This window comes from Bombina bombina, chromosome 1 (assembly GCF_027579735.1).
Source record: "Bombina bombina isolate aBomBom1 chromosome 1, aBomBom1.pri, whole genome shotgun sequence".
Classification (NCBI taxonomy): Eukaryota; Metazoa; Chordata; class Amphibia; order Anura; family Bombinatoridae; genus Bombina; species Bombina bombina.
This window is the reverse complement of record NC_069499.1, coordinates 823,351,701-823,482,320: the sequence shown is the minus strand read 5'-3', so window position 1 is coordinate 823,482,320 and position 130,620 is coordinate 823,351,701. Positions and strand designations below refer to the sequence as shown.

General features: G+C 39.9%; 2 protein-coding genes across 3 annotated transcripts in view; both read left to right on the top strand.

Moving 5' to 3' along the window:
- LOC128646016 (zinc finger protein 615) overlaps window positions 1-25,416 on the top strand; it is a 53,767-nt gene extending 28,351 nt beyond the window's left edge. Inside the window, exons 7-8 of the mRNA XM_053699408.1 lie at window positions 3,659-3,763; window positions 24,136-25,416. Of these exons, the coding sequence (XP_053555383.1) occupies window positions 3,659-3,763; window positions 24,136-25,166 (1,136 nt within the window). The 3' untranslated portion in view covers window positions 25,167-25,416. The remainder of the gene's footprint in view (window positions 1-3,658; window positions 3,764-24,135) is intronic.
- Window positions 25,417-48,369: 22,953 nt separating this feature from the next.
- LOC128646015 (zinc finger protein 432) lies at window positions 48,370-128,652 on the top strand. 2 transcript variants are annotated; one of them, XM_053699405.1, is made up of 8 exons: window positions 48,370-48,589; window positions 56,982-57,102; window positions 59,166-59,225; window positions 59,378-59,525; window positions 65,945-66,061; window positions 99,784-99,888; window positions 107,028-107,132; window positions 127,452-128,652. In XM_053699405.1, exons 2-8 carry the CDS (start codon window positions 57,025-57,027, stop codon window positions 128,393-128,395), a joined length of 1,557 nt encoding a protein of 518 aa, XP_053555380.1. In that variant the 5' UTR covers window positions 48,370-48,589; window positions 56,982-57,024; the 3' UTR covers window positions 128,396-128,652. The 2 variants fall into 2 exon arrangements, with proteins under 2 accessions (XP_053555380.1, XP_053555381.1); XM_053699406.1 differs by lacking the exon at window positions 48,370-48,589 and adding an exon at window positions 58,435-58,520 and having other exon boundaries at window positions 56,988-57,102.
- Window positions 128,653-130,620: the final 1,968 nt, after the last annotated feature.

Below are 130,620 nucleotides of genomic sequence, written 5' to 3'. Positions count from 1 at the left end.
CTTTTGCTTCTTCAGGGGCTATTTTTGGGAGAAAGGTTCTTCAAGCAGTGGTGCCTTCTGTTTAGGTATCTGTCTTGTCCCTCCCGTTCATCCGTGTCCTGTAGCTTTGGTATTGTATCCCACAGGTAAAGGATGAATCCGTGGACTCGTCGTATCTTATAGAAGAAAAGGAAATTTATGCTTACCTGATAAATTGATTTCTTCTATGATACGACGAGTCCACGGCCCGCCCTGTCAATTTAAGACAGATTATATTTTTGATTTAAAACTTCAGTCACCTCTGCACCTTGTAGTTTCTCTATTTTCTTCCTATACCTTCGGTCGAATGACTGGGGGGTGGAGTCAAGGGAGGAGCTATATAAACAGCTCTGCTGTGGTGCTCTTTGCCACTTCCTGTTAGCAGGAGGATAATATCCCACAAGTAAAGGATGAATCGGTGGACTCGTCGTATCATAGAAGACATCAATTTATCAGGTAAGCATAAATTTCCTTTTATGCAGTAAATTATGATAAAAGGGACATACAGTTGTATGCAAAAGTTTAGGCACCCCTGACAATTTCCATGATTTTCATTTATAAATAATTGGGTGTTTGGATCTGCAATTTCATTTTAATCTATCAAATAACTGAAGGACAAAGTAATATGTCAGTAGTGAAATGAGGTTTATTGGATTAACAGAAAATGTGCAATCTGCATCAAAACGAAATTAGACAGGTGCATACATTTGGGCACCCTTGTCATTTTGTTGATATAAATACCTATAACTACATTCATTAGAACACACAATTGGTTTGGTGATCCCATTAAGCCTTGAACTTCATAGACAGGTGCATCCGATCATGAGAAAAGGTATTTAAGGTGGCCAATTGCAAGTTGTTGTTCTCTTTGACTCTCCTCTGAAGAGTGGCAACATGGAAGCCTCAAAACAACTCTCAAATGACCTGAAAACAAAGATTGTTCAACATTATGGTTTAGGGGAAGGCTACAAAAAGCTATCGCAGAGATTTAAGCTGTCAGTGTCCACTGTGAGGAACATAGTAAGTAAATTGAAGACCACAGGCACAGTTCTTGTTAAGGTCAGAAGTGGCAGGCCAAGTAAAATATCGGAGAGGCAAAGGCAAAGGATGGTGAGAATGGTCAAAAACAGCCCACAGACCACTTTCAAAGACCTACAACATCATCTTGCTGCAGATGATGTCACTGTGCACCGTTCAACAATTAAGCGCACTTTGCACAATGAGAAGCTGTATGGGAGAGTGATGCGGAAGAAGCCACAAACAGAGTCGCTTGAGGTATGCAAACGCACATTTGGACAAGCCAGCTTCATTTTGGAAGAAGGTGCTGTGGACTGATGAAACAAAGATTGAGTTATTTGGTCATAACAAGGGGCGTTATGCATGGCAGCAAAAGAGCACGGTGTTCCAAGACAAACACTTGCTACGCACAGTAAAATTTGGTGGATGTTCCATCATGCTGTGGGGCTGTGTGGCCAGTGCCGGTACTGTGAATCTTGAAAGTTGAGGGTCGCATGGATTCCACTCAATATCAGCAGATACTTGAGAATAATGTTGAGGAATCAGTCACAAAGTTGAAGTTACGCCGGTGCTGAATATTTCAACAAGACAACAACCCAAAACACTGCTCAAAATCTACTCAAGTACAATGTTCTGTAATGGCCATCCCAGTCCCCAGACCTAAATATCATTGAAAATCTGTGGGGTGATTTGAAGTGGGCTGTCCATGCTCGGCAGCCATCAAACCTAACTGAACTGGAAATGTTTTGCAAGGAGGAATGGTCCAAAATACCTTCATCCAGAATCCAGACACTCATTACTGGCTATAGGAAGCGTCTAGAGCCTGTTATTTCTGCTAAAGGAGGCTCTACTAAATATTGATGCAATATTTCTGTTGGGGTGCCCAAATTTATGCACCTATCTAATTTCACTTGGATGAATATTGCACATTTTCTGTTAATCTAATAAACCTCATTTCACTACTGAAATATTACTGTGTCCTTCAGGTATTTGATAGTTCAAAATGAAATTGCTGATCCAAACACCCAATTATTTATAAATGAAAATCATGGAAATTGTCAGGGGTGCCTAAACTTTTGCATACAACTGTAATACTCATATGCTAAATCACTTGAAAGTGATGCAACATAACTGTAAAAAGCTGACAGGAAAATATGACCTGAGCTTCTCTATATAAAAAGGGAAGACATTATTTTACCTCAAAATTTCTTTAGCTCACCCCAGAGTAAGTGCTCTATGAACAGAGCTGCTGTAAATCTGCAAGTTGGAAACAAACAAAAAACACGATAGCCAATCAGCTGAGGTCTTGCATTGTTCACACTAAACTTCCGTAAACTGAATAGGAAAATAACATGACTGTGCCTGCACATGCCAAATGCACACTCCTTAGTTTGTCCTGGGACTAGCATCCTGACTGGCAGCTTAAAGTCTCATTACAGTGTGGTGTGAATACTTAGGAAATTTTGAGGTAAATATCTTCCTTTTTTACATAAAGATGTTAAGGTGATATTTTCTAGTCAGCTTTTTATAGCTATGCTGCATCACTTTCAAGTGCTTCAACATTTGCGTATTATGTTCCTTTAAATCAAATCAATCTAACTAGTGATTTAAAGTGATGGTAAATTCCTAGCATTTGTGAAACGCTAGGATTGACCATTGGAACAAATAAATGGGACTTTCAGTCATGAAGTATAAAATACTTCATGCAGAAAGCTGTGTTTCAAGCGTTCGCTGCACTGAGCTGCTCAAAACCCTGTTTTGCTAAAAGGTGACGCTTCCACCTCTTAGCAAATAGCGGTGCGTTCCCCCAGGCGTCAAGCCGGATAGCCTGCCCGGCTATTGGCTAAGAGGTGAAAAAGTCACCTCTCAGCAAAACAAAAGATACCAAGAGAATAAAGAAAAAATTATAAATAGCTGTTTAAAATTGCATGCTCTATCTAAATCAAGGAAGAATTTGGGGTGTCATATCCCTTTAACAAAATAACATTGTAGCGAAAGAAATTTGATAATAGAAGTAAAATGGAAATCTTTTTTTTAAATTGTATGCTCTTTCTGAATCACAAAATAAATGTATGGGTTTTATATCCCTTTAAAGGGACAGTCTAGTCAAAATTAAACTTTTATGTTTCAGATAGGGAATCCAATTTTAAAGAACTTTCCAATTTACTTTTATCATCAAATTTGCTTTGGTCTTTTGGTATTCTTTGTGGAAAGCTAAACCTAGGTAGGCTCATGTGCTAATTTCTAAGTCATTGAACTGCCTCTTATCTCAGTGCATTTTGACAGTTAGACACTGCTAGTTCATGTGTGCCATATAGATAACATTGTGCTCACTCCCGTGGAGTTATTTAAGAGTCAGCACTGATTGGCTAAAATGAATGTCTGTCAAAAGAACTGAGATAAGGGGGCAGTCTGCAGAGGCTTAGATACAAGTTAATCACAGAGGTAAAACGTATATTAATATATCAGTGTTGGTTTTGCAAAACCATGGGATAGGTAATAAAGGGATTATCTATCTTTTTAAACAATCAACATTCTGGAGTAGACTGTCCCTTTAAGTGTAGCACAATTGCAACTGATTTTGTTTACTGTAGACTGATACATCTATCTGCTGTGTGTACAGGGGAAGATCATGAAATAATTGTATTAACAAATGAAGAAACAGGGCTGTGTGTAAAGCGTGAGGCTGGAGCTATGGAGCAGGACATCTGTGACAATATCTGCACAGGTAAACATATATACTACAGTGGGCAGTTGCTGGTTATTGACCAGGTGTACTCTGTGCACTGAGATAAAATATATTGAAATCATGTACAGTATATTTATTTGCTGACTGTTATCTGTTTATTTCTTTTTTAAATGTATTACATTTTTCAAAAATATGTAATATATTTTGCAAGCAGAACATAATTGTCAATATAAATTATGCATATATAAATATGACTTTAATGTCTCTTTAAGGTGTTGTATATTATATTGAGACTTAATCCTACCTTATCTATGTGTTTATACTATAATTTTATCTAAAAAAAATTACCTATGGGATCACATTTGCAAATTTCCTTTACCCCTGCATACAGGGCTTACTCTTTATTCCTGTCCTATGTATCATAGTCTTTGAGGTTTTTGTAACCGTTCAAGGAAATGTCAACATGACAAAGACTGAAATTGGGTACAGGTGTTATAACATATATTTATTTGTACGTGACATACATTCTATGTGCCCCTTAACATTCCTTCCTAACATTGTGGTTAGTGATAAACATTTTGATCTTTATTTCTTTTTCAAAATCAATACCTTTTAATCTAACTTAATTGCCTAATTATGATTCTACCTCTCTCTGCGAATCTTTAAAGGATAAGCTTCCTTTTCATCAGTTGTTAAGCATCTTGAAATAATTTCGGAATTTACATTACAAGAAAAAAAATCCTGCTAGGGCTCCATGTACTAAGCAGTCAGCGAGCTACCCGCAACAAATCTCGCGTCAAAACTCGCAAACTGATATGTACAAAGCCGTCAATTATGTTAAAACTCGCATCTTTAAAATTGCGAGCGTACTTATCTGCCAAACCTCGCTACCTCTCCATTTTTCACTGTAATTAGAGACATTTGACCACCAACTCGCCAAAAACGAATGTACTAAAAAATCTATTTGTCCGCTCGCGTCAATCTCCGCCCCCACCTCGTTATTTTTGCCTCGCCACCTTTTAGGTGGCGGGCAAGGTACAAAACAATAGGAAAGTCACTCTAGACGCCAGTCTAGACATATATAAAAGGCAGTAATATCAGCATTGTACTTATTTTTAAGAAATATATATTGGAGACAATGAGCTATCATAATTTAACAAACATTTTTGCGTCAATTATGTTGTACATTTACCTCTTAAATCACTGTCACAATCATCCGTTATGCCAGTGATGATCTCTGGTCCCAGACGCTGAACAAGCTTCTGCTCATAGTCGTTGATGTCTGCCACATATGCTGGTCCACCTCCGGTAGCACGTGCCAAATTTTTTTCTCTGGCCAATTTAGCTTTTGCGAAACGTTTAATGTCGTCGTAACGCTTCTTCAGCTGATCGACATCCTTTTGTCCCTGGACCCTAGGCACTAACAGCATCGCTGATCCTTTGCCAGATCTGCTTCCTCCTTGAAAAATTTGTCTGTTTGACACGACATCCAAACAAATAATCATAAGAGTCAATAATCATGTCAATCAAAACAACGTTTTGCTGATGAGAAAAGTGAGGATTCTTGGATTTTGAAGCGGTTTCAGATCCAGATGAAGCCATATCGAATTTGTAAATAAAGATCACAACAAATAACGCTCTGTAATCACTCTCCCAAAATTTTGGAACAATAATAAAGTTGTTTACAAAAGTTGTACTTTTATAGGAACAAAATTCTATTCCCGCGACTACTATGACGTTCGTGACACCTTGCATGTCACGTGTTAACAATTGGCCAGACAATTCAACTGAAAGTTAAGTACATCAGCTTAGTCGCGGCGAGCGAGGCGTCAAATTTATCAATATTCCGCCACTGCTCGCGGCGGGCTAGACGTGTCTATTTATTGTGGGATTATTAGTACATAGCAACAGCGGACACCATTTCGCCCGCGGCAAGTAATGGCGAGTTTAGCCGCGTCTACAATGACGGATGAATTGACGGCTTAGTACATGGAGCCCCTAGACTTACTTTTTATTCAAAAGCAAATTACAATAGATCTATGTAAACGGCCATGTCTAAACCTCGTCTAGGTGGGTAAAATTAATTAATTGAAAATGAATGTGTTTCTTTGCACATAATGACATCTCCGGGACTCCCTGTCTGGCAGATCACTGTACTCATTCATGGAAAGACATGCAGGATTTCCGCTTCAATGGCAAAATATGTTCCTTGGGGGAAGTGTGATCAGTTCTGAAATGGTAGAAGAAGGGGAAATAATTTATTAATACATGTATTAATATTAAAATATAACACTTTTTTAGATTTATTGAATTATCTTAGTAAATAAAATAAAAATATATGATACAGTCCTTTAAAGTTTTACAAAATGTCGGTTTTAACAGTATTCTGCAAAGTTTTATAATGTAACTATATAGTAAAGGTACTTAGCATAAAACCTCAAGCAGGTATCAATGAACATCAAGTAACGGAAAGCTTTTTCTCCATTTGACTAAAATGTTCAGCAAGAAGTTAAAACAAATTTTGTATCAAAGTTTTGTTTTCTGCTTAGCATTTCTTGCCACTTTTTCTAATTGGTAGAAATATCCCCGACACGTAACTTCCGGTTTTCATGCTGGAGGTCATGTGATCTGAGCGATATTTAAAAGCTGGCGTTTTTAGTCAGACTATCAGTCACCATCGATAAAGCTACGGCAAAACGCGTCAGACACACCATGGGGGTCGGAGGAATTTGTAACCAGTACACAGTACTTTTGGACAAGTTCCAGGTCTGTGAATTTTTATTCTACACTTTTAATAAAAGTTATGTTTTACTAGTAACGACTTGGTAACAAGGAAGTTTTTTCTTGGATGTCTCACAGCACTTTGCTGACACAGTGTATACTGCTACCTGAAATGAATTGCTTAACAGCCTATCTTTTGCATGTATCTGCCTTCCAATGGACTTTGATATTTGAAGTATACACATATTAGCAAAAATGCTTCTAATACAAGCTATCATTATTTCAGTAATTGAGTTTACTCCATCTGGGTGTGAGTAACATATGTATCTGTCTGTACCTATACACCAAGTTGATCAGTCTTCTGGGATTATCAGAGCCCTGCAACCTTTGGTAGATTTGACTTGATCCATATGAAATATGAGGTTTATCCCTGAGGTCATTGAGTTGAGATTGCTCTATAAATAATCTGAGGGATTTTTTCACATTTGTAGCCTTTCCTCTGGTAAGGAAGTTTGTCATATTTAATACTTTGGTGTGGTATAGAAAAAAGAATAGGTTGAATATCTTAAAGAAGCTGCCCGGTGAGCCTCTTAAGATTGGTAATTTTTTTAAATAAGAAATCTCTTTGGATTACTTTTTGTACAACACATTTAGCATTAACATCTTTTGGAATCCTCTTATCTAGCCACAATTGACCATATTCACATATACTGTCTTTAATAGGGTGCACATTACATTTTGTGTAAAGTATGTGACTTATTAAGGGATATGTAACCCACATCTTTTCTTTCTGATTTAGAGGGAGCATGCATTTTTAAACAATGATCCAATTTACTTCTATCATCTAATTTGTTCCTTTCTTTTGGTATACTTTGTTGAAAAGAAAACCTAGGTATGCATATGAACTGTTGATTGATGGCTACACAAACCTACCTTATCTTATTGACTCACCCATGTGCATTGCGGTTTCTTCGACAAAGGATACTAAGAGAATAAAGCAAATTAAAGGGATATGAAACTTACAATTCCATTTAAAGGGGAGGAGAGTCCACAGCTTCATTCATTACTGTTGGGAATTAAGAACCTGGCCACCAGGAGGAGGCAAAGACACCCCAGCCAAAGGCTTAAATACCTCCCCCACTTCCCTCATCCCCCAGTCATTCTTTGCCTTTTGTCAGAGGAGGACGGCAGAGAAGTGCACCGAAGATCGGAGTAGTCTCTTATGGAGGGTAGTACTCTTTGCATTGGACTGTAGTTTTAAGTAGTCCTGTCAGCCTCTCAGTGAGAGCCTGTGCGAAAGTTAGAGTCCGGAGATGCAGGGAGAGTCTTTCTGCAAAACCATCCCGATTCATATTAACAGCTCCACAAGCAATCAGCGTTGACGAGTTTCGCTGCCTGCTTTTTACACTCAAGTCCATGTCAGGAGCGAAGCTACTAACGTGTCACACTTGAAGGGCCGTGTTCCTTTTCCACTATGTAGATTCTGGTAAGATCGTTTCATTTATTATTACATAATGATAACACGGAAGACAAGGTCACAGTGTGACGCCTTTTATCTTTAAAGAATCAAGGGTTAATATTCCTGGAAAGGGGATTATTGAACAGGGGGGGTTTATATATGATATTGTTTATTGTGTCATTGCTACGTTTTGTGCGAGATGAGGCTCTGGCAATGTGTGGAACTTTCAGGTGACTTACGGTAGTATTGCGCAGCCCTTTTTTGGCACGTTTTCTCTTTAGGCAGGGGCAGTCCTGCCAGGCATTCCATGTGACCGGGTGTGGCCATCTCTCTTCCTCTGTTGATCAGCGGCGCAGGAGACGAAACGGTTTCTGTAGTCCGGGTCATAGGAGGTGGAGAGTGCCCGGCCATTGGAGGTATAAAGGTGCCTATTTATTAAGTTAATCTAGTCCGTAATAACAGCACAAGCTAGGGAGGACTCTGACTCTTTAACAAGGTCTCATTCCTGTGTTTATTGTGAGGAGGTTCTGGTAGAACAGCCTGCTCAACTATGTTCCACATGCCTTAATAAAGTTAGGACATCTAAAAATAAATGGATGTCTAGTACTACTGAGCCATCCACCTCTGAGGGTTCCCCATCCCGTGAGGTGCTTTCCCTGCATTCATCCCCAATTGCACATGCAGCGCCCCAGGGTCCAACCATTACTCCTATGGGAGAGATTCGTTGGCCGTCAGATTTTGCGGATCAACTGCAAACGGCGGTATCGAAAGTGATCCATGCTTTACCACGTTCTGCTAAGCGCAAGTGTAGGGCGTATCATGGCGGCCCAGCCCAGGGGTTGTCTACGCCTGTGGAAATATCAGAGGCATTATACGATGACGAGGCCCACTCCGTCTCTTCGGAGGAAGCCCCTTCTGGGTCGGAGTCCGTGTCATCTAAACCTCCGGCTGCGGAGGAGCCTGACTTTAGGTTTAGGATAGAGAATTTGCGCTTTTTGCTGAAGCAAGTGTTTGCTATTCTGGAGGTTCCGGAACCGAAGCTTCCGGAGGAACCTGCTTGATAAGGTATATGAGGACAGGGTGGTGCCTCAGGCCTTCCCGGTTCCTGTTAAGATGGCTAATATTATTAAGAATAAATGGGAATGATTAGGTTCTTCCTTTTCCCCTTCTTCTTCCTTTAAGAAACTGTTTCCCGTTCTGGACTCTCAGCTTGAGCTGTGGGGTACTGTCCCTAAGGTGGATGGTGCTATCTCCACGCTCGCAAAGCGGACAACTATTCCCTTTGAGGATAGTTTGTCGTTTAAAGAGCCCATGGATAAAAAGTTGGAACACATGTTAAGGAAGATGTTTCAACACACAGGGTTTGTTTTTCAGCTGGCAGCAGCCGCGGTTTCTGGAGCTGCGACATATTGATGTGAATCCCTGTGTGAAATGGTCGAGGGGCAGACTTCCATCGACGAAATACAGGATAAGCTTAAGGTGTTAAAGGTCGCCAATTCTTTCATCTGTGATGCCAATATGCAAATTATTCGCCTGAACGCTAAGGTTTTTCAGTTTTAGCTCGCAGGGCTCTGTGGCTAAAGTCTTGGTCTGCAGGTATGACCTCTAAGTCGAGGCTGTTGTCCCTGCCTTTTTAAGGAAAGATTCTGTTCGGGCCAGGATTTGATTCGATCATATCCACGGTTACGGGAGGCAAGGGAGCTTTCCTACTGCAGGATAAGAAGGCTAAGGCTAAAGGATCTACTTTTCGTCCCTTTCGTGTGGACAAGGCCAGCGCCAGCAGCCCGCCGCAAAAGCGGACTAGTCCAAGGGAACTTGGAAACCGGCTCATTCTTGGAACAAGTCTAAGCATAGCAAGTAGCCCTCCGAGACAAAATCGGCATGAAGGGGCGGCCCCCGACCGGTCCCCGGACCAAGTAGGGGGCAGATTATCTCACTTTTCAGAAGCCTGGTTACAGGACGTTTAGGACCCTTGGGTTCTGGAGGTTGTCGCCCAGGGTTACAGGATAGGGTTCAGATCCCATCCACCCAGGGGCAGATTCCTCCTGTCAAACCTGTTTTCAAGACCGGAAAAGAGAGGCCTTTCTAGAGTGTTGAAATCAAAAAAGGAAAGAGACCAGCACACCTGTTTGTGGGGCACGGAGTAAGATTTGCCAAATCTTGTTAATCCAAATAGTCATACATTCAAAGCGCTCCAGCCACCAGAAGAAATCTTTGTTTAAAAGACCTTTATTTTCATTAGTTGGGTCCAAAAGTTTACAGGAACAACGTTTGGAACCTACAATAGGCTCTTAGTCATGTACACTGATTGCATACAGGTTTGTACCTTTTATACCCTCACCTGGGTAATACAGAGTTCTAGATAACATTATAGTGACATCTGCTGGTAACATATTGGTATTGCATCTTTCAACTTCAATATTAACCCTTAATGTACCAAACTCTAAAAAGTTAAAAACATAAAGTAAAATCATTATAAAAAAAATATATATTTTTAAAAGAAACCAGAATATAACACAACAGATATATGTAATTTTACAAAAAGAGATTCCAATCAAAGTCTTTATTAAGACTCTTAGGTATCATAGTGTCCAATTTATTTATCCAATACATCACCCTTATTTTTAGAAGGTGTTCCCTGTCACCTCCTCTCCTAGGGACAACCACTTGTTCGATAACTTGAAACCGAAGCTGACTGATGTTATGTCCCCTGGAGAGGAAACAGGCCCTTCTTTATTTTTGCGTCTAATGTTTGACTTATGTTCCGTAAATCTATCTCTGGCCTCTTTACAGGTCTCGCCAATGTAAATAAAACCACACGGACATTTGATTAGATAGATAACAAATGTTGATCTACAAGTAAGATACTCTCTAATCTTAAATTTGTTACCATTGGTCGGATGGAAGAAAAATTCCCCTCTAATCATAGATCTACAGTGGCTACAATTCAGGCATGGGTAACAACCAGTTTTGGTACTCCCTATGGTTTTTTGTATATTTGTATATTAATCAGATTGTGAGAAAGTATTGGCATATAATTAGGGACTGTAATCCACAAATAGAAGCTTTTAAAAATATGCCCATGACAGCATTTAAGAGAAATAAAAATCTCAATTGGTCCATTCAGATATTGGAAGTAATAAGAAAACTATACAAGAAACCATAGGGAGTACCAAAACTGGTTGTTACCCATACCTGAATTATAGCCACTGTGGATCAATGATTTGTTATCAACCTTTGTTATCTATCTAATCAAATGTCTGTGTGGTTTCATTTACATTGGCGAGACCTGTAGAGAGATATATTAGGAATATATAAACAGCGCTTGGACTTAAAACACTTTGGCGTCTCTCTATCGACCCCCTTCCTGGTCAACGAGAATAATTAGATAAAAAGTATTTTGAGAGTGGCGCTAATAAAAGCTAAAAACTGCTAAAACCTAAGAGACAGAGTAAAAATTATTAAGAAATGATTAAGATAAATAACATATAAATTGAGGATAATATCAATTCTGTAAATATAAAAAGGAAGGCTATAACTTGAGGACAATATCAATACCGCAGATGAAAAAAGCTAGGGCTATAAATTAGAACTTAAAAGTCGCTGTCTAACTAAATTTATAAATGATACGATATAATAAAAAAATACTCCCTATTATGGGTAGGATACAAATATTCTCAATAATCTGAAAACCTTGGATGGACTATGGGTAGCGATAATATTGGTGTTTCCCGATCTAAAATATGAATGGAATAAAAAACTAAAAATTGATTAAAATTGCTTTATATTTACTATTAACATACAAAATGAATTGATAAAATCATTTTACACATAAAATTGCAAATGATATAAAAAATGATATAAATTGATTTAAGTGACGTGTGAGAGAGCCCAGGTAAGTCTCTTAATTTAGTCTTTTTTTAATTAAATACCCAAATATGCAATTAAGAGTTCCCAAATGGATAAATGGGTTACAGTCTGTGTAACAAAATAGCAATCTTGCAATGTTGCTGATAAAACAACTCCTAACGGCAATATTGTTTCAATCAGTTGTTTCGATTTTGTAACAGAAATGTTCTTAGAGAGTCTCCTTTTTATTTTGCAGCCAATAGTAGATTAAACTTAGTTTGTGCTGAGAAATACTTTACGATTACCCTTTGGATAATTGAGGATACAATGTAACCAACTGCACCTTTGGAGTACATCTGACCCCCGAGACCTGTAGAGAGGCCAGAGATAGACTTACGGAACATAAGTTAAACAGATGCAAAAATAAAGAAGCGCCTGTTTCCTCTCACTTCCTCTCCAGGGGACATAACATCAGCCAGCTTCGGGTTCAAGTTATCGAACAAGTGGCTGTCCCTAGGAGAGGAGGTGACAGAGAGGAGGTGACAACTTCTAAAAATAAGGGAGATGTATTGGATAAATAAATTGGACACTATGATACCGAAGGGTCTTAATAAAGATTTTGATTGGAATCTCTTTTTGTAAAATGACATATATCTGTTGTGTTATATTCTGGTTTCTTTTAAAAATATTTATTTTGTATATAATGGTTTTACTTTATCTATGTTTTTAACTTTTTAGAGTTTGGTACATTAAGGGTTAATATTGAAGTTGAAAGATGCAATACTAATATGTTTCCAGCAGATGTCACTATAATGTTACCTAGAACTCTGTATTATCCAGGTGAGGGTATAAAAGGTACAAACCTGTATGCAATCAGTGTACATGACTAAGAGCCTATTGTAGGTTTGAAACGTTGTTCCTGTAAACTTTTGGGCCCAACTAATGAAAATAAAGGTCTTTTAAACAAAGATTTCTTCTGGTGGCTGGAGTGCTTTGGATGTATGACTTTCTAGAGTGTTGTCAGGGATCTCTCCCCTCTCGGCGTTATTGTACCAGTACCCCAAGCAGAAAGGGGTCTAGGGTACTATTCAAATATTTTTGTGGTTCCAAAGAAGGAGGGCATGATCCGCTCGATTCTGGACATAAAGTGTTTAAACAAGTTTCTGAGTGTTACATCGTTCAAAATGGAAACGATCAGATTTATTCTGCACCTAGTTCAAGAGGGACAGTTCATTACAACTATAGACTAGAATGACGCTTACCTTCATGTGCCAATTCACAGGGACCACTTCAATTTCCTAAGATTTGCGTTTCTGGACCAACACTTCCAGTTTGTGGCCCTCCCCTTTGGTCTGGTAACGGCCCAGAGAGTCTTCACAAAGGTTCTGGGGCGCTACTTGCAGTGGCCAGAGCCAGAGGCTATCCTATGTGGACGACATCCTAGTCCAGGCGCGGTCGCTCAGTTTTGCAGAGGATCATTCGAGGGTTCCTTTCCTAGCAACAGGGTGGAGTTCCTGGGCACGATAATAGACTCTGTCCATAAAGATATTTCTCACAGACCATTGACGCAGAAAAATTGCGTTCTCTTGTCTTGCCCTTCAGTCCTCCTCAAGCCCCTTGGTGGCTCAGTGTATGGAGGTGTATGGAGGTGATCGGACTCATGGTTTCCAGCATAGACGTGATTCCATTTGCCAGGTTCCATCTCAGACCTCTTCAATTGTGCATGTTGAGACAGTGGAACGACGATCATTCAGATCTATCACAGCAGATATCCATGGATGCTCGGACTCGGATCTCCCTCTCTTGGTGGATCCGTCCGGAGCAACTGTACATGGGGACATCCTTCTGGAGACCGTCCTGGGAGATTGTGACCACGGATGCAAGTCTGGCAGGATGGGGAGCTGTTTGGGGTGCCAGGATGGCACAAGAAAAATGGACACGGGAGGAGTCTCCTTCTGATAAATATTCTGGAACTCCGAGCAATCTACAATGCTCTGAAGGCATGGCCTCCTCTGGGGTCGTTCAGCTTCATCAGATTCCAGACCGACAACATTATTTCGGTGGCTTATATCAACCATCAGAGGGTAACGAGGAGTTCCCTAGCCATGAGGGAGGTGTCTCGGATCTTGGAGTGGGCGGAGTCGTACAGCTGCTCGCTCTCAGCGATTCACATTCCAGGTGTGGACAACTGGGAAGCAGATTTTCTCAGCAGGCAATCCTTCCATCTGGGGGAATGATCTCTCCACCCCGAAGTGTTTGCGGAGATTTGTCTCAGGTGGGGATCGCCGTAGATAGATCTCATGGCGTCCAGACTCAATTGCAAGCTACCCCAATACGGGTCGAGGTCCAGGGATCCCTAGACAGAGCTGATAACATGCCTTGGCGGTGCCTTGGGGGTTCAGCCTAGCTTACATTTTTCCACCGTTAATATAAAAAAATAGGAAAAGGAAATGGGAGAGTATAGAGGGGATATTAAGCACTCTTACACCTATCGCTTGTAATAAGCTGTAAAATCACAGCATGAAATATCTGCTAGCGAATAATAAATGTATATACTGGTATTAAAACCTATAATCTTTATTAAGGAATTTATTAAAAAATTAATGACTAAGGTGATAAACATCACCTATCATTACCCACACAGATATATTACCTAAAGGTACACCAAAATTACTGCACTGCTGTTATCATGTCACCCCCCTGTATTCCTGGCCGATATCAGGAACCGTCGGCTTCAGATGTCAGTGGTAGCATGAGGCAACAGTTAATGCAGCAAAATAATTATAAGTGGTATAAGTTGAGTAATAAAAGTAGTTTAAAAACAAGTTGAACTACACAAACATGTTTCAGCTGTTGCACAGCCTTTCTCAATGTGATTCAGCAAGTGACCTGACAAACCTGATTCTCTGCCAGGTGCTGCCTTTTAAACCCCTAGGTAAGGAGATGCTAAACCCTTATATAAAGGATCAATCGCTTGTGGAGATTGTAGTGTATGCCCACATATGATAAAAAAGAAGTTTATATTTGACAGATTCCATAAAAAATGGATAATCAACAGTCATATTAACTGCAAAAGCACCAATGTTATATTCTGTGTATCGTGCAAATGTAATTTAATTTACGTAGGAATGACGACCAGATGCCTCAGCACAAGAATGATAGAGCACATGAGCAATATTAGATCTGCCAGTAAGACTCTAGAGAGAGGCAAGAAATTAACCAGTGTAGCGAGACACTTCCTACAACACCATAATGGCAACACTAAGTCTTTCAAATGCTGGGGATTAGAGACTGCTAAACCTGGGATTAGAGGAGGGAACATCGAACAAATATTACTCCAAAAAGAAGCCAGATGGATTTTTAAATTAAACTCTGTGATGCCCCACGGCATGAATGAAAATAATAATTTCTGGGTTTATTTGTAAACTACTAATCTAAGATATTTATTACATAGTGGACTTATACCTGAACATATTACTATATATGTGGGCAAATATTCATTTCCATATGCGAGTAATATGGGTGAATTATACACAGGGGACCCACTATGATATAAACATTACTACATTGGTGGATGAATAGCTAAGCCCATCTGACATTAATATGGGATTGTATATATTAATCCAGAATGATAGTTGTTTTCCACTGTATATTGTATCAATGCATCATCTTATTATTATTTTTTAATCCGTAATTGAGAATATGCAATTAGGATAACTCTGGGAAGAGAAATTTATGATGATATACATATCATGATTTAGTAGATAGTAAACCCTTAATATAGGATATGCACCCCAAATTGACTTTCCATTATGCCATGAAAAGTGTACAATGCTTAGAATTGACAAGATTAAAAAAGTCCCTATCTGAGCGTGTTAAACACATAATAAATTTGACTGTAAGAGCCACTTCATGCAGCTATAATAATGTAGAGTGAATTGAGTAAGGTAACTTGTACATCTCACATACATTTCATATCACTTTCGCTCATGAAGCTATAAATTCATATGGTGCATACTTCCTATATATTTATAATTATTATTTATTCAAATATTCATGCGTATCCCCAGGATGATTAAAATTATACAGATCTGACTATATCACATAATCAACACACTGACCCAATTTGGAAAGATATGAAGCCCTCTATGATTTCAATAACTGACAAATACATAGGTAAGGATAATATATCCATAATGTATTCATTGGTATTAGTAGCTGAAATGGTATATTCTATACTAACAGCAGTTTTTCAGATGCCATGGAATATATGTCAACAAATAGTAAAGGTTATGATTACATAGGAGTACATATCATTGAATGAAGACTTAAAATAATAGTCCGTTTTGTGTTTTTTTTTTTTTGTTTGTTTTTTTTGTTTTTTTCAGAGGTGTGTACTGAATAGTAATTTATGAGAGGAATAGACTGTGACGATTTTCATCCAATTAGGAGAATGCTACCAACCACAACTAATACTCAGATAAACTGAGGACACTGATAGGTTATCCTAGAGGCGTGCACTACAGCCTTCAGCTGATTGGTTTAGCATCTCCTTACCTAGGGGTTTAAAAGGCAGCACCTGGCAGAGAATCAGGTTTGTGAAAAAGTGTTGGGAAATAGTGCGCTGGTTTAAATAAAGTATCAAACCCCTTACAGTGTTTTAGATCCTTCAATCTAAAGAATAGTTAGCCGTGAAAAAAGATTTTGTAAGGGCGCTAATAGCTGAAGATACTTGTGTGAAAATATTTACAATTTGTGATAAATATCCGTGATAAATGTCTAGTAGTTAGGTGTTAAAAATAAATCACTAGTAGTTAGGTGTTAAAAATAAATCAAGAAAGCTTCTAACAAGGTAGGGTAATTTATTTTAAAACAATAGTTTTTAAAATTTAAAATTTAGAGACGTCTCTAGCACAATTTGGTTACACATAAAAGTAGTACTCATTAGTACTTCATGAGAAATATTAGTTGCTGCTTATTAGTATTTTTTATCGGTCACAAGAAATCTATTAGTATGTGACTGAGCAATTACTAAAAATCTCTCATGAATTATTCAGAGTTCATAAAATTGACATCTGTTTAAAACAACATCTGTTTAAAACAACAATTTGAAATAACACATAACAGCTTGATAAACTTTTAGTGTGTAAGGTGGAGCTTGAAATAGGGCTGTGCATAAAAGGAGAATTTTATAAAGTTATGTCTCTATACCGGATTAAGTCAATCCTTTGGCTGTATTTTTTTCACAGCGTACATTCAGAGATAATTTTCATGTCCATATGTATGAACCAAAAGGATGTCCAGTAATCGTATACTGATGTTAGCCTTAAAATGACAGCTTGTAACTCCCAAACAAATTTGTACCTTATCGTGTGCGTGAGCAACAACAGGGTATCCTGTGCGTCCTGTGGCTCAGTTCTTCTGGCAGTATCCTCGTGTTGTTAGCGTCTGACGTCACACCCGATGTATGGGGGCTCGACTTGCGCCTGCCAATCACTGCTTAGCTGATCGTTAGTGTACAATGTTTCTTCTTGTATCCAATACTTTGTACTTAAGTACCGGTCAATGGAGATTTATATAGTGGAGATGAATTCACCTGCCCTTAGTGCTATTTGCACGCAGGTTCCGATAACACTTGTCGTTGGTATCCTACAGTAAAGATCAACCCGGGTTGGTTCAATCGGCTCAAAGAATCGTGGAGTCTGGTATACAGTCTTTTGCTTCTACGCGTTTCACTCCCTCCAGGAGCTTTATCAAGAATGATTTAGACTGTTTAACTCCTCTCTTTAATAGGTGTATCCTGTTTTCCATTGGTTCATCGTGAACTCATAGTTAAGGTGGTATAGTTTGTTTTAGTGCACCAGCCTCTTAATACATTGCCCCATTAGATTAACATCAAGCTTAGCATAAATATAACCAAACATATTTGGATATTAAAAATTGACCAAACATAAAAAGATGAGAAAAATAAAAATATTAAAAAATACTAATAAGTGTAGGAGTGCGGAAATTACATTAGTTTGGGAGTGAATTTAGTCAAGAAGAAATGGTGAGATATCGAGTTCTGAATTTAGGCCTTTGGGGAATAGCGTATCATATTTAAAGATATACTCTGCTTCTTTTAGAAGCAATTTTTTCTGAATATCCCCACCTCTCCAGTGTTTTTCTACTTTGTATATGCCCCAGTATGACAAATCTTTAGTATTACCCTTATGTATAGTTTTAAAGTGTTTATAGAGATGTGTATCATCTGTTTCGTTCTCTATATTATTAAGATGTTCCCTGATTCTATCTCTCAGAGTTCTCTTAGTTTCTCCAAAATAGAAAAGATTGTAAGTGCATTTTAGGACATAAATGATACCTTTATGTGAGCATCTTATAAGTTCTTTAATTAATATGATATTATCAGGACCTCCTATCTGTATTTTATTGGATTTATTACTGTGTCTACATGATTTACATGAGTAACATGGAAAAAAACCTGTTAGCTTCTGTCCATGAAGATCTTTTTGTATTAGTTTTTTGTTTTTGGATTTTCCTAATGCACTGGGTGCAAGGGCTGATTTTAGGTTACTTGCTTTTTTAAATACAAAGCTGGGATTATCTGTTATTTTTTCTCCCAGGATATTATCCTCCTTAATGAGGTGCCAGTGCCTTTTTATAATTTTTTTTCACCATATTATGGTCAGTGTGGTAATCAGTAATAAAAGGAATTTTTATTATGTTTTCGTCTGTATTTGTTTTTTCTTTGTATACTAGTAGTGATTCCCTATTAGTATTTTTTTCCCTTTCTAATGCTTTTTTGGTATGTGTTGTATTGTAACCTCTTGAGTTGAATCTTTCAATTAGTGTTCCTGCCTGGTCCTCAAAATCTGTCATCCTAGAACAGTTTTTTCGTACTCTTAGACACTGCCCTATTGGTATATTGTCCTTCCAGGCATCCAGATGACAACTTTTGGCATGCAGATAGTTGTTACAGTCAACTTTTTTTAAATGTGTTTTAGTCTCTATTTTATTACCCAGTACCATAATTTTCTCAATGTAATTGACTCTTTACTTTGGTTATGTGTGAAATGTAGACCAAAATTATTTTGGTTTATTTTTTCAAACATTGTAATTAGATCAGTTTCTGGCCCTTTCCAAATTATTATAAGGTCATCAATATATCTTTTATAGAGTACAAGGTTTGCACCATAGCCACCGGATCCGAAGAAACTTTCTTCCCAAATCAAATCCCGAATCAGGTTTGTCAGTTCACTTGCTGAATCACTTTGAGAAAGGCTGTGCAACAGCTGAAACATGTTTGTGTAGTTCAACTTGTTTTTAAACTACTTTTATTACTCAACTTATACCACTTAGAATTATTTTTGCTGCATTAACTGTTGCCTCATGCTACCCCTAACACCTGAAGCCGACGGTTCCTTATATCGGCCAGGAATACAGGGGGGTGACATGATAGCAGCAGTGCAGTAATTGTGGTGCACCTTTAGGTAATATATCTGTGTGGGTAATGATAGGTGATGTTTATCACCTTAGTCATTAATTTTTTAATAAATTCCTTATTAAAGATTATAGGTTTTAATACCAGTATATACATTTATTATTCGCTAGCAGATATTTCATGCTGTAATTTTACAGCTTATTACAAGCGATAGGTGTAAGAGTGCTTAATATCCCCTCTATACTCTCCCATTTCCTTTTCCTATTTTTTGATATTAATTTAAAGGGGCAGCACCGAGGCTATACACATTACCTCCTCTATCCTATCTTTACTCATTGATACTGTGCCTATATTTGACTTTAAAAATAATTTTTCCACCGTTACCACTTCTACCTCGTGTAGTGGCACGCATCAAACAGGAGCGAGCTTCAGCCATTCTGATTGCTCCATCGTGTCCGCGGAGGACGTGGTTTGCGGATCTGGTGGAGATGTCATCCTCTCCACCGTGGAGGTTACCCTGTCGCAGGGATCTGCTGGAACAGGGTCCTTTTCAACATCAAAATCTCGATTCTCTTAGGCTGACTGTGTGGAGATTGAACGCCTAGTCTTGGCCAAGAGAGGCTTTTCTGAAAGTGTGATAGATACGCTAATTCAGGCAAGGAAGCCGGTCACTCGTTGCATCTACCATAAGGTGTGGAGGACTTACTTGTCCTGGTGAGAGAAGCATGGATATCCTTGGCATAAGGTGAAGGTATCCAGGACTCTGTCCTTTCTCCAGGAGGGTTTGGAGAAGGGTCTTGCCGCCAGTTCCTTAAAGGGACAGATTTCGGCATTATCATTCTTGTTGCATAGGAGACTCACTGAGCTCCCTGACATTCAATCTTTTGTTCAGGCTCTGTTTAGAATCAGGCCTGTCTTTAGATAGTCTGCTCCCCCGTGGAGCTTAAACTTGGTCGTATTGCAGAGGGTTCAGTTTGAGCCTATGCATTCCATTGACATTAAGATTCTGTCCTGGAAGGTTCTCTTCCTGTTGGCCATTGCATCGGCACACAGAGTATCTGAACTGGCTGCCTTGCAATGTGAGCTTTCTTATCTGGTTTTTCATGCGGATAAGGCTGTGCTTCACACTGGTTTGGGATTTCTTCCCAAGGTGATGTCTAACCATAACATCAATCAGGAAATAGTTGTTCCTTCCTTGTGTCCCAATCCTTCTTTTTCTAAGGAGAGGTTACTTCATAACCTGAATGTGGTTTGTGCCTTAAAGTTCTATCTTCAGGCTACAAAAGATTTCCGACAGTCTGCATCTCTTTTTGTGGTGTATTCAAGGAAGCGCAAGGGGCAGAAAGCCTCTTCTACTACTTTGTCCTTTTGGTTGAGGAGCTTGATTCGCTTGGCCTATGAGACAGCGGGACATAAGCCTCCTTAGAGGATCACGACTCATTCAACTAGATCTGTGGCTTTGTCTTGGGCCTTCAAGAATGAGGCCTCTATGGAGCAAATTTGTAAGGCCTTCTACCTGGTCCTCCTTACACACTTTTACAAAGTTTTACAAATTTGACGTTTTTGCTTCTGCGGAAGCTGTTTTTGGCAGAAAGATTTTGCAGACTGTGGTGCCCTCAGATTAGGGTCCGCCTTTTGCGCTCCCGGTTTCATTCAGTGTCTAGAGCTTGGGTATATGTTACCAACAGTAATGAATGAAGCCGTGGACTCTCCTCCCCTTTTAGATGGAAAACATAAATTATGCTTACCTGATAATTTAATTTCCTTTGAGGGAAGGAGAGTCCACGGCTCCCGCCCGTATCTCCGATGGGTGGATCTAAATTTAATTAATCTTCTGGCACCATTTATACCCTAATATTTCTCCTACTGTTCCTTGTTCCCTTGGCAGAATGACTGGGGATGAGGGAAGTGAGGGAGGTATTTACAAAAAAGCTCCAGTTGAGCTTAAATGATAAGACTAATTGACTAAAAGGTGACCAATTTAATGCAATCAATCATATCCATGAATTCTGTTTCTAGCCAGAAATGTATCCAAACTATTTTTAAATGTATCTAGGGTATTCATTGCCTCCTTTGGTAATGAGTTCCACAATTTTATTGCTTACAGTGAAAAAACGTTGCAGGAGATTAATTCTCCTTTCCTCCAACCTTAAATTGTGACCTCTTATCACAAACAATTTTCTTGGAATAGACAGAGCTTCTGCCATCTCTCTATATGGGCCTTGAATATATTTATATAAAGTAATCATGTCACCTCTCAAGCACCTTTTTTCTAGAGAAAACAGACCCATTTTGGCTAGCCTCTCCTCAAAGCTTAAATTCTCCATTCCCCTTATTAGCTTTGTGGCCCTTCTCTGAACTTTTTCTAGTTCTGCAATGTGTTTTTTTGAGATCAGTCCCCAGAACTGCATTCCATACTCAAGGTGAGGCCTTACCAGGGATTTATATAGTGACAGAATTATGCTTTTCGTCCCTTGAATCAATGCCTCTTTTAATACATGTTAGTATCTTATTATCCTTTGAAGCCGCTGCCCTGCATTGTGATCCCATCTTTAACTTGTTATCTATTACTTCTCCCAAATCCCTTTTCCTCCTCTGTTTGGCTAAGTCTTGTACCATTTAAATAATACATTGCCTGCTTATTTTTACTTCGAAAATGTAGAACCTTGCATTTCCCCGTATTAAATCTCATTTTCCATTTACCTGCCCATACTTTTTTGCAGATCCCTTTGTAAGGAAAGTTCATCCTGCTCTGACCTAATTACCTTACTTAACTTAGTATCATCTGCAAAAATAGAGATGTCGCTATTTAATCCTTGCTCCAAGTCATTTATAAAAATATTAAAAAGAACAGGGCCCAGTACTGATCCCTGGGGGACTCCACTGATTACCTTTGTCCAATCTGAGTATGATCCATTCACTACTACTCGTTCCTCCCTATCTTTTATCCAGTTATTTATCCATGAGCTAACATTTTAATCTATTCCTTGTCCCTTAATTTTGTGCATTAATCTCTCATGTGGCACTGTATCAAACGCCTTTGCAAAAGGCGGTACTTTGCTCATAGTACCGCTCGGCCTGACGTATATATACATTGGAGCTGCAGGAAGCTCCAGCAGTCTCCGCTGTTAAGTTAAAGCCAAGAGCTGGAGTTCCTGAGCTCATGACATCTGCCTGCATTAGGAACCGGAGCTTGATCGGTGCTTCAGTTCCATATGAAGACAGATGCCAGATCGTAACAGACGGTGATACTGTGTGTGTCACAGTCTGTAATAATCATCTGCATTGCCGGCGGGAGGTATGGGAGGGAATCTGGGAGGTGGGTGGGCTGTCCAGGAGTGGAGGGGGAGGGAGTGAGATGGCCCTACACTACAGAAAATACAAATAAAGGGAGAGGGAGGGATAAGAATCTATGCTACAGAAAAAAGAGGGGGGTGGGGGGTCCCTAACCAACGATCGATGGAGGGGGGGACCAGTACACTAGTTTTATAGGTACCTACAACTGCCAGACACTAGTTAGAGGTGGGAGGGTTAGAGAGCTGTTTGGGAGGGATCAGGGAGGTTGGAGCATTAATTAAAAAAAGAAAATTGCCTTAAATCTTAATATTGGCAGACTGTCTGCCAGTACCTAAAATGGTGGTGACCAGTGGGGGTGAGGGAGGGAAGTAAACTGTTTTGGCGGCATCAGGGGTGGAAGGTGTCAGGTGGGATGGGTAATTTCTACACTAAAGCTAAAATTAACCTTACTAGGTACCTGATTAACTCCTTCACTGTTGGGAATCATAGAACTATGATGCGCAGCTGCAATTAGCGGCCTTCTTATAATAAAAAAACAATGGCAAAGACATGTATGTCTGCTATTTCTGAACAAAGGGGATCCCAGAGAAGCTTTACCAATAATTTCTGCAATGATTGCACAAGTGGTATGTAAATAATTTCAGTGAGAAACCCAAAGTTTGTGAAAAAGTTACAATTTATATGATCGCATTTGGCAGTGAAATGGTGGCATGAAATATACCGTAATGGGCCTATATCAATACCTTGGGTTGTCTACTTAAAAAAAAATATACAGTTTTGATAGGTAAAAAAAAAACAAGGCTCTATTTCTGTTTAGATGGAGTGATAGCAAAAATGCTAAACATTCTCCAGTATTTTGGACAAGTTTTTCTCTGAAAGTCCCAGAAGTGAAGGGGTTAAAGGGGCAGTAAACCTAAACAATAATGTTATATAATTCTGCACATAGTGCAGAACTATATAACATTAATTTAGTGCCAACTTTATACTTCAAAGTATTTGAAAGATTTTTAGTGCTAAAGTAGAAATTTGTAGAACGCTTCTCCTGGCTCTACTGAGCAGGTCTGGTCTTTTCAGAAGCGCATCGCGGCACTCTGTCTAGTAACAGCCGGCCCGAACGTGCCATTAAACTCACTGTAGCTGGCTCCTGCCCTGGTCTGGTAGCGGGAGCGAGCTACATTGAGTTTAATGGTGTGATCAGGCCGGCTGTGACTAGGCAGCGTGCCGCGATGCGCTTCTGAAAAGACCAGACCCGCTCAGTAGAGCCAGGAGCAGCGTTCTACAAATTTCTACTTTGGCATTAAAAGTCTTTCAAATACTTTGAAGTATAAATTTGGCACTAAATTAATGTTATATAATTCTACAAAGTTGGCACTAAATTAATGTTATATAATTCTGCACTATGTGCAGAATTATATAACATTGTTTAGGTTTACTGCCCCTTTAAGCATTATTAATTATTTAGATATACCAATTTCCAAAAGCAATTGCTCTCTCTGTCTGCAGCACTAATCTATTTGTAATTATTTATTTGAATGATTGTTTTATTTGCAAGCAGTTTCATCTCAATTTAATAATCTATCTATTGCTACTTGTTTGATTTATATTTTAAAATACTATTATCTTTCAATTCATGATTCTAAACAGGTGAATATAAGAAGGATGTTATTGAAGAAACCAACATGGCAGTCTGTCAGTCAAAGAACGATGTAACTGAAGATTCCAACACAACAATCTGTCAGTCAATGACAACAGAGAAAAATAATAGCAGTTATACTATTCAGCAAGTTAAAGAAGAGCTTTTGGATATAGACTCACTTGGCAAATCGTTACATGAGAGAGAAAATGTTGCATTTGTTTCAGATTTCTATCAATATGAGCAGAACCTTTGCAGTTTGACTCAGAGCATTTTGAAAAATGCTAAAGATACACCTTGTACTACAGTAGCTGTTAATGTGGACAAATCAGCAAACTGTGCAAAATTTAATAATGATACACCTTATGCTACTGGGGCAGTTAATTTGAACAGATCAACAAGCTGTGCAAAATTTAGCAGCGTCATAGAATCAAATTCAGCAGCGATGCCATTTACCTGTTATATATGTAGGGAAGGCTTCTTTTCCAGATTGCAGCTTGTTGAACATTTTAACACTCATGCAGAAAACAACTTGTATGTTTGCAACAAATGTGGAAAAGGTTTTGATCGAAAGCGTAGTTTAGATAAACATGAAAAAACACATACAGGTGCAAAGCCCTTTGTGTGTCAGCAGTGTGGAAAAGGTTTTACTGCAAGATCAAGTTTGTTTTTACATCACAGATCCCATACAGGAGAGAGGCCCTTTGTTTGTCAGATATGTGGGAAAAGCTTTTCTCGAAAGTTTACTTTAAATGAACACTACAGAACCCATACAGGAGAGAAGCCCTATGTGTGTCAGCAATGCGGAATAGGCTTCGCTTCAAAATCAAGTTTGATTTCACATGTCAGAACCCATTCAGCAGAGAAGCCCTTTGTTTGTCAGGAATGTGGAAAAGGTTTTTCTCAAAAAGCTTATCTAAATTCACACTACAAAACGCATACAGAACAGAGGGCGTATGTTTGCCAGGAATGTGGAAAAGGTTTCTCTCAAAGAGCATATTTGATTGCACACTACAGAACCCATAAAAAAGATGAACCTTAGCTGAGGATTTACCTATGACATCTCTTCTGGAACTGATTGATTGACCTAAGTGTAAATGTGCTGAACTGTGGTTCACCTGCCTTATGTATTCATTGTTATATGTTTGGAAAAGTTCTGAATAAAGATTAATAAAGAATTAAAAAAAAAAAAAAAAAAAAGAGAAAGATGAACCTTAAAAAAACATCTTGTAAATTGTGCAGTGTTACAATAAATTAACACACAGGCTACGTGTGAAAGATTTCCAAATAGATCATCTCTTGGTTTGTTGTAACTTTTTTTTTAAAGGCCAAACTCCCCACACAGCTTGCTTTATTTAGAAGGACCAATGCAGACTTATTAAGGAAGTAGAAAAAGCTTGCCACTTCCATTTTGTTAGCATAACCTATATTGTTTTGTTGTGTCTTATCAACTTTCCCCTGCTCGGACCAATAAGGGACAACTATGTAGAATGGTTAGGCGTGTGAAGGCTGCAGTGTGCACTTCTAATTCTCATTGGAAAACTTACAGTTTTAGAGTTAAATTGTAGAGAAAGGAGGCAAAATAAATAATGAAAGACTACTGCATTTTTTTATTACAATCTCAAAGTGTTCCATGACCCTTTTATGCTCTCAGGAGAAGGGTTTACTGAAAGAAAATTTTTGTTTACACACCACAAAATTCCTACTTAAAGGACCATTAAATATTGTAGAATTTCATAATCAACAAGTGCATAATAAAAATACAATGCTGTAACACTTATTCTTAATTTAAAATAAGCAGTAGATTTCTTCCTAAGATATGGCGAGTCAACGGGTTCATCTTAATTACTGTTGGGAATATCACTCCTGGGCAGCAGGAGGAGGAAAAGAGCACCACAGATAAACTGTTAAGTATCTCTCCCTTACCCACAACCCCCAGTCATTCTCTTTGCCTCTGATGCATGGAGGAGGTGAAGTTTTTTGGTGTCTGAAGAATATTGGATTTATTTCACTTCAATCAAGATTTTGTTATTTTGAAAGCAGAGTAGTACTCTGATCTTTCCCCTTTTTTTAAAGGATGAGTCTAGCCTTACTCCACATCAGTCTTCTCAGTAGGGCAGTGGTGGCTTTAAAGCAGTTAGGAACTTGTAAGGTGGGCCTTGCTGCGTTTTCCTAACATCTTGCTGCCCATGGCATAGAAAGCAAGAGTAGTTGTCTCTGATCTTTCTTTTTCTAAAGGCCTTCTGTGAGGAGATGTGTCCTTCCATGCCTTGTGAGCTGTCCTCCTGCTTTTTATTGGGACTTCAAGAATCCTTAGTAGGATTTATTACAGGCAGTATGCAGGCACTTTATAGATTGTAACTGGAGACTTGAGTTTGTTCCTTTTAATGCGTATGAAAGGATTAACTCATTTATTGGGCTAATTTTAATATTATTTAATTTTATTTAATTCATATATATATATATATATATATATATATTGTTATTTGATGTTTTCTTTGGGAATTACCTCTGTGGTTCATGGGGTTATATATCTGAGATTGTATTGTATATACAGATCTTTAGGGTAACTACGGTTCTAAGTGTGTTACTGTAGCTTGAATCAGTTAAGGGCACATTAGGTTAATCTGCCATAATTTAATTATTTAATTCAATTTTGGAACGTTTTCTGTTTCTGGGCATTCTGCTGTCCCTGCTAGCGGCAGTTTGGAGCGTGCCGTTTAAAGAGCAGCGCCTTTTCCAGGGGTGAATCAACTGTTTATCTTTGAGAGCAGTGTCTTATTTATTACCCAATATCACCGCCCTTATTTTTCCTCTAGTAGTTTATTTCGGCAGAATGAAGGGCGGTGAATGCGCACTTCATTTCCATGCCGTTTTTTCTTGCTCCCGCCTCCTTCCCCTTTGGGAATCTGAGAGGCGCCATTTTGGGCTTTCAATGAGTCAGGTTTAACTCCGCCTAGTTCTCTGACTGGAACGGAGCTGCGTTCTTAGGCTACAATGTCTACGAATTTAGAGATGCAGTTTTGTCTTTTCTCTCACTTGTTTAAGTAGCTACTTGCAAATGGGGCATATGGATATGTGTTCCTGGTGAACACGTTCTTGCTAATTACTTATATGTGTATGTGACATGTTAATCCTTACATTAAGGATTTATTAATTTAGTGAGGAATTTTCACAGCCTAGTTGTATAGTTTGCTGGCTCTTGTGGACTTATTGTGTTTGTGTAAACATTAATGTTCTTATTATTGGATACAACATTTTGATAATAAAGATGTTCCTTCTAAGTGTGCCTATCTGGGCTAAAGAATTTGTGGACCAATTGTTTCTGTTTAAACATTTCTGTCCCCCTCAATTTCAGATTAAAGACACATTTTTAGACAGTTTTATAAATGTCTGTGCATTTCTGTGATACGGATAGATGTTGCACTCTGAGCCTCATGTCTCCCAGGATGATGCTGTTTAGGCATAGCCACAGCTTTCTCCTTAAACGTCCCAAGCCTTTATGGCGTCACATGCAGTGTCCTGTGGTTCCTCTCAATCTCCTGGAGAATTTTAAGCTAAGGTATTCTCTTCAATATCTGCAGCTTAATTGCCTTTCCTTTTCTACAGGGTAAACGAAAGAGGACACTTAAGATTCAGATGGTAAGGTGTCTGTAACACATTCAGCTACACAGGTTTTCTATCTCCGAAGTAGGGTGAGGAGGAGTCGCCAGTAGTTTCTGAGGGCGAAATCTCAGATTTTGACAGTATAATTCCTTCCTCTGATGCTGAAGTGACCACCTTCAGATATATGCTGGAACACCTCTTGTATGTTTTGGAGGTTTTAGCTACTGAACGACATCGATACCTTGTCATTGTCAACACTTAGAAGTTTAGTACATTTTCTAAGATGTTACTTCCTTTGAGGAAGTGTTATTGACGTGCTATGAAAAACTTTTCAGGTTTTTCCTGTAATTGACTTAATTATAATGCATGGTGTCTTAAGTAGAAGAAAGCATTTCTATTTTGGTTCAGAGAACTTCGATCCTTATGGAGGATAGTTTCTCCTTTGCAGATCAATGGTTAAGAAGCTGGAGGTTGTTGATCATCTGGAGCGATGCTTTGTCTACTTAAATCTACTTGTGGCTTAGTGGCACAGCTTAGCCCTTATAAAACTGCAGATGCAGGTTCAATACTAAATCGGACCAAGGCATGTGTCAACTGTGTCCATATTTGGAATATTTTAAATTTCACCTCCAAATTTAGCTTCTGGCGAGCCTTACAAGGGTAAGACCTTGTTTGGACCGAGACTGGCAGTCTTAACAGCTGTCGTTCTGATGGAGAATTCATTTTTCTAGATTATCTGCTGACCAGATAAAAGAAAAGTGTTCTTGAAGTGTGTGCAAGATCTCTCATTCCTAGAGGGATAGTTCCAGTCTCATCTCAGGTACAGGGCCTCTGTTTTTTTTTTCTCGAACCTAATTGTGGTTCTCGAATTAGAAGGGATTTTTTGTCCCATCCTTGACTAAGAATGTCTAAACGAATCTCTCAGAGTTCCATCCTTCATGATGGAGTCTATTTGCACTTTTCTTCCTTAGGGCAGGAAAGTCAATTCATGACGGCCATAGATCTAAGGGTCTACTGTCTCTCTACTCTGAATGTACCCGATCCTGTCTGATCTCTGTAGTTTAGCAGAGTCAGGCCTGGTCAGTACCTGGATGGGAGTCGGCCTGGGAACACCGGGTGTGGTAGATGCGTACCTTCACATTCCGCTCATAGGAATCATCACAAATTTCTGAGTTTCGCCTTACTAGAAAAATTATTTTCTGGTGGCCCGTCTGTTTGGACTTGCCACAGCTCCCAGAATATTCTCAAAGGTTATGGGGGCCCTCTTGGTTGTGATCCGGTCAAGGGGCATTGTGGTGCCTTCCTATAAGGACGATATTTTAGTTCAAGCGCCATCTTTTCCTCAAGCAGAATCTCACACGGAGATGTTGTCTTTTCTTCGATCTCATGGATGGAAAGTGTATTTGGAGAAAAGCTCCCTGGTTCCAGCTTCAAGGGTAGTTTTCTAGGGACAATAATAGATTCCGTTCTGATGAAGATTTTTCTGACTGAAGAATAGCAAGATTCTTTCCTCCTGCCGGTCACTTCAGACTGCTGTACATCCTTCAGTAGCACAATGTATGGAAGTAATTGGCCTGATGGTGGCTTCCATGAACATCGTCTCCTTTGCTCGATTTCATCTGAGAGCTCTGCAGTTGCGCATGCTCAGACAATGGAATGGAGATTATGCAGATCTGTCTCAAAAGATAGTTCTAGATCAGGAGACGAAAGACTCTCTCCCGTGGTGGTCCTCTCAGGAGCACCTGTCTCAGGGCGCTTGCTTTCGAAGACCTTCCTGGGTGATTATGACCACGGATGCCAGCCTGTTGGGCTGGGGAGCAGTATGGGACTCCTTAAAGGCGCAGGGACTTTTGTCTCGGGAGGAGTCTGCTCTCCCTATCAACATTCTGGAGTTGAGGGCTATTTACATCGCTCTGATGGCTTGGCCTTGACGGTCTTTGGACCAGTTCATTAGATTCCAGTCAAACAACATAACCTCAGTGACTTGCACTTCTACTTCAGGATCCCTTCCTTCATCCAAATCTCGTTTCTCTGAAGCTGGCTGCTTGGAGATTGAATGCTTGATTCTGTCTAAGCGTGGGTTCTCTGAGTTGGTCATTCAGACCATGATTCAGGCATGTAAGCCTGTTACTCGAAAGATTTAGTATAAGATATGTCAGAAATATCTTTATTGGTGTGAATCCAAGGGCTACTCTTGGAGTAGGGTTAGGATTCAAAGAATCTTGTCTTTTCTCCAGGAGGGTCTGGAGAAAGGGTTATCCGTTAGCACTCTAAAGGGTCAAATTTTGGCCTTATCTGTTTTGTTACATAAACGTTTGTCAGATGTGCCAGATGTTCAAGCATTTTGTCAGGCCTTTGTCAGAATCAGGCCTGTGTGTAAACCTGTTGCTCCACCTTGGAGCCTTAATCTTGTTCTCAGTTTGAGCCAATGCATTCCGTAGACATTAAAGGGACAGTCTACACCAGAATTTTTATTGTTTTAAAAGATAGATAATCCCTTTATTACCCATTCCCCAGTTTTGCATAACCAACTCAGTTATATTAATATACTTTTAACCTCTGTGATTTTCTTGCATCTAAGCCTCTGCAAACTGCCCCTTTATTTCAGTTCTTTTGACAGACTTGCAGTTTAGCCAATCAGTGCCTGCTCCCAGATAACTTCACCTGCACGAGCACAGTGTTATCTATATGAAACACATGAACTAACATCCTCTAGTGGTGAAAAACTGTTAAAATGCATTCTCAAAAGAGGTGGCCTTCAAGGTCTAAGAAATTAGCATATGAACCTCCTAGGTTAAGCTTTCAACTAAGAATACCAAGAGAACAAAGCAAAATTGGTGATAAAAGTAAATTGGAAAATTGTTTAAAATTACATGCTCTATCTGAATCATGAAAGTTTATTTTGGCCTAGACTGTCCCTTTAAGTTGTTATCTTGGAAGGTTTTATTTATTTTGACTATTTCCTCTGCGCAGAGAATCTCTGAACTCTCAGCTTTGCAGTTTGATTCTCCTTATCTTATTTTTCATGCGGATAAGGTGGTTCTTCGTACTAAGTTAGGTTTCCTTCCTAAGGTGTTTTCTAATAGAAATATTAATCAGGAAAGCCTTCTTCAGTGGAAGAACGTCTGTTACACATTTTGGATGTGGTTCGTGCTCTTAAATTCTATTTGGAGGTGACTAAGGACTTTCTCAAGTCTTCTGCTCTTTTTGTTGTTTTTCTGGGAAACGTAGAGGTCAGAAAGCTTCTGCTTCTACTCTTTCTTTTTGGTTGCGAAGTGTGATTCATCTAGCATATGAGTCTACTGGGAAGCAACCTCCAGAGAGAATTACGGCTCATTCCACCAGTGCTGTTGCCTTTTCTTGGGTTTTTTAAAAAATGAAGCTTCCATGGAACAAATTTGCAAGGCTACAACTTGATCTTCTTTACATACTTTTTCCAAATTTTACAGATTGGATCCTTTTGCTTTGGCTGAGGCAGCTTTTGGGAGAAAGGTTCTTCAAGCGGTGGTGCCTTCTGTTTAGGCATGCTTGTTTTTATCCCCCCCCCCCCCCCCCTATTCATCTGTGTCCTCTAGCTTGGGTATTGGTTCCCAAAAGTAATTAAGATGAACCTGTGGACTTAGGAAGAAAACAAAATATATGCTTACCTGATAAATTTATTTCTTCAAGATATGGTGCGTCCATGGACCCACCCTTTTTGTTTTAAAGATTATTTTGGCTAAACCTCAGCCACCTCCGCACCTTGTGTTTCTCCTTTTCTCCATTTCCTTTTGGTTGAATGACTGGGGGTTGTGGGTAAGGGAGTGATACTTAACAGTTTATCTGTGGTGCTCTTTGCCTCCTCCTGCTGGCCAGGAGTGATATTCCCAACAGTAATTAAGATGAACCCGTGGACTCACCATATCTTGAAGAAATACATTTATCAGGTAAGCATACATTTTTTTTTATTTCTTTTTTCTGGCAAATTTTTTTTTTTTTTCACCCCGGTATCAAGTGACAGCTATCAGCCAATCACTGATTAGTATATGTATACACTGTGAACTAGTGCATATGCTCTGTAGGAGCTGGTGCCACAGAAAGTTTGTGCATAAAAAGATTGTGCAAAATTTGATAATGGAAATAAATTGAAAAGTATCATAAAACTTCACACTCTTTCTGAATCAAGAAAGTTTAATTTTGACTTTAGTGTCCCTTTAAGAAAATGAATATGTTTTTCATCATTGTGGATAAGGCTTGTGCACCTGGGAGAGCGCGTAATATACCTATTAGCACTTAAAAAGGGAGGAAACAAATGTTGTGAAATAATATAACTTTTTATTGTAAATGTATACTAAAACAAACCAATGATCATACATTTAACAATACTTTGCTTTGATCAGTTAGTGTAGCATACACTGGCAGATAGCCAGACCACAGTAAATCACATCAGTTACACACAGACGGAACCTCATCAGTGGCAAACAGTCAGCAAACCTCACCTCGACAGGAACAGGACACAAGTGAACAAGTTGGTTCAATTCTGTGTCCAATCTTAAAGGGACAGTACACTGTAAAATTGTTTTTATATTGATGTCTTTTCAGTGACTTGTTATACCAGCTGCAGAGTATAAAATTTATGAGAAATTGCATTTTCAGGTTTATTTGTGTATATTGTGTATGAAGTAGCTGGTTTTGTGCTTTTAACCCACAGCCTATTACAATGGGTTGAGCTTCAGGTAATATCAGATCTCATTATGTTATCACTTTGTGTACACAGACTTGCTTCCTTATCTTATATTTGTCTGGAAAACTAAAGCTCAATACATAAAACAGAACAATGGAAAATTATCATTTTATTACTTAAAGGGACATTATACACTAGATTTTTTCTTTGCATAAATGTTTTGTAGATGATCCATTTATATAGCCCAAGTAGTTTTTTTATTTAAAACATTGATAGTTTTGCTTATTTTTAAATAACATTGCTCTAATTTTCAGACTCCTAACCAAGCCCCAAAGAGAATACCAACGTATACCTATTCCAGCTTGCTTCTGTTTGTGTAAATGGTCTTTTCATATGCAAAGGAATGGGGAGAGTGTCTGATATTCCCCACTTGCAGTGGGTGTTCCAGTAACCTTTTAAACAGAACTAAACTGTAAGCTTCTAAGTAAGTTTTTAAACAGTTTTATACTGGATTTTTATATCAGTATCTGTGCATATTATTTTTTATAGTAGTGCCTATTACATGCAGTTATATGAAAATTGGTGTATACTGTCACTTTAACTATCCTGCACCCCACTGGCAGTGTCATTTCTTCTGCTGTCTGTGTTTACTTAGGCTATTTAATAGCTGAGAATCCAGTATCAAAACTTTCAGTATAGGTTGGGATACCACAGGCTAAATCTATTTCAAAGGCCAAAATAGGGGTAAAGGAGCTACTTGTAAACAATTGAATGCCATCCAGCAGGTAAAATGGATCACTGGGAACAATATAAATGGGCTAAAATTTGTGGGTGTCCCTTTAACTCTGATCTGTTCTTCTAACTAAATCAATTTGTTTACAGAAATCAATCTGTCTCATTCTGCAGTCTTCATTCTGCTTGTAGTTTTGGGAAAACTATAAAAAAAAAATCTACTCCATCAACAAACAACATAGCTGCCTTTCTGAACTTTGTATAAAAAACTAAACTAAACAAATGTGCATTAGTTTTAATGACTGGCTATTTTGCTAAAGAGAAACAAAACGTATGGTGTACTATATATCTTTTAAGGCTAAGCACTCAGAGTGGAAAATAAAATTAAGCTTTAGTTTCTGCCAAGTGTCCCAGGCCATAGCCTACAATAGCAAATTTCATTTCTACTGGAAGTTTTAATATTAACTCATGATTTTTATTTCTTGATTAATGATTTGTGTGTGGAATAAGTTTACTATCCCTTACAAGCATTGAAACCATACAGGTATGAAGGTGTTTATTTGGTAAGGGTGCTTCTGTGGTGTATTTTTTTTATATTTAACTTTCTAATTAAAGGGACACTGAACCCAAAGTATTTCTTTCGTGATTCAGATAGAGCATGCAATTTTAATTAACTTTCTAATTTACTCCTATTATCAATGTTTATTTGTTCTCTTGCTATCTTTATTTAAAAAAGAAGACATCTAAGCTTTTATCTTGGTTCAGATCTCTGGACAGCAGTTTTTGATTGGTGGATGAATTTATCCACCAATCAGCAAGGACAACCTAGGTTGTTCACCAAAAGTGGGCCGGCATCTAAACTTACAATCTTGCATTTCAAATAAAGATACCAAGAGAATAAAGAACATTTGATAATAGGAGTAAATTAGAAAGTTGCTTAAAATGTTATGCTCTATCTGAATCACGAAAGAAAATTTTTTGGGTTCAGTGTCCCTTTAAGTTAAAGGGACAGTCTAGTCCAAAATAAAATTTCATGATTCAGATAGGGCATGTCATTTTAAACAAATTTCCAATTTACTTTTATCACCAATTTTGCTTTGTTCTTTGGGTATTCTTAGTTGAAAACTAACTCTAGGTAGGCTCATATGCTAATTTCTTAGACCTTGAAGGCCGCCTCTTATCTAAATGCATTTTGACAGTTTTTCACCACTAGAGGGCTTTAGTTCATGTTTGCCATATAGATAACGTGCTCACGTCTGTGGAGTTACCTATGAGTCAGCACTGATTGGCTAAAATGAAAGTCTGAAAAAAGAACTGAAATAAGGGGGCAGTCTGCAAAAGTTTAGATACAAGGTAATTACAGGTAAAAAGTCTATTAATATAACTGTGTTGGTTCTGCAAAACTAGGGAATGTGTAATAAAGGGATTATCTATCTTTTTAAACAATAAGAATTCTGGTGTAGACTGTCCCTTTAAGTTTGTGTTGTACATAATGAGAAGTCTATGTTAAACGAGCATTAGTCATTTATTTCACACACACACACACACACATATAAATCAGTAATTAACCCATTCAGGACAGGGAATTTCAGAGAAGAACTTTCTCAAAGTACCGTAGATTTTTTAGAATTTTTGCTAGGACTCCATTTAAACAGAAATACAGCCTTGTTTTTTATTTTTTTTTATTTATCTATCAAAACTATATTTTCTTAAACGGGAAGAGTCCACCGCTGCATTCATTACTTTTGGGAATTCAGCACCTGGCCACCAGGAGGAGGCAAAGACACCCCAGCCAAAGGCTTAAATACCTCTCCCACTTCCCTCATCCTCCAGTCATTCTTTGCCTTTCGTCACAGGAGGTTGGCAGAGAAGTGTCAGAAGATTTTAGATAGTCTCTTATGGAGGGTAGTATTCTTCGAAATGGGACTGGAGTTTTAAGTAATCCTGTCAGCCTCTCAGTGAGAGCATGGATAAATGTTAGAGTCCGGAGATGCAGGGAGAGTCTGCAAAACCATCCCAACTCATGTTAACAGCTCCTTAGCAATCAGCGTTGACAAGTTTCGCTGCCTGCTTTCTCCTCTCAATTCCATGTCAGAAACGACGCTACTATCTGTCACACTTGAAGGGCCGTGTTCCTGTTCAACGGCGTTGATTCCGGTAAGATCGTTTCATTTTACTCCGATGATGTGATAAGTAATGTAAACGAAGAAGTCAGGGTCTCAGTGGGACTACTTTATCTTTGTAAGGATTCAAGGGTTAATATCTCCTGAGGGGGATTATTGAACAGGGGGGACTTTAATCATGTTTGTTATGTGATTCTGTCTGCTAATGTGTAGCGTCACTTGGGCTTGTGGCTAGTTCAGAATATAACGGCCTTTTCTTGTCAGGCTGCGCAGCCCTTGTAGGCCTTGGCACGTTTTTCTATGGCCTGCACGGCGCACCTTGGGACGAGGGGTGGTCACGCTTCTGTGCTCCTTTTCCGTATTCCTGACCTCGTGGCGACGGAGGGAGTCTGTCCGCTAGCTGTCTGGGTCTCAGGAGGTGGTGAGTGCCCCAGCAATTGGGGGTGTACGGTGCCATTTTTATTTTGTCTATGCCATAATTTCTATATACCAAGTTATGGAGGATTCTGATTTTTTAGAGACGGATGTCTCCGATTCAGATTCTACTTCTTGTGAAGAGTAAGAAATGGCCCGGGTAATCCATGCCCATCAGTTATGTTCCGAATGCCGCTCTAGAGTGCTCTCTTCTCCCGATACAGGGAACTTAGAGTCAGCCGAGCCATCCACCCCTGGGGATCCCATATACCATGCAGCGCGTCCCCTAAAACCTTCTTTGGCTACGCAAGCAGGTGTCCCTAATGCCGTTACTCCTTCTCTGGAAGGCGGCTTGTGTCCTCCAGAGGTTATGGCACGGTTCCGCATGGCCATATCTATGGCGTTGGCGCATTTACATCTTCCAGAGGAGGTGTTACTGAGATACTGTCCGTGTTATGCTAATCGGGGATCGTCAGGCTTGGAATCGTCTGGGTCAGATCAGCCATCTGGGGAAGCGGTTTCCTCTGAAGCTTTAGGGGCCCAACCCTCAGGGTCCTCAGTTGCCCCGGCGGAGGTAAGTCTTGCTTTTTCGTTATAGACTGGCGCTTTCGTGTCCTACTACGGGATGTTTTGGCAGTGCTGGAGGATCTTAGTGCTAATAGGGTGAGGGATACTCGGGCTTCTGTTCCAGACGGCTAGCTGGGTTAGACGTGTTGGGATGAAGTAATCTCCTTGTCGTCTCCAATTTTCCTTTCTTTTTTGGGTATCTTATTCCAGTTCTGAGCTTTGGAAGAATGGGGTCTCGGATTGGCTGGTCCTGTTGGTGTACCCATTCTTCTTGGGTGTTCACCTGTGGGTGCTGCCCTCTTTTTCTTTGATTCGGTTAGGATGCATTTTATTTTGTACTTAAGAAGCTCATGTCTGTTATGATTTTTCCCTTGTGAAATATTTCTTCTCTAGAATCTGATACTAGCGATTTTGTGGTCTCTTGGGCGCTTCCGTGGAAGTCGCATGTTAAGGTGTTAGTACATTGTTATGTCTTTATATCCTTTTGGTCGATTCCTATTGGGGTCTCAAATTTTCTGTGGCCTGGGTCAGTTTGGAGTGCCCCATGTAGCAGGCTGGTCCTGGTAGGGCGCTATCTCTGTTCCTTATGGTCTATATATCATCAACGTGGTGCAGGTGTAACAGGCTGAGTGGTGAGTTACTCATTCGGATGAGGAGTTTATTATTCTGGGGTCTCTTCAGTTCGAATAATGCTTTGCTTTTTGCTAAGAGTTTTCGTGAAGTGAACCTTTCAATCATTTTTTGAGGCTCTGCCCATGCAGGGCTAAAATAAAAAACATGGTAGAGGAAGCCTTTATTCGCTGACGTCAGACTGGTTCTCGTTCTGCCTTTTGGGGCATCAAGGTCAGTCCTAACTGTCCTGTTCCTCGTGGGCGGGCAGATCCTGATAGGGATCTCTCTGGGTTATTGTCCTTATTTTCTATTTTGAGGTTCCCCTTTTGGAAGTTATTTTTCCTTGATGACGGTACCTCTTCCTTTGGGTTGAGGTGATGGGCCTTTTGTCCTTTTCCTTGGGTTGGCTTCGGGTCATCTGTTGCAGGAAGTTAAAGTCTTTTGGCTACTCTACTTCCGGCATCTCCTCTGCTTTCATTCTTTGGGAGATTTTCAGATGGTTGTCTCCCACCTTTACTGTGTCGTCCCTGCCTAGGCATTTTGGGTGTCTCCCGCTAGGGGTTAGGATTAATGTTCCTTCTTCCATCCTCGAGCCGTTGGGGTTTTAGAGATGGTGCCACTCATTGGCTTAGTGGTAAACCTTGCTACCTTCAAAGCTGTGGGTCAAGAGTTCGAATCCAGCTGTGTTTAGGTGTTCCTTACAGCGAGTGCCCTTTCACTGATGGGTGACATATATCCTCGACTAAATCATGATTTGCAGGCCACCAAATTTGCATGGATCCTGAGGATCTTGGAGACTTTTGTTAGCTTCTCAATCCAGTTTCTAAGGGAGATGTGGCATAGTGGTTGGCTCCACCACTCCTGAAGCAGGAGGTTGTGGGTTGTACCTAGGTAAAGCTCCTGTTATCTGTTTTGTGATTCTGGTGACAGCTAGCATTCCTAAGCAGAGTTTTCTGTTTTACTCGTATGTTCTTAGTCTTTGGACTTAGTGGAAGTTGTCCCTAGGGCCTTCCAGAGTGGCTGTGTGGCTTCACTATTACCTATCACCCTTCTGTGGGGAGTTGTATCCCGCTACGGGTGTCCTAAGCTGTTTGGGTATGGGACATTTTCGTGTGAGTTCAGTGTCCAAGTTGTCTTGGATATGACAGTTAATGCTTTGCCTATGGTGCAAATCTGCTCTGGATGGGGTAACCTAGCGGTTCCTCAGGGTTTTTTAAATAGTTAAGCTGGCCCCGAGTTTCCGGGTGCCGGGTCTGTTTGTCCTGTCTTTGACTGGATTTTTGGGGGTCCGTATCCAGATCCCTTAGGTCTGGTTCTGGACGGTCCAGTTTCCCGGTTCCGGGACGACTTCTGTTCCTACGGGAGTAATCTATTCCTTGCAGGGAAATCTAGAGTTCTTCTGGGCTGGCCTTAGTGACCAGATGTTTATTCATTCGGCATTTGACCTTTTCAGCAGCTTTGCGCTTCAGCCCAGCTGTTCTAGTCTGATGGTTAACTTAGTCATCTAGCGAGCGGAAGGTTTACAATTTGAAACCAGCTGCAGCTATTTGCACCTTGATTGTGTGCTAGCATATTGTTAAGTTCTTGTTTCTCTTTCCCTCCCTTTGGGGTTGAATTTGACATCCCACTGTACCACCTGGTGCTTGGGGGTACCTTTTATGCCTCTGTCGGTGGGGTTGCCCCCCCCCCCTGCCTTGTGTGCGGGATGTCAGTGTGAAGGGATGGATTTCTTGTGCCATGCCTTACTGTAATCCGCTAGAGGGTCTCCTTTTGGATGTACCTTTCGTCCTCAGCAAGGGGGCTGTGCCTGGTTTATGGAACCTGAACTCTTTGGGGGGCTGGATCCCTCCCTTTTTCTTTATGATTCAGGGTACATTTAATCCCTAAGTCTTTTGGACATTATCAGTCACTTTGGTGCTGGGTCCGCCTTTTTCCTTTTTGTCCTTTGGCTTCTAGTGAAGCAGTTTTTTCTGTCTGAGTTTTGGGGTTTTTCTGTGGTGCCCTCAGAAGGGGCCGCCTTTTGTACCTGCCCGTTTTGCATTCAGTGTCCTCTATAGCTTAGGTATTGTTTTCCCAAAAGTACTGAATGCAGCTGTAGAGTTTTTTTAGTAGGCAAACCAAGGTATTGATCTAGGCCCATTTTGGTATATTTCATGCCACAATTTTGCCGTCAAATGAGATCATATAAAAAAAAGTTCACTTTTTTACAAACTTTGTGTCTCTCACCAAAATTATTTACATACCAATTGTGGCGTCATAACATAAATGGTTGTAAAAGCTTCTCTGGAATCCCTTTTTTTCCAGAAATAGCAGACATACATGGCTTTGCCGTTGCTTTTTGGTAATTAGAATGCCACTAATTGCAGCTGTGCACCACACTTCTGAAATTCCCAGCGGTGAAGGGGTTATTCAGTTAGCTGGCAAGGGTAATAGTATTCTTGTGTAATGATTACCCTAGCACCTGGCACCTCCATAATACCTCCCAAACAATTATCTCCCCTCTCCCACCCCCTCCACACTTTTAACCACCATCTTTGGTACTGCCAGACAGTCTGTCAGTATTAAGTTTTAATGCTTTTTATTCATTTTTATTTATGCAGTGTAGGATCCCTCCTTACCCTCCTAAAAAGCTTTCTAACCACCCCCTCCCCTCCCAAAGTTCTCCGCCATCCTAGGTACTAGCAGCTGTCTTCAGAAATGTCTTTCTCCTGGTAAATGTGCAAGTGATATAACAGGAAACTCCAAAAGTGCCATAGGATACAGATTGTAAGGAACTGGTGGCTATAAATGTAGAAAAAGAAGGTACTCTAGCCCAAATGCAATCTTAAAAATTGACCTTTATTGGTTTATACGGTTCAAAGTACAGAAAAAACAAACAATGAACGTTTCGGGACTAAGGACCTAATGTAGGTCTGAAACGTTTGTTGTTTGTTTTCTGAATATCTACAGGGCTTTGACTGACCCTGAACTCCGTACCCTATCCAAGGTGATTTGGTGCTGTTCCCTATACTGGCTACAAATGTAGTGCAAAAAGCCGTTTCCTAATTCCTAGGATGGCCTGTGTCTGTGCCGCTTGAGAGCTTTGCTGCTGTACTGCATCAAAATTGATTCCCTATTCAGGTGGAATCCCTACTCCTTCCCTGTGAGCGCTTTGAGTCCACGTCTGGGGAGGGATGACCATTACCCACTGCTGGTTTTGTTTTTCTAGCTTTCTACAGTGTCTTCAAGAAATCAAATTTGCATCCATCTGGACAGCACAATCACAAATAAAAAATGTATATAGGGGAACTGTGATATTGGCTCTTTACACAGCAACAAAGCGTCTTATGATATTCCAGATGTCTGTCTTGACATACTATTAATTTCTATTCTACCTGCCACTTTAAAGAGATATGAAACAGTGCTCCTTTAGTAAAAGTAAACATGTTAAAGTAAACAAACACCTTACACGTTTTCTTGCAAAATGAGCACTTAACCCCTTAACGACCGAGGACGTGCAGGGTATGTCCTCAAAAAAAAAGGCAGTTAACGCCTGAGAACGTACCCTGCACGTCCTCGGTGTGGAAAGCAGCTGGAAGCGATCCTGCTCGCTTCCAGCTGCTTTCCAGTTATTGCAGTGATGCCTCGATATGGAGGCATCCTGCAATAACCTTTTGAAGCCATCCGATGCAGAGAGAGCCACTCTGTGGCCCTCTCTGCACCCGAGATCGGTGGCTTCCTTCGTTGGTGGGTGGGAGCAGTACCGGGAGGCGGGTGGCGGCCATCGATGGCCCTGGAGATGTGGAGGGGGGTGGGATCGTGGGTGGGGATGCCCGGGGGCGCGCACAGATGTGCGCGCGTGCACGGGAGGGCGGGGGCGGGCGCGTGCACGGGGAGGGAGCGGGTGGGAACCGCTACACTACAGAAAAAGGTTTAAAATAAATCGGTTAAAAAAAGTAAAAAAACAAAAACGATCAATGAGGTGGTGGGGGTTTGTGGTGGTGGTGGGGGGTTTGGGGAAGCTACACTACAGAAAAAAAAAAACTAAGAAAAAAAAGCCCTTTTTTGTGCAAGCTGGGTACTGGCAGACAGCTGCCAGTACCCAAGATGGCCCCCAATAAGGCAGATGGGGAAGGTTACAGAGCTGTTTTGGGGGGGGATCAGGGAGGTTGGAGGCTAAGGGGGGTCCTACACAGCAGAAGATTTTTTTTATTTTTTTTTTAAAAAACCTAAACCCCCCAAAAAGCTTTTATTTTAGTACTGGCAGACTTTCTGCCAGTACTTAAGATGGCGGGGACAATTGTGGGGTGGGGGAGGGAAGGGAGCTGTTTGGGAGGGATCAGGGGGTCTGATGTGTCAGGTGGGAGGCTGATCTCTACACTAAAGCTAAAATTAACCCTGCAAGCTCCCTACAAACTTCCTAATTAACCCCTTCACTGCTAGCCATAATACACGTGTGATGCGCAGAAGCATTTTGCGGCCTTCTAATTACCAGAAAGCAACGCCAAAGTCATATATATCTGCTATTTCTGAACAAAGGGGATCCCAGAGAAGCATTTACAACCATTTGTGCCATAATTGCACAAGCTGTTTGTAAATAATTTCAGTGAGAAACCTAAAATTGTGAAAAATTTAACGTTTTTTTTTTATTTGATCGCATTTGGCTGTGAAATGGTGGCATGAAATATACCAAAATGGGCCTAGATCAATACTTTGGGTTGTCTACTACACTACACTAAAGCTAAAATTAACCATACAAGCTCCCTACAAGCTCCCTAATTAACCCCTGCACTGCTGGGCATAATACACGTGTGGTGCGCAGCGGCATTTAGCGGCCTTTTAATTACCAAAAAGCAATGCCAAAGCCATATATGTCTGCTATTTCTGAACAAAGGGGATCCCAGAGAAGCATTTACAACCATTTGTGCCATAATTGCACAAGCTGTTTGTAAATAATTTCAGTGAGAAACCGAAAGTTTGTGAAAAAATTTGTGAAAAAGTGAACGATTTTTTGTATTTGATCGCATTTGGCGGTGAAATGGTGGCATGAAATATACCAAAATTGGCCTAGATCAATACTTTGGGATGTCTTCTAAAAAAATATATATACATGTCAATGGATATTCAGAGATTCCTGAAAGATATTAGTGTTCTAATCTAACTATCGCTAATTTTGAAAAAAAGTAGTTTGGAAATAGCAAAATGCTACTTGTATTTATGGCCCTATAACTTGCAAAAAAAGCAAAGAACATGTAAACATTGGGTATTTCTAAACTCAGGACAAAATTTAGAAAATATTTAGCATGGGTGTTTTTGGGTGGTTGTAGATGTGTAACAGATTTTGGGGGTCAAAGTTAAAAAAAGTGTGTTTTTTTCCATTTTTTCCTCATATTTTATAAATTTTTTTATAGTAAATTATAAGATATGATGAAAATAATGGTATTTTTAGAAAGTTAATTTAATGGCGAGAAAAACGGTATATAATATGTGTGGGTACAGTAAATGAGTAAGAGGAAAATTACAGCTAAACACAAACACCGCAAAAATGTAAAAATAGCCTTGGTCCCAAACGGACAGAAAATGGAAAAGTGCTGTGGTCATTAAGGGGTTAAAGTGACATGAAACCGAATTTTTTTTCTTTCATGATTTAGAAAGAGCATACAATTTTAAACATCTTTCCAATTTACTTCTATTATCTAATTTGCTTCATTCTCTTGAAAAGCATATATAGATAGGCCCAGTAGCTGCTGATTAGTGGCTGCACATAGATGCCTCGTGTGACTGGCTCACCCATGTGCATTGCTATTTTATTAACAAAGGATATCTAAAGAATGAAACAAATTAGATAACATAAGTAAATTAGAATGTTGTTTAAATTGTATTCTCTATCTGAACCATGAAAGAAAAAAATTTGGGTTTCATATCCCTTTAAAATATTCTCAGTGTAGCCACTGCCCTCGGGGAGATGAGAAAACTAGGCATGTACATTCAGCAGTTTTGTTAGCTGCCAAATGCAGAAGGCGGCGGTGGCAACATTCTGCAGCTAACGAAAATGCAGAATACGCATGCCAAGAGGAAACTGACATATTGATTACTTAAAGTGAAAGTCAACTCTAGCATTTCTGAAACGCTAGGATTGACTATTGGAACAAATAAAGGGGACTTTTATTTATGAAGTATAACATACTTCATGCAGAAAGCTTCTTTGTTTCAAATAAAATCAAATGATCGCAGAGCGGCAATCATTTGAAACAAATAAAGAAACTTTCTGCATGAAGTATGTTATACTTCATGAATTAAAGTCCCCTTTATTTGTTCCTATAGTCAATTATTTGTTCCAATTGTCAATCGTTTTCACCTCTTAGCAAATAGTGTGCGTGAAATCCGTCTCCCAATGGCGCCAAGCCGGATTTACTGCACGGCTATTGACTAAGAGGTGAAAACGTCACCTCTTAGCAAAACAGCGATCTACCGGGGGCTGCCTTAGAAGCTCAGAGCGGCGATCGTTTGAAACAAATAAAGAAGCTTTCTGCATGAAGTATCTTATACTTCATGAATGAAAGTCCCCATTATTTGTTTCAATAGTCAATCCTGGCGTTTCACAAACGCTAGGGTTGACTTTAACTTTAAGAACAGGAGAAGTGGACCGAGCGCTACACCCAGGGCCTTAAGCTTACTAACTATATAGCCTCCTAGTAGGCTAACAATACAAAAGTTAAAATGGGGAGAGAGTAAGCGCTAAAAAGCTTAAAAGGCTAGTAAAAGGTACATTTTAATACATATAAAAATTTACAAATGGCAATCAGACGCATGGATCCATGTCTGACTTAACAAAAAAATATATATATATAATAAACAAATCTAAAAATATCTAAAAATATCCAATGGAGTATAGCATGTGACACTGACTTAGTGAGTCAGTGATGAGGAGTTAGAAGGACATGTACATTCAATAATATAAACAACCTAAGTGAGTGATTGAGTGCACACAATAGCTTTCAACAAAGAAAAATAGCATTCACAAAAAAGAAAAATAGCATTCACAAAAAATAGTGTTCACAAAAATTGGCGTACATAAAAAATGTTCAAATGTTCAACCGGTTATATGTAAGTGAATCCAGAAGTGTTTCCTCCAAAGTGACGTGTAGAAATATAACGTGAAGTCAATAATAGTAGAATGTAAACGTTGAGTGGGTCAAATTATTGTGGTGATAGTCTTGAGAAAGGCCTAGTCTAGGCCGAAACGCGTTGGCATACTGGTGAGCTTGGTTTTAATTACCTATATTATATATCATATACAGTGTTGCACTATTTGTTTCTCTTTTGTTCCCTTTTAGGTATTTTATCGATGTATTTGTTTGTTATGGATCTTACCAAGGATTTTTAACATCTGAATTAAGGATTTGTTTTCACTAGATCTTTAGTGCTTTTTAATATTATCACTGATTTTCTATTTTTGTCTTTCGATATTTTTGTCTTTTTATTTTTGTCTTTTGATGTTTGACCTTTGTTTATCATTTGAATTCAAGTTTTCCACGTGGATTTTTTCACAAGTTATTTTTATTTTTATACACCTCACGGATTTACAATTTTTTAATTTAGCAGCTGAACCACAATAATTTGACCCACTCAACGTTTACATTCTACTATTATTGACTTCACGTTATATTTCTACACGTCACTTTGGAGGAAACACTACTGGATTCACTTACATATAACCGGTTGAACATTTGAACATTTTTTATGTACGCCAATTTTTGTGAACACTAGTTTTTGTGAATGCTATTTTTCTTTTTTGTGAATGCTATTTTTCTTTGTTGAAAGCTATTGTGTGCACTCAATCACTCACTTAGGTTGTTTATATTATTGAATGTACATGTCCTTCTAACTCCTCATCACTGGCTCACTAAGTCAGCGTCACATGCTTTACTCCATTGGATATTTTTAGATTTGTTTATTATATATATATTTTTTTGTTAAGTCAGACATGGATCCATGCGTCTGATTGCCATCTGTAAATTTTTATATGTATTAAAATGTACCTTTTACTAGCCTTTTAAGATTTTTAGCGCTTACTCTCTCCCCATTTTGACTTTAACTTTAAGTTGCATTCGGTCTCTAGTGATCATAGGCAAAACTGACTTTCATGTGTCTCTAGAAGATTTATGATATCAAACTAGATATGCCTACCTTATAGGGCTGCGACTACAGTTGCCACCTTTCTTAGAAAAAAAAAATACTGGCCACATTAATTAGCATAATTATGCAGCTGTGACATCACAAGTAGTGCCATTTGCAGCAAAGCCTTAAGTATTATCATCTATCTATATATAAATCCCCAAGCAACCAGTCTCATATAGTACATAGGTCGTTAGGTCCTGCACTGCCTTACAATTTTGAGTCGACAATATGTAGATTCAAAAGAGTCTATTCGAAATTTTTTGTTGTTTAAAAAGATAGCTAATCCCTTTATTACCCATTATCCAGTTTTGCATAACCAACTGTGATATTAATACACTTTTTTCCTCTGTGATTACCTTGTATATAAGCCTCTGCAAACTGCCCCCTTTTCTCAGTGCTTTTGACAGACATGCATTTTATCTTTTAAGTGCTCACACAGTGAGCACAGTGTTATCTATATGACACACATGAACTAACACGCCCTGTGAAAAAATGTTAAAATACACTGAGATAAGAGGCGGTTTTCAACGATTTAGAAATCAGTTTGAGCCTACCTAGGTTTAGCTTTCAAAAAAGAATACCAAAAGAATAAAGCAAATGTAATGATAAAAGTAAACTGAAAAGTTGTTTAAAATTATATGCCCTATCTGAATCATGAAAGTTTAATTTTGAGTAGACTGTCCCTTTAACCCCTTAACGACCAAGGACGTACGCCACACGTCCTAAAAAAAAATACAGTTAATGACCGAGGATGTGTGGCGTACGTCCTTGGTCTGGAAAGCAGCTGGAAGCGATCCTGCTCGCTTCCAGCTGCTTTTCGGTTATTGCAGTGATGCCTCGATATGGAGGCATCCTGCAATAACCCCCCTTGGCCATCCGATGCAGAGAGAGCCACTCTGTGGCCCTCTCTGCACCGGACATCGATGGCCGGTATCGTTGGTGGGTGGGAGCTTACGTGGGAGGCGGGTGGGCGGCCATCGATGCTCTGTGTGGAGTGGAGGGGGGCGGGATCGGGGGCGGGACCTATGGGGGCGCGCACGGGAGGTGGTGGGCGGGCGCGTGCACGGGGCGGGAGCGGGTGGGAACCGCTACACTACAGAAAAAAATAAAGTTAAAAGTAAAAAAAACTAATAAAGTTTAAGTATTAAAAATGTAATCTAAGGGATCTGAAAGGGGTTGGGGGTTGGTCTTGGTGGGGGGGGGGGGAAAGCTACACTACAGAAAAGGGCATTTTTTTAAAAAAAAAGGCACATTTTTTACAAAACTGGGTACTGGCAGACAGCTGCCAGTACCCAAGATGGCGCCCATTAAGGCAGAGGGGGTTAGAGAGCTGTATTTAACTGAAAAAAGAAAAGACGACGGCACTACTGGTGCTGTGTTCCTAATATTATTGGTGTCTCGTATGTATTGACTATATTAGTGAAGACAATCTATGTATATTAAGGAACTTAGGTGCTGTTTGGTGGGGGATCAGTGAGGTTGGGGCCTAAGGGGGGATCCTACACATCAGCATATGTAAATATGCTTTTTCTTTTTTTTTTTTTTAAAGGGCCAAATACCTTTTATTTTAGTACTGGCAGAGTTTCTGCCAGTACTTAAGATGGCGGGGACAATTGTGGGGTGGGGGAGGGAAGAGAGCTGTTTGGGAGGGATCAGGGGGTCTGATGTTTCAGGTGGGAGGCTGAGCTCTACACTAAAGATAAAATTAACCCTGCAAGCTCCCTACAAGATACATAATTAACCCCTTCACTGCTAGCCATAATACACGTGTGATGCGCATCGGCATTTAGAGGCCTTCTAATTACCAAAAAGCAATGCCAAAGCAATATATGTCTGCTATTTCTGACCAAAGGGGATCCCAGAGAAGCATTTACAACCATTTGTGCCATAATTGCACAAGCTGTTTGTAAATAATTTCAGTGAGAAACTTAAAATTGAGAAAAATTTAACGTTTTTTTTAATTTGATCGCATTTGGCGGTGAAATGGTGGCATGAAATATACCAAAATTGGCCTAGATCAATACTTGGGGTTGTCTACTACACTACACTAAAGCTAAAACTACCCCAAAAAGCTCCCTACATGCTCCCTAATTAACCCCTTCACTGCTGGGCATAATACACGTGTGGTGCGCAGTGGCATTTAGCAGCCTTCTAATTACCAAAAAGCAACGCCAAAGTCATATATGTCTGCTATTTCTGAACAAAGGGGATCCCAGAGAAGAATTTACAACCATTTATGCCATAATTGCACAAGCTGTTTGTAAATAATTTAAGTTAGAAACCAAAAGTTTGTGAAAAAATTTGTGAAAAGTGAACGATTTTTTGTATTTGATTGCATTTGGCGGTGAAATGGTGGCATGAAATATACCAAAATGGGCCTAGATCAATACTTTGGGTTGTCTACTAAAAAAAAATATATACATGTCAATGGATATTCAGAGATTCCTGAAAGATATCAGTGTTCTAATGTAACTGTCGCTAATTTTGAAAAGAAATGGTTTGGAAATAGCAAAGTGCTACTTGTATTTATGGCCCTATAACTTACAAAAAAAGCAAAGAACATGTAAACATTGGGTATTTCTAAAATCAGGACAAAATTTAGAAACTATTTAGCATGGGTGTTTTTTGGTGGTTGTAGATGTGTAACAGATTTGGGGGGTCAAATTTAGAAAAAGTGTGTTTTTTTCCATTTTTTCCTCATATTTTATAAAAAAATGTATAGTAAATTATAAGATATGATGAAAATAATGGTATCTTTAGAAAGTCCATTTAATGGAAAGAAAAACGGTATATAATATGTGTGGGTACAGTAAATGAGTAAGAGGAAAAATACAGCTAAACACAAGCACCTCAAAAATGTAAAAATAGCCTTGGTCCCAAACGGACAGAAAATGGAAAAGTGCTGTGGTCATTAAGGGGTTAAATGATCCGTGAAGCTCTGTAGGTATACAGATACATGTGAAAGACTGGGGTTTAACAGAACGATACATACATATAGATAGTTATACAGAGATAGTGAGATGGATAGAGATAAAAAGACATACACTGATGGAGAGACAGACAATATCGACAAATGGAGATAGTGAAATGGGGAGGGATAGGCAGTTTTAGAGGCAGATAGACATACAGATACTAAACCCCCATGTCACTAATCCCTTATTTTCTAAAGCCATTCAGGTTCTTTGCAAGGATGGAATATAGCCGCTATAATTCACTAACACTAAAGTCACTACAGAAGAAATGCACAATTAGTAAGGAAGGACTACAACTCCCACAATCTTATGCGGGACATTGGAATTGTGGCCAATCAGAATAACTCTGTCCTTCCTGGTTCGTTTAAGTTTTTGCCGTGGCGTCGCGAAATACACTCCGTCATACCGTACAAGGGGTGTTGTGCTTCTATGTAAACTAGATGCGGTCTCTCTCTATACTTATATCGCATATATAAATGTTCACACTTACTGCTGACTAGTTGCAAATGGAAAAAGAATCAGGGCGTGGAATAGAAAGGTAAACCACATGTGATTTCCTACAGCCAATCAGCATACAAGGGGCGTGGTCACCATTATACTTACCGAGATAAAAACGGTAAGTGCTGTGATAGAGGAAGAACTTGAAGAGGGGAGTCGTAACTGCCTCCTACAATGAAATAAAGGGACTGAAAGGTGTAACAGGGACTGGTTGTGAGGAGAGAGTCTGTGGGTTGAATGTGAAGGAAATAGGTTGAGCAGCAGGGTATGGTCTAAGGACGAGCAGGGACAGCTGTGAGGACAGTGAGCTTGAGGGGCTCAGAGGGAGAGTAGTGGCCTTTGTTAGAATAAGAAGGCTGAGAGGGGAAGAAGAGTGCTTATATTTAAGGTAAAGCTTGGGTTCAGGTTTTACCTAAATCTTTGCATGTACAGTCTACACATTTTGTAAATGTCACTAAAAGGTAAACAATGGGCAAAATGTATTACAAAGGGAATGCCCTGATTGGTTGTAGGCTCGCTCATTTGCGCTTGCAACTGATATTTATGAGGAAGCGGTTTAAACCGCTGCTTTACCCTCTCCGCCAAACTGTTTGCGGATTAAAATCACCCCAGATTAATTTGACCAGGGTGATTGACAAGCCCTGCTCTCACCCAGTTGGTTGCTTGAGGGCAGGGGTCGGTATTGCACGAGTGTTACCTTGTGCAATGGTAAATATGGGGAACACATTCGCCTCACTATTTGTGATAAGATGTGGACAGGTTCACTACATGTTAATGCTGTCTGCCCGCAAATTGATAAATATTGCCCAATGATCTACTTTATATTTTATTGGTAGTCTGTGTCATGCAGTTTTTACATTTTTAATGGGGATTGCATTACAAATCGCTATTTCCAGTAACCAGAAGGCTGGACGGAGTGTACAATTGTTACGGCCCTGCTGCTTGCGGTGTGACCCACGCTATTGTTAGCAAGGAAACCCTTAACAACCAGCGACGTACATGGTACGTTGCTGTCGTTAAGGGGTTAAAGTGATGGTAAATTTAACTTGTTTTTAACATATAAGAAATCTACACAACCTATATAATATATTAAATAAATGTATACAGACATCCCAACTCTCCCTGAAGTTCAGGGACTCTCCCTGATTGTAATAGCGACTCCCTGATGCCAGAAAATGGAGTGCAACCTCCCTGAAACTCCAAGTACCATGATCCAATGTGGCCCAAATCCCAAAAGTGTTTCTTTAAGCAATGCGTTTAGTTGCTGGGACGTTTTAGAACCCTCAAAGCATCAGTAACCAAAAAGCCCTCACTGATTTTAATAAAATAAAACACAAATACTACCTTACTTACTGCACGTAATTAAACTTCATATTCTAAAATATTTAAGCATTCAACAAGCGTACGATCACTGGAAAATAGGTTTGTTGTATGTGGTTGTGCAAAAAGCTACTTTTTTTTAATGTGACTTTAGTGGGAAGCTACTTTAATGATAAGTCTCTATCTTATTTAGGGTTTCAAGGTGTCCGATATATAACTGGGGGGCGGGTGGCGGCGCAGTAGCGGGTGAAGCCACCTCCCTGAAATGAGTTTTTGCAGGTTGGGATGTCTGTGTATATTTTAATCCTACTGCTTTTGGCAGATTTCTCTCCCCCCATACACTTCCTGTTGCTGGTATTCAGTGATGTAGAGAGAGTTCCCACCCTCACAAGGAGGCAGTGAGTCTTACAGTAAGCAACGAGCATGAGCAGCCCTGCAACTAGCCTCCCTCTCCCAATTGGCAAGAGTTTTTATTGGCTACAGAATGGAAACATCATAAAAATAAAAAAGCCACATTAGCAAAGGGCAGTGGGAGGGGAAAAAAAGATGGAGTAGGGATAATTTTATTGTTACTTACAGGCAAAACAAGAAAAACTGATATTTAGAAAGAGAGATTGATTAGATGCATATTTGCTATTACGAAAAGTTTACCATCACTTTAAGTCCCACTGTATATTAATCTTTGCAACTTTTATACATTATCTCTGCCACATAAGCAGATACCTGTGTGGATCATAAGGAAACAAACGTGGAATAAGATAATTACAAAGGATATCTGAGAAAAAAAAGAAAAATAACGCATGATTATTCTGAGCAATACATGTAACATGTATGTATTATTATTATTCATTGTTTATAAAGCGCCAACAGATTCCTCAGCGCTGCCCATGGGTACAAGGATAAAAGTACAACGGAGAAACAATACAATAAAAGTCAAAATTTTACAGACAAATACAGGGGGGAATTGAGGGCCCTAGTCCCGTGGGAATTTACAATCTAGATGTATCTAAATGGTGTAGGTAAGCATGCAAAATCCATAGATCAAGTAGCTACCATGTCTACAGAAGTAAAACATTTCAGTTGTTAATATATGGAATTTATAATTAATTTATGAAATCTGTTAAACAAGCAGCAGGTATTGTAACACATACATATATATATATATATATATATATATAGACACATACACGTATACAATCTCCACACCTGATTATTGTTTAGTCTGAAAATGGGGGTAAAACCCTGAACCGTTACTATATACAATAATAGATGGTAAATTTAACAGTATAAAAATGCCACATAGCCATAAATTTAGCTCTTTTGCGCCTGTTACAGAGGAAGACGTTTATGCCCTTATACTGTCCTCTCACCTCACTACCTTTCCCCTCAAAGCTTCTCCCCTTCCTCTCTTCTACCCTTACTCCTATACTTACACACATCTTCAACCTTTCTCTCAGAACTTGTATTTTTCCCTCATCTCTAAAACATGCACTGGTCTCACCTATCCTCAAAAAACCTTCTCTCGATCCAACCTCCCCATCCAACTACCGCCCTATTTCTCTACTCCCTCTTGCCTCAAAGCTTCTTGCAAAGCTAGTATATGCATGTCTATCCCGTTTCCTTACATTAAACTCCCTCCTTGACCCACAGCAATCTGGATTTCGCCCCCATCACTCCACAGAGACAGCAATTGTTAAGGTTACCAACGACTTATTTACAGCAAAATCCAAAGGCCCACTACTCTCTGCTTATCCTCCTTAATCTGTCTGCAGCCTTTGATACTGTCGACCACCCTCTTTTGCTGCAAACCAATTCTTTGGCATTTGCTACACAGCACTCTTGTGGTTCTCTTCCTATCTGTCTAACCGTAGTGTAGCCTTCTCTGGGGCACCCTCTGCCCTGTTACCACTTTCTGTTGGGGTACCGCAAGGCTCTGTCCTTGGTCCCCTTCTCTTCTCAACCTACACGTCATCATTAGGTTCCTTAATAAAGTCCCATTGGTTTCAATATCTACCTCTCTGCACCAGACCTATCTCCTTCCTTGCTTCATCTTGGATGTCCTCTCACTACCTTAAGCTAAATCTCTCCAAAACTGAGCTCCTTATTTCCCCCCCTTCCAAAATTTCCATCCCCCATTTCTCTATAACTGTCGATAACTCCATCACTACACCTACCCCACATGCACGGTGTCTTGGGGTCACAATTGACTCAGATCTTTCACTCCTCACATTCAGTCCTTGGCTAAAGCCTGCCACTTCCACCTTAAAAACATCTCTAAAATTAGGCATTTCCTTACACAAGACACAACTAAGATTTTAATCCACTCTCTCATCTTTTCCCGCTTCGACTACTGCAATTCCATCCTCTCTGGTCTTCTAGCTGCCGCTTAGCTCCTTTACAATCCATAATGAATGCCCCTGCCAGGCCCATCTTCCTTGCACATCACTCTTCATCTGCTGCACCTCTCTGTCATTCCCTTCACTGTTTTTCTCTTGCCTCCAGGATTAAAAACAAAATTATCACTCTGACATACAAAGCCCTCAACTGCTCTGCTCCCCCCCTACATCTCAGACCTTGTCTCTAGATACTCTCCCTCCTGTCCCCTTCGCTCTGCTCAAGATCTCCTACTCTCCTCTCTTGTTACCTCCTCACATTCCCGTTTACAAGACTTCTCCAGTCTGGCTCCAATTTTATGGAACTCTCTGCCTCGCTCCACAAGACTCTCCCCTAGTTTTGAAAGCTTCAAGAGCTCCCTCTGAACAAGGAATCCCACAAACTCAGACAATCGTTTCAGCCTTCTGTGGGCTTTGTCAGTGAGGTTCAGCCATATTCCTCTAAGCACACTGGGGTTGTATATACTGTATGTATACACTGTAAACACATGCTCAGTAGAAGCTGGTTCCTTATAAAATGTGCATATAAAAAAACTGTTGGTAGTTTGATAATGGAAAGTCTCTTAAAATGACATGCTCTGAATCATGAAAGATTATTTTTCATTTTAGTGTCCCTGTTCGGGTCTACAAACAGTCCAGGCCTAATGTGAATATAATAATGATAACTATCACCAGCAGTCCAGTGTTCTATAATGTCCCATAGTTTATATATTTATTTTATGTTTTTCAAGTAGATACCCCTGTTACAGAAGCATTAGTTATTTTGTTGTGAAGAGCTTATTTCCCAGCAGCAATGCCTGAACCAGCAAGCCAGCGCCTAAGAAGGGCTCCAAGAAAACCGTAACAAGTATCATTTCATAAAGAGTTAACTCTTTTTTTTCAGCTTTTAGAAACTATTGCCTAAATACACATTTTTGCTGGCCTCAGCTCTAAGTTTAGGGATAACCAATCCCATTGTCTAATCACCTCTGGAGCCAGACTGCTAATTGATAAGATGAACTTGTAAACTTGTTATCTTAAGTACTGTAATCCTATTGTGGCCTGTCAAAGGACAGTGCTCTCTATCTAAATGTGTGATGGGGGATTTTGTGCTTCCCCCCCCTCTCCCCCTGGGAGTGCCCTGTGTGCATGTAACCTTAATAAAAAGCAGGCTGGGCATCCCAGTGCTGAGTTCTTGTTTGACCCTCAATCGCAGCGTTGACTCGTTTTTGTGGGCAGAAGGGTATCCTAGCTGTACTACAGCTAAGGGAGATTATTCTATATTTGCGAGACTCATATAGAATACTATGGAAAGCAGCTTCTCCCCTCTTTAGCAATAGGGATCCAGGCTACTAAGCGGTCCATCTCTCAGCGAGACTAAGGGTAACCGTAACATTTGGCGGCAGCGGCGGGATTTTCCTGGATTTCCTAGGAGAGGTACAGAACGGATGGAGAGCGCTTACGAAAAATTGAAGCGTACAACCCTAAAGGATTTACTTGAAAGCAGAGGGGGGTACGCCAGCAACCGGCCGAGGAGAGAGCTGATCGCAGAATTGAACGAACTGGATCAGAGCTTCACAATGGCGGAAACACCGACCACGATTAGTGACGAAAAAACCAGGATTGTTCGGGAAAGGCTCTCATTATACGGGCCGAACCCCTCAATGGAATTGGTACAGCAGTTGATGGCGGAGGCGGACGAGGATATACGAGAGACTCGAGCCCACAAACTCAACCTAGCGAACGCACACCGCAATGCTGTAGCCCCGCAGGTAATCATCCCTGTCGAAAATGCTGGGAGGCCCAAGATACCCTATACGGCATTTCGACCCTTTCTAGAGAGCGAGACAGGGATTGATGAATATTTGGCGGACTTCGAAAGGCAATGTGCCCTGCACCAGATTCCCAACAGAGAGTGGCCCACGATATTGTCTGGGAAACTATCCGGGCGAGCCCTGGAAGCCTTTCGTACTCTGGGTGCTAAGGAAGTGACACAGTATGAGCTAGTTAAGGAGACACTGTTGCGACGGTACGCTGTAACTCCGGACACGTATCGCCGACAGTTTCGGGGCACGGAAAAGAAGCCTAACGATACCCATATGGAATGGGCGCACCGAATGCGGAGAGCGGCAAATCACTGGCTGAGCGGAAGTAAAGCGGTGACTGGGGAGGAAATTTTACAATTGTTTCTCTTAGAACATTTTTATAATGGCATGGAACAGCAAGGGAAGGAATGGCTGCAAGACAGGCGGCCTTCTACCTTAGAAGAAGCAGCCAAATTGGCCGATGAACATTATGACTCCCGTCTTCACGAACCCATGAACTACCGAGCTCCAGCACGGGTCGAACCCAGAGAGGTTTACCGTGCACCCCCTCGTGCTGAATTACAGCTAAGGGAGATTATTCTATATTTGCGAGACTCATATAGAATACTATGGAAAGCAGCTTCTCCCCTCTTTAGCAATAGGGATCCAGGCTACTAAGCGGTCCATCTCTCAGCGAGACTAAGGGTAACCGTAACAACCCCAAAGCAGGGGTCAGCAACCTTGGCTCTCCAGATGTTTTAGAACTATATTTCCCATGATGCTTAAGTGTCTTTAAGCTGCCTAAGCATCATGGGAAATGTTCTAAAACAACTGGAGAGCCAAGGTTGCTGCCCCAAAGTATATGCCCATTTTGATATATTTCATGCTACCATTTGGCCGCAAAATGCGATCATATAAAAAAAAAAATCATTAAAGGGATACTAAACCCAAATGTTTTCTTTCATGATTCAGATAGAACATGCAATTTTAAGCAACGTTCTAATTTACTCCTATTATCAATTTTTCTTTGTTCTCTTGCTATCTTTATTTAAAAAAAAGCAGGAATATAAAGCTTGGAAGCCAGACCATTTTTGGTTCAGAACGTGGGTTACGCTTGCTTATTGGTGGTTAAATGTAGCCAACAATAAGCAAATGCTATCCAGGGTTCTGAACCTAAAATGGGCAGGCTCCTAAGCTTTACATTCCTGCTTTTTAAATAAAGATAGCAAGAGAACGAAGAAAAATTGATAATAGAAGTAAATTAGAAAGTTGCTTAAAATTGCATGCCCTATCTGAATCATGAAAGAAAGAAAAAAATGGGTCTAGTATCCCTTTAAATTTTGTTTACAAACTGTGGGTTTCTCACTGAAATTATTTATACACAACTGCAGTCATAAGACAGATTCTTGTAAATGCTTCTCTAGGATACCTTTTATTCAGAAATTGTAGACATGCTTGGCTTTGCCATTGGTTTTTGGTAATTAGAAGGCCACACACTTCTGAAATTCCCTGCAGCGAGTAATTTAATTAGCTGTTAAGGGTATTATTTATGTATAGTAGAGGCATTGGCCTCTAGTTATGAAGGTCTGTCGGACCTGATCCGACAGTGCGGATCAGGTCCGACAGACCTCGCTGAATACGGCGAGCAATACGTTCACCGTATTCAGCATTGCACCAGCAGCTCACAAGAGCTGCTGTTGCAACACCGCCCCGTGCAGACTCGCAGCCAATAGGCCGCCAGCAGGGGGTGTCAATCAACCCGATCGTACTCGATCGGGTTGATTTCCGGCGATGTCTGTCCGCCTGCTCAGAGCAGGCGGACATGTTATGGAGCAGCAGTCTCTGCAGGCTCGCCAGAAACACGGGGCATCAAGCTCCAATCGGAGCTTGATACATATGCCCCATAAAAAGCTCCCATATCCCTGATCCCTCCCAAACGGCTCTCTCCTACTGGTCACCACCATCTAAATATTTTTTTTATTTTCTATAGTGTAGGGATCTCTCCTCACCTTCCCACCTCTTTGATGCCTCCCAAACAGCTTTCTTCCCTCCCCCGTCCCACTGGTCACCACTGATAGTACTAGTTAAAGCACCTTTTTTAAAAAAAATTTTTTTGTAGTGTAAGGATATCCCCTTATCCTCCCCACCTCCCTCCTCAAAGTGATAATCTGTTTTTTTTCTGTCCTCCAACAGATTAAACAGTTTCTGTAGTGTAGGAAACTGTTGCGGATTGGCCTGCCAGGGGTACCAGGACTTTTCCCAGTGGGCCGCCATTGCCTTGGTCAGGGAGTCTTGTGTGCATGCATAAAGCATTTCTTCAAGGCTGCTCCGCTCTTGATGAGGGTGTGGGGGCCTGTGGTGGCTGAAAAAAGGCCCTATGCAATGTGTGTGTGGAGGGGGTAAAAGCGGGACTAGGGGGGTAGAGGTGGGGCCAGTATTTAAACATTTCTAGGACAGGTCTGATTTCTCAGTTTTGCCTTGGTAGGGACCTGCCTATACCCACCCTTGCACAATGAACTGCACACTGCCTGCTTCCATCCAAAGGTTCCACCACAACATTGATACATACAGTGGCACTCTCTGTGTCACTGTTTGTATCAATCGGCGATCTAGTTTTATATGGTAAGGGAACATGATCAGTACTAGCAGCGGACCGACACATGCATCACAATGTTGGACGTAGGTTATTTATCAACACAGTAAGCTGGGCAAAGTACTGCGTGATGTAGTACCTTTGCCAAAAAGGCACAAGGGGTTAAAGTGTTGACAATTTATGTGAAGCTCCTGAGCCAGCCAGAATATACGGAGGAACCAAACATATTTTTGGAGAAAAATAAGGGTATATATTTTAATGTATATTATAGAATCCAAAACATTATTTGCATGGACTAATATTTTAAGAGCTTTGGTATCCTGGCTCCTAGCTTCAAATTATGAGTTTGTCTCTTAACATAAGTAGAAAAGAAACATCTTCTTTCACTTTTCTTATTTCATGTCTCCCTTTATATTGTAGGAGTCACTTATAGCATCCAACCAAGTAACTGCCTCCCAGCAAGATGAACAAAAACAAGCAGCAGATGGCAGAGCAGTTCTTGAGTCACGCCCTAGGGATCATCTACCTGCTAACTGGAGAGGTGAGAGCTGCTGGGTTATGTCAGAATGACTCCGCTCATATATCATTTTTGCTGTATGTTAGTGTTAAAGTGAAAAGTAAAGAAAGCACAATAATATGAGGGCATACTTTGGGCAGATCTAGAGATCACAGCTAGATAAAGAAAAAAAGAATTAGTTTTGATCCACGAGAGACAATGCGTCAGAACGGACGTGCATTAAAGTGATGGTAAATCCAAGACAAACGCTAGGTTTTACCATCACTAAAACATTTGTTTCTCTCATAGTTTCGTAAAAAATTCTGTTAAACTCACCCTATCTGTAAGGAAAGTAGATCGTTAACACAGTGGCTCCGGCCGCCCACAGCACATTGCTTTCTCCAATGAGGTGATACCTCTAGACCAATAGCCATGCTAGGATGTCAGTTGACACACACAGCTATTGGTCTAGAGGTGAAAACGTCACCTCATTGAAGAAAGCGCTGTGCTGTGAGCAGCCGGAGGCGCTGTGTTGGCAGTCTACTTTCCTTACAGATAGGGTTAGTTTAATATGGTTTTTTTTTTATTTTATTTTTTTACGAAACTATGAGAGAAACTGTTTATTTTAACTGATGGTAAATCCTAGCGTTCGTTATATGCTTGAGTTTACTATCACTTTCACATAAAAATAGTCATTGTGATGGGTTATATTAATGTATAGTAGAAGGGTCTTTGTTTTTGCACATGTATTCCTATAATGTATTTTCTTTACAATCATTTTTTTTTTTATCAAAGCAACAGTGCGAATTCTGAATTCCTGTTCTGGCTTGGACCACTTTCACTTCTAAAAATGGGCAATTAGGTTTAGCTTTACATACTAACTACAAAAATAATTTTTCCTGATTTAGAGATTCTTACAGGAAAATGGATAGATCAGAGTGCTGCATGCCAAATATATTATGTTTATATGAGTTGATAAAGGGCCATAATAATCGAAAAATTACATGCTCTAATTCATTTAAGCATGTCATTTTAAAACTATTGACCCGACGTAAAGTGGTTAAACCCACAATAGAAGTACTGCTTGGGACCCGCAGAGTACTGCATGTCCTTTGGGGAAACTCAGATGTGCAACTAGTGCTGCTGACAGGATCAGCGGTGGTGCTCTGCAGGTCCCAAGCGGTACATCTACTGTGTGTTCAACCCGTTTGTGGGGATTAAACACACAGTAGTATAGGGTGGGTAGTCTTAAAGGGACAGTAAACATCTTGTAATTACAAGACATTTATGTTGTGTTGTTATAGAATAACTTATCAGCCAAGTCTTATTGTTTTATAACAAATTAACATATTTGTTACTGCAATTATTTATTTATAGCCTAACTCCACCCACCATTTGCCTTATTTGGAGGAGCCAATCTGGGCTTTGATCCTCACACAAGAAGGCAAGCCCCGGATATAATGGTAATATAGTGTGCATTGTTTTGCAGTTGTTATCAGTTAAAGCCAACTAGGGACAGATATATAGCAGGGTTATAGACCTGAGAAGTCAGCAAGGTGCATATTGCATTTCAAGGTCTGAGAGTTAGAAATTGCTCTATTTTATAGTTAAATGATATGAAAAGGGGGCAACATAAATAATAAAAGCATATTGCAGAGTTGTTAAATTATGCATAACTAAACATTTTATATACAAATCTCAAGGTCTTTACTGTTTCTTTAAAATGACATGCTCTAATAAATTAGAGAATGTAATTTTTCTATTATTCTGGCGCTTTAAGCTGCTTGGTCTTTCAGATATAATTCATGCTGTGTGAGAGGTGCATGTGAGGGGGTGCTAATCGTATCATAACACAAGGCTACTTCATTTATGACTACTATAGAAACAAAATAAACACCTTATGCCACATTATGTCATGTTATTTAGCAAAGCTACACGCATCTGCACAGCCCTTTTCGTTTATTAAATGTGCAGACGTTTATTACTCTCTCAAATAAACCCAACTTGTTTTGGGATGGTAATGTTACTTTGGTTAAACAGTTTGATGTAGAAAATAGAATAGTGATGTCCAGGGAAATGGAGTCTGACATACCCCTCTTATTCTACAGGAATACACCATTGTAAAGAAGAATTCTCCCCACAACTGCTGTCATAAGCTGACTGGAGAGGTAAGCATTGCTTCAAAAAAACAGTGACTTTCTTTACTAACTAACCCGTTTTCTAACCCTGTCTGTGTCTCTGCAAATTCTCAGTAACATCCTGACTCCTGGCTCTATCATTAACAGAGTGACAACACTAAATGGGGATATGTCTGTTTCAGGTGCCTCTTAAGTGTGATGATGTGGCAGTGTATTTCTCTATAAAGGAGTTGGATTATGTAGAAGGGCAGAAGGAATTTTACAAGGACATTGTAAGGGAGAAGCAACAAACACTGAATACCACAGAGATCTCTGCACACAATAGCTCAGGTAACATTGTTAAATATTGCATCACACGCATTATTTGTCAAGAAAAGTACACCAAGTTATATCATAAGATTAAAGGGATATTAAACAAAAATATATATAATGCAGATGAAAGACACTAGTTAAACATGCTAATATATATATATATATATATATATATATATATATATATATATATATATATATGTGTGTGTGTATATATATATATATATATATATATATATATATATATATATATATATATATATTCTTTAAAAACATTTTCTTTCCTATGGCATGGAGAGTCCACAACGTCATTCCAATTACTAATGGGATATTAGGAGGAGGCAAAGAGCACCCCAGCAAAGCTGTTAAGTTTAACTTCCCTTACCCATAATCCCCAGTCATTCTCTTTGCCTCTATCAATGGAGGATGTGCGAAGATGATGGCTGAAGATATTTAATCTTTTTATGGGTACTTTTCCCTGCAAGCAAGGATTTGGGGTATGGCTGTGTTCACCTCAATCTCTTTAGTAAGAGTAGTGGTGGCTTTTAGCAGTTAGAAGGCGGCGAGGTGGTCTTTGCTTTAGTTCTAACACTTTTGCTACCCCTTTGCAGAAAGCCAGGGTTGATTACTCTGTTCTTTCTTTTACTACAGGTCCCTGGGGAGAATACCGGTCACACCTAAGTAGCTGTTATCTGCCCTGCAACTGGATGCACAGGTAAGTGCCTTTGCCCGATAGGTACTGAAGGATAGCACTTCTGAGGTTAACTGTCAAGTGGATCTATTTTGGGACATAAGTATCCTGATTTTGTTAGGGGTACTCGTTATGGGCAGCTTTATTGGCTAAAGGGTCAATGGGAGGAAAAGCTCCTCAGGCACTTATATATATATATATATATATATATATATATATATATATATATATATATGAGAGGACAGTAAGAAGAGACTTAAGGGTTCTTTTTCCCTCATTACTTTGCGGAAGGTTTTTTAAGGGGTTTTACTTTTCCCCTTATTTATTGCCTAACTTCTCTTTGTAGAGAGTTAGGATGGCTATTAAATTTTTTCCTTTTTTTTTGGGCCGTTATTACTTTTTGACACTTATGTTGTGGCACAGTTTCTTTTTCAGCCGCTCACGTGACATCCGCTCTTCCGTTATATCGGAGCAGAGCTTCGTGAATCTTTGAGTGTCGGCTTTGCTGCTTTGCCGATTGGATTGTCTGACAAGAGGGGAGCATATCTGCTGGAGAGTCTCACTTCCTCATGCTAGTGGGGTATTAATTCCGGCAACATATATTTAGCTTTGCCAGGGGTTGACTTTTAAGATAATTTATTTGCCCTCAGTATTTTATGTGATATAGGTTAACTATATTTAGGCTTTATTCATTCTAATTTGTAATGTTTAGTGGGACCTTATTTTCTGTAGCTATGGACTCAGAACAGGATCAGTCAATTTCTATTAATAAATGTTCACTATGTTTAGAGGCCCAAATTGTCCTGCCTATGCAATTTTGTTCCTCTTGCTTAGCTAAGACTTTAACATTTAAAGACAAGTTACTCCCTTCTGAGCCAAGTGTCTCTTAGGATAATGCTGTGTGTGATATGCCTCAGCTTTCTCCTCAAATGTCCCAAGCCTTAATTGTTTCTCATACTGTGCCTTCTGTTTCTTCTCAACCTCCTGGAAATGTTTATTTACCTGGGGATTTTGCCGCACAGATAACTTCTGCAGTATCTGCGGCTTTGTCTGCTTTCCCTACTTCGGGTAAGCGTAAGAGGAAATCTAAACATTTGTCTGTTAGTAAGGTTTCTGACCGCTCTAAATCTGTGCTGGTCAACCTTTTCCAAATGTCTGATGAGGAGGATACTTCAGTAGCTTCTGAAGGTGAGATTTCAGACTCGGACACTATGGGGGACAAATCTTCTGAATCTGAAGAAGTTTATTTCAGATTTAAGCTTGAACATCTCCGGTTGCTTCTGAAGGAGGTTCTAGCTACTTTGGACGACTCTGAACCTTCGGTTGCTGTCAACGCTAAAAGGTCTACTAAACGTAATAGAGTTTATGATTCTCCCTCATCCGTGGATGTTTTTCCTGTTCCAGACAAGATATCTGAAATTATAGCGCAGGAATGGGATAAGCCAGGGGTTCCCTTTTCCCCTTCCCCTGTTTTTAAAAAGATTTTTCCTGTTGCTGACTCCATTCATGACTCATGGCGCACGGTGACTAAAGTAGAAGGAGCTAGCTCTACTCTAGCTAAAAGAACCACCATTCCTATAGAGGATAGTTTTTCTTTTGTACATGTACATCCATCAAGGTTTACAGTGGCAACCTGCGGCAAGTATTGCTACAGTTGCGGGAGCAGTATCTTATTGGTGCAATGCCCTGTCTGATCTGATATCAGAAGAGACTAGGGTAGAGGAGATCCAAGATAGGGTCAAAGCTCTTAAACTGGCCAATACCTTTATCTGCGATTCCAACATGCAGGTAATTGGACTGGGAGCTAAGATGTCTAGCTTCACTGTGCTAGCTCGCAGAGCTCTGGGGTTAAAAACTTGGTCGGCTGATGTATCTTTAAAAGCCAAGCTTTTGGCTTTACCTTATAAAGGTAAAACTCTTTTTGGTCCTGGTTTAGCAGAGATCTTTTCCGAAATTACGGGTGGAAATGGATCTTTTCTACCTCAGGCCAAGAAGAATAGACCTAAGGGTCGACAGAATTCTAATTTTCACTCCTTTCGCAGCTTTAAAGGACAAAAGTCTTCCTCCTCTTCTTCCAAACCAGAGCAATCCAGGACCTCTTGGAAGTTCAGTCAGCCTTGGAATAAGGGGAAGCAAAACAAGAAGCCTTCCGCTCACTCTAAATCAGCATTAAGGGTCCGCCCCCGATCCAATTATGGATCAGGTGGGGGGGGCAGACTTTCTCTTTTTTAACAAGCTTCAATTTGTGATGTCCCAGAACCGTGGGCGATGGACATAGTATCCCAGGGTTACAGAATAGGATTCAAGTCTTGCCCTCCAAGGGGCAGATTTCTCCTGTCAAGACTATCTTCAAACCAAGTAAAGATGGAGGCCTTCTTAAACTGCGTAGAGGACCTATTCTCCTTGGGAGTATTTGTTCCAGTCCCTGTAGAGAAACAGGGACAAGGGTTCTATTCAAATCTCTTTGTGTTTCCCAAAAAGGAGGGAACTTTCCGTCCCATCATAGACCTAAAGTGCCTCAACAAATTCCTCAGGGTTCCTTTCTTCAAGATGAAAACTATTCGTTCCATTCTACCCTTGGTTCAGGAAGGTCAGTTCGTTACGACCATAGACCTGAAGGATGCGTATCATCACCAGTTTCTAAGGTTTGCCTTTCTGGACAAGCATGTCCAGTTTGTTGCACTTCCGTTTGGTCTTGCCAAGGCTCCCAAAATATTCACAAAGATTCTGGGGGCTCTTTTGGCCGTGGTCAGATCCCAGGGAATTGCTGTGGCGCCTTACCTAGACGACTTTTTGGTTCAGGCGTCATCTTTTCAACTAGCAAAATCTCATACAGAGATGTTATCTGTTCTACGTTCCCACGGATGGAAAGTGAATCAGGAAATGAGTTCCCTTGTTCCAGCTACAAGGGTGTGTTTATTAGGGACAATCATCGATTCCCTGTCTATGAAAGTTTTCCTGACAAATGTCAGGAAATCGAAACTCCTTGCTTCATGCCCTTCTATCCAGTTTGCTATTAGTCCATCAGTGGCTCAATGCATGGAGGTGATTGTTCTGATGGTTGCTTCCATAGACATCATTTCTTTTGCTCGGTTCCATCTGAGACCTCTGCAACTATGCATGCTCAGTCAGTGGAGTGGAGACAATTCAGATTTATTGCAGAAGATAGATCTGGATACCTTAACAAGGGTATTGTGGTGGATTTCACAGGAAAATCTGTCTCGGAGTACTTGCTTCCTGAGGCCTTCCAGGGTGATTGTGACTACGGATGCCAGCCTGTTAGGCTGGGGAGCAGTTTGGGGCTCTCTAAAAGCTCAGGGCCTATGATCTCAGGAAAAGTCTTACCTTCCCATAAACATCTTGAAGTTGAAAGCAATCTTCAATGCATTGGTAGCTTTGCCTCAATTATCTTTAGTCTGGTTTATCAAATTCCAGTTCGATAACCTCAGTGGCTTACATCAACCACCAGGAAGGAACTCTGAGTTCCTTGGCCATGAAGGAGGTGACTCGCATTCTGAAGTGGGCGGAAGCTCACGATTGTTTCCTATCTGCCATCCACATTCCAGGAGTGGACAATTGGGAGGTGGATTTTCTGAGCAGACAGTCTTTTCATCCCGGGGAGTGGGCTCTCCATCTGGAAGTGTTCTCAAGCATAACCCTCAGGTGGGGGGTTCCGGAGTTGGATCTGATGGCGTCTCGTCAAAACGCCTTGCTTCCAAAGTACGGATCAAGGTCAAGAGATCCTCAGGCCGCTCTGATAGATGCTCTTGCGGTACCTGTTTCCTCCGTTTGCTCTTCTTCCACGAGTCATTGCTCGCATCAAACAGGAGATAGCGTCTGTGATTCTAATAGCTCCTGCCTGGCCTTGCAGGATCTGGTTTGCGGAACTGGTAAATATGTCATCTCTTCCACCTTGGTGGTTACCTCTGAGGAAGCACCTTCTTATTCAGGGCCCATTTCTTCATACAAATCTAGATTCTCTGAAGCTGACTGCTTGGAGATTGAACGCCTAGTTCTGTCTCTACGTTGTTTTTCTGAGGCGGTCATTGATACTATGCTTCAGGCTCGTAAACCTGTTACCCACAAGATTTACCATAAGGTATGGTGTAAATACATTTTTTGGTGCGAATCTAAGGGTTTCTCCTGAGCCGGGTGAGGATTCCCTGAATGTTATCTTTTCTTCAGGATGGCCTGGAGAAAGGGTTGTCAGTCAGTACTCTGAAGGGTCAGATATCTGCACTGTCTATTCTTTTGCACAAACATCTGGCTGATTTACCAGATGTTAAAAGTTTTGTTCAGGCCCTTGTCAGAATCAGGCCTGTGTTTAAACCTGTTGCTCCTCCTTGGAGCCTTAACCTAGTTCTTAACGTTTTGCAGCAGGCTCCATTTGAGCCGATGCATGTTGTTGATATTAAATTGTTATCTTTTGTTTCTCCTTGCTATTTCTTCTGATCGCAGAGTTTCTGAGCTTTTAGCTCTGAAGTGTGATTCCCCGTTAATTTTCATGCAGATAAGGCAGTCCTTCGTACTAAATTGTTGTTTTTCCCTAAGGTGGTGTCGGATCGAAACATTAATCAGGAAATTGTTGTTCCTTCTTTTTGTCCTAATCCTTCTTCTCATAAGGAATGTCTTTTGCATAACTTGGATGTTGTGCATGCTCTAAAGTTTTACCTTCAAGCTACTAAAGATTTTCAGCAATCTTCTGACCTGTTTGTTATTTTCTCTGGAAAGCGTACAGGTCAGAAGGCCACTTCTAACTACCCTTTTCCTCAGGTTAAGAAGTATGCTTATGAGACAGCTGAACAGCAGCCTCCTGAGAGAATTATGGCTCATTCCACTAGGGCTGTCTCCTCATCTTGGGCTTTCAAAAATGAAGCTTCTGTGGAACAGATTTGCAAGGCGGCAATATGGTCCTCTTTGTATACTTTTTCCAAATTCTACAAATTTGATACTTTTGCCTCGGCTGAGGCTTCTTTGGGGAGAAGGGTTCTTCAAGCGGTAGTGCCTTCTGTTTAGGTCCTCCTGCCTTGTTCTCCCTCCATTTTCATTCTGTGTCCTCTAGCTTGGGTATTGGTTCCCACTAGTAATTCGAAAGACGTTGTGGACTCTCCATGCCACAGGAAAGAAAACAAACTTTATGCTTACCTGATAAAAAAAAATATTTCCGGGCATGGAGAGTCCACGACCCCGCCCTCTTTTTCAATTATAATTTGGCAGTTTTTTTTAGTAAACGTCAGGCACCTCTATTCCCTTGTGTTTCTTCTTTTTCCATTTTCCTTCAGCTGCACTTAACAGCTTTGCTGGGGTTCTCTTTGCCTCCTCCTGCTGACCAGGAGTTGAATATCCAACTAGTAATTGGAATGACGTTGTGGACTCTCCATACCCGGAAATAAATAAATTTATCAGGTAAGCATAAATTTTGTTTTTATTCAGAAACAAGCAGGATGTACAACGTTGTGTACAGCTGGTCCATGGCATAGAAGCTGCTTCCACAACTCTATTAGCGGACTATGACAAGCCCACATGAATAAGAAAGGAAAAAAAAATTGTGATAGTAACATCAGTTTTTCATAAAACAAAATTTTTAATACATATTACAATGCTTTCTTTTAGATTGAACAAAGAAAACATATTTTAAAGTCCATTTAAATCCATGTTTAATAATAATAAGTGTAATTATTTCTGGCTAACAATTTGAAAATAATGTATTTAAAAAAAATCACAGACTTATTTAATTATTTCTAAGAACTAACAGGGCAGCGTGATGATAATGTAGATACAGAGTTAATTCAGGAAAAAGAAGAGGATGATCTGCTTGGCAAGTTAATTCCGCAAACCGAGACCAATTCAGATCTTTGTGCAGGTAAGTGATAAATGCTTTAGACATTTTTACTTAAAGTGATTGTAAAGTTTATACTTTTAATACACAGAATATAAAACTATTTATAAAAACAGTTGCACTTTAATTAAAAAAAATATTTAAACACGTTTCCTTTATAAAATATTTACCATTTAGAGATGGTAAATATTGCGCCGTTCCTCCGCCCGTATCTCATCCTTTTAACTGAGCGATGACAAATCCGGCTTTATCCAATTGTTGCGTGCCCCACTTAACATCCAGCTTGTGGGGCACGCAACGATTGGATGAAGCCGGATTCGTCATCGCTTTTCTAAATCAAGGATAAATGGGGCCGGAAGAATGGCGCAATGTTTACCATCTCTAAAGATAAATATTTTACAAAGGAAACGTTTTTAACCCCTTAACGACCAGCGTCATACCCTGCCGCGATCTCGCTCAGAATTGCGAGATTGCGCTATATCGGCATTAGCACTAGTGGGGCACTGCAGAAATAGATTTGCATAGTTGTCGATGCAGAGAGGGCCACTCTGTGGCCCTCTCTGCATCGCACATCGGTGGAGCCGATCGTTGGTGGATGGGAGCGCAAGGAGGGAGGTGGGTGGGTGACACATCGCGGGAGTGGGGGGGACCGCTCGGTCACGCTACAAAAAAAAATAAAAATAAAAAAATTGGCGTCATTGAGGGGGAAGGAGGGAGGTAGGGGCAATGAGGGGATCCACAGTGGGATCCGTCGTCATAAAGGGATCTGGAAGGGGGAGGGTGGTAGGGTATTGAGGGGGTGCAGCTACACTACAGAAAAAATGGGGATTTTCAATTAATTAAAAAAAAGCCTAATTTGCAGCAAACTTGGTACTGGCAGACAGCTGCCAGTAGCTAAGATGGTGTCAAATAGGTGGAGGGGGGTACTTAAGAAGGCGGTGACAATTGTAAGGTGGGGGAGGGAATAGGGCTGTTTGAGGGGGGTGAGGGAGGGATCAGGGGGTGGGATGTGTAAGGTGGGAGGCTGATCTCTACACTAAAGCTAAAATTAACCCTACAAGCTACAAAATTAACCCCTTCACTGCTGGGTATAATACAAGTGTGGTGCGCAGAGGCATTTAGCAGCTTTCTAATTGCCAAAAAGCAATCCCAAAGCATACATGTCTGCTATTTCTGAACAAAGGAGATCCCAGAGAAGCATTTACAACCATTTGTGCCATAATTGCACAAGCTGTTTGTAAATAATTTCAGTGAGGAACCTAAAATTTTGAAAAAATTTACTTTTTTTTCATTTGATCGCATTTGGCGGTAAAATGGTGGCATGAAATATACCATAATGGACCTAGATCAGTACTTTGGGGTGTCTACTAAAAAAAATATATAGTTTTGATGGGTAAAAATAAAAAATAAAGGCTCTATTTCTGTTTAAATGTAGTGATGGCAAAAATGATAAAAATGCTCTGGTCTTTTAGGGAAGTTTTTGTCTGAAATGCCCGGTCCTTAAGGGGTTAATTATTTTAATTAATTAAAGTGACATTGTTTTTATAAATAGTTTTATATACTGTGTATTAAAAGTCTAAACTTTACAATCATTTTAATGGTACATGAAACCCAAAGTTTTTCTTTCATGATTCAGATAAATCATACGATTTTAACCCCATAAGCACCAAAGTTTTTCCCAGTTTCCATACTTAAATGACAGAAGCAATTTTTGGTTTCACCTTAATTGTCCTCTTTCTTGTTAAAGGAACATGAAACCCAAAAGTTTTCTTTAATGATTCAGATAGAGAATACAATTTTAAACAACTTTCTAATTTACTTCTATTATCTAATGATCTGTTTTATTCCCTTGGTATCATTTATTGAAGGAGCAGCAATGCACTACTAGTTTCTAACTGAACACACGGGTGAGCCAATGACAATCGTTATATATCTGCTGCCACCAATCAGCAGCTAGAACCTAGGTTTTTTGCTGCTCCTGAGCTTGCCTAGATAAACCTTTCAGCAAAGGATAACAAGAGAAGGAAGCAAATTAAATAAATAGAAGTAAATTGTAAAGTTGTTTAAAATTGTATTCTCTATCTGAATCCTGAAAGAAACATTTTGGGTTTCATGTCCCTTTAAGTGCACCCATACATAATATACACCTTTTTTTAAACAGACAAACAGGCCTTTCTAGTGATACCCTATATGGTATATAAAATAACAAATAGGAATTTAATACTGAAAAATGGGGAGAGAAAAATAAATAAATATTTTTTTGCAGTTTTGTTTATAACAATTTCTACAAAACTAGTGTAGCTAAAGAAAAATGCGACCAAATAGATTTATTATGTTGTCCTGATTTTAGGAATACCCCTTATATCTATGTTTCCAAGTATTTTATGGCAAATATAGGCCAAATACTACAAAGATGTAATTATATAACGCTATAATTTGCTATGCTTGGATTGTAAGATAGAGGTTTCCCAACTCAAAACTGCTACACAAAAATATATATTAGAATTTAGACACCCAGGGTATTTATTTAGAGGTATTTTGACACATTATGTTTAACCCTTTATAGCTAAGGACAGATAATAACATTTAGTGGTAAAAGAAAATCTGTTTAAGGGATTTGAAACCCAAATTTTTCTTTCATGATTCCGATAGAAAATGCAATTTTAAACAACTTTCTAATTTCTTTCTATTATAAATGTTTCTTTGGTCTCTTGTTATCATTTGTTGAAAAGCAGGGACATATGCTTAGAGCCTGACAATTCCTGGAGCACTATATTGCAGCAGTTTTGCAAGAATGTTTTTCATTTGCAAGAGCACTAGATAGCAGAACTATTTCCTGCCATGTAGTGCTCCAAATCCTAATCTAGGTATCTCTTCAACACAGAATATCATGGTAACGAAGCAAATTTGATAATAGAAGCAAATTGTAAACTTTTTTCAAAATGGTATGCTCTGTCTGAATCACAAAATAAGGATTTTGGCTTTCATATCCTTTTATTAAAATTACAAAATATATAAAAACACTTTATTAAAATAAATGTTAAATGTTATACTTTAAACACTACGTACATGTTCACTGGGATAGAAGGGGAGGGGCCAAGACAAGCCATTGTTAAAGGGATACTGAACCCAAATTTTTTTCTGTCATGAATCAGATAGAGAATGGAATTTTAAGGAACTTTCTAATTTACTCATATTATCAATTTTTTTCTTTCTCTTGGTATCTTTATTTGAAAAAGCAGGAATGTAAGCTTACGAGCCAGCCTATTTTTGTTTCAGCACCTGGGTACCACTTGCTTATTGGTGGCTAAATGTAGACACCAATCAGCAAGCGCTATCAAGGGTGCTGAACAAAAAATGGTCCGACTCCTATGCTTACATGCCTGCTTTCTCAAATAAAGATACCAAGAGAACTACGAAAAATTGATAACAGGAGTACATTATAAAGTTGCTTAAAAATGCATGCTCTCTCTGAAATGTAGGTTCAGTATCTCTTTACCAAATAATGGCTTGTAATTTTTGAAATGTGATCACTGTGACTGGCCGTGGCATCATCGCAACAACCTGAAAGTACTGAAGTGGCTATAAACTGATTAGAACAAGAAATCAAACTAATAGGTCACTTTCCCATATGTGTTGTTCTGTTGTTGCTGTTGTGTATATTTCTTCCCAAAGGCAGGGAGAGTCCACGACTTCATTCATTCATTACTGTTGGGAATATCAACACCTGGCCACCAGGAAGAGGCAAAGACACCCCATCCAAAGGCTATGAATATCACCCCCACTTCCCCTATCCCACCAGTCATTCTTTGCCTTTCATCACTAAAGGAGGATGGCAGAGAAAGTGTTAGAAGAAGATATTCATTTTATGGGTATTTTCCCTTCAAGAGAGGACTGGTGTTTTTACAGTAACCACGTAAGTCGCTCAGTGAGTGTGGTGGTGAACGTTAGATTCAGATGTAACAGGGAAGTTCTCTGTATTGATCTGAATGCTCAACCTAACAACCCCTGGGTAACCAGTGTTAACAAGTTACACTGTTTGCACCATTCACTCAGGTCCCTGGCAGGAGAACAGATAGTCTATCACACTTTGGGTTGCCGTGTCTGCTCCACAGAACTGATCTTGGGGTAAGTCTCTTATCTACTTACGGGATTGTGCCTAGTGGGTATTATCTCTCCCCTAATAGAGGGATGGCTTTAGTAACAGTGCGACATATCTTAAGCCTCTATGGGATCCAGGGTGAGTTTTTCTCCGTAGCTGATGTTATGTGACTGGGGCAATTGGGTACATGTGCTGCTTAGCTCTATAGATCAGAGCACTAGTGAAGGGGTTTATCGCTCATGAGGGTGTCTGTCAGACATATTTGATGCAGGATGGCCTTTTTGTTTGTTTTATATTCGCTACGCAGCTTTTTAGCTTTGCACGCTTTCAGTTTGCTGTGGGGGCGGTCTTAGATTACGCAATCACGTGAGTTTTCCTCCTCGATAGTAGCTCCTGTTGTTTTAGGCTGCATTTTCTTCTTTACGGAGAGTCTACTGACTATTCTTCAGCTCTGGGTTACTGGGAGATGGGGAGTACCCCGGCCTAGGTGTGGATATAGGTACCTCCATGCGCTGCAGCGCTTTTTACACTTTTTTGGGGGGGATCATTATAACGCTATGGAGGACTCTAATGTTAACCCTTCAGAGGGTTCTTTCCCTACTATAAAAATTTCCAATGCTTGTTTATATTGCAAAGAGGCCATGGTTTGTCCACCTGCTCAATTTTGTTCTAGGTGTTGTTTTAAAAGCAAGGAAGGCTAAACAGTTAACCCAAACTCTGAAACTTTTTTTCCCTCTGAGCCTTCCACCTCTCAGGACTCTGTTGTCCAGAAGATGCCCACTTCAACTCTGCAACCCCAATTTAACCCTTCTCCACAATCAGTTCCCCACAGCATGCTTATCCCTCCAGTTGGAGGTGGGGTTTTCTTTCATGTAATTAGCAAGAGTCCATGAGCTAGTGACGTATGGGATATACATTCCTACCAGGAGGGGCAAAGTTTCCCAAACCTCAAAATGCCTATAAATACACCCCTCACCACACCCACAAATCAGTTTTACAAACTTTGCCTCCTATGGAGGTGGTGAAGTAAGTTTGTGCTAGATTCTACGTTGATATGCGCTCCGCAGCAGGTTGGAGCCCGGTTTTCCTCTCAGCGTGCAGTGAATGTCAGAGGGATGTGAGGAGAGTATTGCCTATTTGAATTCAATGATCTCCTTCTACGGGGTCTATTTCATAGGTTCTCTGTTATCGGTCGTAGAGATTCATCTCTTACCTCCCTTTTCAGATCGACGATATACTCTTATATATACCATTACCTCTACTGATTTTCGTTTCAGTACTGGTTTGGCTTTCTACAACATGTAGATGAGTGTCCTGGGGTAAGTAAGTCTTATTTTCTGTGACACTCTAAGCTATGGTTGGGCACTTTTTTATAAAGTTCTAAATATATGTATTCAAACATTTATTTGCCTTGACTCAGGATGTTCAACGTTCCTTATTTCAGACAGTCAGTTTCATATTTGGGATAATGCATATGAATAAATCAATTTTTTCTTACCTTAAAATGTGACTTTTTTCCCTGTGGGCTGTTAGGCTCGCGGGGGCTGAAAATGCTTCATTTTATTGCGTCATTCTTGGCGCGGACTTTTTTGACTTTTCTGTTTCCGGTGTCATACGTGTCGCCGGAAGTTGCGTCATTTTTGACGTTTTTTTGCGCCAAAAGTGTCGGCGTTCCGGATGTGGCGTCATTTTGGCGCCAAAAGCATTTAGGTGCCAAATAATGTGTGGCGTTAAAAAAATATGGGCGTAACTATTGTCTCCTCATTATTTAAGTCTCATTATTTATTGCTTCTGGTTGCTAGAAGCTTGTTCACTGGCATTTTTTCCCATTCCTGAAACTGTCATTTAAGGAATTTGATCAATTTTGCTTTATATGTTGTTTTTTCTATTACATATTGCAAGATGTCCCACGTTGACACTGAGTCAGAAGATACTTCTGGAAAATCGCTGTCTGGTGCTGGATCTACCAAAGCTAAGTGTATCTGCTGTAAACTTATGGTATCTGTTCCTCCAGCTGTTGTTTGTACTGATTGTCATGACAAACTTGTTAATGCAGATAATATTTCCTTTAGTACTGTTACATTACCTGTTGCTGTTCTGTCAACATCTAATACTCAGAGTGTTCCTGATAACATAAGAGATTTTGTTTCTAAATCCATTAAGAAGGCTATGTCTGTTATTCCTCCTTCTAGTAAACGTAAAAAGTCTTTTAAAACTTCTCATTTTTCAGATGAATTTTTAAATGAACATCATCATTCTGATTCTGATAATGGTTCTTCTGGTTCAGAGGATTCTGTCTCAGAGGTTGATGCTGATAAATCTTCATATTTATTTAAAATGGAATTTATTCGTTCTTTACTTAAAGAAGTCCTAATTGCATTAGAAATAGAGGATTCTGGTCCTCTTGATACTAAATCTAAACGTTTAAATAAGGTTTTTAAATCTCCTGTAGTTATTCCAGAAGTTTTTCCTGTCCCTGATGCTATTTCTGAAGTAATTTCCAGGGAATGGAATAATTTGGGTAATTCTTTTACTCCTTCTAAACGTTTTAAGCAATTCTATCCTGTGCCATCTGACAGATTAGAGTTTTGGGACAAAATCCCTAAGGTTGATGGGGCTGTCTCTACTCTTGCTAAGCGTACTACTATTCCTACGGCAGATAGTACTTCCTTTAAGGATCCTTTAGATAGGAAAATTGAATCCTTTCTAAGAAAAGCTTACTTGTGTTCAGGTAATCTTCTTAGACCTGCTATATCTTTAGCGGATGTTGCTGCAGCTTCAACTTTTTGGTTAGAAGCTTTAGCACAACAAGTAACAGATCATAATTCTCATAGCATTATTAGTCTTCTTCAACATGCTAATAATTTTATTTGTGATGCCATCTTTGATATCATTAGAGTTGATGTCAGGTATATGTCTCTAGCTATTTTAGCTAGAAGAGCTTTATGGCTTAAAACTTGGAATGCTGATATGTCTTCTAAGTCTACTCTGCTTTCCCTTTCTTTCCAGGGTAATAAATTATTTGGTTCTCAGTTGGATTCTATTATCTCAACTGTTACTGGAGGGAAAGGAACTTTTTTACCACAGGATAAAAAATCTAAAGGTAAATTTAGGTCTAATAATCGTTTTCGTTCCTTTCGTCACAACAAGGAACAAAAGCCTGATCCTTCATCCTCAGGAGCGGTATCAGTTTGGAAACCATCTGCAGTCTGGAATAAATCCAAGCCTTTTAGAAAACCAAAGCCAGCTCCTAAGTCCACATGAAGGTGCGGCCCTCATTCCAGCTCAGCTGGTAGGGGGCAGATTACGTTTTTTCAAAGAAATTTGGATCTATTCCATTCACAGTCTTTGGATTCAGAACATTGTTTCAGAAGGGTACAGAATTGGCTTCAAGATAAGGCCTCCTGCAAAGAGATTTTTTCTTTCCCGTGTCCCAGTAAACCCAGCGAAGGCTCGAGCATTTCTGAAATGTGTTTCAGATCTAGAGTTGGCTGGAGTAATTATGCCAGTTCCAGTTCTGGAACAGGGGCTGGGGTTTTATTCAAATCTCTTCATTGTACCAAAGAAGGAGAATTCCTTCAGACCAGTTCTGGATCTAAAAATATTGAATCGTTATGTAAGGATACCAACATTCAAAATGGTAACTGTAAGGACTATCCTGCCTTTTGTTCAGCAAGGGCATTAATATGTCTACAATAGATTTACAGGATGCATATCTGCATATTCCGATTCATCCAGATCACTATCAGTTTCTGAGATTCTCTTTCCTAGACAAGCATTACCAGTTTGTTGCTCTACCGTTTGGCCTAGCAACAGCTCCAAGAATTTTTACAAAGGTTCTCGGTGCCCTTCTGTCTGTAATCAGAGAACAGGGTATTGTGGTATTTCCTTATTTGGACGATATCTTGGTACTTGCTCAGTCTTCACATTTAGCAGAATCTCATACGAATCGACTTGTGTTGTTTCTTCAAGATCATGGTTGGAGGATCAATTTACCAAAAAGTTCATTGATTCCTCAGACAAGGGTAACATTTTTAGGTTTCCAGATAGATTCAGTGTCCATTACTCTGTCTTTGACAGACAAGAGACGTCTAAAATTGATATCAGCTTGTCGAAACCTTCAGTCACAATCATTCCCTTCGGTAGCCTTATGCATGGAAATTCTAGGTCTTATGACTGCTGCATCGGACGCGATCCCCTTTGCTCATTTTCACATGCGACCTCTTCAGCTCTGTATGCTGAACCAGTGGTGCAGGGATTACACAAAGATATCTCAATTAATATCTTTAAAACCGATTGTACGACACTCTGACGTGGTGGACAGATCACCATCGTTTAGTTCAGGGGGCTTCTTTTGTTCTTCCGACCTGGACTGTAATTTCAACAGATGCAAGTCTTACAGGTTGGGGAGCTGTGTGGGGGTCTCTGACAGCACAAGGGGTTTGGGAATCTCAGGAGGTGAGATTACTGATCAATATTTTGGATCTCCGTGCAATTTTCAGAGCTCTTCAGTCATGGCCTCTTCTTAAGGAGAGAATCGTTCATTTGTTTTTAGACAGACAATGTCACAACTGTGGCATACATCAATCATCAAGGAGGGACTCACAGTCCTCTGGCTATGAAAGAAGTATCTCGAATTCTGGTATGGGCGGAATCCAGCTCCTGTCTAGTTTCTGCGGTTCATATCCCAGGTATAGACAATTGGGAAGCGGATTATCTCAGTCGCCAAACGTTACATCCGGGCGAATGGTCTCTTCACCCAGAGGTATTTCTTCAGATTGTTCAAATGTGGGGACTTCCAGAAATAGATCTGATGGCCTCTCATCTAAACAAGAAACTTCCCAGGTATCTGTCCAGATCCAGGGATCCTCAAGCGGAAGCAGTGGATGCATTGTCACTTCCTTGGAAGTATCATCCTGCCTATATCTTTCCGCCTCTAGTTCTTCTTCCAAGAGTAATCTCCAAGATTCTGAAGGAATGCTCATTTGTTCTGCTGGTAGCTCCAGCATGGCCTCACAGGTTTTGGTATGTGGATCTTGTCCGGATGGCCTCTTGCCAACCGTGGACTCTTCCGTTAAGACCAGACCTTCTGTCGCAAGGTCCTTTTTTCCATCAGGATCTCAAATCCTTAAATTTAAAGGTATGGAGATTGAACGCTTGATTCTTAGTCAAAGAGGTTTCTCTGACTCTGTGATTAATACTATGTTACAGGCTCGTAAATCCGTATCTAGGGAGATATATTATAGAGTCTGGAAGACTTATATTTCTTGGTGTCTTTCTCATCATTTTTCCTGGCATTCTTTTAGAATTCCGAGAATTTTACAGTTTCTTCAGGATGGTTTAGATAAAGGTTTGTCCGCAAGTTCCTTGAAAGGACAAATCTCTGCTCTTTCTGTTCTTTTTCACAGAAAGATTGCTAATCTTCCTGATATTCATTGTTTTGTACAAGCTTTGGTTCGTATAAAACCTGTCATTAAGTCTATTTCTCCTCCTTGGAGTTTGAATTTGGTTCTGGGGGCTCTTGAAGCTCCTCCGTTTGAACCTATGCATTCATTGGACATTCAATTACTTTATTGGAAAGTTTTGTTCCTTTTGGCCATCTCTTCTGCCAGAAGAGTTTCTGAATTATCTGCTCTTTCTTGTGAGTCTCCTTTTCTGATTTTTCACCAGGATAAATTTTTACCTAAGGTTGTGAATTCTAACAACATTAGTAGAGAAATTGTGGTTCCTTCATTATGTCCTAATCCTAAGAATTCTAAGGAGAAATCATTGCATTCTTTGGATGTAGTTAGAGCTTTGAAATATTATGTTGAAGCTACTAAGAATTTCCGAAAGACTTCTAGTCTATTTGTTATCTTTTCCGGTTCTAGGAAAGGTCAGAAGGCCTCTGCCATTTCTTTGGCATCTTGGTTGAAATCTTTAATTCATCATGCTTATGTCGAGTCGGGTAAAACTCCGCCTCAAAGGATTACAGCTCATTCTACTAGGTCAGTTTCTACTTCCTGGGCGTTTAGGAATGAAGCTTCGGTTGATCAGATTTGCAAAGCAGCAACTTGGTCTTCTTTGCATACTTTTACTAAATTCTACCATTTTGGTGTGTTTTCTTCTTCTGAAGCTGTTTTTGGTAGAAAAGTACTTCAGGCAGCTGTTTCAGTTTGAATCTTCTGCTTATATTTTCAGTTTTTTTCTTTATAAGATTTAAAACTTTATTTTTGGGTGTGGATTTTTTTCAGCGGAATTGGCTGTCTTTATTTTATCCCTCCCTCTCTAGTGACTCTTGCGTGGAAGATCCACATCTTGGGTAGTCATTATCCCATACGTCACTAGCTCATGGACTCTTTCTAATTACATGAAAGAAAACATAATTTATGTAAGAACTTACCTGATAAATTCATTTCTTTCATATTAGCAAGAGTCCATGAGGCCCACCCTTTTTTGTGGTGGTTATGATTTTTTTGTATAAAGCACAATTATTCCAATTCCTTATATTTATGCTTCACACTTTTTTCTTATCACCCCACTTCTTGGCTATTCGTTAAACTAATTTGTGGGTGTGGTGAGGGGTGTATTTATAGGCATTTTGAGGTTTGGGGAACTTTGCCCCTCCTGGTAGGAATGTATATCCCATACGTCACTAGCTCATGGACTCTTGCTAATATGAAAGAAATGAATTTATCAGGTAAGTTCTTACATAAATTATGTTTTTTCCAGCGGATTTTACTTCTCAGTTGCACTCTGCTGTTTATGTGGCCCTAAATGCTTAGCCTATCTCTGGGAAATGTAAGAGAAAGGGCAAACATAGTTCTACTTTTCAGTGGCTCACCATAGATGTGACAGCCCTTTACTCCAGTATACCCCACTCAAAGGGACTGGAGGCCCTGGGCAAAATGATTAGGAGATATACTTCATTCTCTGACGAATACATCCAATTTGTAGTTTCCACTGCCAAATTTCTTCTCTCACACAACTACTTTGTCTCTGGGGGGGAATTCTACTTGCAGAATTGTGGCACAGCCATGGGGGCAAAATTTGCCCCCGCGTATGCCAATTTATACATGGGCTGGCTGGAACTTAACAGCATTTATGCTGATGACTTCCCCCTCAGGGACAATCTAGTTGTGTATGGCCGCTATATTGACGACCTTATAGTCATTTGGAATTCAGACAACCGGACAGAGGTACACACTCTGGTAGACCTACTCAATGACAACCAGTTTAATCTTAAATTTACATATTCATCATCACCTAATTCTATAGCTTACCTAGATTTACACCTTTACATAGATGAAGGATCTAACATCATTTCTACAATACACAGGAAGACTCTAGCACGCAATACTATACTTAGAGCTGACTCTTGTCATGTCAGACACACTATCAGGGGCATCCCTAAAGGTCAATATATCAGGGCACGTAGAAACTGTTCTAACATTCAACAGTACAGGATACAGGCAGATGCAATCACTCAGAGACTTCTAGAGAGGGGGTACAATAAGAAGTCACTAATACAAACAGCTAATCAAGTGAGCAAAATAGAGAGGCAGACTCTGTTCTCAAGCTACTCTACTAGAAACACTACTAATACTAGAAAGAAAAATGCATCTACTGATGAAATTGTCTTTTCTACTCAATACAGCAGACAATTTGATGAGGTCTGCAAAATAGTACTCAAATACCTTCCCATTCTCCAGAGTGACGCCAAACTACAACACATAACTAAACAACAAATTAAATGCGTAGCCAAGAAGGCCCCCACAGTGGGAGACAGGGTTAGGAAACACTTTACCAACAAACCTACACCTGGTACACACTGGCTTAGCCTCAGCAAAGGCTTCTTTAAATGTGGCCACACCTGTAAGAGTTGCAATTACACTCAGAAAACAGATCAATTTATTTCCTCCAGCACGGGTAAAACATTTTCTATCAAACAAAGAATAGACTGCACTACCCGTTTTGTAGTATATTTAATTACATGCCAGCAGTGCTCCCACCAATATGTAGGTCTTACCACACGACCACTTAAGGATCGCATCAGACAACACTTATTATCTTTAGAAGATGAAATTCCCAGAACCCCTGTAGCTAAACATTTCCGGTCTCATGGCAATCATATCAAACATCTTTTCAAATTTGTAGGCATTGAACATATTCACAATGACATCAGAGGAGGGGATAGAGTTGGGAAACTTCAGAAGAGAGAGGCATACTGGATATTTACTCTTCGTACCAAATTTCCCCATGGCATAAATATGAGACAAGACCTTGACCTATTCATCGACTAGGTTCGATATATGCCCTACCAGCAGGGGACTCCCTTGCCCCTTCCCTAAAACTTTTCCCTCTCCCTATTTCCCCTCATTATTTTCCCTCCTCTCTCTCTGTCCCACACTCAAGTCCAGGCCCAGGAATGTCTGACCCTAGGTTACTGATTTATTTAGACTATTTTTAGTGTTCCCTTTGTCCCTTACTGGTTTGTAACTTATACCTTACATTCAGTCTATTTTTCTGGTTTGTAACTTACACCTTACATTCAGTCTATTTTTCTTCAATGGCCATTGCTGATTTCAGAATTGCATACTGCTCCAATTCAGCATTCATTATTCTTTCTCTGATTTGACCTCCGCATTTCCCACCCGGGTTTCCGTGTTATCACCAAGAGGTTTTTACAGAGCTGGCAAGTAATGCCCAATAGGTTTAGTTTCTCTTTCCCCCCTTGGCCTTGACACGAAAACTAGGTATTCACTCTATACACTGTGTCAACTTGTCTGGCCATTTTGGGCTCATAGAAACCATTACCCACTTGGCCTTGCCCAAGCACCCTGCCTATTACCCTACCCATGCAGCTAAGATATGGCCATAGAAAACTCTTAATTATCACTACTATTTTCATTTTACTTTTTTTCTTCTTCTTTATTTTTAACATTTAATTTTATATTCATTTTTTAATTTTACATACTCTATTCACATATGTTTTATTCTCGATATGCCTTATTGCACTAATATTATTTTTTTCATTAGCAAGATACTTCTCTTGGTAGGTACACATTGCCTCAATTTAGCAATTCTAGAGCCCTTATCCAATGTACCCCCCTTTTCTTTTCCATTCACAAGTGAGACCTTGTGATATATAGGAATAATGCCTTCCCTAAGCCTATTAGTCCATCCAAAACTCAGTCCCATAACTCACAATGAGAATTTTATGGTACAGTAAACATTACAAGTGTCTTGGTTACCAATATAGGAACTCAATGCTATGAAGAAAATTAACCCATAAAATTTAAGAATAACCTATCAATGGTTCTTTGTGGCCTAAGGGCCAAATAAATTTAAAGATACTTTAGATACAGAATTTAGTAGCACGCTGACAAATATCACAAGGCATATCGAAAAGATAGGAATTGAATAAAGAATAAAAAATTAAAAATAAAAGATAAAACCAACAAATAATAACATACACTAACACATGACACCAATATAAAAATAAAAAAATAGGACTTCCGGTGGGCGGGACTATTGAATGGAAGCAAACAGCAAGAGCTCCGCTCTATAATTCTAAAAATCTGCTGTCTTTCTTGCTCCAAGGCGATCATTCAACCCCCACTGCCTATTTCTTACTGGGTGACCGTGTCCTGGTTCTCGCCAGTCGAAAATCTACTAGTGTAGGGCGTACCATCGGCCCTAGCCCCCGGTTGTCGCAACAGAAGCTATGGAAGCAACAATGGAGACCTATCCTGTTGATCCGGTTCTCCCTACACAAGACGTTATAACTTCTATACAAGACCTATTTCTCCCGGCATTGAATAAGCTGGAATATTCCTTACAAAGACTGCTTATAGAAGCCCGAATTGCAGATCCCTTGCGCTCTGCAGCAAAAAGGCGCCAAATCAATGAGAGGGACTGCATGACTCCAGCGGAACATACTGAGAGATTCCAGGGGCGGCGGATGGGGTCTCCATCACATAACTCACTTGCATCAGCTCAATGCCCCGCAGTACAGCTCAGGGAGGAGGAAGCCACTACAGACATGAAAGACACAATGGCGAACAGCAGATCCCTGCTGTGATATGATTTTGACATTTATTCTCTCTCCCAACAATCCTTAAATAAAGCTATCTCGCAAGCTATAAACCAGCAACATGATAGGGGGGTACATCGAAGTTTACAACCGCAAGCGACTCAGCTAATGCTAACACCTACAATGGAATTGCTGGCAGATACACCGCCTGGGCTCACTGCAATCACAGAAGGCGCGGCTATGGTCTATTACCAGCATGTGCAGCTGTTGGCGAGTGAATCACCTCTCCCATGCTGTCCTACACACCAAGGGCGCTGGCTACCGGACCCATCTTATCCATCGCTGGCTCAAGGCAGGGTTGGTATCGGATAGAGTAGGAGGAACGCACGCAGGCTGACTCATGTGGTATTTGGACTGACGTTCCTCAGAATCTGACCGGCTCCCTCACACCGGACAAAATATGGTGTCAGATTGTGTAGAATTTCACGTTTTCTTTTTTAAAACCGAATCCATCCACTATATAAACATGTTGGACAGTTTATATTGTTGTCCTTACTTTGTTTGCTTTATGGGTCTCTAGCAATTTTAAGCTGATTTGTTTTTCTAACAAATATCCCTCTATGATTGGTATGCTGCAACAGATGTATTATGTTCAGTGGGGGTCGCTTTCAATGCAGTTTTCATGATATAGCTTATATGCTCCTCTTAGATTAAGGCAATCAATCATACTGTAACAGAAACAGTTCAAATGCAAGGTTGTTATTTTACTTATATTTGCTTGCAGACATGTTTATGAATAAGCTAAGCCGTGCAACTTATTATTTTTAGAAATATTTTTTCCCGCTTGGCACACTGCAACCCTTTAAGTTATTGACTGATCCGCACACATTTCCCCTAAATACACAGAACTGAGAGTTCAATCTGAAATATAAATTCTGTACTTTTCTACATTCTAATCACCAATTGGTCATAATTGTTCACTATATTCCTAACCTAATCTGGGTTGGCGGCGCAGGCGCGTTATACAAGATGTAAACTGAGTAAGCTAAGGGAGACAGATGCTGAACTATATGCAACATAGCCTGCTGGTAATCCATTAGTGTTCTAACCCAACTTAAAAATATACTATATATAGTTTTACCTATATAGTCTCTCCTTTTAAAATCAATCTTACTTGGCCATTATTTCACTGTTTAGCATCGCCATATGCTAGTGACAATTGTTAAATAAATTTACTAAATCCCCACAAAAATTTATCGCATCCTAGCTTAAGATGTTTATACTTATACAGGTCCCTTTACATTTTCCTAGACATTGTAGAAACAATGCTGCTTGCGCCACAACTCAGCTCATCATATTAAGCCCAGAGACAACCCTACACCTCTCCTTCTCAATTTTGCGTTATCTTTGTATACTAATACCCCTTCAGGTTGAATCTCTACCAGAAGTAACACCCTTTTTCATTCCTAAATTTTATGAAAACCTGAATATTGGAAATAGCATACCCGCTCCAGTGTGTGCTTATATGCCATGGTCTACATCATTAAATAAACAATAGCCATTACTATTAAGAACAATAAGGCTATACCCTATTGATGTAAGTTGTTTTTTTGTTTTTTTTTCCTTGAGTTAATTTTTGTTTTATTTTATTTTATTTTAGTATTAGTTTTATGTAGGTTAGTTAAATCAAGTTAGCTTATTAGTTTTAAAAAAATCCCAACATTGTGGTACAGGTGTGTTTCTTTATTTATATATCTATATATATATGTTTATCTGTGGAGAGCTCTCATATTCACAGCATTAATTCCTTCATATATATGCAAATGTATGCTGCCTCTTTTGACCTGTCATTTTTGCTTTCTAACGCACCCTGCGAGGTGGGAGGATGTTACACTATGTATGACTGTACACTTTGTTGGATATAAATAAAATATTTAAAAAAAAAATAAAAAAATAAAAAAATAAATAAATATAAAAAAATACAAAATAGTAGTAACAGTAATTACATTGCACACTTAGGATGTGTGTTTTTAACACAATCATCGGGCCCAGGTGTGGAGATTATCCCTTTTTGGACCCTCTCCGCCCCTGGCCCCTAGTTTTTTAGCCTGAATGTAGTAAATGTTGTGCCAATGGTCCATCCTAACTAATTCACCATCACTTGATTTTAGCATCACTTTTAATTATTTCTCACGTTTTCCCTTTTTTCCATTTTTGCACCTTAAATATTTTCTTTTTGATCCTCCCAATAGATCATAGAAAGTTATTCACTGATTTATTCACTTATACACCCACTTGAGATAGTACACGTTTACACCTGGTATATTTTTACAGGGACCAGTACTGGGACTGGTACTGCCCACTTCTGTGATTTTTTGTTCCATTGGCCGACACCCTTTATATAAATCTTTCACAGGTAACACCACTAGATCTCTGATGAAGCGCATGTGAGCATGCGCGAAACGCGTCAGATCTAGCACCCCTTGCACACCTGTGTTTGTGCTAACCACCTTTGTATACCAAATAAAGTCACCTGGCTTCAAGTTCCTGAGTCCTCGCTTTTCTTCTTGTATCCTAGTTCTACTGATTTGGGCGATACTACTCTTCAATTGAGAATTAGCTAGTCTGCCTCAACTTTCTGAGGATGAGTTAACCTCGGTTGCGTCTGATGGTGAAATTTCAGAGTCAGAGGTTAAGCCTTCTGCCTCAGAGGAACCTAGCTTTAGATTTAAATTTGAACATCTCTGTTTTCTTTTAAAGGTTATATCTACTCTGGAGGTTCTAGAAGCTAAGCTTCCTGAGGAACCTAAGATTCCTAAGTTAGATTAGGGTCTATGAGGACAAGAATGTCCCAGAGACTTTCCCAGTTCCTGTCCAAATGGCGTACATTATTGCAAATCAATGGGAAATGATTGGAATTCCTTTCTCTCCTTCCACAAATTTTAAAATATTATTTCCAGTTCCCGATTTTTATCTGGAAATTAACTCCATTCCTAAAGTGGATGGTGCCATTTTGATGCTCGTGAAACGCACTACTATTCCTCTAGAGAATAGCTCCTCTTTCAGGGATTCTATGGATAGGAAATTGGAAAGCTTCTTTAGAAGAATGTTCCAACATATGGGTTTCCTTATTAGTGTGACACTTTGTCTGAATTAATTGAAGTGGAATCCCCTCTTGAGGATATTCAGGAGAGGATCAAGGCTTTAATGATAGCCAACTCCTTTATCTGTGATGCTAATATGCAGATTGCTCCCTTGAATTCCAAAACTTCAGGTTTCGCCGTCCTGGCTCGCAGGGCCCTCTGGCTGAAATCCTGGTCCACTGATATGGTCTCAAAGTAAAGACTTCTCGCTTTACCATTCAAGGGAAAGGTTTTATTTGGACCAGGTCTGGACTCCATCATTTCCACTGTTACAGGGGGAATGGGTTCATTCCTTCCCCAAGATAAGAAGACTAGACCCAAAGGGCGTCAGTCATCTAATTTTCGTTCCTTTCGGTTAGACAAGACCCAGAGAACTTAATCATCCTCCAAGCCTGAACAGTCCAAGAGTACTTGAAAACCAAACCAGACTTGGAGCAAGTCCTAGCAGACCAAGAAGCGCACAGATAACAAATCTGCATGAAGGTGTCAGCCTCACATCCGGGATCGGATCGAGTAGGGGGCAGACTGTCCTCAGGGGATTGGGTTCAGTATGTTCAGGATCCTTGGGTATTAGACGTCGTATCTCAGGGATACAAAATAGGGTTCAAATCTTGTCCTCCAAGGGGCAGATTTCTCCTTTCAAGACTGTCTTCAAAACCAGAAAAGAGGGCAGCTTTCTTAGATTGTGTTCGGGATCTCTCCTCCCTGGGAGTAATCGTCCCGGTGCCCGCCTCAGAAAAGGGGCTAGGATTTTATTCAAACCTCTTTGTGTTTCCCAAAAAGTAGGGGACTTATCGTCCAATACTGGACATGAAATGTCTCAACAAGTTTCTCAGAGTTCCCTCCTTCAAAATCAAGACTTTCTGGTCCATCCTACCCCTGATTCAGGAAGGACAGGTTATGACTACAATCAATTTAAAGGATGCATACCTTCATGTTCCAATCCAAAAGGATCATTTTCAGTTCCTAAAGTTTGCGTTTCTGGACCTACATTTCCAGTTCATAGCCCTTCCATTTGGCTTAGCTACTGCTCCAAGAATATTTATGAAGGTCCTGGGAGCCCTTTTAGCAGTTGCCAGATCCCTGGGTATTGCAGTAGCCCCTTACCTGGACGATATATTGGTCCAGGCGGCATCTTTTCCTTTAGCAAGATGTCAGACAGAGTCTCTTCTGTGTCTCCTTCGGACACACGGATAGAAGATACATCTAGAAAAGAGTTCTCTTGTTCCCAGCACCAGAGTTGTTTTTCTAGGGACCATAATAGATTCATTCTCTATGAAGATATTTCTGACAGATCAGAGACATTCCAAGCTGGTGTCAGCTTGTCGATTCATTCAAGCCACTCTAAACCATTCAGTGGCTCAGTGTATGGAAGTTATTGGTCTCATGGTGTCCTCCATGGACATTATTCCTTTTGCTCACTTCCATCTTCGACCTCTACAATTACGCATGCTGAGGCAATGGAACGGAGATCACTTAAACCTGTCTCATCAGATCGTTCTGGACAAACTAACGATAGACTCTCTCTCTTGGTGGCTCTGTCAAGATCACCTGTCTGTAGGCACGTGCTTTTTGAGACCATCCTAGGAGTCCTAGGAAATCTGGGGTCCCAGGAAATCTCAGGGGACTTGGTCCCGAGAAGAATCATCTCTTCCAATCAACATCATGGAAATTCGGTCAATTTACAATGCTCTTAGGGCTTGGCCCCAACTTTGTTCTGCCCTTTATATCTGATTTCAGTCAGACAACATAATTTCTGTTGCTTACATAAATCATCAGGGAGGAACAAGAAACTCCCTAGCGAGGATGGAAGTGTCTCGAATTTTGCAATGGGTGGAATCTCACAATTGTCTTTTCCTCCTCCTGGTGGCCAGGTGTTGATATTCCCAACAGTAATGAATGAAGATGTGGACTCTCCCTGCCAGTAAAGAAAGGAATTTATCTGGTAAGCATAAATTTTGTTTTTTTTGAGAGCGAATAGAAAACCATTTAGATTACAAATCTGTTTACTATACATTTCTCGTACTTTGGGAATATGGGAAAAGAAAATCAGGTCTGTTGTAGTTTCTAATCAACATTACTAAATTGCAATTAAATGTTTATGAAAGTAAACATTAAACTTTCATGGTTAGATAGAGCATGCGATTTTAAAGGAATACAAAACTTAGCAGTGGCTTATACTTAATATAAATCTTTGCAATATATATTATTCGTCATTTTAAAAGGATGTTATTTTTTTAAACTTCATCTGTGCAGTGTCCATTACTTCATGTCACAGCCCTACAAGGGGACTGGGGTCTCTACCGGAAGGCTTATCTAGCTTGATGTCATAAATCTTCTAGAGTAACATGAACTGATTTACTATTAAGGGCCAGATTACAAGTGGCGAGCTTACAGTTACACTCAAGTAATATTGGGTTAATCACGGCTGTTTGTGCGCATCAGATGTAGTGCTCTTATTACAGATTGAAAGTAAACGTGATCACTTGAAGTTAATTGGCGTTTGAATAGCGTGACTTCAGAGCTCTGGTTAACTGTTTTGTAAACAAACCTATATATACAGTGCCCTCCACTAATATTGGCACCCTTGGTGAATATGAGCAAAGAAGGCAGTGATAATTTGTCTTTATTGTTTAATCTTTTGATCAAAAAGTACACAAAAATAATCTGCTCTCATGTATAGCAAACAATTGCAAACACAACACAGATTTATCCACAAAAAAAAAATCTTAGTTAAATATATGTGTGGCAGAATTATTGGCACTCCTATGAATTCATATGAGAAAAACTATATTTGAAGTATATTCCCATTGATATTTTAATTTTTTTAGTACACCTGGGTAACTAGGAACAGGAAACTGTTCAACCATGACTTCCTGTTTCACAGGGGTATAAATATGAGGTAACACATAGGCCAAATTCCGTTAGTCATTCATCACAAAAATGGGTCAAACCAAGGAATATAGCTGTGATGTGTGGCAAAAGGTTGCTGAGCTTAAAGGGATATTAAATCCAAATTTCTTTCCTAAGATATGGTGAGTCCACGGAATCATTAATTACTGTTGGGAATATCACTCCTGGCCAGCAGGAGAAGGCAAAGAGCACCACAGCGCAAAGCTGTTAAGTATCACTCCCGTTCCCACAATCCCCATTCATTCTCTTTGCCTTTGTACAAAGAGGAGGTGAATATTTTTCTACAAGCAAGTTTTTGGGGTCTAGCCATATTCCACTTTAATCTCTTAAGTAAGGGTTGTGGTGGCTTTCAAGCAGCTAGGATTTTGTAAGGTGGGCCTTACTGTGCTTTCCTAGTTTTGTGCTGCCCTATTATAGAAAAACAGAGTAGGTGACTCTGTTCTTTCTTTTTTTGCAGGTCTCTGTGAGGAACTGTGTCCTTACATACCTGGCGAGCTGTCTTCATGACGGACAGCGAATTTGGCAGGTAAGTGCCTGTTTTCCTTCCAGGTGGGGAGAAGTTATAAGCACTTACAATTTTCTATGCATTACTGAGACAGATAATCCTTATGTAAGGATAACTTGGACATGATACAGGGCATGGGGACTGAGACTCTACCCTTTCAGAAACAAAAAGGTTAATTAGGCATTTTTATTGAGCATTGGTCTGATGGGGAAGATGCGTCAGAGTAGGATTCTCTTATTATTACGGAGGGGATTTAGGAGTCTGAAGCCTAAATAGCACAGTGGGCTAATGAACAATATATTGGTATATATTTTAAAATGACCTGTGCTCAGTGGGCGGATTTTAATCTTTGTTCGTATAGTGTTTTTAACTTTAACTAAGACGGTTACTCAGGATTACGTAACCAGGAAGTAGCTTGTGTGGTATTTCGCGCCTCTCTATGGCATAGTCGTATTTCAGCCGATCACGTGAGCACTGACGGAGGGAGTGTGAGATATTGTCGCCCAGGTCCTTTTCTTCTGTGTCCGGAATTGGTGGCAGATAGAGGAGACAGACTTTTCAATTTTTCTGGTAAATTTGCACAAGTGATTTCTTTAGCAATCATGTCTGATACAGATCAGGATCAAATTCAGTTAAATGCATGTCTATTGTGTTTAGAAGCCCAGATTGCTTCGCCAATGCAGTTCTGTTCCTCATGTCTTAAAAAGACTTTACAGTGTAAAGAAAGAATTTTGATTGATGAGCCTAATGTCTCTCAGGATGATGCTGTTCAGGTAATACCACAGCCTTCTTCTAGAACGTCCCAAGCCGCAATGGCGTCACATGCAGTCCCCTGCAGTTCCTCTATAGCTCCCAACAGAGCATATTTGAAAGCAGAAATTGCAGCTCAGGTTTCTTCAACGGTATCTGCAGCATTAGCTGCTTTTCCTATGTTAAAGGGAAAGCGTAAGAGGAAAATGAATTCAGATAGCAAGGTCTCTGATTCCAGTGGTGTGTCACAGATGGCCCTTCTTCTTAAGTCTGATGAGGAAGATGCATCAGAATTTTCTGAGGGTGATATCTCAGATTCGGATAGTGTAAGTCCGTTGTCTGAAACTGATGGAAGTTCTTTCAGATTTAAGCTTGAACACCTTTGTGTTTTGTTAAAAGAGGTGTTGGCTACTTTAGACAATTCGGATACTCTTGTCTCTGTCCAGCCTAAGAAATCTAGTAAACTCAATAATTACTTTGAAATTCCTTCTTCTAAGGAGGTTTTTCCGGTTCCTGACCGGGCTTCGGACATTATTTCCCAGGAGTGGGAGAAGCCAGGGGTATCTTTTTCCCCGTCTCCTATTTTAAGGAAAATGTTTCCCGTTGCGGACTCCATTACGGAATCATGGCATTCTGTTCCTAAAGTAGAAGGGGCTATATCTACTCTTGCTAAGAGGAGAACTATTCCTATTGAGGATAGTTGCTCTTTCAAAGACCCTATGGACAAAAAGATGGAGGTATACTTAAAAAGAATGTTACGTTCTGGCAACCTGCAGTTTGCATTGCCGCTGTGACAAGTGCTGCATCTTACTGGTTTGATGCTTTGTCCAACTCTCTTCAGGTAGAAACTCCTTTAAGTTGATATTCAACATAGAATTAAAGCTTTTAAGTTGGCTAATTCCTTTATTTCGGATGCTATTTTGCAGGTGATTAGGCTGAGTGCCAGGTCATCTGGTTTTGCAGTGTTAGGCCGCAGAGTCTAGTGGCTCAAATCTTGATCAGCAGATGTCTCCTCTAAGGTTAAGCTTTTGGCTCTTCCTTATAAGGGTAAGGCATTGTTTGACCCAGGGTTAGCAGAAATTATTTCTGATATTACGGGTGGAAAAGGGTCTTTTCTACCTCAGGATAGAAAGAATAGAGCGAAAGGTCGTCAAAGTAATTTTCGTTACTTTCGTAATTTCAGAGGTAAGTCTTCCCCAGCTTCGTCCAAACAAGAGCAGACCAAGCCTTTCTGGAAACCCAGTCAGTCTTGGAACAAGGGGAAGCAATTGAAAAAGCCCACAGCTGACTCCAAGTCAGAATGAAGAAGGGGAGAAGGGTATCTTTGTTACACAAGCATCTGGCGGACGTGCCAGATGTGCAATCTTTTTGTCAGGCCTTGGTCAGAATCAGGCCTGTGTTTAAATCTGTTGCTCCACCTTGGAGCCTTAATCTTGTTCTCAAAGTTTTGCTTTGGAGCCTTAATCTTGTTCTCAAAGTTTTGCAACTGGCTCCGTTTGAGCCAATGCATGTCATAGATATTAAGCTGTTATCTTGGAAGGTTTTGTTTCTGACTGCTATTTCTTCTGCTCGGAGAGTTTCATAACTCTCAGCTATACAGTGCGATTAGTCTTATCTCATATTTCACAAGGCAGTTCTTCGTACCAAGTTTGGTTTTCTTCCTAAGGTTGTTTCGGATAGAAATATTAATCAGGAAATTGTGGTTCCTTCTCTCTGCCCTAATCCTTCTCATTGTCACGCTGCTCTAGCCGTTGCTAGGGGCGCGGCGTCTAGTTGCCAGGGGCTGTGTCGAGTCCGGATGCGTGCGGCGCTGACGTCATCGCCGCATGCTCCCCTCTCTCAGATGCCGGTCTGGATTCCTGTGGCGCGAATCCTGCAATAACGATCTATCACTGCCCAAGTATAGGTGTTACTTTGTGTGCTCCTGGGTGTGATAGATCGTTACTACAGTATTGCCTTAAAGTGTTTGAACCCTGCCTGTCTGACTACTCTACCTGTTATACCCCTGAATTGCTGGATTGATATACTGCTGCTGAACCCTGCCTGTCTGACTACTCTGCCTGTTTAACCCCTAAATTGCTAGACTGATATACTGCTGCTGAAGCCTGCCTGTTTAACCCCTAATTTGCTGGATTGATATACTGCTGCTGAACCCTGCCTGTCTGACTACTCTGCCTGTTTAACCCCTAAATTGCTAGACTGATATACTGCTGCTGAAGCCTGCCTGTTTAACCCCTAATTTGCTGGATTGATATACTGCTGCCGAACCCTGCCTGTCTGACCATTCTAGTGGTGTGCCCTTAGACTGCTTTACTGTTGCCAAATCCTGCCTGCCTGACCATTCTAGTGGTGTGCTCTGTTGCCAAACCCTGCCTGCCTGGCCATTCTAGTGGTTTGTCCTTAGACTGCTCTGCTGTTGCCGCTGGGGACTGTCTTGCCTGTGGTGAGTGCCGCCTTCCCCATCATACTAACTTTCTCTGCTCTTGGATATTCCCTATCATTCCGGCTCGACGCCGGGATAACAAGACTACTGGCCGAGTTCGGTCTGATAGAGGAGTATCCCATGAGCATTACACTCATAAGGAACGGTTGTTGCACAATCTAGATGTTGTACGGGCTCTTAAATTCGCAGTCTACTAAGGACTTTCGTCAGTCTTCTGCGTTGTTTTTTTGTTTTTCCGGGAAACGCAAAGGTCAGAAAGCTACTGCTACTTCTCTTTCTCTCTGGTTGAGAAGTACTATTCGTTTGGCATATGAGACTGCTGGTCAGCAGCCTCCTGAGAGAATTATGGCTCATTCTACCAGGGCTTTAAAAAATGAGGCCTCTGTGGAACAGATTTGCAAGGCTGCAACTTGGTCTTCTTTATATACCTTTTCCAAATTTTATAAATTTGATACTTTTGCCTCAGGTGAGGCTTCTTTTGGGAGAAAGGTTCTTCAAGCGGTTGTGCCTTCTGTTTAGGCGACCTGTCTTGTCTCTCCCTAATCATCTGTGTCCTCTGGCTTGGGTATTGGTTCAGCCAGTAATTGATGATTCCATGGATTCACCATATCTTAGGAAAGAAAACAAAATTTATGCTTACCTAATACATTTATTTATTTCCGGATATGGTGAGTCCACGGCCCCGCCCTTTGTTTTAAAACCGTTTTTTTTTACTAAACCTCAGGCACTTCTACAACTTGTGTTACTCCCTTTCTCCTTTTCCTTTATTCAAATGACTGGGGATTGTGGAAAGGGGAGTGATACTTAAAGTGAATGTAAATTTTCTAAGATTGCATTATATATAATAGTAGCTATTCATACGCTAACGAATACCGCCACAATTATTTTTAAAAAAAATGTATTATTGCGATGTTATTTTATCATATAATCATCGCTCATTCACTTACCCGCTCCTCCCACTCTCATTTTCCTTATTCTACCCCATCTAATGTAAACAGCGGCTCCACCCGCTGTTTACATATCGGCACTGCGCGCTCCCGTGAATTATTTCAATTGCGCATGCGTTACTCCTGTTTCCTGTTTACATCAACATAGTATTCATTGAATGAGTCTAACACCATTCAATGAAAACTATTGTTGCGAGTGTTGAGGGACAGGAGCGAAGTCTATAATTTTAGCCCTAATTCTCAATCTACTATCGATTGTAAGTAAATCATTTAGGTGGAAAATAATTTACTTTTAAATAGCATTCAAAATTTGTAATAATAAATCTCAAGCAATAATGTATTATATATAACTTGCTAAATATAAATATTTCGAAGGATCAATGCAATATAGAAATCGTTTATTTAGTCTGCAAGGATGAATATCAAGACAGCTTTATTTTTGATTTAGAAAAAAACTATTTTTATAAAATGAACATCTTTATTTTTCATTATCGTATTTCGTTTAGCCAACCATTGAATTATATATATATATATATATATCGACCCTATATATAAAGTTCTACATATATATTTTATATATACCAATAGATATAAATCGATATATATATTTATATATACATATATACAACTATATATATATATATAAAGAGAAATAAATATATCCATTAAAATATATATATATATATATATATACACATAAAAATATAAATATATATATATATATATATATATATTTATATAGAATTTTTTTTATATATCTATTTATATATATTTATAGATATATATATACATATATATAAGTATATATATATATATATTTATACACATGTCTAAGTATATGTTTATCTATCTTTCTATCTATTTACATCTATTTATCTATTTTTCTTTATGCACATATATATATATATATATATATATATATATATATATATATATATATATATATATATAATTTAAAAATATGTGAATATATAAATAGATAGTTGATTTTTCTCTCTCTCTATCTCAGTGTCACTCTATCTCTGTCTCTCTCTCTCTCTCTTTCTATCTCTCTGTCTCTCTCTATCTTTCTCTCTCTATCTCTCTTTCTCTCTGTGTCTCTCTCTGTTTCTCTCTTTCTCTCTCTCTCTCTCTCACACTCTCTCTGTGTCTCTTTCTATTTCTATTTGTCTCTCTCTCTATCTGTGTGTCTCTCTCTCTATATCTTTCTGTCTCTCTCTCTTTCTCTTTGTGTGTGTTTCTCTCTCTCTCTCTCTCTGTGTCTCTCTCTCTCACACTCGCTCTGTGTCTCTCTCCTTCTATTTTTATTGTCTCTCTCTCTATCTGTGTGTCTCTCTCTCTATATCTGTCTTTCTCTCTCTCTTTCTCTTTGTGTGTGTTTCTCTCTCTCTCTCTGTGTCTCTCTCTCTCACGCTATCTCTGTGTCTCTCTTTTTCTAGTTTTATTTTTCTCTCTCTCTATCTGTGTGTCTCTCTCTCTAAATTTGTCTGTCTCTCTTTCTTTCTCTTTGTGCGTGTTTCTCTCTCTCTCTCTTTCTCTCTCTCTCTCTCTCACACTCTCTCTGTGTCTCTTTCTATTTTTATTTGTCTCTCTCTCTATCTGCGTGTCTCTCTCTCTATATCTTTCTGTCTCTCTCTATTTCTCTTTGTGTGTGTTTCTCTCTCTCTCTCTCTCTGTGTCTCTCTTTCTCACACTCGCTCTGTGTCTCTCTCCTTCTATTTTTATTGTCTCTCTCTCTATCTGTGTGTCTCTCTCTCTATATCTGTCTTTCTCTCTCTCTTTCTCTTTGTGTGTGTTTCTCTCTCTCTCTCTGTGTCTCTCTCACACTATCTCTGTGTCTCTCTCTTTCTATTTTTATTTGTCTCTCTCTCTCTATCTGTGTGTCTCTCTCTCTACATTTGTCTGTCTCTCTCTCTTTCTCTTTGTGCGTGTTTCTCTCTCTCTCTTTCTCTCTCTCTCTCTCTCTCTCTCTCTCTCACACTCTCTCTGTGTCTCTCCTTCTATTTTTATTTGTCTCTCTCTCTATCTGTGTGTCTCTCTCTCTATATCTTTCTGTCTCTCTCTTTTTCTCTTTGTGTGTGTTTCTCTCTCTCTGTGTGTCTCTCTCTCTTTCATACTATCTCTGTGTCTCTCTCTTTCTATTTTTATTGTCTCTCTCTCTATCTGTGTGTCTCTCTCTCTATATCTGTCTTTCTCTCTCTCTTTCTCTTTTTTTGTGTGTTTCTCTCTCTCTCTCTCTCTCTGTCTCTCTCTCTCACACTATCTCTGTGTCTCTCTCTTTCTATTTTTATTTGTCTCTCTCTCTATCTGTGTGTCTCTCTCTACATTTGTCTGTCTCTCTCTTTTTCTCTTTTTTTGTGTGTTTCTCTCTCTCTCTCTGTGTCTCTCTCTCTCACACTATCTCTGTGTCTCTCTATTTCTATTTTTATTTGTCTCTCTCTCTATCTGTGTGTCTCTCTATATACATTTGTCTGTCTCTCTCTCTTTCTCTTTGTGCGTGTTTCTCTCTCTGTGTCTCTCTCTCTTTCATACTATCTCTGTGTCTCTCTCTTTCTATTTCTATTTGTCTCTCTCTCTATCTGTGTGTCTCTCTCTCTATATCTTTCTGTCTCTCTCTCTTTCTCTTTGTGTGTGTTTCTCTCTCTCTCTCTCTGTGTCTCTCTCTCTCACACTCGCTCTGTGTCTCTCTCCTTCTATTTTTATTGTCTCTCTCTCTATCTGTGTGTCTCTCTCTCTATATCTGTCTTTCTCTCTCTCTTTCTCTTTGTGTGTGTTTCTCTCTCTCTCTCTGTGTCTCTCTCTCTCACGCTATCTCTGTGTCTCTCTTTTTCTAGTTTTATTTTTCTCTCTCTCTATCTGTGTGTCTCTCTCTCTAAATTTGTCTGTCTCTCTTTCTTTCTCTTTGGGCGTGTTTCTCTCTCTCTTTCTCTCTCTCTCTCTCTCACACTCTCTCTGTGTCTCTTTCTATTTTTATTTGTCTCTCTCTCTATCTGCGTGTCTCTCTCTCTATATCTTTCTGTCTCTCTCTATTTCTCTTTGTGTGTGTTTCTCTCTCTCTCTGTGTCTCTCTTTCTCACACTCGCTCTGTGTCTCTCTCCTTCTATTTTTATTGTCTCTCTCTCTATCTGTGTGTCTCTCTCTCTATATCTGTCTTTCTCTCTCTCTTTCTCTTTGTGTGTGTTTCTCTCTCTCTCTCTGTGTCTCTCTCACACTATCTCTGTGTCTCTCTCTTTCTATTTTTATTTGTCTCTCTCTCTATCTGTGTGTCTCTCTCTCTACATTTGTCTGTCTCTCTCTCTTTCTCTTTGTGCGTGTTTCTCTCTCTCTCTTTCTCTCTCTCTCTCTCTCTCTCTCTCTCTCTCTCTCTCTCTCACACTCTCTCTGTGTCTCTCCTTCTATTTTTATTTGTCTCTCTCTCTATCTGTGTGTCTCTCTCTCTATATCTTTCTGTCTCTCTCTCTTTCTCTTTGTGTGTGTTTCTCTCTCTCTGTGTGTCTCTCTCTCTTTCATACTATCTCTGTGTCTCTCTCTTTCTATTTTTATTGTCTCTCTCTCTATCTGTGTGTCTCTCTCTCTATATCTGTCTTTCTCTGTGTGTTTCTCTCTCTCTCTCTCTCTCTGTCTCTCTCTCTCACACTATCTCTGTGTCTCTCTCTTTCTATTTTTATTTGTCTCTCTCTCTATCTGTGTGTCTCTCTCTACATTTGTCTGTCTCTCTCTTTTTCTCTTTTTTTGTGTGTTTCTCTCTCTCTCTCTGTGTCTCTCTCTCTCACACTATCTCTGTGTCTCTCTATTTCTATTTTTATTTGTCTCTCTCTCTATCTGTGTGTCTCTCTATATACATTTGTCTGTCTCTCTTTCTCTTTGTGCGTGTTTCTCTCTCTGTGTCTCTCTCTCTTTCATACTATCTCTGTGTCTCTCTCTTTCTATTTTTATTGTCTCTCTCTCTATCTGTGTTTCTCTCTCTTTATATCTGTCTTTCTCTCTCTCTTTCTCTTTTTTTGTGTGTTTCTCTCTCTCTCTCTCTGTCTCTCTCTCTCACACTATCTCTGTGTCTCTCTCTTTCTATTTTTATTTGTCTCTCTCTCTATCTGTGTGTCTCTCTCTCTACATTTGTCTGTCTTTCTCTCTTTCTCTTTGTGCTTGTTTCTCTCTCTCTCTCTTTCTCTCTCTCTCTCTCTCTCTCTCTCTCACACTCTCTCTGTGTCTCTTTCAAGTTTAATTTATACTAGACTGTCCCTTTAACTATAGGAGTTTCTGCATATGTGACGAGACATGCTTCTCTGTAATCCTCATTCCCTATCTCTGCTGATTTTTCGCTCTCAGGTTGCAAATTTTCCCTGCTGCATATTCCTATTGCCATAAAATTGTATTTCCTTTTATTAAAGGGATTGTTGAAACGTTTTCTCAAATGTGATAAGTATTATTTATATGTGTGCTATATATGTTGTTATAGCAATTTTAAGTCTGTTATACAAGCTTTAGTGGTCAGCTTTTCATTAATAGACTTATTTTGGTGTTCTCTCTGCTTTGCATAGTTTAAGGGTTGCCTTAATACATAACGTTATGTTGAGCCTAGAATCTATGTATTCTGGAGCTCCTTTCAGTATTTTGCTATTCTGAGCTTCTCAGAAAGTTAACTGCATCTTTTTCTACTTTATTATATAGATTTGTGATGCATTTCCATGCCATATTAGTTATCTCAGGAAGTTTCTGCCTTTTTCTTGGGCAGTTTCCTATATCTAATTTTATTAATTGGTGTGGTCTGCCACCTGGTGGCATTTAATGATATTTTATGTAACTTTCTTTTACTGCTTTCTTTATACAGTGATAGAGGTTCTCAGGGGTTCTGGATGACAATTTTTCTGCTTAAGATATACTGTTTCTCAGCTAGTTCTACTTTTAGGCTGGTATTGACATGTCTTTCTGACGTACATTGGCGTATGTTTTGTGCTGCTCTGGCTCTCTTTCATAGCCCAGCAGTTCAGGTTTACAATCCTGTCTTCCCTAATGCTTGGAAATCTGTGCAGGTTTTCAGTATAGGGTGGATACCATATGACAAAAAGAGAGTCCGGAATCCAATCCAAGTATAGGATAAAACGTAAACTTTATTCTTCCATGAAGTAAAAAATCAGTACGAATAAGAGAGTATAGGGTGTTATTTATAAATCTATGGTCTGTACCATGTATTATCCTGTTTCTTAGTGTTTTTGGACACAACATTTTTCTATGAACTGATTTTATGTTACCTCATGTTGAGGTGAGATATAGTTATGTCTGTGACATACGTTTCTCTGGGCGACGTTTATATCTTTGCCCATTCGGACGTATTTTTATTTTCTCTTCATATTATGGTGATTATGTGAGGAAAAGTAATTTGGTGGCTCAGTGGAAAAATCACTGGACTACAACTCCAGTGTTCAAGACCCGATGGGGGCATGATACTTCCACCAGTGCCCATGTTCAGTGACTTGGGCTGTAATCTTCTTTCTGTGACATCTTGTTTTTACAGGATGGTATGTTCATATATATAGTTCTTGGGATCATCCTTAGGACTCTCTTATAATAATTTCATCTTCTCTTGTAGAGGAGATTTTGTTTTTTTGCCATGGTGATAGTATCTCAGGGATTCGACTCAAGTATTGTCTCCCCAGAGGCAGATTTTTTTTCTGTCTCGATTATCTTCAATCCAAGTTAAGAAAGAGGCCTTCTTAAACTGCGTATAGGACCTATTGTCCCTAGGAGTGGTTGTTTCAGTTCCCATAGAGGAACTGGGTTACGGATTTTATAAAATCTCTTTGTGGTTCTCATTAAGGGTGGAAATTTCAATCCTATCCTAGACCTACAGTGTCTCATCTCATTCCTCAGGGTTCCATCCTTCAAAATGGAAACTATTCATTCCATTCTTCCATTTGTTCAGGAAGGTCAGTTCATGACACCATAGACCTGAAGGACGCATATCTTCATGTCTCCATTCACAGGGATCATAACCAATTTCTGAGGTTTGCCTTTTTGGACAAGCAATTCCAGTTTTTTGCACTTCCATTTGGTCTTGTCACAGCTCCCAGAATATTCAAAGGTTCTGGGGCCCTTTTGGCGGTGGTCAGATCACAGGGAATTGCAGTGGCACCTTACCTAGACGACATCTTATTTCAGGCATCATCTTTTCAACTAGCAAAATCTCATTACATTCCCACAGATGGCAAGTGTATCTGGAAGAGAGTTCCCTTGTTCCAGCTACAAGGGTGTGTTTCTTAGGAACAGTCATAGATTCCCTGTCCTGACGGATGCAAGGAAATCCAAACTTCTTGCTTCATGCCTTTCTCTCCAGTCCGCTACTCGTCTATCAGTAGCTCAATGCATGGAGGTGATTGGTCTGATGGTTGCTTCCATGGACATCATTCCTTTACTTGGTTCCATCTGAGACCTCTGCAACTATGCATGCTCAGTCAATGGAATGGAGACCATTCAGATTTATCGCAAAGGATAGATCTGGATCCTCTAACAAGAGACTTTCTCTCGTGGTGGATTTCACAGGAACATCTGTCTTGGGGCACTTGCTTCCTGAGATCTTCCTGGGTGATTGTGACTACGGACACCAGCCTGTTAGGCTGGGGAGCAGTTTGGGGCTCTCTAAAAGCTCAGGGCCTGTGGACTCAGGAGGAGTCCTCTCTTCCCATAAACATCTTCGAGTTGAGAGCAATCTTCAATGCCTTGACAGCTTGGCCTAAATTATCTTTAGTCCGGTTTATCAGATTCCGGTCGGACAACTTCACCTCAGTGACTTACATCAACCACCAGGGAGGAACTCGGAGTTCCTTGGCTATGAAGGAAATGACCCGCATTCTGCAGTGGGCGGAAGCTCACAATTGTCTCCTATTTGCTATCCACTTTCCAGGAGTGGACAACTGGGAGGTGGATTTTCTGAGCAGACAGACTTTTCATTCCGGGGAATGGGCTCTCCATCCGGAGGTATTCTCAAAGATAACCCTCAGGTGGGGGGTTCCAGAGTTGGATCTCATGGCGTCTCATCAAAAGTCCAAAGTATGGTTCAAGGTCAAGAGATCCTCAGGCCGCTCTGATAGATGCCCTAGCGGTTCTTTGGATCTTCTCTCTGGCATACCTGTTTCCTCCGTTTGCTCTCCTTCCACGAGTCATTGCTTGTATCAAACAGGAGAGTGCATCTATAATTCTAATAGCTCCTGCGTGGCCTCGCAGGATCTGGTTTGCGGATTTGGTGAAGATGTCATCTCTTTCACCTTGGAGGTTATCTCTGAGGAGGGACCTTCTACTTCAGGGTCTATTCCTGGATCCAAATCTGGATTCTCTGAAGCTGACAGCTTAGAGATTGAACTCCAAGTTTTATCTAGACGTGGTTTTTCTGAGGCGGTCATTGATACCATGCTTCAGGCTCGTAAACCTGTTACTTGCAGGATTAGGATTTACCATAAAGTATGGCGTAAATACCTTTATTGGTGTGAATCTAAGGGTTTCTCCTGGAGCCAGGTGAGGATTCCCCGCATTTTATCCTTTCTTCAGGATGATCTGGAGAAAGTGTTGTCAGTCAGTACTCTGAATGGTCAGATACTGTTTATTCTTTTGCACAAACGCCTGCCAGATGTTCAGGCTTTTGTTCAGGCCCTGGTCAGAATCAGGCCTGTGTTCAAACCTGTTGCTCCTCCTTGGAACCTTAACCTTGTTCTTAGAGTATTGCAGCAGGCTCCGTTTGAGCCGATGCATTCTGTTGATATTAAATTGTTATCTTGGAAGGTTTTGTTTCTTCTTGCTATTTCTTCTGCTCGCAGATTATTTGAGTTTTCGGTTCTGCAGTGTGATTCCCCGTACCTTATTTTTCATGCAGATAAGGCAGTCCTTATCTGCCTAAGGTTGTGTCGGATCGAAACATTAATCAGGAAATTGTTGTTCATTCTTTTTGTTTTAATCCTTCTTCCCATAAGGAACGTCTTTTGCATAACCTGGATGTTGTGCGTGCTCTAAAATTTTACCTCCAAGCAACTAAAGATGTTCGGCAATCTTCTGCCCTGTTTGTGGTTTTCTCTGGCAAGCGTAAGGGTCAGAAGGCCACTTCTCCTACCCTTTCGCTCTGGTTAAGAAGTGTTATCCGTTAAGCTTATGAGACAGCTGGACAGCCTCCTGAGAGAATTACGGCTCATTCCACTAGGGCTGTCTCCTCTTCCTGGGCTTTCAAAAGTGAAGTTTCTGTGGAGCAGATTTGCGAGGCGGCAACATTGTCCTCTTTGCATACTTTTTCCATATTCTACAAATTTGGTACTTTTGCCTCGACTGAGGCCTCTTTTGGGAGAAAGGTTCTTCAAGCGGTGGTGCCTTCTGTTTAGGTCCTCCTGCCTTGTTCTCCATCCCTTTTCATTCTGTGTCCTCTAGCTTGGGTATTGGTTCCCACTAGTAATTGGAATGGAGTCGTGGACTCTCCATACCATAGGAAAGAAAACAACATTTATGCTTACGTGATAGATTTCTTTCTTTCCGGGCATGGAGAGTCCACGATCCCGCCCTCTTTTCAATTTTAATTCGTCAGTCTTTTTGAGTAAACCTCAGGCACCTCTACACGCTTGTCTTTCTTCTTTTTCCATTTTCCTTCGACTGAATGACTGGGGATTATGGGTAATGGAAGTTACACTTAACAGCTTTGCTGGGGTGCTCTTTGCCTCCTCCTGCTGGACAGGAGTTGAATATCCCACTAGTAATTAGAATGGAGTTGTGGACTCTCCATGCCCGGAAATAAATACATTTATCAGGTAAGCATAGATTTTGTTTTTTTGAACGAAAGATCAAAAGGTTAAACAAAATAATGACACATTTTTACAGCCTTTTTTGCTCTTATTTACCAAGGATGCCAATAAGTCTATAAATGTATACATATGTATTTCTCGCTTTATTTTTGTACAGGTGAAGACCATGATGAAATTGTATTAAAAAATGAAGAAATGGAGCTGTGTGAAAAGAGTGAGTCTGAAACTCCAAAGCAGGAAATCTGTGATAATAATAGTACAAGTAAGTTGACCTGTAAAGAACACTGGTTACCACCCATGTTTACTCTTTGCTCATGAACCCCTTGGTCTAAAAACAGTGATCACCTGCCCCACTAGAAACCTGGTGATTCTAGTGGTGGGGGAGGGGCTGCTACAGAGTTTAATTAGAGGTTTATGAAACCCCTCATGTGAAAGAGGGAATTGTCCTCTTTTATATAAGGGGTCACACGCTCCTCTAATTTTCAGGCGATCACCATGATAACAGCTAAAACACTCCCAGGGTGTGAAAATGGATCAGCAGCAAAAGGGTTAAAACAAATAAAAAAAGGCTAATTTTAGCCTTTTTTTTAATGCTGAGAGCAGTACCACATTCATAAACACAAACTCAAAGCTAATGCAGGAATTGATTGATTACTATGCTTTGTTCACTTACAAATTAGCAATCAGTGGCCACAACAAAATAGCAATTTGATTCTACATCACATAGGCTGGTGTATGGATCAAGAGTAACTAATGGTGAAACATTTTTATTATTCTAAAAGGGTATAATAGTACGAGCTAACACTCACATTTTTCTTCTGCACAATCACTAAACAATCTTTGAGCTCTTGCTATGGTGCTTGTGTACAATCTGCTGAAAGTGCTGCAGCCTTCCCAAAGGCTGGTGTTATAGCTAATCACAAGCCGTATAGCCATCGTCTCAACCTGTAACTAAAGCTTGCTGATGATGCCTTTGAAGTTCTTTAGCACTATGAGCAAATCTTTGAGATTTAGTTCAAATCACTTATTTATTTTTAAAGACACGATGCGTCCACGGATTTCATCCTTGTGGGATTAAGCCTCCTGGTCAGCAGGAGGAGGCAAAGAGCACCACAGCAGAGCTGTATATATAGCTCCCCCCTTCCCTCCCACTCCAGTCATTTTCTTTGCCTACGTTAGTGATAGGAGATGGCAAAGTGAGGTGTTAGTTTTTGATTCTTCAATCAAGAGTTTTTTTATTTTAAAAACAGTGCCAGAGTGTGCTGTTTTATTTAGGGTGTAGTCGTAGTCCATATCAGTCTCTACAGAAGAGCATTTGGTGGCTTTAGAGCAATATAAACTGGTGGGACATAATTCTCACTGCGCCTCCCATACATGGTTTGCTGCCCTAGTAGCAAAAGTCTGAGGGAAGAGAGAGACTCAGTACTTTTTTATTTCCACAGGCCAATGTTCCCAACGGCTTACATTATTAAATTAGCAGCCGACAGGGAGGTTTGTTCCTCTTCAGGATATGGGTGTTGTGTATGAATGGTACATGTCCCCACTCCCAACGGCTTACAATACTAAGATTAGCAGCCGACAGGGAGGGTTATTTTTATTCAGTATACGAATGTAATACATGAATACATGTCCCTGCTCCCAACGGCTTACAATTCTAAAATTAGCAGCCGACGGGGAGGTTTATGCTAGTTCAGCTCGAGAATGTGATGCATGAATGGTGCATGTTCCTGTTCCCAACGGCTTACAATACTAAACTAACAGCCGACAGGGAGGTTTATCTCTCTTCAGTATGAAAGTGCTATGCATGACTGGTACATGTTCCCGCTCCCAACGACTTGCAATACCAAGATTAACAGCTGACAGTGAGGTTTATATCTCTTCAGTATGAAGGTGTTATGAATGGATGGTACATGCCCCTGCTCCCAACGGCCTACAGTACTAAATTTAGTAGCCGACAGGGAGGTTTATTCTCTTCACTTTGAAGGTGTTAGGAATATTTGGGCATGTTTTGCTCCCTACGGCTTACAATACCGAAATTAGCAGCTGCCAGGGAGATTTATACTGCTTCAGCATGAAAATGTTATGATTGGTGCAGGTTTTGCTCCCTATGGTTTACAATACTAAGATTAACAGCCGACAGGGAGGTTTATACTAGTTCATCTTGAAACTGTGATACATGAAAGGTACATATCCCTGTTCCTAACGGCTTACATTACTAAACTATCAGCCGACGGGGAGGGTTATTCTCTTCAATATGAAGGGTTAAGCATGATTGGTGCAGGTTTCGCTCCCTATCTCTTATCTCTTATATTCCAATATAACAGCTGACAGGGAGATCTATTATAATTCTACCCGACAGTGGTATCCAACATTTCAAGGTTCCCAACGGCTTGTATCAATTTGGAGCCGACTAGGAGGTTTGTTTATTTTTTCTAAAATGTTCATGTTGGATGTTAGTTCTTCCGATGGCTTCATTTTGTTATACTTTAAGCCGTCCGGGAGATTTGGTGAAATACGCCCACGATGGGCGGAGCTAAGATCCGCGCCTTTGTTTGCGCGCCATTTTGTGCTCGGAACGATGGTTTCCAGAAAAAATGTGTTTTAAGTGCTTGAGATGTCTTCTCTTCTTCATTCAGCAGAAAGACTTTGCAAGAAGCTCTATGAAGTTTTTTAGTGGTCAAGATGCCTTCTTTGCTGCGTTAGATAAAAATATACAGCAGAGAGACTTCACAAGCACAAAGCACTTAAGAGTGTGTTTTTTTACTTATCCGGATTCCTAATTCTTATTTGTGTTCCATCTGGTGACAGACAGACTTCTAGGATTAGCTGAAGTCTGGAGATTCTTTCTTATACGTTACATAAAACATTTAAAGATACAGTATCATACATTTTTGATCTATCATTTATAGTCACAGTAATTCATTTTGTTTTGATAAAAAGTGAATAGAGATGTGACCTGGACGTTATGTCTTTTTACTAATGTGGAACATGCAAGGATTTTTCTGTTTCCCATATATTAAGAGATATCCTTTTTTTATAGTCAATATTGTCTCAGAAGCTGCATGAGGCGTTCTGACAATGTTTAATATTTTCCACAGGTTTGCTCTTATGTCCTAAGGACTTAGCATTTACCAGGCTTCCTCCATAACCCCCTTTTGGAGTTATCCTGTCAGGCATCATTTCCTTTTTGGGCAAGGAAAGCACAAGGGGAACTCTTAACATTCAGTGAGCGAGGTTTCTTTCACAGTAGTTGCTATTTCAGGATATGAAAACCCAGCAGAAAAGTAGACTCCTCTTCTTTTTCTAAAAGGAAGGAAACTAAGTCAACTTGGAGTACCAACCAATCTTGGAACAGGGGTAAACGATCCAAGAAGCATGTTGCTGATTCCAAATCAGCATGAAGGGTTTGCTCCCGGCCCAGGACCAGATCTGGTAGGGTACAGACTTCCTTCTTCATTTTGGTGTGGCTGCGAGATGTTCGGGACCCCTGAGCTATAGAATAGTGTCTCGGGTTCCAATCTGGAGTTCAGTAATTCTTTCCCCGAAGAAGATTTCTCCTGTCCAGATTGTCTACGGACCTGATAAGAAGAGAGGTGTTCTTACCTTGTGTAAGAGACCTCTCTTACCTGAGAATACTTGGTCCCGTTCCAATACAGGAACAGGGGCGGGGTTTTTATTCAACTCTGTTGGAAATTCCCAAAAAGGAGGGAATCCTCAGACCTATTTTAGACCTCAAAGGGAGTCTACTCAAATTTCTCGGAGTTCCATCCTTCAAGATGGATACTATTCAAACTATCCTTCCATTGATCCAGAAGGGTCAATTTATGATGACAGTGGACCTAAGGGATACATATCTTCATGTTCCTATCCACAGAGATCATCTCTAGTTCCTGTGGTTTGTTTTTCTGGACCAACACAACACAGAGTTTATTAATTCCGCAGACAAGGGTACCCTTCCTGGGAACTCTAATCGACTCCATATCCATAAGAATTTTTCTGACAGAGGTCAGAAAGTCAAAAATTTCTGTATACATGTCGAGCCCTTCAGTTCAATCCTCGGCCGTCAGTGGCTCAGTGCATGGGGATTATCGGATTCATGGTGGTGGCAATGGACATCATACAGTTTGCTCGGTTTCTTTTCAGGCCTCTGCAGCTAAGCATGCTCAGGCTGTGGAATGGAGATTATTCAGATTTGTCTTCTCGAAGAACCCTAGATCAGGATCAATGGTGGTTGTCTCTGGATCGTCTATCCCAGGGGACATGCTTTCGCAGACCCTCATGGGTGATTGTGACAACGGATGCCAACCTTTTAGGATGGGGAGCAGTCGGGGGCTTTTTAATGGCTCAGGGAATATGGACTCAGGCAGAGTCTCTCCTTCCCATCAACATTCTAGTGCTGAGGACGATCTTCAATGCGCTTCGGGCCTAGCTTCAGTGGCTTCGGCCCAATTCATCAGTTTCCAGTCGGACATCATAACGACGGTGGTTTACGTCATTAATCAGGGAGGAACAAGGGGTTCCTTAGCGATGTCCGACGTAGCCGAGATATTCCAGTGGGCGGAGGCCTATTCTTGCCATCTGTAGGCGATCCACATCCCAGGGGTGGACAACTGGGAGGCAGATTTTCTGTACAGGCATACTTTTCTTCCAGGAGGGTGGGAACTCCATCCGGAAATATTCTACGACCCGATCCTCAGATGGGGTCGGCCAGAGTTGAATCCCATGACATTTTGTCAGAATACCAAGCTTCCGAGATACAGGTCCAGGGACCCCCAGGCCGAGCTGATAGATGCCTTGGTAGTTCCTTGGTCCTTCAGCCTAACATATCTATTCCCCGTTTGCACTCCTTCTCCGGGTTATTGCTTGAATCTAACAGGAGAGGGCATCAGTGCTTCTCATTGCTTCTGCGTGGCCTTGCAGGATTTGGTATGCCGATCTGGTGGTCATGTCATCTCTGCCACCTTGGAAGTTTCCGTTGAGGAAGGACCTTCTCATTCAGGGTCCTTTCCTTCACTTGAATCAGGTTTCTCTACAGTTGACTGCTTGGAGATTGAACGCTTATTCTTTTCCGAGCGAGGTTTCTCTGATTCGGGCATAGATACCTTAATTCAGGCGCGTAAGCCGGTAACTCAGAAGATTTACCATAAAAATAAAATAGGGCATAAATATATTTATTGGTGCGAATCCATGGGCTACTCATGGAGTAGGGTTAGGATTCCCAGGATTTTGTCTTTTCTCCAAGAAGGATTGGAGAAGGGGTTATCAGCTAGTTCTTTAAAGGGACAGATATCTGCTTTATCTATTTTGTTACCTAACGTTTGTGAGATGTTCCAGATGTGCAATCTTTTTGTCAGGTTCTGACTAGAATCAGACCTGTGTTTAGACTGATTGCTCCTCCTTGGAGTTTGAATTTAGTTCTTAAGGTTCTTCAAGGGGTTCCGTTTGAACCTATGCATTCCATAGATATTAAGTTATTGTCTTGGAAAGTTTTATTTCTGGTTGCTATTTCTTCTGCCCAAAGAGTATCTGAGCTTTCGGCATTACAATATAATTTTCCTTACCTTATTTTTCACTCAGATAAGGTAGTGTTACGTACTAAACCTGGGTTTCTTCCTAAGGTTGTTTCAAACAAGATTATTAATCAGGAGATTGTTGTTCCTTCCTTGTGTCCTAATCCTCCTTCTCAGAAGGAACGTCTGTTACACAATTTAGACGTAGTTCGTGCTTTAAAGTTCTACTTACAAGCGACTAAGGATTTTCGACATTCGTCTTCTTTGTTTGTTATTTTTTCAGAGAAACGTAGGGGTCAGAAAGCTACGGCTACCTCTCTTTCTGTTTGGCTGAAGAGTATCATCCGTTTTGCATATGAGACTGCTGGTCAGCAGCCTCCTGATCGAATTACGGCTCATTGCTTCCTCATGGGCATTCAAAAATGATGCTTCTGTTGAACAGATTTGCAAGGCTGCAACTTGGTCATCTCTTCACACTTTTTCTAAATTTTATACTTTTGCCTCGGCTGAGGCTGCTTTTGGGAGAAAGGTTCTTCAAGCAGTGGTGCCTTCCGTTTAGGTTCCCTGTCTTGTCCCTCCCTTTTTCATCCGTGTACTATAGCTTTGGTATTGTATCCCACAAGTAAGGATGAAATCTGTGGACTTATTGTGTCTTTGAAAAGAAAAGAAAATTTATGCTTACCTGATAAATTTGTTTCTTTTTAGACACGATGAGTCCACGGCCCGCCTTGTTCTATTAGGACAGGTTATTACATTTTTGTTAAACTTCAGACACCTCTGCACCTTGGCTTTTCCTTTCTCTTCCTAACTTCAGTCGAATGACTGGAGTGGGAGGGAAGGGAGGAGCTATATATACAGCTCTGCTGTGGTGCTCTTTGCCTCCTCCTGCTGACCAGGAGGCGTAATCCCACAAGTAAGGATGAAATCCGTGGACTCATCGTGTCTAAAAAGAAACAAATTTATCAGGTAAGCATACATTTTCTTTTTGCATGAAAAGGATATTAAAACAGTTTACATTGATTTTGAAACTAAAATGAAGCTTCAAAGTATTTTATTAAAATCATAAAATCACTTCAATGGAGCTATTTCGGGTTCTTTCATAACTTGGGCATGAGAGAATCTAGCTTAAAGGGAAATTAAATAGCCCTTGCTTTTAAAGTGAATGTAAATTTTGATGCTAAAGTGCCCAGTTTTTAATTTTTTTTTAAAAACAGGGTCACTTTAATTCATCAAAATTTACATTTCACTCGTGTTGGGAAATAAAACTTACCTTTTAATCTTGACAGCCGCTCCAGCTTCCTCCGCCTGTCGCAAAGCCTCTTCCTGGGTCTAAAATGAGGAATCCGGCTTCCTCCAATCACGGCGTTGAATCAGACACCGATTCCCCCGGGGGGGGGGAAGCCGTGATTGGAGGATGACCTATCCATCATTTCTGACGACAGAAATGGCTTGCAACGACCGGGGGAAGCTGGAGTGGCTGTCAAGTTTTAAAGGTAAGTATTTTTTTCACAACGAGTGAAATGTAAATTTTGATGAATTAAAAGCATAAACCTAGGTTTTCAAAATGTTCCAAATTGCCTAAAGCAGCATTGCAGTTTACAGAATTTAGCTTTTTGGCCTCTCTAGGGAGCGTGGTTCAAGCAATAATTTTTCACAAAAGCAAGAGCTGTTTAATGTCTCTTTAAACAAAGTCACAAATAAACTGAGGCACGAATATAGGGAAACAATGCAAGTCTGTTGGAGTTGTAAATTAATTAGTACTGTTTAACAAGCGTCTGTTACATTAGTATGATAATAGCATATAGTCTTGTTTCCAAACCTTATTTACATACAAGAATTTATAAACTAAATACCACTTAGAAAACCGTTGTTCTTATCTATTTTCGTACAGGTGAAAACCATGATGAAATTGTATTAAAAAGTGAAGAAATAAAGCTGTGTGTAAGGAGTCCGTCAGAAGCTCTGGAGCAGGAAATCTGTGACAATATCAGCACAGGTAAATACACATGTAACCTGCAATGGACTAACCTTGGTTACACTCCAGGTTTATTTTTGCTATCCGATAAAAGGTGTTTAAAGGTAATTCATACATCATCCTATGTACTGTAGTGCACTGGGAGACAGTGTTGCCGCATTCCAGTGCTCATAGAAAATACAGCAGAGACGTATCACATCTGTGCCACCCTCATAAATGGAGCACAGTGTAATGTTATCACAGTTTTGAAAAACTAAACCTTAGAAGTACTGTAATATCACAAACTGACCATCCAGAGGATTGGGGGTGTCATCTGGAATAGCAAAATCAGCCTTTTTTTTTTTTTTTTAAGTTTTCAAAAAGCTTTATTGAATCTGTCATTAATACAAATGAAAAAAGCGAGTAAATATAAATTAACAATGTGAGGGCACAGACTGTCCTCAAAACAGTATAATCTTACATAGTTAAAATAGATAAAACTCTGTTCTAAACGATACCAAAAACTCAGTAGTCAGTCATAAACCATGATGGTACCTTATATCTTGTATGAATGAGACTCCAAGGTCTCTCAGCTCAGGAATAGAGGGGAAAGGTAATGAATCTAGAAGTAAGGTAGGGGGGTGGAAAGAGAGGAGGAGGGGAGGGATGTAGTTAGTCATGGGCGGGCGTGGCGTGTAAGCCATCCAATATCATGTATACTAAGCCAAAGGTAAGGCCTTATGTCACCAGTGGGAAGCTAACTGGGGGACAAGATATTAGGTTTCCAGGTTGTGTCATATAAATCTTTCCAGTCAGCCCATGTAAGCTCAAAAAGGTCGGAATTGCCTAATTTATAAAAAATGTCTTTTTCCATGGTATATAGGTAGGCCATATAAGAGCATACTCTTGTCCAGCTAGACGGGGACTAGGGGATTTGGGAAGAACCCTAAAGCATCTTATCCATAAGGCGAATTTTGGGGCATTCCCACTAGATGTGTAGAGAGTCCCCTCTCTGACCACATCCTCTCCAACAGTAAGGGGACGTACTAGTAAATATTTTAGCCAACCTGGTAGGTACATAGTACCAATGAGCCAACAATTTATAATAAGTCTCAAATAAGGTTGTGCAATGTATGGCCTTTTTGGTATGCTCAAGAGTGTCTCCCCAAACCTCTTCTGTAAATGATTTATCAAGTAGGGATTCCCACTTTGAAAGATGGGGAGTTATTTCTGAATTTAGGTTAGGGTCTAAGAGAGTATAGTGTCTGGAGAGAAGTCGACATAGCCTGTTTCCCTGACTCCATGTGGTCTCCCAAGGGGTTAATGGGCGGGCTAACTGATGCTTGAAGCCCCAACTGGTCAGGAAGCTTTTGATTCTGTGGTGTTCGAATTTTAGAATATGGGATAAGGCCACATCCGCCCCTAACTGAGAGACGGTTCTGAATCCACTTTCCGGTGGTGGAAGCCAGAGGTCTGAGACTACATGAACTCCAAATTAAGCCCATTTCAGTGGATGGGTATCCTGTAAGCCTGCTAGTAGGCCAGGCATAGAGGTAATGGGAGATGGGTGAGGGGCAATATGTCTAGAATGGCGGATTTTGTCCCAGAAGTGCAGGCATTCCCGAATAATAGGGTTTGTCAAGGTTAGATCTCTGCGGCAATGTGTGGGCATCCAGATCAGATCTCATAAAGTTAGGTTGTAGGGCAGCGAGGCCTGTTCAATGGAGCGCCATTTGCAGGTAGACTGTCTGACTCCCCATTGTGAGATATGGGTGAGCATCGCCCCCTCATAGTATCTTACTATCGAGGGAGAGCCTAGTCCCCCGTTTATCCTGGGCAATTGCAGAACTTTCTGCGTCACTCTTGGAGGTTTGCCCTGCCAAATATGCTTAGTGAATTCACTTTGAAACTGTAAGAGGATTTGTCTAGGGACTCTGATTGGAAGGCAGCAAAACAAATATGTGAGTCGGGGTAGAAAAGACATCTTTAGAGCTGCGATCCTCCCCATCCACGAGACTTGTGAGAGATTCCAACTCTTACTAAGGGAGCGAAGCTCCGATAGCAAAGGGAGGTAATTATCCCTGATAATCCGGGGGAGATCATTGGAGAGTCTGACTCCTAGATGTAACACCAACGTTTCCGACCACCGGAAAATCAGCCTTTTTATGTTGTCATGGCACTGGCATCCTTTAGTAAATACTGCTTTGTCCAAATTTAGTAGGGAAGGCTATAGTTGTGCTCCGAAAAACATTTTGTATAATTTAAGATCATCATAGAGTTCAAAGATTGGTCTATAAATTGCATAATCTGACATTTTTTTTATCCTGTTTTTTATATAGTTATAACAGTGGATTTTAGAATTCCCTCCTAGGAGGAAGGTTAGTTTAAAGCATTATAGAAGTTGCATGGGAAGCCAACTGAGATGCTTTGCTAAATTTTCGGGGGGAAAAATCACTGTAAATTTCCTTTTTCAAACACTGACACATGGAAACGTGGGATTAATGCTTAAAGGAACTCTTTCATGATTTAGATAGAACATGCCGTTTTAAACAACTTATCAAATTTGCTTCATTCTCTTGATATCCTTTGCTGAAGGATCAGCAATCTTTTCTCAAGATTTTGTCAGCCACTTCAACTACAAAATTGATTCCATCAGAATCATCTCTCAACATACTACCAGTCTCCAACCCCCTCAACAGCTCAAAAGCATCCAAAACCCACAAATTCAGCTCTTTTACCCTGTTACTGAGTAAGAAGTTTCTGTCCTTATATCATCCTTTCACCTCACTACCTATCCCCTTGATCCAATTCCTTTACAGCTACTCCCCTCCAGTGTTCCCTCTAAGGCCAGTTTTGTGTGTGACCCAGCAGTGAAACAGTTAATAAGAGAACCATTTTTTTTTTTTTCTTCTATTTTTCTATTTTTCTGTTCTAGTTTTTTGGCTTATAATAAAAATATGCCATAAGTGTTAAATGCAGAACTCGCTACGTTTACTTTATAAGTTTTAAGGTTAAGAGAAAGTGGAGAAAAAATGTTTATTCAGACAACGCATTTTTGCATAAGGTTGCTCTCTTTATTATGAATTTTTTCTTTAATTGTGATACTAAAAAAGTATATAGAGAGAATACCACTCTATTGATTAGTGTATGTATATATATATATATATATATATATATATATATATAAATTACGTTGATTTTATGTCATATATGACATTTCATCCTCAATCAATGTAAAATATATAAAAAGATACATACCGAATGGTGATCATAAAGAATCTGAAAGTCCACCCCAATAAACTACAAACTTTCCTTTCTTGTAGCTGTTTAAGAGACACTGCAGAACTGGCAGCAGACAATACTGACAATACTAAGACAAGTAAACAAAAAAGACAGAAGCATGAGGGAGATCTAAGTGCAGTATAAATTAAAGGGACAGGCTACACCTTAGTAATCTTAAAGTCTTACCTTAAATTAGGCTAAAAATAGCCTCCTGCACCCTTTTCTATATCATGCAGCAGGAACGTTAAAAAAATAAATTCTGCTTCAGAATCTGTTGGCGCTCTACAAATAGCCGAAAGATAAAAAAGAATATTGTATTTGGCCACTTTGAAATGGCTGTCAAACTCCACCCACTGATGACGTCATGATCCATGCTGTATCTGGGTAGTGAGGTTTTTGTGATTGGACGCCATATGCCGCTCGGATTATGACATCATCAGTGGGCAGACAGTGGCGGCCATTTCAAAGTGGCCTGAAACTTTTTTTAAAGAACTTATTAACTGTTCCTGCTGCATGATATAAAAAGGGGTGCAGGAGGCTATTTGCAGCTTAATCTAAGGTAAGACTTTAAGATGACTAAGGTGTAAACTGTCCTTTTAAACACACTTTAATCATACAATAAAAATACATTCACACTCTTGAACCTCATTAAGCATATGAGGTATTTCAAAGGCAACAAGTCACAGCCAATCATCTAAATACTGTGTATACCGAACCGCAGCCCTTCGCAAATCAAATGAGAGGAAAAGCTCTCTAGGCGGCATCCGAAGATGATCCTGATCACAGCAGGTAATCTCTCAGTGCTGTATTTCTACTGTGAAGTCTTGCAGCATTGGTAGTGTGCTGGAGGGGAGTGTTCCTTGGGGTATATGAAGTTTTCTCTTGTTAAGTGTATCCAGTCCACGGATCATCCATTACTTATGGAATATATTCTCCTTCCCAACAGGAAGCTGCAAGAGTCCACCCACAGCAAAGCTGCTATATAGCTCCTCCCCTAACTGCCATATTTAGTCATTCTCTTGCAAGCCTCAACATAGATAGGAGGTCGTGAGAGTCTGTGGTGCTTTCTACTTAGTTTATTCTTCAATCAAAAGTTTGTTATTTTTAAATGGCACCGGAGTGTGCTGTTTATCTCAGGCAGTATTTGGAAGAAGAATCTGCCTGCGTTTTTCTATGATCTTAGCAGGCGTAACTAAGATTCATTTGCTGTTCTCACACATTCTGAGGAGGGAGGTACTTCAGAGGGGGAATGGCGTGCAGGTTTTCCTGCAGATAAGGTATGTGCAGTAAAATATTTTTCTAGGAATGGAATTGACTAAGAAAATACTGCTGATACCGAAGTAATGTAAGTAAAGCCTTAAATGCAGCGATAGCGACTGGTATCAGGCTTATTAATAGAGATACATACTCTTGTAAAAATGTGTTTTAAAACGTTTGCTGGCATGTTTAATCGTTTTTTAACATATGTTTGGTGATAAAACTTATTGGGGCCTAAGTTTTTTCCACATGGCTGGCTTAAATTTTGCATAGAAACAGTTAACTGAAGCTTCCCACTGTTGGCTGTGGCAGTTTGTTGTGTCTGTTTTTAAAAACGTCTATGTCATTTTTATTTTTTTTTAATCTGTTTTTTGCATTAAGGGGTTAATCATCCATTTGCAAGTGGGTGCAATGCTCTGTTACCTTATTACATGTACTGTAAAAATTTCGTTTGTTTTACTGCCTTTTTTCACTGTTTTTCAAATTTTGACAAAATTTGTTTCTCTTAAAGGCACAGTAACGTTTTATATATTTGCTTGTTAACTTGATTTAAAGTGTTTTCCAAGCTCACTAGTCTCATTATTAGTCTGTTCTAACATGTCTGACATAGAGGAAGCTCTGTGTTCATTATGTTTTAAAGCCATGGTGGAACCCCATCTTAGAATGTGTACCAGATGTACTGATTTCATGTTAAACAATAAAGATCATTTTTTGTCTTTAAAAACATTATCACCAGAGGATTCTGTCGTGGGGGTAGTTATGCCGACTAACTCTCCCCACGTGTCAGACCTTTTGACTCCCGCTTTAGGGACTCACGCTCAAATGGCGCCAAGTACATCAAGGGCACCCATAGCGTTTCTTTTACCAGGGGATTCTGTCGAGGGGAAAGTTATGCCGACTAACTCTCCCCACGTGTCAGACCCTTCGACTCCCGCTTCAGGGACTCACGCTCAAATGGCGCCAAGTACATCAAGGGCGCCCATAGCGTTTATTTTACAAGACATGGCAAAGGTGGTGAATAATATTCTGGCAGCAGTATTAGTCAGACTACCTGAAATTAAAGGAAAGCAGTTAGCTCTGGGGGTAGATACAGAGCATACAGACGCTTTAAGAACCATGTATGATACTACCTCACAATATGCTTAGTCTGTGGGTGATTTTTTTTTTTTTTTAAATTTTCAAAAGAGCTTTATTTTGATAAACAATGCATACACGGCATAAAATAATTGTGCACATAGTACATCGAAACTGTTACAGTAAAATGCTTTGTCACAATAGTCCGTTGTACAAACTGTATAAAGGTGTGAGGGATGCTTATAAATATTCATTTCAACATTTGAAGACACCTTTCAAGTTTAGTGTATGTCCCAATTGATCCCAAGTTTCTTACTATGTAGACCACTCTTGGGTCTGTAACAGATACTCATGTGAACAATATTGGGAATATATGGTAATGGGGGGGAGAACTAGGGGTAAGGGAAACAAACAATTTAAATATACAATTTTTAGGATAAAAATCTGTGAGAAACAGAGAGTGATCATCCATCTGGGGTCAAGTAAACATACACAGCGTGAACTGGATATACATAGCGTGCAGCAAGAGCATTACATTAGCGGTTGTAAACATAAGACATTTAATGTATCCCGCAAGTCGCAGTTTATGCATATCAGGTTACTCTCTTCACTACAGTGTATTTCTCAGGAAACCCAAATTACAGTTATACAGACCTCGCATGGGCCTATGATCATATTCATATATAAATCATATAAGGTGCATATGTGTACAAAGTTTGACTCAATAGGGGGATCAGAGGAAGAGAGAGAAGAGCGAGGGGTCTAATAGGTCCAATTAAAGTGGTTCACTCCCAACTTCGGCTGAGACTGATCGCCCCCAGCCTATATTTGACTGTAAGACTGAGCAACTGAAAGATGGCAGTTAGTGTTTAATGTGAACTAGTTTGAGGGTATACACACAGAGCACAAGTCACAATACTGGGTATACTAGAGGGTATATTATTCTATTTAGGGCTATAAAACAGGGCAGTGGTAAGCATCCTCAGGGTATTTACGCTGCCATCAACATAGTTCATCTAACTACATGTTAATATCACTGTCAGGCTGTTAGGCAAATACTTACATATAGGTATTTAAGTCTATGGGGCCCTTATCTGCACCAATCTTAAGCGTGTTAAAACAAGCCAATATACCAAGCTGATAATGTTTTTAAACCAACATTACTGTGCATTGTATAAAGCTTGCAAAGACGTTGTTTACAATCATAACAGACATACAAACAGAGTTAAACTAAGAACAGTGTTGAACTTTGAACTCATCTCTTAAATTAACATATGTAGCCTTTAACAACATATTTTGATCACCTCGCCAAAAAAATTATTCTGACCGGTGGTTGCCCTAATCAGCCACTGTGCCAGGTGGCCGAGGCACATTCACCTACAGTTACAGTTAACCCCCTGTGTCCAGCTGGCCATAATAGACGATAGTGGTATGTGCATACATGGGGCAATTGCCAAGCCAGCACGGCCAGAGTACAGAAATATATTTCCTGATAGTGTTTTGTGTGGCTTTTAAAGTTGAAGGACCTGCAAAACTGAGTAATGTCTCTGGTACCTTAATTATTGTTCCGGATGCCTCAGGAGAGTAAGCCGACATATAGCCGTGATCTATCAGGGATGATGGTATGTCTCTTGGTGATCCAATCCTGGGTGCTGCCTCCGAAATCCCCACATTGGTGAGACCTGACACGGTCTTTGCTTTATGTTGAGACCGCAGTGCTGTGCCCTTTTTTGCTGATATCTGCGTTGCGGCACTGACGATCCAACTTTGAGGTTCCTGAGGATCTGTAATCTTTAGGGGTATTTCCAGATGGTGAGGCACCTCCTCGTGTTGCGCTTTGTAATTCTTACTTGGAGTGGAGGTCTGCCTGTGTAGGAGCTGCGTTGTAATCCTGAGTGCTCCGCGAGGTGAGTCTGCTATCTGTGCGTGCCCCGCTCCAGAAGACTCATGTGTAGCAGTAGAAGGGTCAGCTGTGATAGAGCCTTTCTGAGTATTCCCCGGTAAGGGAGCACTAGTCGATATCTTGCTCTCCTGTTCAGCCTCCAGGTGCTGCATTAAGAATTCATATGGAGCCCTCTCTATCAGTTTTAACATGCGCGCTGTAAATCTTGCCATAAGGTCCTCATGGCGTAGCTGATTGTGCACCTCCGCCATTTTGGATATCCTCTGCTTGTTGTATAAACAAGATTTCACTTTTTCCCAGCTGATAAAGGTGCTAAATTTCAGCCCTCTGTTCCGTTAGAGCTGTATGTTGGTGAAGAATTGGTAAGTCGGAGTTATCCGACAGCACCAATGACCCGTTTCTTCCCGGGGGGGGTGGATACCTATCAATGGGCCGCTGCCCTAGGCCATAAGATTCCGAGCTGAGTCACCAAAGTCATGTACACAGCAAGAGGGGCACATCTGCCCAAGTCGTGATTTCTTTATGATAGGTAGTTGTACTCTTGCTGTTTGAACACAATAATCAGCGGATTAGTGTTGATTCTGCTGGAGCCCTCAGAAGTTGCGTCCTATCCAGGACACTGCACGGACACGCCCCCCGGGTGATTTTTTTTTTGACTCAGGGAAGATGATTTAACCTGATTCTGATATTTCTACATTTAAAATTTATGCTTGAGAACCTCCACTTGTTGCTCAGGGAGGCTTTGGCTGCTCTGAATGAATGTGTACAATCGCAGGGCCAGAGAAATTGTGTAGACTGGATAAATAATATGCAGTGCCGGTGTGTACTGATGTTTTTCCAATACCTAAAGAGGTTTACTAAAAATGTTTTAATAAGGAATGGGATAGACCAGGTGTGCCGTTCTCTTCCCCTCCTATTTTTTAGAAGAATGTTTTCTAATAGTTACCACCACACGGGACTTCTGGCAGACAGTTCCTAAGGTGGAGAGAAGAGTTTCTACTCTAGCTAAGCGTACCACTACCTCTGACGAGGACAGTTGTGCTTTTTAGATCCAATGGATAAAAAATGTTTATTCAACAGGGTTTTATCCTGCAGCCCCTTGCATACATTGCTTCTGTCACTGCTGCGGCGTTCTGGGTTGAGTCTCTTGATGAGGCTTTACAGTTAAGCGACTCCATTGGATGAATATATTTGACAAGCTTATGCTAGCCAATTCCTTTGTTTTCTGATGCCTTGTTCATTTGACTAGACTAACGGCTAAGAATTCTGTTTTTTACTATACTGGCGCGCAGAGCGCTATGGCTTATATCATGGTCAGCTGTCGTGACTTTAATAAATAAGCTACTTAACTTCCCTTCAAGGGGCAGACCCTATTCGGGCCTGGTTTGAAGGAGATTATTGCTTATATCACTGGAGGAAAAGGTCATGCCCTTCCTCAGGATAGGTCTAAATCAAGGGCAAATTAAAAAAAAAAAAAAAAAGTCTAATTTTCGTACCTTTTAAAAAACTTCAGGGCAGGTGTGGCATCCTCTTCCTCTAAGGCAAAACAAGAGGGAATTTTTGCTCAGTCCAAGGCGGTCTGGAGACAATCGGACCTGGAACAAAGATAAGCAGGCCAAGGAGCCTGCTGCTGCCTCTAAGGCAGTATGAAGGAACGGACCCCTATCCGGTAACGGATCCTATAGGGGGCAGACTTTCATTCTTTGCCCAGGCGTGGGCAAGAGATGCCCAGGATCCCTAGGCATTGGAATTTATTTATTTTTTATTTATTTTTTTAAAGTAATTTTCTTTTATTGAGAATAATTCACAAAATAAGACAGGAAAAAAAAAAAAAAAAAGACAAAAACAAATCTCAAATAAAATATGCCACGCAGGGCAAGATGACAGGTTTGATCAAGATACAAATATATGTACATTAAATACAAAAGAGGAAAAAAAGAGTTAGTGTCATACACATAATATTGACAGACATTGACCGTTTATATTATTATAATAATGAGCTAAACTTAGTAGCCTATGTCTTTCGGTCGTCTTTAAATAAAAACTACGCTTAATATTTGCAAAGATGAAAGATGACTGAACATAGAATCATAACTCAAATAGCGTAGACTAACTCGGACAAAATAACCATTGGGGCACAATTGAGGTTTATAATACATAAATATCATCTTAGCTTAATAAACTTAAGCCGTAAGTACCCAAAAAATAGATAACTTAACAGTCTAGGGTTCATCATTTTAACTTGATGAATCTAAAAGAAAGAAAAATAGTTTTTTACCTCTTACTTAGTTCAGATTCCCTATCAGACAAATGAGAAAAAAAAGAGAAAGAAGAAAAAAAAAAAAAAAAAAAGAGAAAAAAGAAAGAGAAAAAGTAAATTAAGTTCCTCCTCTACCCCCCGCCCCCCCCCCACCCCTCCCCCCCCCCCGCCCCCCCCCCCCTCAGCCAACGCCGAAGCTATCATTGTGAATGATCATTACCTTGGTTCATAGCACTCCTATTCCCTGTAACAGGAAATCCATGAAGCCGGAAATTCACCATGCAATACAAGATCTGCAAAACTATCTGAGCTTAAAAATGGGGACAAGATACGTTTTTGGATGGGTAGGGTATAGGACTTAATTATGGGTAGCCAGTCCAAAATGAACTTTTTTATTTTTTTTTCATTAGAAGATTTAAGGTGAAAAGATTCAAAGATTATTTGATTCTGTATCTCTTGCGTAACCATGGCAAAGGAGGGTACATACTTTGATTTCCAGTTTTTTGTGATGAGATGTCTAATAGACATGATAATGGATACTAAGGTTTTTGATCTCAGAGGAGAATCAGTGACATGGATATTTAGAAAGATGATATTTTCTGAGTTAAATGAGACTACGGCGGCATAGTGTATTTTTAACCAGAAGGAGAGTTTGTTCCACAATTGTTTTAATTTTGGACAATAGTAAAACATGTGTAGAAGGTCTGCCTTGAGATATGTACATCGGGGGCATTTAGCAGATTGTGAGCTATACATTTTTGCCAGCCTAACAGGTGTTATATATGACCTATTTATGATTTTAAAGTGAGACTCTTTCCAGCTGGATGGAATTCGACATTTGTTTACTAAAGTACAACTAGCCTTTAATTCTCCGTCTTCCAAGTTTGGACAATCTTGTGTCCATGAAGCAAAGATATCATTAAGACTGAGTAGATTCTGCTTATTGAGCATAATGTCATACATGAGAGAAATTGAAGTTGATCCCGTTTTGTATTTCAGGATACATTTTTTGATGTCGGACCATGCTAGGCCTCGATCCAGCTCCCAATTATGTTTATTGAGATAGTGTCTTATCTGGAAATAAGCAAACATATCCTGTCTGGAGAGGTCAAATTGCGTAACAAGAGACTCAAATGAACGTATATAGCCATCCTCATGAAAAATTTGATATAAATTAATGAGTCCTTTATCCGCCCATTTCTTAAAGGTTACCTGAGAATAACCAGGGGAAAAATCAACCGTTCCAATTATTGGGAGTAATTCGGAGAAAGAGTAATCAACACCAATAATTGAGCAAAATTTCTGCCAGGCTCTAATAATGTTATTTATGGTTATCAATCCCTTGATATTATAGGGTAACTCCTTTGCTGGATAATGCAAACTGGCTTTAACAGAAAAGGGAGTTATCATATAATTTTCCATTATCGAACATGAAAAGATATTTGTGTCAGCTAACCAGTCTATGGCAATTTTGGCTAAGCAGGCAATATTATAATATTGTATATTTGGCAACGCTAGTCCCGCGGAATCAAGTGAATTCATTAGTTTTTTAAATGCAATACGTGGTTTCTTATTTTTCCAGATAAATCTGGAGAAAAAAGAATATAATTTATGTTGGTCTATCGCAGGGATCAATAAAGGTAGGTTCTGAAGTGGATATAGTAACCGAGGAAATATAATTGTCTTAATAAGGCTGACACGCGCTGATACCGATATAGGTAGAGAGGTCCAATTTTCTAGGTCAGTTTGAATTTTCTTTATCAAAGGAGGAAAATTTAACTTATACCAGCAATTGGGATTGGGATGAATATAAATGCCTAAATATTTAAGTGTTTCCGATATTTGGAACGGGAAGTTAAACTTAGCACGGCTATCCTTTTTAATCCACATTAGTTCACTTTTTTTTTAGTTGATTTTATAACCTGAAAATGAGCTAAAAGTACTTAAGCTATTTAAGACAGCAGGAATTTCTTGGACAGGATCTCCTATAAATATCAATAAATCATCTGCGTAGATTAGGAGTTTTAAAACTTGTGGGCCAATTCTAATACCGCTAATAATGTCTCTAAGCCAAATTGCTAATGGTTCTAGAGCTATATTAAAAAGAAATGGCGAGAGGGGGCAGCCTTGCCTAGTACCTCTACCTAATGTCAACGCGGGAGAGACATTAGAGTTAACTAAAAGATATGAGATTGGGTTTCTATAGATATTGTGTATGAATCGAATAAATTGATTTCTAAAGCCAAATTGTTCGAGCGCTCTAAATAGGTGATTCCAAGCGATTGCGTCAAACGCTTTTTCGGCGTCGAGGCTAATTAGGGCTTTATCTTGTTTCGCTTGTGTGAGTTGTGTTGGATCAGTATTATACATATAATCTATACACGTTAAAACTTTGCGGATACTTTTTGAGGAATTCCTAGAGCTCATAAAGCCTGTTTGGTCGGGGTGTATTATTTTATCGAAAGAAATCGAGAGCCTGGAAGCTATAATTGAAGTTAATATTTTGTAATCTGTATTAAGAACAGATATAGGTCTGTAAGACGCAGGGTCTTCCGGGTCTTTATCTTTTTTAAGGATTAGGGAAATATTTGCAGCAGTAAAATTTTTTGAAATTGGTTGATCATTAGTGAAATAATTATTAAAAAGTTTTTCCAGGGACTCTACTATTTCCTCCGATAAGATTTTGAAGAATTCAGCTGGAATACCATCGGGACCCGCTGCCTTGTTTAATTTAGTCTTGGTTATAGCTTTTCTAATTTCCTCTTGGGTTATAGGGGCATTTAATATTGCTAAGTCTGTGTCTAACATTTTCGGAAGATTAATCCTGGACCAAAACCTATCTTCTTGGATTGTATCTGGTTCTGTTCCAGTGTATAATTGTTGATAGTAAGTATGAAAAAAGTTAACAATTTCATTTGGGTCCGAGTATCTTTGGATCCCTGCCTTTATAGCCAAAATATAATTTTTCTTTTTCCTATTTCTGGTTAATTTAGCTAGGAATTTAGCGGAACAGCCATGAAAGCCTTTAAAAAGAAGATTATTTCTTGTTTCTACCTCTTGAATTTTTTGCTTTATTGCAATATCCCTTTCCTGCCTAGCTTCTATATATTTTTTCCAATTTTGATCATTACGCAGATTATTATACCTTTCATAAGCAATTTTGATTCGGTTAGCTAATAGTGTCTCTTGTGCGGCCGATTTCTTTTTTATGGTACTCAAATAGGCCTTTATCTCTCCTCTTATGACTGCTTTAGCAGTTTCCCAGAAAATCTCTATTTTATTAATATAGGTTATGTTGTTTTCACAGTATTCTCTCCAGGTTTGTCTCAGCCAAATCTTAAATCTGGGATTATTATACAAATATTTAGGGAAATAAAACGTAGAATTATTACTCTTATGTTGGCTCAGAGAGGGAAACAGGATCGATATACTAGCATGGTCCGATATGGCAATATCGTGTATCTGGGGGGTTAACCTAAATATAGATAGAGATTCTGATATTAAAATATAATCGATTCTCGAAAATGTCCTGTATGTTTTGGATTCACAAGTGAATTTCCGAGAGTCGGGATTTTTAATTCTCCAAATATCAACAAGTTTCATCTTGTTACAAAAGGATCTAAAATATTTGGCTTGCCAATCATATTCTTGTTTGTTTCTAGTGTCAAATCTATCAAGATCAGCAGATAGAGACATATTAAAATCACCCCCGACTATAACATTTTGGTTAATGTGGGGAAATAGTTTAGACTGGATTAGTTTCCAGAATTTGGATGAAAATTTGTTAGGAGCATATATATTGCATAAAAATATTCTGGCCTCATGGATTTGGATTTGTACTAAGAGAAATCTAGCTTCTGGATCCCTTTCTATGTTCAAGATCTTATATGTCAGGTTTTTATTAATTAAAATTGCAACTCCATTTTTTCTGGAGGCGCAGGGGGTCGCTATGACTTCCCCAACCCATTTAGACTGAAGTTTAAATATTTCAACATCTTTAAGGTGGGTTTCTTGTAGGAAAACAATTGAGGGGTTTAATTTCCCCAATCTTTGAATAACTGTTTTACGTTTTATTACTGAGGTTATTCCTCCTACATTCCAGGAGAGGAGCTTAAATTCCTCGACTAGATTAAATCCTATTGTGGCCATTAACTAAAATAGGGATATTTGAGTTCAAACATATATATACCAACACCTGATGACTATAGGATGGGGGGGGGGGGGATAGGGGGAGGGAGAGAGAGAGGAAAAGAAAGAGAGAGAAGAGAGAGAGAAAAAAAAAAAAAAAAACAGAACAAGTAATATACAGAACTTAAAATTTACATTAGGAGCCATCTGATAGATATTTCTGCGCTTCTTCTACAGAGCCAAGAGATATCCTGTTACCTTCCTTCAATATTATAATCCTTGCAGGATAAACCATCCGTGCATTTTCTCCTTTATTAATCAATTGGGTACAGAAGGGGGCCATACTTTTTCTCTTGAGAGCGGTTTCATTAGAGAAATCCTGAAATAACAGAATCTTCTTGCTTGCTATAGTGAATGTTTCTATTTTCTTAAATAGTTTGAGGATTTGGAGTTTATCCTGAAATCTAAGGGTTTTAAAGATACAGATTCTATTTCTAGGTGATCCATCTTGATTGACCCTTCTGGGGCCTATTCGATGGGCTCTTTCTATTGACAGGGGGAGAAGGTGGGGGGGGAACCCTAAAGCTTGTGGGAGGACCGTTGAGGAGAAGTGCAGCAGGTCCTCAAATTCTGGGGTATCGGGTAAGCCGACAATTCTAATATTATTACGCCTGGAGCGATCTTCCAGATCCTCCAGGCGATTTTGTAAATTACAGATTTTGTCACCTTGTTTTTGTAATATATTTTCTTGTGTGTTTACCAGATCTTCTAAGTCTGAAATTCTGGTTTCAGCCTCAGTGATTCTAGAAGCGAACTGTTTCACTTCTGAGGAGATTACCTCCAGCCTAGATGTAATATTTGATAGATCTGTTTTGATAACATCAAATTGGGGTATAAACAATTGACTTAGCTGGGTTATCAATGATTGTGTATCGAAAGGGTTTATCTGGGTTTCTAAGGAGGAGTCTGAACTAACCTCCATTAGTTTATTTTTTTTCTCCTTAGTTTTGGCAGGCATTATGGGTGAATTGTGTTTCACCTGGGTGACAAATTTTTCCATTAAGTGAAAATAGTTATCCAGTTATCCAATCTTATAAGTGATTCTTAGTGTTATTGTGCCTAAAAAATAATAAGAAAACGTGTAATACCCTGAATAGGGGGGGTGATATCAGAAAATGTTTAAAACAAAAAGAAATAGTATTGTATATCTAGACCAAAAAATGAGTTTAAGTGCATGTGTGTTTTTTTTTTATTTTTATTTTTTTTTCCCTTTTTTTTTCTTTTTCTTTCCCTTCCCTTTTTCTTTTTTTTTTAAAATAGTGAAGTGTTTTTAAAGCCTGCTAGAGTTAGATGACGACATACAACGGGGGAGCAACCGATTTTGCTAGGTCTCCTCAGTGTCTACTAGACTGACAGCTCTGGGCTTCAAAGTGGCAGTGGGAGAATATGTAAGTAATATGGGTGACAGAGTGGGTATACTGCTTGTGCTATAACAGATATGTGTGTTTTCAGTTTCGAAGCCACAATATGTCTGATACCTTAGGAGAAACTTTATATGTCAATTGATAACAGATTCTACAGCATGTGTATCAGCAATATATTAATTATCCTTATAGACCAAAGGATGGATCATGGATAGATAAGAACCAGGAAGAACAAATGAACAAATACCCCAGGATACAAGACCCGGACAGCAGCTGCTAAGATCTGACACTCCCAGTTACAAACTTATATATGTTATTAGTTTCTGTGCCAAGATTACTAGATACCTCAGATAAGAACAGTGCAATTGGTTTAACACCTGTACAAAACTTCTATTGTATTATGAGCATTTTCTATAGAAGCAGTATGATTATAAACATGATTTTTATATGACTTTTTGACTTCAGATATCTAACAAGAACAAAAATAAAAAAATGCAAAAAAAAAAGTCATAGATGATAACAACCCAATGCACAGGGAAAAAGTGAACTAGAGTCAATTCAGTTTATGCTGAAAATTTCAAAAAGGCAAAATCGTAATAAAGGCCAGAATGGCTCAGATACTTGCGTAGCCCAAGATAGAACAGGAACTTCTTCTTTTGTAGTAAGGGTAAGTAAGGTCCAACTGATAACGTCGTGTGAGAAGAGGTGAATGACACTTATGCACAGCTAGCCGATTGAAGAGCAATAATGTAGCCACTACCTCGTGGTAAGGTAAGGAGAGCCGGACCAGGCCGGCAAATTGTAGCTTTCCTTAACGGGATGTCTCCCTGCCCGGCGCCTCTCTTTGATCCGGCCCCAGTTCTGTCAGGGGGAAAGCTTAACGGGCTTAAGGTAGACAGCTGGTAACGAGGATTTCTTCTTATGTACAGTTAGCTAAATGAGAAGCAATAGAGTTACCACTTCCTAGCGGTAAAGTAAGGAGAGCCGGTCCAGGTCAGCAGGTTGTAACTTTTCCTTATCGGGATGTCTCCCTGCCCGATGCCTCTCTTTAGTCCGTCAACACCTCTGACCGGAGAAAGATTTAACCGGCTTGAAGTAGGCAGCAGGTAGCAGGGGTTTCTTTACGGATCGTCTGCGTCTCTTACATGATATGCGCACTGTCTAGCGCCATCTCTCGGCCTTTCTCCACTCCCTCGGGGGAGCCGGACAGCAGAGTGACCTCCCGCTCTAAATTAGCAGATCGTGGGTTTTCACTGTGGCCGGCTGCATTGGCAATGTATACGGCACCTGTACCTCTTTAGTGGACCTGCGGCTATTGTTGCTTTGCCGGTCAGTATTGGAGCTGTAGCCTCTTTTTCTGTAGAGAGCACTTTTTCTTGAGTGCTATAGCGATTAGGCTCGCTTTAGTGTGGCGTCTGTCTGATGACTCTAGACGCAATGGGACCTTCGTCGGTGTATCTCCGGTGGACCTGAAGGGCTCCAACACACAAGCTGTGGCCGTGGCGAATCGGCCTAGCGCCACTCAGGGACTTCTGTGCCAGTGAGCCGGATCCCGGCTCGGTATCCGCTCGGAAATTGGTCCTCCTTCCCGGCAAGGATAGCGGCACTGCGGCTTGATAGAAACGCTTAGCTGGCGAGTCGGGCTCCAGCCTGCCTGACTCTCTAAGCTCCGCCCCGGAAGTCCCGATCACAATTGGATTCTTACGGCATTGGAATTTATATCCCAGAGATATCTTCTGGATTTCAAAGATTCCCCCCCAAAAAAAGGGGAGATTTCGCCTTTCACAATTATCTGCAAACCAGATAAAGAAGGAGGCATTCTTACATTGTGTACGAGATCCATCCAGTTCCAAGAGAGGAACAGGGACAGAGTTTTTACTCAAATCTGTTTGTGGTTCCCAAGGAGAGGGAACCTTCAGACCTATTTTGGATCTAAAGATCTTAAACAAATTCCTCAGAATTCCGTCATTTAAGATGGAAACTATTCGTACCATCTTAACTATGATCCAGGAGAGTCAATAGAGGACTACAATGGATTTGAAGGATGCTTAGCCTCACATTGTGATGCATAAAGATCACCATCGTTTTTCAGGTTTGCCTTTCTAGACAGGCATTTCCAGTTTGTAGCTCTTTCCTTTGGGATATCTACAGCCCCAAGAATCTTTATGGAGGTTCTGGGGTCGCTTTGGCGGGCCTTAGACCGCGGGGCATAGAAGTGGCCGCTTATTTAGACGACATCCTGATACAGGCGTCCAAATTGCCCAGTCTCATACGGACGTAGTACTGGCATTTCTGAGATCACATGGGTGGAAAGTGAACAAGGAAAGAGTTCTCTATCCCCAATCTCAAGGGTTTCCCTCCTAGGGACTCTGATAGATTCTGTAGAAATGAAAATTTACCTGACGGAGTCCAGGTTGTCAAAGTTTCTAAATTTCTGCCGTGTTTTTTTTTTCATCCCATCCGCGCCCTTCGGTGGCTCAGTACATGAATGAAATCGGCTTAATGGTAGCGGCAAGGGACATAGTACCATTTGCACGTCTACATTTCAGACCGCTGCAACTATGCATGCTCAGTCAGAGGAACGGGGATTACACAGATTTGTCCCCCTGTTAAACCTGGACCAAGAGACCAGAGATTCTCTTCTCTGGTGACTATGTCGGGTCCATCTGTCCAAGGGTATGACCTTCCGCAGGTCAGATGGGACAATTGTTACAATAGATGCCAGCCTTTTAGGTTGGGATGCAGTCTGGAACTCCCTGAAGGCTCAGGGATAGTGGACTTAGGAGGAGACCCTCCTTCTAATAAATATTCTGGAACTGGGAGTGATATTGCATGCTCTTCAGACTTGGCCTCAGTTAGCAACTCTGAGGTACATCATACTCAGTCGGACAATATACACGACTGTGGCTTACATCAGCCATCAAGGGGGAACAGAAGTTCCCTAGCGATGTTAGAAGTCTTACAATAATTCACTGGACAGAGACTCACTCTTGTCTATCAGCTATCCATATCCCAGGTGTTGAGAACTGGGAGGTGGATTTTCTAAGTCGTCAGACTTTTCTTCCGGGGGAGTGGGATTTCCTCCGGAGGTCAAGACCAAGCAGGAGAGGGCTTTGGTGTTTTTGACAGCGCCTGCGTAGCCACGCAGGACCTGGTATGCAGATCTGGTGGACATGTCATCCTTTCCATCACGGTCTCTGCTTCTGAGACAGGTCCCTCTACCTCAGGGTCCTTTCAACCATCTAAATAGAATCAATCTGAGATGGACTGCCTGGAGACTGAACGCTTGATGTTATCAAAGCATGGCTTCTCCGAGTCAGTCATTGATACCTTAATACAGACATGAAAGCCTGTCTCTAGGAAAATTGAACATAGATATGGTGTAAATATCTGATTGTTATGAATCCAAGGGTTACTCATGGAGTAAAGTCTGGATTCCCAGGATATTATCTTTTCTCCAAGATGTTTTTGAAAAAAGGGTTGTCAGCTAATTCCTTAAAAGGGGACAGATTTTTACTCTGTCTATTTTTTTGCACAAGCGTCTGGCAGGTATTCTAGACGTTCAGGCATTTGGTCAGGCTTTGGTTAGATCCAAGCCTGTGTTTAAAACTGTTGCTCCGCCATGGAGCTTAAACCTGATTCTTAAGGTTCTTCAAGAAGTTCCGTTTTAACCTTTTTTGTTCCATAGATATCAATCTTTATCTTGGAAAGTTCCTTTTGGGTAGCTAATTCCTCGACTCGTAGAGTCTCCAAGTTATCTGTGTTACAATGTGATTCTCCTTATCTGGTCCTTCGTACGGATAAGGTAGTCCTGCGTACCAACCTGGGTTTTTTCCTAAGGTGGTATCTAACAAGTACATCACTCAAGAGATAGTTGTTCCATGCTTGTATCCTAATCCTTCCTCAAAGAAGGAACGTCTATTACACAATATTGGACGTGGTTTGTGCTTTAAAGTTTTACTTACAAGCTACTACAGTTTTCATCAAACGTTCACCTTGTTTGTTGTCTATTCTGGACAAAGGAGAGGTCAAAAGACTTCAGCAGCCTCTCTGTCTTTTTGGTTAAAAAGCATAATTCATTTAGCTTATGAGACTGCTGGACAGCAGCCTCCTGAAGGGATTACAGATCATTCTACTAGAGCTGTGGTTTTCACTTGGGCCTTTTTTAAATGTGGCTTCTGTTGAACAGATTTACAAGACGGAGTCTTGGTCTGCGCTTCATACTTTTCAAATTTAACAAATTTGATACCTTGCTTCTTCGGAGGCTATTTTTGGGAGAAAGGGTTTTTTACAGGCAGTGGTAACTTCCGTTTAAGTACCTGCCTTGTCCCTCCCATCATCCGTGTACTTTAGCTTTGGTATTGGTATTCCATAAGTAATGGATGATCCGTGGACTGGATACACTTAACAAGAGAAAACATAATTTATGCTTACCTGATAAATTTATTTCTCTTGTAGTGTATCCAGTCCACGGCCCGCCCTGTCACTTTAAGGCAGGTAATTTTTTCATTTGAACTACAGTCACCACTGCACCCTATGGTTTTTCCTTTCTCTGCATGTTTTCGGTCGAATGACTGAATATGGCAGTTAGGGGAGGAGCTATATAGCAGCTTTGCTGTGGGTGGACTCTTGCAGCTTCCTGTTGGGAAGGAGAATATATTCCATAAGTAATGGATGATCCGTGGACTGGATACACTACAAGAGAAATAAATTTATCAGGTAAGCATAAATTATGTTTTCTTGCATTTTGTATCAGAATTATTTAAGCGTATTACACCTGTCCGTCCCGCTGTTTCATCTCGCCACATGTAGGCAGGGCAAGTTTGTTTCAAAATACGTATTACCTTTATTAAAGTGAAAGGTATTTGCCACCAATAATTTTATTTTTTAACTATCCTTAAAGTTAGTTTGCATAATTGTTATATTTATTCAAAGTAGAAATATACTGTATCATCCCTAATTTACTTTCCTTTTTGCTTTGTTAGATTATATTTATTTGACAAACTTCTCTTTCAATGCATTATTTGAAACAGGTGAATATAAGGATGCAATGGAAGAATCCAACGCAATATTCTGCCCATCAATAAAAACAGAGGAAGATAACAGCACTTACAGTATTCAACAGATTCAAGGAGAGCTTTTGAACCGAGACTCACCAAATGAATTATTACATGAGAAAAGAAATCTCACATTTGTTTCAGGTTCTTACGATTATGAGCAAAACTATTGCAGTTTCAATCAGAGTATTTTCAAAGATGATAACAATGCACCTTCTACTACCGGGACTGTTAATTTTAATGAACCAGCAAAATTTAACTACATAATGGACTCAAATTCTAGTTTGAAACTTGTTGAACATTATAATATTTCTACAGAAAACAACCAGTATGTTTGCCATAAATGTGGAAAAGGTTTTCTTCGAAAGTGCGGTTTGGATGAACATGAAAGAACCCATACAGGAGAAAAACCCTATGTGTGTCAGCAATGTGGAAAAGGCTTTTCTGCAAGATCAAGTTTGTGTTTACATCACAGAACTCATACAGGCGAAAGGCCATACGTATGTCAGCAGTGTGGAAAATGCTTTACTAAAAGTTCAAACTTATATTTACACCACAGAATCCATACAGGAGAGAGGCCCTTTGTTTGTCAGAGATGTGGGAAAAGCTTTTCTCGAAAGTTTACTTTGGATGAACACTACAGAACCCATACAGGAGAGAAGCCTTATGTGTGTCCGCAATGTGGAATAGGCTTCGCTTCAAAATCAAGTTTGCTTTCACACGTCAGAACTCATTCAGGAGAGAAGCCACATGTTTGTCAGGAATGTGGCAAAGGTTTCTCTCAGAGGTCATATTTGAGTACACACTACAGAACCCATTCAGCAGAGAGGCCCTTTGTTTGTCAGGAATGTGGAAAAGGTTTTTCTCAAAAAGCATATTTGATTGCACACTATAGAATCCATAAAAGAGACAAACCATAAGTTTGTCAACTAAGTGGACTTTTTCAAAGAACAATGTTGTTTACACTTCACAGAACTAATACAGAAGATAACTAATATGCCTGTCATTAGCATGGTAAGGTTTTCTTAATATGCCATATTTGGTTAAGCCGCACAGAAACCACATGAGCTTAAAGCTGCATTTTTGTTAAAGTTGTATAAAATGCTTCTTTGATGTATTTGGTATTATTTAACACTAAATAATAAAATAAGCTACATTTGGGTTAAACATAATGAAACGTGTTTAAGCATAATTTAAATTTGTTAAAGGGACATTAAAGTATCTTTCCTACTTTGTTTTTAGACATGCCCAGCCTCTTTGGGAGCAGTGGGGGAAAAAAAGTTTAGAATTGAATTACAGGAAAAGCAGGACAAATATAATATAAAGACTTTTTGTTGCTCACATAATGAAACATTTAATGAGGAATAACTTTTTCTTTTTAATGTCCCTTTTTATGTTTAAATATTTTTTATTTATTTTTTAATAATGAACAGAAAAAACAATATTAACTGTTTAACAATGAAATAGCCAAGAATCCTTCCCTCTAGCGACCTCTGTATTGAGGCGTATTATGAGGTAAGTTTACAATAGGCTTGGAGTATAGGATGATCAAGTTACGCTATAAACGACAACAATCTATAGGTTTCTGGTTGTAGTTAATTGAGTCCTCGAAATCTCCATCTATATAATGGTAATATATTCTAATAGATGCCTAGAGGACTCCTTTACTTACTCTAACTTTCTGCTAGAACAATGCATAACTTCTCATAGGTTGTTACATCCTCATATATATTTTATCTATCTACGTTTATATCAATACATTGTCAGAAAGTGTTTATATCCAAGATATTCCGTCATATCCATTGATATCCTCATATTCAAAAAGTGGAATAACATACAGAGGCAAGGTTAAATAACATAGGTGTATTATCAGGAAGAGAAGGGAAGGGTGGGGATGTATTGGGGGGGAAGGGGAGTGACGACACAGTTTTCTATAGTTTATCTAATATAAACATCAATGAGTTTACCTTGTTTTTCTAGCTCTGACTATTTAAAGGTTTATCTTCCTGCTAAATCGTCTGAGTAAGTTCTATCTGCTTATCCAGTAGTACCATACGGCTTGAACCGTGTCTTTATTGTCTAGAATACCTGATGCTATCTCATACATAGTGTATGTGTGATGGGTTTTATTGAGTATTTCTGTCCAGGTGGGAACTCCGGTTTTCCAGTACCTAGCTATGCAGATCCTCGTGATTGTGCATAATATCCTGATAAACGTGTTAATATGTTTATTATATGCGTGGATATGTTCATGGAGAAGAGCTTGTTGTATTGTGAGGGTAATGTGTTCATCTAGGATCTGGCTAAGAAAGGCTGACAATTTTTTCCATACTTCTGATACTTCTTTGCAATCCCACCACATATGTTTATATGTTCCTATTTCCCCGCACCCTCTATAGCATAATCTATTCCCTAGAGAACTCATATGGGCTGTTCTTAAGGGAGTCAAATACCAGCGATATATGGTTTTGGCAACATTTTCCTTCAGATCTACACTTATAAGACCCTTCTCAGCTTCCTGAAATATTTTTTCCCACTCTTTGATGTCTTTACTTATGTGTAGTTCCTGCTCCCAGGCCAGCATAGTTGGTGTTTTAGTGGTGTTTTGGGTGGATTGTATGTTTATATAAAGTAAAGAGATAGTACGCTTATCTCGGCTTTCTGATTTGCTGAAAGTTTCTATTAAGGTGGTAATGTCATCACGGGGGTGTTTAAGGTATGATTGCATAGCCGAGGAGATCTGTAAGTACATGTACCAATGTAGCTTTAGTGGGTCTAATCTCGACTGTAGTTGGGTATACGAAAGTATTTTCCCACCCGCCATGTAGTCCGCTACTCTGTACAAGCCTTTATTTTCCCATTTCTTGAGTTGATCCCCAAGTTCTCCTGGGATTATGTATCTTATTGGTACGTATAAGGAATACTGTGGTATAAGGTGATATTTTGTCCTAGCTGTATTCCATGTCTGCACTGTTAGATTTGTGGTGTAAGGTCTGGGGCTCCCACCGTTTTTTTGTGCTGTCTCCTGATCCCAGATTATCGCATCTATCTCACCCCAGCCTCCCATCTTTGCTTCTAGAGTGGGCCATATAACCTCCCTAGATCTTTTCAAAAGCAGAGTATCTTGTGCTAGCCTAGCAGAGTT

Excerpts from the sequence above, each read along its gene's own strand:
- LOC128646015 (XM_053699405.1), top strand. The coding sequence starts at position 57,025 with ATGAACAAAAACAAGCAGCAGATGGCAGAGCAGTTCTTGAGTCACGCC. Across the intron at positions 59,526-65,944 it reads CTCTGCACACAATAGCTCAG|AACTAACAGGGCAGCGTGAT; the intron begins GTAACATTGTTA and ends ATTATTTCTAAG. Across the intron at positions 107,133-127,451 it reads CTGTGACAATATCAGCACAG|GTGAATATAAGGATGCAATG; the intron begins GTAAATACACAT and ends TATTTGAAACAG.